The following is a 121,383-nucleotide window of genomic DNA, read 5'->3' as shown; positions in this document are numbered from 1 at the left end:
GAATTTGGTTTTCCAAGTAGGACCGCAAATTCTCTATGGATGGTGTTTTCTACACTAGGGAGGGCTGCAAGCTCGGGACTGCCTAAATTTCCGGGTTACTGTTTCAGTTGTATTTTAAAACCATTTGGCATCATTGTGCTTTGAGATTCTTGCAAACAATGCATTTGATTACTCATTACTTATGTTTACAATGCTAACAATACTTGTGTTTACAATACTAAAAGTGTTAACACTAACGTAAGATGGTGCACAGCTTGCAACACGAACAAACAGTAATAAACAAATGGAAAGAGGCCAAATCAAGACAGCCAAAAAAGCGAGTTATTCAAAATCTAGCAACCATGTCACCTTTTTTAATAATAAATAACAAAATAACTAAAACAAATTTTCACTCCAAACTCCCCAGAATTACATAATAACATTAATATCTTATGAAATACGGCAGATTTGAGCTCAGAAATTATCTAGTTTATTTCTTTTATTGAAAACAAAATTATCCATTTGAAAACATCGCCTATCAGAATAACATGTAGTAAGCAGCTGCAAACTTTTTAACCGGAACTAGAGTAGGTGCCGTGCTCGAGATTGTTATTGTTTACATTTCTATTGAAAACACCATCCAAGACATGACTTGAAAGTCACTGGAATGTTCCTCGACGATTCGACCCTTATGACATGGTGCATTATCCTGTTGGTAAACACCATCTCCCACAGGAAAAGTTGTTGCCATGAATGAGTGAACCTGGTTTGCAACTATGTTCAAGTAGCTTACAGACGTCAGGGATTGTTCTATGAGGATTATGGGTCCTAATTTGCCCCATGAAAACATTGTTCCTGGGCGAGAAACCACGAAAACCTGGGCGAGTCCAATGCTATAGATGGAGAGTGATCATAATATATATATATATATATATATATATATATATATATATATATATATATATATATATATATATATATATATATATATATATATATATATATATATATATGTATATATATATATATATACTGGTAATAATCATTAATTAAAATTAAAAACAAATTGCGTTAAAATCAATATTAATGAAGAAATGGCATTAATCAATTTCAGAGAGGCGTAAAAAATCGCGAAACTATTACGTTGGTGCCAATGATGCTAACTTAAGTTTGGTAATATATTCAACCTGAAATAATAATAATAAAAAAATAGTTATAGAGTAAGTACTACAAAGCAAAATTAATGTAAAAAAAATAGCACAAATTCGTTTTGGAGAGATATAAAAAAATCGATATATTTTTATTGACACCAATAATACTTAATTTTTGTAATAGGCACTACTGGTATTATGGTAATAAATGCATTTTTAATAGATACGACAAATATAATTATAATGCTTCAAAAGCTTTATTAGTACATTTGGTACCCATTAAAATTGCATCAATACTGGGAAGTTTTAATACAAATACTGTGAAAAGAGTTTGTACGGTCCCTTTAAAGATTAACGATAAATTTTATCTATCATGAGTCATGAGTTGGTCTCGAACAAGTAGCATCATGCTAAATGATTCTGAATATTGTTAAGCTTTATTTTGAGGGGATAAACTATTGCGTTTTGCTTAATCTAATAACGTAAAGCCGTCGAAAAAGGTAAGTTATAACGATAAATTTTAAAAAATAGGATTATTTTAGTATCTATAGTGTTGGTGTATGTATTTTAGTTTTGTGCAGGATTTTGCAGAGTTGTTCAGTGATAATATATTGACTGCTTATTTTTTCTCCGTATGAAGAACAGATATTCGGTTGGTTAAACAATGTAGTAAAGTTAATAAATGAATATTAAAAATTATTTTTTGGGTAAATTTTCTTTGGGTGAACAATTTTTATGATTGTATGCATATTTCAAAAAGTTTCAGCTTCGCTTAAGAAGAATTGGAGATATGGCGAAATACGCAAAGGGAAAAATTAACACTAAGGGGTCAAAACTTTTGATTGCTTTTCTGCCTAAACTATCGGGCCATATTTCACAGATTGCGAATGATCCCCGTATTTTAAGCGTCAAGAATCCAAATTCGTCGAAAGAAAGGCATATTTTTCAGTAAAAGTTCGTTTTGGTGCCTGATTTCGCAGCTATTTTTTCGGGGGCTCAGGGTCAAGTCGTTTGACGATGACGCATCCAATTGACAAGACCTTGTTCGTGATACAAATGCTTGCAAACGATTCGGTGGGGATGTCAATCATGTCCTCGAGGGAAATCGAGCAGGTGTTGGGAGTGGCATAATACCACTCCTCGAAAGGGCACACTGAAGAGGCAATTGCGAATCTCACTTGCCGGGTGACACACCAACGCCTCTGTCAAATTGTAGCCTTTCAGAAACCGGGTATCCATAATCTTTCACAGCCATCGCATGCCAAATGTATTCCATATCCGGTAGGCTGGGCTCCCCGACATGCAAGTCATTGGGCAGAATTCATTCTGCACAAACTTTCGAAACACACCTCTCACCTGAAACAATTTGAGATAGCCGTTGAGATGGAGCACTGGATGCGCGGCACGCCCCAATACCACAACCTCTGGTTCCTCCATCAACAACACCTGCTCGGGTGTCTCCAGCAATGAGTTTGAAAAAAAAAAAACGATGAAATATAAAAGATCAGAAAACCCCGTTTAAAAGCCCCACCCAAATCTACGAGCATTCCACTGTGTTTCTGATCCAGCGCAATGGATTTCAGAGCACCCCTCCCAACTCCATGAATGTCCATGCATCCCAACATCTCTCACAGCTCTCTCTCTCTCCTATGTTTCGAAGCCAGGTTTTTCCAAAGATGTCACACGATTCCAGAGCAACCCAATTCATTTCAACCTCCCACCATCCCAATGCATGTCAACACAACGCTTTTCCCATGGATGGGGGGGGCAGCAGTTCTCTGCAATGCTCAGTCCAGGGGTCCAGAGCACCAGGTTTTCTGAGGCCATGCGATACCATTCGTAACATCATCACCGGGAGCAGTTCCATAAACCATGGAATGTCAAAGCCTCCCGATGATCCACTGAAAACGCTTGGCTGTCATGCCTAAGCGTTGCACCACTTTGGGTAGCTCAACCATTTAAAAAACGAGACCAGGCTTTGAAATCTTTCAGACGGTCTCATAGGTCAAAGCATTCCAATGCCTAAGCGTTCTACCACTCTGATTGGGTGCATCTCAACCATTGGAAAACGAGACATCGCAGGGCATGGCATGGCTTTGAAATCTTTGAGACGGCTCAGTGGTGGGGTCGTTGCGTGGCGTGGATCACTTGAAAACTCTATGGAAATGGTGTGGCTCTGAGATCCTGGACTGGGGGAGTGAGATGAATCGGATTGGGATGTCCTGTTCCTGGGTTGGGGAGGGGGGTATGGTGAACATGGCTAAGATGAACAATTTGTAAAATGGGTCTGAAAAAATAGTGTCGAGAGCTAAAGCTAAAAAAAATTTTTTTTATGAGCGAATGTCGAGTCTTGCTGGCCTCAGTGTCTAAAGAATTTTTTCAGCTTCACAGTGTTTAATTCAACTTCTGAGAGTCTGAATCACTTTGTATATTTTCGCCAAGATGAGTCATACCGATATTTTAATAAAAATATTATCCATTGTCCATTTTGCGACAAGAGTTTGACATTGGACGAGTATAGAAAGACTCATTCCCAATCTGAACATGGTTTAATGAAAAGACTGAATGCATTTTTTTGCGGAAGATACAATTTTTCAAATTCAACGGCGGACGACATCCACACAAAAGAATGCTTTGACTCGAAGAATAAAAAAGCACCAAGAAAAATGTTTAAACCACGACGATCAACGCTGGAACCAGTGCTGCTGCCGATACTCTCGAAATCTCATCTCATGGATTACGTATATGCCTTCAGTTTGACCCCTCATCCATTTATCGTTGACTCAACCATCGAGACATTGACGAAGATTGGCAAGAGTGTGGATTTTATGACAACTATCCAGGCAACTTTTAAGAGTTGCAAGACACGGGTTTATTTCATGTGTTTAATGAAGAGAGTGGTTTGAGTCGAGAGGCTACGGCCTTGTTTCGAATGTTCTTTTCCAAGACATGGACTTTTTTTCACGCGTTTATTCGATCTTTTGCCTTTTCCAGTTTCATACAAAAAGTGTCCGCGGTTGACGGCAGTCGACTGGTGGTATCGTCCTTTTGGTGCTTCTGCGTTGGTTGCAAGACTGAAAACCGAAATGTCATGGCTAGTCATAAACTCCATCACCACATGATTGTGGCCGTGTGCTATCGAGCCGCCTATCTGGAAACATGGAACAAGATTCACGTGTCTCATGCTTCAGAGCGATATTCAGAGCTTGCAAGCCGAAAAGCGCTTCCCGGCTGTCCCTAGCAACAAGTATTTTTGATGGTTGTTGTTGCTGTTGTAGTTCATTTACGTCGCACTTGAGCTGCACAACGGGCTATTGGCGACGGTCTGGGAAACATCCCTGAGGATGATCCGAAGACATGCCATCACAATTTTGATCCTCTGCAGAGGGGATGGCACCCCTGCTTCGGTAGCCCAACGACCTGCACGCGAAGTCGAGCACTTTACGGTAGAACAGTTTAACGAGGACCCATACCGCACACCCTCGGTCCCTACGCAGACTGATCCAAGTGGTCACCCACCCGCACACTGACCGTAGCCAGTGGAAGAGCTTCACAACATGCCGCGCATCCAGTGCTTCAATTTCTCGATCTCGACTGCTATCTTAAAGTGTTCAGGTGAGAGGTGTGTTTCTAAAGTTTATGCAGTATGATGTGCCAAATGACTTGCATATCGGGGAGCCCAGCCTACCGGACATGGAATGCATTTGGTATGCGATGACAGCGAAAGATTGTGGACTGGTTTCTGATAGGCTACAATTTTACAGAGGCGTTGGTGTGTCGTGGTGAACGTGATTCGCAATTGCCATTCGAGGAGTGGTATTATGCCCCTCCCAACACCTGCTCGATTTGCCTCGAGGATATGGTTTAACGTAATTCCCTCTTACATTCAACCTCTTAAAATGTTTGTTTAAATTTCCGGAGATGACGTTAGTGATTCAAATCGAGAATTTTATTTTCCTCTCTTTTTTGAAGTGGCAACGTTGAAAGATTTCCGGCTGTATGTAAACATGAAATTTTAAATCGAGTTTAAAATTACAATTCAATTTTTGCGCAAGAATAATGCGAAATGTTCGCGAAAAAAACCAGAGAATATCCACGAATAGTTAGTATACTTGAAATACAATATTCAGTTTTTATTTACAACTTTCTTAATGTTAAATTTTCTAATTATTTCTCATGGTTTCTGAAAACTTGTTTAAAGATGAACTGGTAGAAATGTTCCCTTTTTGGTAAAAAATTTCAAGCTGGCGGTTGAATCATACTGTAGATTTCCTTCCTTTTTTTTGTTATTTTTAATATTTTCCCAATTTTTTTAGCGACTATTTGGCAATTTATGTGTAAAACGATTTTTTTTGTACTAGTGTAGAATTTGAACCCTTGGTTTAACTACAAATTTCTATTGTACAGATTTTGCTGAAATCTTAAATATTTCTGGTTACCATGATATTCTTTTCTAACCAGAGAATTGGGGAAAGAAATCTGTTATTGACTGGTGCTTGGGGAACGAAGAGCACGGGGCGAGCTCAAATGATCAGAAAGTCGGCTCCCCCAATCGTGGCAAGTTGAACAAAGCCGACTCCTCCATTCTGCTTTTAACATGTAAAGTCTATGACGAGCTTGTCATACTTTGAATCGATTTTTCTTGTTTAAGAATCGGAGTGATCAATTAAAAAAAAAAATACTAATAATTTTTTCAATCTTTCCTATCCACGAAAATGTAGGTCAATTTTTTTTTTTTTTATCTTTATTACTTTTTGTAATATAGCCTTTAAAACACAAGTCACTTTCTACCTTTGAGTAAGGGAGGAAGGCAACTTCCACCCCCAAGTTCATTCTCCAAGAGACGTTTGCGGACTAATCTTCTCCATAGGGTGTCTTGCTCCCTCCCTCCCAAATACCTTTACTCTGTTCAACTCTTTTTGAAAATCTTTGACCCCCGCAGGTTGCAATCCCCCTTTTCTGTGACAGTGGTTAGTCGATTAGTTTCGGGTTACTTAACACCCCAGGAAGTACACGTACCCCCACCAAAAATGTAGGGGAGACAGTGAGACTGGTTTTGGAGGAGCTTTACATTTCATCCATGTTCGGACCAAACTCTTTCTGAAGGTTAGAAGAGAAATGGAAAGGCCTTTTCACGTATTCTTTGGCCAAGGACTGGTGTATGCATGAAGGTTTGTGTAGCTCTCATTATTTTTGACCTCTTTGTTTGAAAGAAAAGCATTTAGATGAACCAAGGGAGTGAACTGATGGCTATGTGTGAGTAAAGATGGTCATCTTTGAAAACTGTCTCTGAGGAACAGTAGGTGTGTTTGAAAAGAGTATGAAAATGGGGGATATTTCCGAATTATGATCTGTTACGCCAACTATAATCGCTATAAATAGTTTTTAAACTTGTGAATTCTTTTGAAAAAACATTCAGATGATTGCCCAAGGGGTGGGTATTTGGGTACGAGTTATATTTTTCAATTTGGTCCTTTTCTATGATATTTTTAGTTTCTTGTGAGCTGCTGCCTGGAAGTTGCAAAGACATGACAATTATTCTGCCACGGATCACGATATGGAATTATCCCCAATATGAGATAGAAATAACTGTGGTTGATTGGATATGTGGAGATGTGTGTATTGATGTATGTGTAAAAAATTGTGAAATGATTAGAGGCTCATGTGGAAATTAATAAAAGCAAGTTAGATAAGAGAAAATATAATTATGGTAGATGAGTGTTTCGTAGTATTGAGTGGTAAATGTTTTTTTTAGATCATGTAATAAAGATTTTGTTGGAAATTATTATCCAGAAAATATAGTCAGGGAACATCTCAGATTACTGAATTACTTGTAAAATGAAGGTTTTTAGACAATCATTCCTTGAATTTTGTTGATCCTGATACTTGAGAGAGTTAATTATGGAAAACTATTATAATTTTTGTTTTTACATAAAATAAAGAGGAAACAATTAACTAAAATGAGTTGAAAAATTTCATCCTAGACATTCTATAGGCTGATTTTTAAAATGCTTAATGTGTGTGAATGAAAAATTAACAATTTTATACTTCGGTTTAATAATTATGTAATTTGTTAATAAAAGGCTTTCAATTAAAAAAAAAAGAATATTTTGTTTTACTTTTAAAAATTATGTTATTAAAATAAATGCTAATATTGCAACATGCTTTTAGCAAATTTGATTCCATAGTATGATAATAATTAATTTTAGCCTATGCACAAAATTTATTAAAATTTTCGAAAGTTAACTTATAATAGTAAAAAAATGTAAGGCTGATGTAGTAGAGGGCATGATTGATGCATAACTATTTTTTGTTTTGAACCATTCATTGATTTTACACCGAAATTAGGAATTACTTTATTAGGTCCCAAAATAGAGGTGTTTACCCTTTGGAAAACTGAAAAACTGATAGTAAAACCATTTCATTTCATATTCCTAAATATTAAAATGAGAGAAAAATCATATATTGGTAATCAAGGTTCTGTATTCATTCTCGAAACATTGAAATAGTTTTACAACCTGCTTTTTCTCTTTTCCGAGTTGCAGAAATCTTTCTTATTGTGTTTCATGAATTTAATTTTTATCTCTGTTGGGATGAAATTTAAACATAATCATTTCGCTTGATCACCATTGCAACTTTATGAAGAAAATTGTATTGATAATTCGTACTTCAAAGGTGATTTAAAACGCTTGTTAAAGATAAATAGTGTGGCAAATTAATGTTATAGAATTTTGTATTCATTATTTTAATGTCATATGTTGTGAGCAGTTTTCCCCAAAGCTTTTAATAAGAATAAATGTTATTTTCGGTTTAGTTTTAAAATCATTCATAAGTTTAAATTCTGATTTAAATAAGTTTCTCATTAAATATTGCATTATAAGGTTGTACCATGGGATTACTTTAGTTAAAAAAAAAAACAACACTGTTTTTAGTTTCAAGCATTTGATCATAAACAAAATAAAAAACTAATAAAATAGAATTCTAAGGATGATAAACAAATATAAAAAAGTAAAAGCTTTTAAATCAGGAGTAAACACAAGGGTTTGTCTAGGCCAAATTTACTACCGTTTAGCGGTATTTTCCCAAACGGTAGTTTCACAAAATATTTTTTCTTAAAATTTTATTTTTGCATCCCATAAGAAACGATAAATCCATATTTTTGTGTTGATTTTTTAATATAATTTTCAATTTTCACAAATTATGCCTAAATTTTCACAAATTATGTCTAAATTTTCACAAATTATGTCTAAATTTTCACAAAATAGGTACCTCTCAGAAAAACCTAGACTCCTGAAACAGTACCTGTATAACTTATTAAATTTTTATCGACCACTCTCAAAGTACCCTGGATTTTCATGTCTGTAAACTGAGTCATGTCATATTATTTATTTGACCAATGAGAATGCACAGAGTAGTTATCATTTTCACTTCACTTATTTACATTAAAACACCTGAAAATATAACAATTTATTCAATAAATGTTTTAAATGAGCATTTAATTATTTCTTATTGATATAATCTATTTGTTTTATTTTTAGAAAACAGTAGAAAAACTTTTAAAAATGAAGTTTCATAACAGTAGTACTAAAAGTGAGTAAAAACATTTATTATTCCAATGTTTTTCAAAACTACTTCATAAATATGTTTATTTACCACCATTGTATTAAGTAACAAAATAATGCATTTTTAAATATGTTTAAAATATTGTATAATATATAAATTACATAAAATTAAGTTTTTAATGAATTTTATTTTGATTGCAGTTGCCAATATTAACACACTTTACCATAAAATAAGTTTTATGCATTGTATTTAATGCCTGGTGTTTCTAAGCAAAGTAACTAAAAGGAAAATTATTATGTTCTTTTCCTAGGCATTGTTCTCTTAGGCATTTGAAAATGACTTAATTTATGTATTCCCTAATATATAAACCATTTTGAAGATATATTTCATAATACCTTATGCAGAAATGAATTCAAAAGATCTTTATCAATATTTAAAAAAAAAATGTTATAATCATGTTACTATAAGAAAAGTTTTGGCATTATTATAGAGTGAGGAGTAACAAAACCTCTTTTATTTGATCATATGATTGAAAAGTTTGCCAATGCTTGGATAAAATTTTTCCGGGATGAATAATTGTTCTTCATAAAAGTCAATATTAAATCTTCACGTTTTAGGACTCAATCTTAATGGTTTGTGGGGGTGACCGCAAATACGCTAATTAATTAATGCAGACAATCTTTTAAGTTACTAAATCAGACACAAAAATGTACTTTACAGTTCCTGTGAAATCGAATTTTGAAAAAGTCAGATATTTAAAATTCGATTTCTCAAGAACAACTTGTCTGATTTTGCACAGAATTTTTCAAGCATCAGACGTAGATCTTATCAGCGCTCAGCTACAGAGGTATTCTTATTGCCTACGTTGACAAGCACATAAAGGATTTGCATCAATCAGATTTGAAAACTGTTTGGCATTTGAATTTTGTTTCGTTTATTTAAATAACATTAAAAGCAGTTGTCGGGAACCGCTACAAACTACCATTTCTTTTTTGTATATCACTACACTACTTCTTTTAAAAAGCAGCGCACAACACTACAAACTAAAAAGAAATACTGACAACAGTAGTTGCGCTACTTCTGACCACTACTTCCACCATATGCCTGAAATACTTAAGGTTGTTAGCATTTCTCAAATGTCTTTGAGGAGGATAGACAAGGTTACATTCAAAACCTTTGCTCCTGGTGGTCTGTAAAAATTTCTACAAAAGTTTGAAGGTTAGGTTCATTATTATGAGAGGTCAACAGGCTGCCTGACGGTTTAAGGCCCCTTAGTTCATTTTCTTTCTTTGGCATTCAAAGCTTTTTTTTGTTTTGTTTTTGATAAGTTATTTCTACTTTACGTTCTCAATACAGTTATAAAAACTTATGACTAAAAAATAATAAAAAATTCTTTTTAGCAGTTCTTTCTTTACACTTACTTTCTTTTTTTTTTTTTAAAGAAAAAGAAAAGAAAGTGTAAAGAAAGAGCAGTAGAAATGTCAACATAGAACACCCATAACACAGTTCTCAAAACAACTAAACTTTGATGCTAATTTAAAATTGCTGTAAAATTTATAAAAACATTTAAAAATAGATGAATTGTAAAAACATGTTGAATTCTCAGTTTTGTGCTCAGTTGCAACCAGCAATGAGTGATCAGCCTATTGTTTTAATTCTGACTGCCAAGTGAAGACTGTTGACAGTCTATCTAGCACGTTCCATATCCTTCCACATACCACTCTATTAATCCAACACATCAACCAGCGCCTCTTGTGTTCCTCTGCCCAGGGTCACATCACTCTGCTTGTTAGTTTTCCTCTGCTTTATTCACCTTTTGCAGTTGGTCCGCTAGAGTATCTTTATTAACTTGATGTTTATTTTAATTTGAGAAGATATTCAAATTTTTATAGCAAACAGGGCTCCATTTTACACTTTGGTACAACTGTAAAAAAACGTCTGCGAAAGAACTAAGGGGCAATCGCTGTTAAACATCAATGTTGGGGATACCAGACAGTGCCCCTACACATTCAATTTCAGATTACTATCCTAGTTAACCATATTGCTATTAATATTGCATTGGTGATTGCTAAAACTTTGTCTTTATTTCTTCTATAGCCAGCATTGAACACCAGACTCAATTCTAAGTTATCAATTATCAATGTTTAAATCCTTAGCCTTGTAAATTTGAACCAAATCCAGAAGACAAAGGAACTGTTAGATCAAGCATTGGGTTAAACTAGCTTTTATGGAGAGCTATTTTGATAAAACAAATCAGGGTGATAAAACTAACCACAAAGGGAAAAGCCACAGTCAACCTGAGGGCAAGGGGATTCTAACCCATGATTTGCCTACCATTGAGGATATTTTACATCAGCACTGTGCTCAGTGCAAACCGGGAGCAAAATTCGTACCAACCAGCCGCCACTGAGGTTCGAACCATCAGTGTGAGGTGAATGCTTTATCCTTTGAGCTACTGCAACTCTATCTTTCTTTAACAACAAAATAAAATATTACACTAATAATTGCAGCTAGCAACTACTTTTAATTAGGTAATTTGAATGCACCATATCTATTGTGCGAAATTTCCATTTGCCAGCTCGCCATTGGCAACCGAGTAAGTAATAGAGTTAAGCTTTAGGCAACAGATATTGACTTTAGCGCAACAGAATTTGACATTAAGTTGGATATTTGCAAGTGGTATTCTAGTGTTGAAAGACAGTCATTTGTTGGTACATTTATATTCTTTTAAATTTTCAGACATTTTCTTATTTTTATGATGAGTGTATGATATCGAAACCTTATTTTATGATGATATTATTATTACTTTGCAATAAGTATGTTTCCATTTTTCAGTCTATGGTTCCATTTTTATGATTTTGGTCACCTAGAAGATTTTTTAATAATTCTGTTGATATTTTAAAATTTTTTCATGTTTTTAGAGAAAATAGTGGAATTTTACGCGTCATTATCATAATTAAACATATGAAATAACCATCTCTTATACTTAGGCATTTGATTTTGTGTACTTAGCGATCAACATTTACTTTTATGTTTACTTTTGTTATTTTGCAGTAATCTGTTACTTGTATGTACCATTTCTGTTGCAAATGTTGGTTTTTTCACAAGACAAAATTAATCTTGTTGAATAATAAAAAATCTTCTTCTGTCCCTCTTATGACTGTTATTTATGTAAATTTGGTGAACATTCTCTTCTTTTTGGTTAAAATTAGCTATTTATTACATTATAAAAGTGATATTGAATTTTTAAGTTGTTGATAGTTCATTGTAGATATATATACATGTATATATATTTTTAACAAGTTTTAAATTGAATATGATTTTTCACTCTTTTATATAGTTGAATAAATAATAAAATAATCTATATATAATAATAGCTAATAAAATTTTTTTTATACAGAACAATTTTATTTAAATCAATAATTTAAATATTTTTAGTTCAAAATGATGCAGTAAAGCTCACCACTGAAGTTTTAGGAGTTTTTATAGCGGGTATGTATAATTTGTTATCAACACATTTTTTATAATTTTCACATAAAATATTAATTTAGTTAGTTCTCAATTAGTATTTTATGTAACAATTATGAAGTACATTTAATACTTAAAAAGTACATTTAAGCTTACATTTAGTTTACTAAGCATTAAGGTAGTTCCTTAATTTTTTTAACACTAAAAAAAGATGTGTTTACATGCCTTGTTTTAAATGAAAATAAAATTTTAGTTTTATTACACTCATAGCTAATTTCACATTAAATGTTGTTCTTGATGTATGCAAATTAATTAATATTTTACCTGAAATATCTTTTTCCTAATGTTAATGCATATAACAGGGTTCCCACAATACTTGAAAAATCCTTGAATTTTGTTGAAAAATATCATGGCCTCGAAAATTCTTTGAATTCTGTGATAAGACCCTTGAAAAGTTTTTGATTTTCTCAGGGTAATTTTCAAACTAGGAATAATAATCTGCCCTTCAAAAAAGTTTGGGAAAAAAAAGAGAAACTTCTAGGGAAATGATGGATTTTTTTTATTGCATTGCATTAATTACCAGATTACGCATAGATTTTTTCATAAAAATGATTAGTAAATCACACATAGTATTTTGTATTAAAGTAATCAAAGAATCACTCAACGCGATTTGCATTGAAGTGGTTTATGTATCCCTCTGCGATTTATGACTTGCTACTTTGTGCATTTTTCAAACTGTATCATTTGCTACTCATATTGTTTCAATTTACGAAACCTACGTTGCATTCCAATTTGCAAGTCATACGTTGTGATACGTAATTTATGCGATCTTCGAGGCTTGCTACACATTTCATGTAATTTGATTTATCGTGATTTATCTACACACGATTTAAAAATTAGGCATAGTGAATCGTATCTACACAATTCAAAACATTATGTCTTGCGATTTATGATCTATTTTAAAGAAAATAAAGTTTTTTATCTGTCAAAATATTGTACTACAAAAGATTTTATTATGACCGAAATACATTACTGATATTATGAGGTAATAAAAAAATATTGTCTTTTTAAAATTGAAACAGATATGCTAAATATTAATTTTCAATTAATTCTAATATGCTTCATTAAAATGTTTAGCCAGCCATAAGTTGGCAAGTATGCTAATGTCAATTGGAAATTTTTTGCTAATCTTCAAATTGATTTGAATCACAATGTAATTATCAAACCATTTCCATTGCTAACTGTGGGCTACACATATTAAAAAAATTGCCACAACTATTAAACAATGCAAAATTGATAAACTTAATATATGTTTCAATGTAATAAAATCTGTTTGACATGTATTTTAGCATACTAACTAACTATTAGCATACTAACTATTGTAGGTCCTTGAAAGATTTGATTTTACGTCCTTCAATTTTTTTGAAATTTGAGGTATTAAAACTTTATTCATCATTAAGAAAAACCGTAAGCTATGTGTAACAAAGTATGATGCCAAATTGTCCTACAAGTGACATAAAATTGTACATTAATATTTTCTTTTAAAAAACAGTTTTGCACTCTAACTTCATATTTAATTCTGAATTTTCATGAGAATCATTAATCCATTTGACAATATGTATTCTTGCACCATTTCAAAAATCAGCTTTCACTCACTTCTGTATTTAAAAAAATCTAAACTCTAAAACAGGACAAAGAATGGTAAATAAATCTGTTATTTTCTCATATCAGTTGACCAATTTCTTTATCTTAAGGCCTACTAAGTATGATTTAATATTATGTCACGTCTAATAGTCTATTATTCATAATGTTTGACTATTCCCAACAAAACAATGCAAGAGCGTCATGATAGATTTTGAGAAAAGTGGTTTGACAAATATTTTCGCGTATCGCCAATGCAATAAATGCTAAAATAGAATTACAAAAAAAAAATTATAAAATAGTATTTTATGTTTGAATAAAAAACATTTCACTAATAAAAAAATGCCAAGTATATAAAAATCTTAATTTTGAATTCTTTGTTATATTGATTTCACAACAGAATACTTTTCTGAGATCTTTAGCCATAAAAAAAATAAATATATTTATAAATTTCACTTTTAATTGTACACAACCTTTTCTTGTTAAAGAAATAAAAGTTAAATTCCAATGCTTTAAATATTAGAATGCTTTAGTTAGCCAATTTTATAATTTATGTTAAAATGACATTGTTTTAATGGAATGTAAATAAGATACAAATTCATTATACTGTTATTTAATGCAGTAAAATTTTTAATAGAAATAAGAAAGAGTGAAATACAAATAATACAGTGAGGAATATATTTTTTTGTAATATCAAATTATCTATTAAAAATGCGCATTTAATACTTAAAAGCTTTTTTTAAAAAACCTAATTTCGTTGAGAAACGTTTTATGCACTTGATCAAAATAATTTTCATTTTGTTTTATAGGTTTACAAGTTATTTTATATATTACTTTAATATTTTTTTCATTTTTACACTTTGGCAAAGCCTCGTAATAAATTCAGTTGTATCAGTACTTGCATTATAATAAAATTGTCTTATCAATTTTTTTTTTAAAAAAAGGGTCAATAATTTTCACTGTTACTGAGGGTATATGAATACTTTAGGATAAACAACTATTATTAAGATTCTTAATTTTTCAAAAATAAAATCATTGAGTTTTTCAAAAATGTCCAGAGTCCTTAACTTTTGTTTTGTTAAAAGAGTGGGAACCCTGCAAAAATTCTGTAAGCTTTAGTTTTTAATCGTCTACCACTGTATAAAATATTTTACAAAAAGCATAGTTGTTAGCAGACTTAAGACACAATGCAACTTTCCACTCTCTTTTGCATATTTACTTCTTGTGCACTGAACATTTCATAAAAATGGTTAAGCTTGTTTTAATCAATTAAATTATCCTATAATTTAGTTTACTTCTTGTGGAAACTTATAACTAATTATGCATTGTTGCATAAATGTATGCATAGTTTATATAATGCCCACTGTTACAAATTGTCTTATAAATATTGTAAGATTGTTGAATGTAGTAACTTTCTTTTTTTACAAAAATAAGGTACACTTTTAAAACTTATTAATTTTTCACAGTAAGTTTTAATTATTTTTAGAAGCTGCTGCACGATCAGCTGTACAAGCACAGGTCAGTAAAATAATTTTCATTTTGAAAATTTAATTATATCTTAATAAAATATTGGTATACAGCAATAATAATTAATTTGATCATCATAAAGCAGAGATGATTGTGCACCGCAAAAAATCTGGATTTTTCGCTATCTGAGGTCCAGAAGTTTCAAAGAGATGATCGATCACTTTTATGTATAAAAATTCTTGCATATTTTATTTAAAAATACTAGAACTAGAATTTATACTTGGCATCTCTTTCATTTGTAAATATTTTTTCTGGTAGAATAATAAATGTGATTATACATAACAGTAATAGCAGTGTTTTCACTACAGCGCGAGAACGCGAGAATCTCGCATATTTTTTTCCTTTCTCGCATTAAAAAATTATTACCGCGAGAAATTCGCGCATTCTATAAATCAATTTCAAAATTCGCGAATTTCTCGCATTTTGGAAAAAGCTTCGAATTACGCCATTTAGAATAAAATCCATTTCACTTTTCTTTCTAGTCGTTATTTTCAACATTTGCCCTGTTATCTAGCTTCCCTATTTACCAGTATTGTTTAGAACCTTTTCGAACAACAGAACACAACCCCTTCGAACCACGGAACCCCTTTCAGAACACATTTCTCTGCAACCACGTGTTTAACGTAGGTAAGGTTTTTTCATGTAAGACGCTCAAATTTTTTATGCACTAAAGTAAGATGGTCAAATACGTAGTTAAGGCAAAATCTTCTATGACGATGCAGCAAAAATATTCAATGCTTTACAAAATAGACGTTAAAAATGTATTATAATAAAATAATTTTTTTCATGTCTATTGGTATTTTTTTAGTATTTAGAAATCTCACTTAACTTTCTGAAATCTCACCCTGTTTTTGAGAAAGGGTGAGAAATTCTCACCTATTTTTTTTCTATGATGAAAACACTGAGTAAACTTATACATCTAAATATGATTATACATAAAAGTAAACTTATACATATTTATTCATTTAAATTATGCTGCATATAATTTATTTAGAATTTCATGTTTTGAAAATTTCAATGATTTAAATTTATAAAACATAAATTTTTTGAAATGCATCATTAATGATTTTACTCAAGAAGTTTTCAGGATTGAGTTGGGCTCACAATTACCTCTGCAAAAAGATAATTACATAACAATCGAATTTATATCTATGCAATGGCTGTAGCTATTAGTTAACTGTATTGTTTAAATTAACCTAAAAAAGGGATAATCATAGGCACTGAAGCATGGTGGTATATTAATTATAGCTGCTTTTTTTCTCCTGTTTTTATTCTTTAAATAGCGATATCCACATTTTGCAAGAGGAATTATATTAACAGTATGTCCGTATTCCTCACTTTTCTTCTTTAAAAAAAAGTAAAAATGCAGCTTTTGATTTCTTTAAAAAATAGTAATTGATAAGATTATATTTATTGTTATACGAAAGTATAGTCCATATTCCCATTTTTTAATGTTTCTATATCAATTCACTAAGAAGGGTAATAAAATATTTGGTGAGGGCAGTTACGGGAGTAGTTTATACGTATTGTTTTTTGTGTTAAAACTTCTGTTTTAATATACTATGCTTTTAAAAATACCAACAAATAGTGTTTTACTTAAAAAATATCAATAAAAATCTTTCCCTTTTATAAGATTGTTACAATTTTAATGATAAATAAATTTCGCATTATTTTATTTATTGATAATTTATATTTTTATCATTGTATATTTCAAATTTCTAACACAAATCAAATTAACTTAAATTAAGATTGTAATGACATGTAAAAATAAAAGTATGGAATATAACATAGCTACTGCATTGAAAATGATCATGCAGTTTAGTTTATTTAAAGAAAACATTAAAATATCCTGTATTCTTTTTTTAAAAAATGTAATTTTCAACTTCTATCTGCATTTCTGCCATGTTTTTTAATCGAAAGTCAGGAAGTTTAAGGGTAATCAAATTTTAATTTTTAACAAAAACTCAAATGTATGTATCTTTTGACCTGAAAAGTGTTTCATCAATATTTCATATTTTAATACTTACAGAGTGAATCTTCAGATGACAAAGGCATTATACCAGTCGTCAGAAATCAGCATTTAGAAAAAGTTTTACCCCAGTTGGTGAGTACCTAATCCCTCAATACAGAGTGGTTATAATTAAAGTTATAAAAGACCTGTGTCCATTCTGTTGGATGAAACTAGGTATTTTGAGATACAGAGGGTTGCGTTGCTTCCTACAAGAATCGATAATATAAATTGCAATTTTGTTATTTTAAATCATGTTAATATGATACACAATTTTTAGATCGAGTGAATACGAATAGCAATGCTTAGTTTTTAAATCGCATATAAATATAAAAATCGATGTTTGATATTACAATCGCGTGTATACGAAGCACACTGGATTTGAAACTTGCATGAATACTAATCGCGATATTGGGTTTCTAAATTGCGTGAACAGGAATCGCGATGTACGATTTTTAAATCGCGTGATTGATTTGCAAAGCGTAAATTTTATAGCATATAAATACAAAAATCGATGCTTGATATTAAAGTCGCGATTTTAGCGCAGTTTAAAAAATCCAAAATGGCATAAATCCGTCCCATCATAATATAATTGGCGAAAGAATCACATGTATGTAAATGTTTCGTCAACGGGATTTTGGTTGAGTTTCAAAATTTGTCAGATTAGAAGTTTTGACTTATAGAAGCCTGCGAATCAATGTTCTTGAGATACGTGAAAAAATCACATGCACTGCTTCGAGTTTTTAGATCAGCCCTTAGTTGAAAGAAAATCGGAAAAGTTGGCAGCTATATAATTTAAAAAAAAAGTGCCCACTATCCTTTAACCCAGAACAAATGCATCTTGGTAATAATATAAATCACAAGGCTGTGGATGGAAAAACTAAATAGTACAATCTATTCAGTATCCTTGTTGGGAACATATTAAAAGAAAAACCCTTTTATCATTGTCGAATAATACAGGAAAAAGTATGCCTCCTGAATGCTATGACCTTATCAGAAAAAATTTCTTTTTTAATAGATAGTTAGGATTTTTCAACATAAGAGTAAAATACTGATAATGAATGAAGGCATGTCTTGCATAACCACCTGCATATTCAACAGAAGTTGAATCTAGACACATTGATTCACATGATGACACAGTGTCATCACAATTGAATGACACAAGATAACTCAATGAATCATATGAAATCTAAAAATAGAATTTTAAAATGTTCCAAAAAAAAAAATTTTTTTTTTTGAACCTTAAAATAAAAATTTGATGCCTAACAGAGTGCTATATTTATCCTTTCAAAAGTTTAATATTGTAGTTGACATGCAAAAATTGGATATTTGGTAAATTAAAATTTCATAAAAAAATTAAATAATTATGGAAGCAGTAATAAACAAAAAATTCTTTATAATGTAAGTTATAAATGTACGAAAAAAATATGACTTAAGTAGCATGTTGGTTAATGTAATTTAATACATTATAAATTAAGCTTCATGTTCCTGATAGAAGCCCCCTTTTATAGCCAATGTAAACTAATTTTTTAAAAGCAGGCTTCCTAACACACATAAATTTCAAGTTTCGACGGCACTCCAACTCAGAGACTCCGTTGGTCTTTTAATTACAAATACCACTCTGCATAATAAGTAGTTGCTTTGTTAGTAGAATAGAGAATGTTTTTTTAGTAGTAATCAAACCTTTTTTCTAGCTGCTTGACTTTTGAAAATTGGATTGTGCTACTTAAATATCATGTACTGAAGTTCTTTTGTATGTTTGTTGTACACAATGTAAATAAATAAAAGAAGTTTTTAGACCAATATTTTTTTATTTGTGAAACAGGTTCAGGCATAAAATAATCAAAATTTTTTAAAAATAATGTATCCAGGAATGCTATTGTTTCATTAGTTCAAAATAAATAAAATGTACAAGCATTTTAGCTACAAACAATTGTTTTTATGATTCACATAATTTTCTTGTAAGATTTGCTATGTTAAACTATATATAGTTATAAGAGATTTGATATATTGCATATGATTTCTAGAGATGATGCAAATGATTTGAAGAATGAAAAATTATACAGAATGAAAGCATGAACACAATTTTAAGACATTGTCAATTTTAGTGATTAAATTTTAATCTTTCATTCCAGATTAAATGTTAATTTTTATAAAAGAAATTTATTTAAAAAATGCATTGATAAAAATAATCAGACCGAAGTATTACTAGCAACATAGTAAAACATATTATACACATCATTTTTGATGTAACTCATTAGCTGCCAGCTTATCTACAATTTAACTCATAATTACAAAGGAAAAAAAAGAGAGAGATTCTTACTTTTTGAGTATTCAATCTCCATATTTGTACAAATTAAAACTAAAACATAATTTATTTTTAGCTTTTGTCACAGAAAATAGAACACAATAAACAAATGGTTTAAACTTAAAAAAAAAAAAAAAAATGTTCTTGAGACTGAATTAAGTTGTGCAAAACAAAGATAATTATAGCAGGCAGGGCTTACATTTTTTTTCAGATCACAAAACAAGCACTTTTCTTGCTTTGCAAAACATGATAAACACCGAAGAAGAAAAACAAAATGTATATTGAATACTGAGATTTGTAAAATAATCCACAAAAAGTTCATATGAAAGCGAGATTCAGTGAAAGTAAAAACAGACAAGCATGATGATGCATTTAAAATCGACAATAAAACATTAGGGAGTCGCACAACAATAAAACAGATGTGACTAGAAACAAAATACATTTGTCACAAAGCTGAATGAGAAAGGTTAATTTTAAGTTTTCAGATCTAATTTTTCTTTTTCACTAAGCTTTAAAATACTTCATGTTTGTTTCTTCTTCACGACTTTCAGTGAAAAGTCCTGAGCTCACTTCACAGACTCGAGATAATAAATAAAATCCACAATGCTAAAATGTGCGTCAGGTATTGTCCTTAATGAAAAAAGACTATTCTTTGTGCTCTCGCATTTCTTCAATACATGTGCATCAGAGCATTTTACTTTGATGTACACTCCGATTCTAGTATGGAGTAAATCTTGTCCGATAGACAGCAGCCTGGAAAAATGAAATAGAGAAATTATTTTCCAAAATCTAACTTGAAATTTAATTTATTAAAAACGGTTAAGTAATTTACCCCATATCCAGCAACTGGACCTATGCTGTGAGCTAAATAAGGATCTGCATAATCTCTTGCATAACTATAATACAATGATGGAGTGCTAAAATTGTTAAAAAAGATATTTATTTAATAGATAATATTTAGTAATAATATTGATAAACTTTACAGTAAAGCATAGAAGTATAAGTAGATAAATGTCTGATTATCCCTATCAAAATGGAAATCTTAGCCACAGGTATTATGTTCAGGATAAACACCCACTGCTTCTAAGTAACTGCCAATATTATACAGGTTACTGTGGGCAGTCTAATTTTTGAGTGATGAAATGCTTTTATTTCAATAGTGTAAATTTTCGGATATTCTCAAAAAATTATTCATTTAAAAATGCTGATGAAAACAGAATATTTTAAAAGAATAAAAATTTCAGAGGAAATTTTTGAGGGGGGAAAAATAGAAAAACTCTCCTTCCTCATATACTGCAGTTGAATGGACCAAAAATTTGAGACTAACATTTCTGTTTACATTCTTTGTTGTGAGTGAATATTAATAGATTCTTATCTTAAAACATTGGAGAAACGGTGTTTGGGTATTTTAAAAACCACACTTTTATATTTTGAGGCAACTTTATGTTTTCCAAGATGGAAAGTAGAGTAGTTGTTTTAGTGAACATTTAAAAAAAAGTTATAAAATCACAATTATTTCTTACAAGAAAACAGAGTTCTAACAGCATATGTTTTATAAATTAAGATTAAAATTTTAATTACCCTGCTACAGCAGCATATGAAGCAACAGGTTGTGCAGCAGCTGCTGCGGCAGCAGCAGCATAAGTTCTAGCTGCAGCAGCGGTGTAAGCAGCACTGGCTGCATAAGTAGCCTGAAAAAGAAAACATCATATACAAATAGCTGCCTGTAAAGTTTCAATGAAGCAAATAAATTGGAAATGCTTAGTTACAATGCAACTGTTTAGATTGCCATAACTGGAATAAGCTAATTTTCAACATGTTACAATATGCATTCTACAATAAGAGAGAAGTGATAAAATGAGAAATTTAAAGTTTGTTTTTTACGTAATGATGTTAGCTGAAAAAATATTTAATTTATCATACATTGGATGGCATATTTATGAAATTTAAATTTAAAAAAAATATGCATATCATTAAATTACTTACTGGAAGTTGGTACCTCTCTGCACCAGCATATGCCAGGAAAGGATCAGAACAGACCCTAGAAAATAGACTGAAAGTCATAATAAGTAATTAAAAGTTCTAATAAATCAAAATAAATAAATAATAATAATAAAGTGCAATAAATTATTGTTCTAGAAAGCAAGACCTGTAAGCAGAAAACAAAGAAAGAAAACCTTATACCTCATATTGATTTAACATAAAATAATTAAATAAAAAAACAAAAAATCATACCTTAATTTATTAGAAGTATTTACAGTTAACTCTTTTTAAATTTTTTTATTATCCTTTATTCCTTTAGAAACAAAGTTATGCGGTACAGCTTCCAAGCTAAATATCTTTAAATTGCGGGTAGTAATAACATTGAAATTCGCACATTGCTGTAACATCATATTAAAAATAACAGAATTAAAAAAAAAAAAAAACCCTCAGAAATATAAAAAGGATTTACGATAGAATCGTTTCAAATTTACCACATTAAAAAGTGATAACCCAATGAAATTCTTGAGTCATAATTAGCTGGGAAAAAAAAGAAGAAAATATACAGAAATGGCTACAAAAAACAAATGCAAGCATTGGGAATTGGAAACTATGGTATCGTACATATCAAAGTGATAACTCAAACTTGAAGTTTATATGTTATAATAACAAAGTATTAAAAATTTTGAAATATGAAAAACTAAACAGAAATAGCTAAAAAACCATATGGATTTTTTCGAGGAAATTGTGAAAATAAACCTTTTTAATTAATATATATATATATGTATTTTAATATACCAGGCAAAGTTTTCGTCAAAAAACAAGAATTTTTCAGACTAAGGGCAAAAATACTGGAAATTTAGTTTAATTGAAGCTTAATGTTCTAACACGGAAAATTCAAAATAACAATTCTCAAGGAAAAAGTTGAACTTTTTGAAGAAGTAGAAAAAAGTCTGCCGGTTTTTTTTTTTTTTTTTGCTTTATTAATCACATGAATGTAAAATGCATTCAATAACATTTACCTACATTGAATAATTTCAATAAAAAATTTGTTTTGATGTCATAATTTTTTTTCTTGGGACCAGGTAGAAACCTTAATACAGTTTAATAAGACAAACATACTTAAAAGAAAAAAAAAGGAATGGGAATACTTAGCAGGCCATATGTGTCTTGAGAGAGGATATTTGCCCACATTATGTAGTTTACAAAATGAAAGTAGAATAAATTCTAACAGTAAACTTTGATGTTAATAAAGTAAACTGCTTAACTTTGATAATGCACCCATCATAAATATTGAAAGGGATAATTTTTTCTATCGGATAACTACCTAAATTGAAACTTAAATATCTCAAAGCAGTAATGGAAAATTAAATAGAATTTAATTTGCTTTTCTTTTTTCAAATTTGTTTTTATTTTATTATTTGTTCAAAGGAAAAATATCATTAAAAATTAATAATAGTAGAAATTTCTTTGAATGGAAAAGACATATTAAAATGTTTTGTGGAATATAAACTTAATTTACATAAAAATATAAGAGTACATTATATTTCAATAATTACTTCTAATAAAATAAAATAATTTTTACATTACACATTTAGATAAAATACCAATAAATAACACAGCATAGACTTGAAAAGATGCTAAAAAAGTGAAAAATGAACACTTATTACAAAAAAATGAATAAAAATCTATATTGTTTTACTTAACAGTCAAATAGGGAGAGTTGGTACCTATGTCACATTATAAAGAACGCAATGCATAAAATTCAGGACTTCAACAAATTACTTACGGTGCATAACCGTGCAATGCTGTTGCTGCTGCAGCAGCAGTGAGCGGGGATGCATGACGAGCAAATGCTGTAGCTAGAGCACCTCGAGCCCGCCCTCTCTGTATAGCTACCCCACGAAGAGCAGCCACTGAAACAAATATATAATATACTTTTCAATAACAAATATTCATTATTTCTTAGGTTCAATATTATGGGATATTTAATTATCTGTGACTGAAGATTGATACGCAGGGCTGCCAACTTTCTATGCTTTTTGCAAAAATTTTACGCTAGTGCCACTCAAGTTGATGTTTTAATGTATTATTTTTATTCATATGGATTTATTTTCCACACCACTACATATAAATGATTTAAAAGTTCATATATAACATCACTTAGTTCTAGCTCTTTCCTGTTAAGGCTTTTAAAATGTTAAAAATTGCTAAAAATTATGAAAGCTTTGGGTTTTTAATGTCCACCACTCATTAAAATATTTTGCAAAAAGCGTAGTAGTTGGCAGGCCTGGATACGATCTGTTGATAGAAGTATCAATCAATTTTAATAATACGTTTTAATTCTGATAGCAGAAACCATGTAGAACAGTAACGGGTACTGCAGATAATTATTTAGCCTTTTTCTTAACATATAAATAACTGTTGAAAGGAAGTAAAGATACATGGTAATGGATCTTTACTTTCATGGTAATAGATTTCTTTTGAAGATACCTTTTTTTAATAACATAAAAGTGAACAAATAATAATTTTTTGCTGTTTCTCTTTAATTGAGCAAAACTTTTGAAAATGAAAGAATTTTCTTAAAAATAAAATTCAGGTTTTGCAACAGATGCTGAGCAGTCCAACTTTTACTAAATACAAGAAAAAAAATTCTTTTTAAATCTAATCAATCTATATTATATAAAACGCTAATATGTACGTAGGTATCAATAAAACCAATGATATTTCTTTTCTCGCGCTGGCAACAGTTTTCATTTTTAATTGTTGGATTCGGTGCGCAAGAGCATCTAGTGAGCAACCAGATAACAATAACCAGAGTGAGCATTATCAGGTTGTTCAATTCAGATTCATGCACTAAAAACATGACAATATTTAATTTAAACTCAATTAGGAATTAATTAATTAATTGAAGTGAGAATGCTTTAAAAGGCCGCTGTTGAATTGATATTTTTCTACTGGGAGCTACCTAAACGTCTAAAAAACGCTTAAGTGTTTGTATTGAATGCATTGATTTTTTTTTTATATTTCGTGTTTATTTATGCATTGAATTTTCACGCTTTAAAATGCAGAATATTAGTGAAGCAATATTTGATAATTTATTTTGCTAATATGTTTCTTATTTAGCTAATGTTTTGATTTTTTCACCATGTACAATCTAAATAGCTAATATACTTTTTTAAAAGCCAATAAGAACATTAGTAGAATTCTTCTACATAAGTACAATACTATGTTTTTGATGATAAAATACTATGTCTTTGTGCTAGAACATTGAGTTCATTGGCGAGCGAGCGCAGCGAGCCATGGTTCACGGCGTGAACCACATAGGATTGCGTAGCAATTCTCGGGGGTTGGCGAGCAGGGGGCGGAGCCTCCTAGTTGTTATATATTTTTTTAACAAAAAAACCTAGTTAATTACTTAGTTAAAAGCAAATGGATTAATTCCAATTTTTTTTTAAAACAGTAATTACATGTTATTCAAATTAAATTTTAACTGTGTTAATTTTTTCAGAATATAATTTTTACTCAACTCACGTTTACAAGTTTTAATGCATAACTAGACATGAGTCAAGGCAATATCATTACCCACAATAAAAATTTCTGTCAATTATCTGCGTTCTGTTAGGAATGCAGAAAAATTTAGATTTTTGAAGTTTAAACAGCAGTTTTACAATTAAAAAATCTTAGTTAATTTTATTTTAAAACGTCTCTAAGTAATAGTTTTTAAAACAATAAATAAAAAATTTTACTAATAAGTAGGAAATTAAGAATTAAACTGGCAGTTATTTAGCTTATATAACTGCTAAGTAGTAATTAAAAATTACACGCAGTTATATGCTAAATAAATACAGCAGACTAATGTTTAGATTTAAATGTTTATCTGAATTTCTAAATAATGTCTAATTTCCTATTCAGCTTATACTTTCTTACCGTTAGGTATAGTCGGAACTTTTTTTGTCTGTACTCGTGCTGTAGCATTGTTTACCTAAAAAATTTAATATAAATATTAATAAAATAAATATTCACTCAAATGTTAAGTTAGAGGGAAAAAAATTATCACAATATGCTAGGACACTCTCAGTAATTAAAACTGATTAAATGATCTGAACACAGTGATATTAGAATTTTTATTAATTTAAATATAGAATATTATTTAATTTAAAGATGGCACTTCCATCGAGTTTTTTTCTTTGAGTGTGGCAAAATTCTTTTTAGAAAGGAAGCAGTTCTATTCTGAGGGTGTCTCGGCATAAAAATGTTGATTGTGCTATGATTTTCTTCTGAATAAAATGTTGTTAACTACTATTACCGCACTATTATACTATTACCGCAATATATAAGATTTCTGTGTTTCATATATTTTAATTTCTTATAACTAAAAACATGGCACTCTTTGCAGGAAGTAATGAAGTAGACTTGCTGATAATGAAAACGTTTAGAATTTGAAATTAAAAATGTATAGGAGAAAACAAAATTTGTAAAAAGAAATTCAACACCAAAGTCACAAAGATGACTTAAAAATCCATAAATGGAGTTAAAGAAAGCAACAGCTGAAAAAAGTAATTAAATTTCAGAAATTATTTTAGAATAACAGAAATTGCAAATATGAAAGTTCCTATTTAAACCAAAATCGGAGCCATAATATTTTACAAAAGCTTGATTCAGAAGCAAATGCCACAGGAAGACAAACAAATCGAGCTGGAATTTAAAAAAGAAGTTTGGGTATCACATTTAATAGGACTGATGTGTGAGTTACGTTATCGCAAAAGAAAATGAAGAAACTATTCGTGATTATGATAGAGTAAAATAACTTCTGATAAAAAGATTTAAAATAACATTAGGGGAATTTTGACATTTTTTCACAAAATATCAGAAAAAGTCACTGATTATGACTTGATGATAATGGCCCTTATATCTTTGGAAATAAAACTTTCATTGATGTGTGGTCAAATTTTTAACAATATATCATGAAATTTGATGACTGCATAAGAACCAGAAAATCTAACAGATCCTCCATATAGGCAACAAAAATTATGAAGCACTGTAAAAGAAGAACAACTGGAAGAGTCTCTGTGCATACTTATTTTTACAGAAAATCTCATTTAACAAGAGACTGATTGAAAAGGTAGAAGATGTTCAGAATGAATTAAAACTGATATTCCCTTTCATCAGTTTATTGACATTCCAGTAAATAACTACTCCTTACCAAACATACAGGAAATAATCATAGTCGAACAAACAACATTCAAGTACAATAACAGGTAGCATTTTTATTCACTTAACTTCTCCAGTGAAAACAAGAAACTAAAAGAAGTGTTGAATCGTATAAGGTGACAAAATCTGTGCTCAAGTGACAGAATAACAAAAAATAAAAGAGGATTTTTGATGAAATTGTTTCAAGTAATATTTTGACGCTTATCGGAGACAAAACTGATGGAAGAAAAATTTGAAAAGCCAAATACTATTTACTGATTGAAAAACTAGTTCATGAAAATTTTAATCAGAAAAAAAAGCTCAATGAGTTAAAACAAATGAGGTTGTTTGGGTATAAGATTGTTGTTTGTGATACGATTTTCTGCAGAATAAATATTATTAAGTGTTTAATTTTAGTATTTCGCTAAATAAGCCAATGAGATTAAAACCACCTTTTCTATAAACATTTCGTCTTCAGACAATTTTGTGCTTTCAGAAAAAAGAATTCAATTCATTCATTTTAACTGAAAGGCTGTCTAATGAGATATACTGTTCATGAAAATTTTAATCAGAAAAAAAAGTGCATATTAAAATGACTAAATTCTGAATAACCTCAAATTCTACTTTATTTTAAATTTAGAAATGATAGTTGTCTCATTTTTTACTCAAAAATTATAAATTAACCAATCTAACATATTTATGTCGGTTCATATAACGCATACAGTGGCACTAAACTAAATTTTGTTAAAACTTTTCTATGTTTACAAGAACTTCTCCTAAATTAAAAAGTTTTGGGAAATCTTACGAAGAAATACTATTTTTTAGATATGCTAAGAGGTTTTAGATTATATAATTTAAATTTTCAGTAAAAATTGAGATCTAATTAGTCTCATATGTGAATTAATTTTATCCTTGTGAATCATGTCATCAACTGATTAAAAAAAAAGATTTAAAATAAATAATGGATACAAAAATATTAAAGAGCAATAAAAAGTATAAATCATAAACAATAAGTATAAAATTAATGACATATGTGTAAATAGTTAATAAATGTATATGTATCAAAAGGAAATAAATACTAGTAAAAAAAATGAAAATATTTTTTCAATTTATATTTTTCACTGTAGGTTGTATCATTTGGCTGGTTAAAAAAAATAAATAAATAAAACAAATACTTTAGAATTTATTTTTTAGAATTTGCTCTATTAAAAGAAATAAATGCATTATATATTACGTTTCTTAAATAAATGGAGTAATTAATTCACCATTTAACTTTTCTAACTTTATGTTAATGCCAACCAAAAAATTTAGAATAACAAATTCTTCAAGGTTTAAACTTAATAAATAAAAAGTTAAAATAAATTATATGTTTTAAGTTAAATCTGCTCTATTAATAGATACAATTATTAAAAATTTTAATGATATAATTACAAAGTAAATTTAATTGTTTTAATACTTCTGTTAATAAAAACTGAAAACTTTCAAACATAATTAAAACAAGTGAATTTTTCAATTGCAATCAATACAAAACAAATTTAAAAAAGTATTTCCTTCAAAAATCACAATACAAAGTATACTATAAAGATTTCGAGCTTATGAATATAATAAATTCTGACAGCTGATTAAATTTGTTAAAAAATGTTTTTGAAAAATTTTACAATTGAAAATATCAAAAATTCATAAAGTAACTACATTAAGTACCTGGCATTTTGATAATTGAAGGATATTTCATTTCATTATGCAGTAAAAACATATAGTTCATAGGCAGAATCATATGAAGAAAAATTTGTAAACAATAAAAACATATCTACCAAAAAGGAAGAGAATTTAATTTTCAAATATTAAATATGTTCTTAAAATACTTTAAATGTTATCATTTGTTTTAAAACCAAACTAGAGAATTTAAAGCTCAAAAAGTTAAAAACCATTTTACAGATTTATCATATTTTTAAACCTTCAAGTTCATATGAATAAATGCTTTTTATTTCTCCTGTAAAAAAAATTGGACAATATAAAAGTTTTGATAGCTAATTTATTTAATAACAAATTATAAGAAAAATATTTTATAGATAGCAGTTTTAAATGAACAGAGTGGCAATCTTTGCTTTTTTTTATTTATTAAATTTTTTTAAAAAAAAGTCTTTGGAAAATTAATTTTTTCTTTTGAGTTATTTCCCTAATATTATTGCCATTTTCTTACCTGACACCTAATTTTTCCAGCGACCTAGTATAGAATTCAATAATTTGAAACAGTCACTCTATATGCTATAAAAACGAAAAGATCAAAAGAAAATATTATAAAACTTTATATTCTGCCTAAAAACTGTATGAAATAAAATAAAAACTTACAATTTTATAACAGCAGCAGAAGAAATGTCTATCCAATTTTCAATGAGAGCAAGGCTCTATATAATAACCGAGGCCAAGCAGTGATTAAGTTGCACAAAAAAAAAAAAAAAAAAAAAAAAAAAAAAAAAAAATAATACAAGTCCAACTAAGACACAAATCATGACCTTATTAAAACAAACCCTTTCAACTATAAGCAGAACAGCTATTGGGTGAGGCACTTTATCAGAGCCCAACATACAAAAACTAATATAATAATCATTCATAGCCAAAGCATAAAATAGCTTGGTGCAAAATAAATACAGTTGCTGCTAGAATAAAATATAAGAAACAACTTAACAGTCGAAACATGGATTATAAAATACATTCTTAATCCAATACCAAGAATAATGCATGAAAAGAGTGAGCAGGTAGGAAAAACAAGTTTTTTGAACTATAACAGACAACAATGTGAAGAATGAATGTATTTGATTCTCATACTTCACAATATTCAAGCATTACTGTTAAATCAAACAATGGTAGATATTAAATCACAATGCTCTAAGTAACATTATTCTTAAAAAATAATTTAAAACTAAATTGATTTAGATTTATCTACAAACTAAAACTAAACTAGCAATTTTAATGCTTCATACAGTTATGTCCTTGTGTGAGAGATACAATAGGAGCTTATTTTTTTCCTTTTTTACTAAAAATTAACTTATTTAGAAAATAATTCTTTTATCACAACACAACTTTTAATACTAAATAATTATATTTAGTATGATTTTAATTTGGTATTCCATCCAATTGCAAAATCTTTTACTAAAGATAATAGGAGTGAAAGTATATATATGTTCAAGTTATATATTTCTCTTAGAAAAATAGGCTTTAAACAGAAGTTAAGATAACTATTTCGTATCAAAATTTAGCGTAGATAAAAAAAAATTCCTTCAATAAATTTTTTTTTTTTTGCATGGCAACTACGATTCAGTGCATTCCAATAGAGTAAAATATAAAAACAACCGTTGCTCTTAAATGATCTTCCTTTCTTAAATGATAAAAAACATTTTACAACTTTTAATGTAAAATATTACCCTATGTCAGCAGGAAAACTAATAAGAATAAAAAAAAATAAAGGTGTAATAATATGGAAAAATTTAAAAAAAAAAAAGCATTAAAGAAATATTTTAGATATTCCAACTCTAATCCATATATTATAATTTCTATAACTATAGTAAATAGTTTCCCATAGTAATTATGGAAAATTCATAATAGAAAATAAACATAAAACTTAAAATGACATTAAAATCATCATGATAAAAGATTATTATGTTAAGACTACAAATGCTTCATCCTTAACATTGTAAGAAAACAAAATGAGAATTTTGCATAAAATCTACAAATCATTTCTCTTTCTTTAAAACAGTTCTAATAGCAAAGTTTATTTTAAACTAAGATGTTGTTAAATTAATGTATGGATAATTTTTCCGAAAAAATATATATCTTTTTACTTAAAAAAGTACAGACTAATTTATAACAAAGTATTTATACTTGCAAAAAAATTTTGTATTTCAAGAGCTAAAATATAACCTAGAATTTAATTATTAAAAATTAGATTTGAAAAAAAAGTTTAAAAATTAATTGAGCAATTCATTTTATCATTATGTGATCATTATTTAAGAACTTTAAATAGTAAAATTTTCTCAAATTTCTATTTATATTACGTGCAATTTATAACATTTAATTGAAAGCTTAATTCTTTTTTTTTCTTTCATTTAAAATATCAGACTCTCTTAATTACTTAAAGTACCATTGTTTTGTCAAATTTTAAATTATTTGTAAAATGCATATGAGCTACAGTCCCATTTAAAAATTTGTAAAATATTTGGTAGTATGGGTGAGCGGATAAATGAAACTAATTATAAATTTGAAAAAATAACAATTTCACATTTAATATCAAAATGACTGGATAAATGCTGTATTGCTAAAGAATCATTAAAAACTATTAGCAAAGCATTCAATATTTTAGAAAAGCAAATTGCCTACTAGAGTGCAAAAAGCAAAATTTTTACTATTAAAAAAAAAAAAAAAAAAAATTCAATTGTATTTTTATTTTAAAACAACTAAACCATAAAAGAGTAAAATTTTAGACCAGTTATAAATTGGATATCTGCTGTTTGCATGTTTTAGGTAACAAGATGGGTCATGATACTTCCATAATGAATTCAATAGTTATTTTAAACACATTTTTGCTATGATATATGTTACTTTTATGTTTAAATTTTTTTTTTCAACATTAAGAAATGTTCTTTCATAAAACAATAAAATAAACCAATTTCTAAATGAGGAAAAATGTCATATGAAAACATAGACAAAAAGGTGATCTCTTAAATTTTTTTTTTTTGGATTGAGTACGTAAATTACAGAACATATTCATGCATCATATTCAGGATAACATGTCCATCAGTTTTGTCCTTTGCATTCATGTCTTCATATAGCTTCAAATTCAATTACTTTTTATTTTATTGATTCCCTTCTGTTATTAGAGCCCTATCCCCTTCAAAATTTACATAACCTCTTTGATTGAAGGCAAACATCCAAACGGTTAAACCTACTTCACCCTAGGGGCAGACTAGTTGTACTACTATGTACCCTAGCCAATATTTTCAAACATGCTCTTTAATTTTAACTTAACTTTGTTATTATTCATTGAATTAACTATCGAATTCATCACGAGATGCATACTTTCCATGCAAGCCAATTTTCTCATAAATTCAAAATTTTAAAATTTTTTTTATGACAATAATCACTTTCGGCAGTTATTGCGACATATTTACACAGTTTTTCAAATTTAATCCGGTGTCTGTTATATATATAGTCCTACAAGCAAAGCTATATTTTGGCATTTTTTAATTATAAAAAAACAGTCTAATAATTACTAAAGAAATCTGTTAGATTATCAGAATTATTTCTGTAAAAACATAAAATCCAAAAGAAATTTTTTATTCATTCATATTCAAAAATTCATCACTAATTGATTTTGTAAATTGAAAAAAAACATGAATTATGAAAAACTGTTTCTTTTAGATCTAATCAATTGCAAATTTGAAAAATTATTAATAGGAAGCGAGTCTTGTTTGGAAGATTTTATCTACAACACAGAGAAAGTCGCCCGTGTTTATGCTGTATTCCATAAACCATAAAATTGCTAATAATATATTTTATTTGCTCTGATCTACATAATACAAAAGAATGAAAAAAGTTACACTTTAGTTACACTGATTTCATCTCAAATTCACAATTTTTTCAATATGCAAAAATATAATCAATATGTTTTGGGTGTTCTGGAATCGAGAGCATGATTTTTTTGGCAATAGTTATTTAAGTGAGACAAGAGTAAAAAAAGAAATTTATTTTGCTTCATGTTGTAATGAAATGCTGATCTTATATCTAAATGATTGTAAAACATCAAAATTTTTTGATCATATAATAGGGGAAATCAGATAAAAAACGAGAATTGGGAAAAAATCATTTCACTGCTTACCTCCTGTAACAACGAAACTTATGGTGGACATACCACACTGTACATTTTGTGATTTTATAAGGTTTCAAGCAAATTTTAAACATCTGAATATTTGAATTGAGAGTAAAGTTATTTTTGCAGAGAAACATTTTTTTAACACTTGTTTTTGCTTAGCATATTCAGGGTAAGTGTTAGGGTCAAGGTTGTTTAATCTTTAAGCATTTCGATACACTGTTACAAATTTCTTTTACTTTCATTTTCCACCTTCAGTATTTTAAATTAGTGTAAGCCATCATTCTATCTATGTATATCATTCAATATTTAAATTACAATTACTTTTACAATTTTTTTTCCAACATATTCTGTATTTTTTCATCTATTTTCTTCTTCATCTAGTCACACTTTTAAAATAATGATTCAATATTCAATAGTTAATGTAACATTCAAAATTCATCTCGTCATCAACTTATTCAACATTCTTACTAATTTATTAACCATACATTAGATTTAAACTCTTTTTTCATCATTCTATCCATTTTAGCATGCATATCATTCAACATTCCTAATAATACATGAATCCACACTACTATTACTGGTGACATTCATGGATTATATGGTGATAGAATGATAATATTCAAGAATTTAAAAGTGTTGAATATCGTATATGCACACTTTTAAATCAATGTATGCAATCATTCAACATTTCTTTTTAAAAAATTATCATACGCTACTATTAATTAACTTCTTCCTCCTTTATTTAGTGATTAATCATTCTATCACGTAAAAATCTATTAATACATTATTGTTACACATTTCTTTCTTCATTCACATTCTTATTTTTAAATAAGAATATGTATCGATAAGTGTACGTATATCATCCACGATTTACAACCATTTACGACTCAGAGGTATCCCACAAACACCAATTAACTGGAAACCACAGTATGCCACAGAGAGGCAAAAAGTGATATGTAAATACTGTGCCGTAAATGAAGAGGTAAAAATATGTCTTTCAGATTGTTTATTATCATGAGTAATAATAACAAACGAAAATGGAAGAAAAACACTAAATGGTTTAAGGATCTACAAAAATTTCGCAAAATTTAATTTTTATGGTTATTTTTGTTATTGTTAACTTTTGTTATGGTTATTGTTGTTGTTTTGTTATCTTGATGTTCTTGACATTTATCCCAACAAATTTTAAGTTTACGACTAGTAATGTTCAACTTCGTAGCCTTGTAATTTTGAACCCAACGCAGAATACAACAGAACTCCTGGATCAGTACCCCTAGAGGTATTGATTTATTATGGGGACTTTATGAACTTAAAAGATTTAATGCCCACAAGCTAGCATTTAATACACAGGGTAAATCTGGCCGACTTCATTCGAACTTCCGATCTCATGAACACAAGTCCAACGTCCTACCAACCTTTCTTGATTATTTGTAAATTACTTGTATTTGCAATTGATTTTTTATGAAACAAAACTAAAATAAATATCTAAATCTATTTACTTTTCACCTTAAATATTAAACTGCATGCCTCTTAATCAATTCAACTTTTTTTTAGGAATAACTAGTTAACATTTACTAGAATTTAGTAGATTGAAATCAGCATTTAATAAAAAATCTGAAAAGTAGTTCAGAATTACTGCTATTTTTTAAAGTCCAGCAACCTTGTTCATGTAGCTTATGTTTTACTTTCAGCATACATGTACATATCTACTCAATTTTTAAGTTGCCACAGACATTGTACATAATTTTTAAAGTATCTCAACATATTTACCCTCTAAGAATTAACATTCTGGACAAGTCTCCTCTACAGCTTTTCCATAACACATAAAAAACCCTATTTGTTTTGTGAAATGGTGAGAAATTTCAGGCACTAAAAAGGATAATTAATTAATTTTATTGCGATTTATACAAATGTAAAGTACTTTCACACTCTTTTATGTATGCTTCATTAAGAACTTTCAATTAAATGATAGTAAAATCTAATATATTTTCATTCAATAATTAGGTAAATATAAATGTATGCGTAAATAAATTGCAAATTTTAATCAAACTAACTTAATTAATTGCAATTAGGAGACAAATGAAAAGCTTAGTTTAATCAGATAAATAGTAATATTAGTATAGATAATGATAGTAAAGAGGAAAATATAATTAAATAGCAATAATTGTAACATGACAGATTAGTACCAAAAACCAATTGAAATAACTTAAAATTTAAAAAAAAAAAAAGATCTGTGTATAATTAAGAATAAAATTAGGATTAAAGCATTGTATAAAGAAAATCTACCATTTGCAAAATGATGAAATAAACTAATAAAGCAATTTTATTTTCATTGTCACTTTTTTCATGCAAAGTCTAAGTGGAAAAACAGGATGGACATTTCTTTGCTGAATAAATATGACATATGATTTAAATAAGTGAGTGCTATCACAAAGGTAAATATTCATGCACCTCTATTTTTCGGCCCTCTACCACCGTGCCGTTCAATTGCTCTCTCGAGCGATCAGCATCCGCACTATTTGCGAAAGTTACAAACCCGAACCCCTGCATGCAAATAGACAAACAAGAAACATGCATTAAGATCCGTGCACCAGAACAAGTAATGCCTGCAAAGAACAAGTACAGAGAAATATCTTTTCTTTAAAAAAAAAACAAGTGAGGACAAAGGCATCAGCTCACTCAGACAGTCAGTATAAAAACCAGTGTCATAAAAATATAAAAGCCCTCATGCAAGGCAGACCCTCTGCACGGGCGTCAGTAAAAAGAACTGAAATATCACTATATATGTATATATATATATATATATTATATTTTTGCAAATAAAATAAAAAATATTTAAATAAAACGTCATCCAGTTTCAACAGAGCACATGTTCATAGTTTTCTTAAGTGAAGCTGCATTTAATCTAATAAACTAAGTCAATATAGTCAATATCAAAAGTTTAAAATAATATAAAAATCAAACTACATAGCTGAATAAGCTACTTGTCATATAAGCAAGCAACTAAAAAAAAAAATATTATTAGATTTGCAAGTTATTATAGGATGTAATTCCTTTACTGATTTCTTGTAAAATTAATATTTTTTTCCTCTACATATTTCTGAATTTAAATATTGTATATTTCTGAACCTAATCCAGTCGAAGGAATGCTTTTTCTTTTAAAATTTACCTAAAATTTTAAACTCATATATAAGCCAACAGAAAAAAAAATAACACACCCCATCTATGTTGGCAACGTTTAACTTTCCTAACTACAGATAATTAAGTTCATTTGTTTATCTGAGTTTAGAAATAAAAATTTATCAAAAGATCCATGAACCTTTATTTTCTTCACACCCTTATCTTCTTACGCCTTACAACATGCCAGTTCTGATTGAGTGTGATTCATCAGCAGTTCAACTTTGCAAAAAGCTAGAGTAAATCAGATGCCAACATCGAGAGCTATCTGAATCCTGAGGCTAGCATGATTAATTTTTTCTGCTCGCTTGATGTTTTAGGAGAAAAATAAGTCGTAAAAGTAAATTCTATTAAAAAATATTCATTTAGTTTTCTATTTTAAATTTTATAAGTTTTCATTTCAATTGTTATATTCAGGTGTTTTATTTTCAATTATTATTTTACACATTTTTATGTGTGCCATCTTAAGTTTTCTCAGTGATGACTTTAGCAATCAAAATTCTCCGAAAATACTTTGCCAATGTTTGGAAATATACGGTACACATTTCTAAATGTAACCTAATATAATATCTAATTATATATAGTATTTAAATTTTTACTCAAATAAAATTTAAATATATATAAACTGGATTGCATCTAAAAAAAATTATGGAAATACCTTTTTATTTAAATTAAGATAGAAAAGAAAATTGAAAGAGAATTTAATAATTTAAAAGCAATGGTGATGTCATTAAAAGAACAAGCTGCACAACACAAAAGGCGAAAATACAAGGGAATGCTTATTTGGATTATTGAGTGATAACAGCAGTTAATAATAGAAAAGTGTTTGGTCCTGCCACCCCTTCCCCATATGATTATATGGCTACCCACAGCTTCATGCACCATGCTTTAGAAGCTAAGTGGGGATACAATAAAACTAATATAAAGACATTTTGAAGATAAGCATGTAATAAATATTACACTGATTCAAGACCAAAAAATACTGTAATAAACATTAATGGCATTATTATATAACAATAAACAATGTACAAAATATGCATGCATCAACTATTAATTATAAACTCAATACAACTGGTACATAGAAATGCATCTTAAGTCTTGTGCTGCTACTATAGGTAAGTGATTGGCATGTTCAAATATAACATAAAAAATCACTGCAAAGATTTAGATTTTAGAATTAATTTTTCATAATTGAACAAATTCATGCATTTAATTGATGAAATTTTGAATCAAACATAAAATGGGTTTAATTAATTAGTTTTATGACAATAAACAATTCTTGAATAAAAGTTTTAAAATTTGCAAATGAAAAATATTAAGACACTGGTAAGAATTTATTATGTAACACATTTAAAAAACTTACTAGAGATAAAAGCTGTAATTTTATATCAGTACAACTATTGAAAGTTGAGAGATAAAGATTTACTAAATATGTCAAAGACTCATTTTATAAACTCTAATTTTTAGACCTAGCGTTTTTAGTATTCAGGAAACAAAATGATAGCAATAGAGATTATGCATACAAGTAAATTTTGATTATGATTCAATTTGCTTATTCTTAAAGCCTAAAAATATTTCCTATTTAGTTTTTTTAAAAGGGAATTATATTTTAAAGTTTGAATATAAAAGATTTTTAGAAATTTTGAATTATTCAGAAGTAATTTTATTGTATTAAAAGAATGAAGAAAATACACCCATATGGGATTTTAAAGTTTTCTAAAATTCAACATTTCAAGCTAGTTTCGATATTTTACCTATTACTGTTAGATTTATAAAACTGTTTTAAATCATAAGTTTCATGATAGTTTTTTAAAATTTTATTGTAATACTATTTAAACGTTACAGTCAATTTGTAAAGCTGATGTTAAAAAGTTAAATGACAGAGAATGATACATTTTCGGCAATGGATATCTGTACATTTTATAAAAAACAAATTAATGAAATCTCTAAACATGATAAAAAATAATTTTTAAATTTAGGGCAAAACTATTATTAGATTTAAGGGTGCCCCAAGTTAAGAAATTTTTTTTTTAAAATTAAGAAAGTAATAAAATAATGTATTTTATAGACTAAGAAAAGTAATTTATTCAAAAGAACATTAATTAAAATTAACTTCTGTATTATATATGCAATAGAAAATCCAACTGTTTTACTTTTGTTTGTTCAACTAAAAAGAATTGTTTCCTTAAAATATACATTTGAATTTTTTCCTTTAAGAATAGAAAAGTTCATTTAAAAGCCCAAGAGCAATAAATTATGTCTTTATCATTAACATTTAATGTTACATTTATAAAGCAAGCAATCAAAAGTCAAGAGAGAACTTTTTTAAAAAAAATGTTATCTTAGGCAACTTTGTACTAAACTACATTATTAATTCTCAATCAATATTTAAAATGCATCAAGTTCAAATGCTGCACTATGATTTAATTAAACACACATAATACAAAATCATAATTTTAAATGGAATCAAAAATATACTTACCAGAATTGAATAAAAAGAAAAAGTTAGAAAAAACATTATAGTGATACAGTAAAAAATGCCATAACCTGAAAACTTTTTAACAAGCAAAATAAACAATTTCTCTATCTCTTTTTAGCGTTTTTGATGTGGTACAAAATTTTACGTGAGAGAAAGTTATGTATAAAAGTTCATATAAGAAACTATTGTATAAGAAATAGTTTTTTCTGAATAAGTCAATTAAAGATTTATTGCCCAGAAAATACTATTTTCCAGTATTTTTGAAGTCTTAGAGATTCTAGATATGAGACTTTCTACTGTATTTCAAACAATCAAATAAAATGAACATTAACAAATAATCATGTCAAGTAATTTTAGAGTTACAAATAATTACTGTTCTTTTTAAAATGTAAAATTTATACCTACAAAAATTACCGGATATAATTGTTTCAAACAAATGAGGAATGTTTTGAAAAAGCTCCATAGAATTATTTTATTGCTATCCGGTTTTCCTGCACTCAAAATTAGGGTAATGCTTGCTTTAAAATAAATTATCAATGCCATACAGAAAAACAAATTTGTTTGAATTTTAAGAATACAATTGTAAATTTCTTTTTCTTTATGATTTAAAATATTTTGTATTTAAAAAATGGCAAATATAACAATCTTTACTTTTTTTTCGTTTATAATTTGACTTTTTTATGAGTTTGAATTTACATTAGAATGAAGCGATTGATCTTTGTTAGAATCCAATTTTGAATTGGAGTATGCTTAACAAATTGACCGCTAACTTTCTTCTGCTAAGTTTGTGAATAAAAAGAAAAGAAAAAATTCTGCTTATTAGGAGAATGCATATATCAATGCCATACGGAAAAAACAAATTGTTTGAATTTTAAGAATACAATTGTAATTTTTTCTCTTTATAATTTGAAATATTTTTTGTTTAAAAAATGGCAAATATAACAATCTTTTTTTTTTTTTATCCTTTCATAATTTGACTTTTTTCTAGATTTGAATTTACATTATAATGAACGATTGATCTTTATAATACAATTTTGAATTGAAATATGCTTAATAAATTGACCAATAACTTTCTTCTGCTAAGTTTGTGAATAATTATAAAAAGAAAAGAAAAAATCCTACTTATTAGGAGAAAAACCACCTTTGAACGTCCAAAAATTTATTTTCTTTCATTTTGCGCATTCTTTCATTAACTGTTGCTTAATGATTGTGGTTGTTTTGTAAATTAAGGTAACCGGAAAAAAATTTATATTCTATCTCTCATATATGATTCAAAATTTTCTTTAACTCTTAAGAATTATTTTAAGGTAATTTATTGTTAAGTAAAGAAGTCCTGGAATGTAAGGAAAGAATTCTTCACAGGCAAAACAATTTTTCAATAATTTAGTAGGAAAAAAGAAAATTATAATTTTTTTAGCACAAATATCTTAAGCATATGCATAATAAAACATTCAATTCAGAGCACAGCTAATAACTAATTGATTTTTCTGACTACAGAGAGAGATAAGAAAGAAAGAAAAAAAAAACATGAACATTGTCATTTTTGTAGTCAAAGGTGGTCTTTTACCTTTCCAAAGAAAAATGAAATATGTGTGTTGATGTATACAAATAAGAATTAAATTAGCAAAAACAAGTTAAGTACTTGTAGATGCCTATCCTCATTATGCTGGTTTGCTGATGCCCTTGATACAGCCTACTTATTATATAGAGATCTTACATACCTTCGATCCTCTTTCATTAAATATAATTTCTACATCTAAAATTGGACCATATTGCTGCAAACACAAAATGAAAAAAATACATTATTTTAAACAATGTTAAGCCTGAATTGTATTTTAATTTATTGCTACTAAAGACAAGAACAATTTAAAAACTGATGAAAAAAAGCTATTCATTCAAGAAGTTTCACTTATATAGTACATTTAATTACAAATAAAAAAGGACAGAACTATTCTTTTAAAATCTTATTTAGCATTTAGACACAAAACAGTTTGTTTCTAACTTAAATTATTTCGAAATTGCAGAATGTTAACAAAATTACGATAATTCAGTTCAGTTGGTGAATACTAAGAATACACTAAGTGCCTGGTATTAAGCTGGTTGAAGAAATTGTTTTTACTATTTATAAAAAGATTTAATTATATGGAATTAAGCAGATTTATGCAAAAAATTATTTAGCAACTAAATAATATTTTGCAACATATCATATTGAATAATGAAAAATAATTAATGTGAGAACTACTAATGCCACCCCCCCCCCATAATTGATAATGTTTCATATATACTACTTCAAATATTAGAATTAAAGTAAAATTTTATTAATAAACATTTTTGCTATAAGCTTAAAGGAGTCAATTGCTTATTTCAAAATGGAATTATTTATAAAAATTGATATGCAAAATATACAACGAACTGTGAGCCAAGAAGAAAAAAATAATAGAATGCTTTATTTTCACTTATCAATAAATATATATTTTAAACATTCATATTTTTAATTCCGAACAATAAAATTAGAAGAATAGTTTAGAATATATATTGGCTTTATATTCCACAAGATTTTTGTGTATTGAATTTAAATTGATCATTTTTATCAGGTTATGCATATGATAATGTATTTCAACACAATAGTTAAAACAACTTAAATTTATTAAAATATTGATTTGAAAAGAAAAAATTTTTCACATTAGAAAGTTTTCGATAGCTATGGAAAATTAATGAAATACAGAATATTAGAATTTTTCTGTTATAAGCATATAATCAGAACACATAAAAAAAATGTATACCCCAAATAATTGTCTCAAGTCAGGATCCCTAAAACGGAATGGGATATTACTGACATGAAGTCGTTTTGGTTGGCTGACTTTGGTAGAATCAGTAGTGGCTGTTGTTGTAAGTGTCGTAGAGTTGGTACTGGTTTGGCTAGCACTTCCATTAATCTCATTATCCAAATCAGTTTGCTAAATGAATAAACAAAATCAATTAAATAATTATATTTAAGAAGACGGAAAAGACCACATACTTTGTCCTTAAATGGTAAATTTCTTTTAATTGGAGAAAATATTGTTCAAAAAGATTTTATAATTGTCTGCTATACTGATTACTTTTAACCTTAAAGGATGCTTTTTGAAGTTCTCATATGAAATAATGTTTCTTAATTTCTTCATTTTTCTAACTGTTGTGAGCTTATAGTATTCCTTTCTAATTATTAGATTTTGAAATTTTGACCATTTCATGATGGTGACGATGAAAACGATGCAAAAAGCCACACATATATATTTGAATCAAGTGTAAATAACTTTTGAATATTGATGAATTATAAAGAAAATGTAACGTGTGAACAAGCTTGAAGAACGAGTTAATGGTAGATCATCTAAAAGTAAAAAAAAATAAATAAAATAATAATAAAAAAAAAAAACACTTTTTTTTTTTTTTATAGAAATTAGAAGTTCTGCAAAGAACTGATAGGAAGGAACAAAACCTTTTTTACTAAATTTCAAGATTTAATCCTTTGCTTTTAAATTGAAAATTATTTTATTCTGAAATAGACAAGTGAAGTCTCATGTTATACTATTTTTTTTTACCCAACCACAGATAAAACGAAAATTTTAATTAAAACATATTTAAAATAAATTTTTTCAATATTTTATTATTAATAATTATATTATTAATAATTATATTATTAATAATATATATTATAAAATATATTATTGCACCTTAAAATTTCGAATAAACTATACAGCAACATGAAAGCTGGGCTCGAAATTAACAGTGGTAAGTTAGTCTGAAGTCATCAAACTAAGATAACCATAAAATAATTGTCAGTAGTACTCCAGATAGCAATCAATGTAAAGGGTTGTCTAAAATGGCATATTTTATCATAATTGTAAACTTTACAAATTATCTATATTGTACTTCTCTTTTTGTTTAAATTCATTTTTAATTACGTTTCTTTAAAAAATATAATAGATCTTCAAAATTATAAATAATTCAATCTAGATTTAGCTATTATAATAGTGAAATCTAAACGGACCAGTAAAAACTAGTTTGACTAGTAATAGCTTTTGATTATTGGTCCTTAGGATCAGTGGTAAAGTTTTCTTAATTTTGTGCATGAAAGAAAGTATTAAGTAATTTGATTTAATTCTAATGTATTTAATAATATCACCCCACAATATCTTAACAAATATTTAATGGAATGATTATAATTTACATGAGACATAATATAAGTTTGTTTTTAATGATAGAAAAATAGCAATAGATTAATTACAAACTATTTTTTAGAAATCAATGAAAGAATATGTTATAGAGAAAGACTGAAATCTGGAGATCAACAATCACACAGGGAATGCCCAAAATAATTTATTCATTAATTTTAAGATTTATTAAATATTTTATTATCCATTTTGGCAAAACATCTGTGTTGGGAATACTGGGCAGTAGCGCTTAACACTGGAAAAAAAAATAATTTAGGGAATAGAATCAGTGTAGATCTTCTGTTCTTCAAGATCTAGATCACCCTTTTCAAGTTATTTATATTGATTTAAAGCCTGTTCGTAGAAAAATTGATGAAATGTTCAAGATCAAGACAAGAAAAACACTTGATTCTTTGAACCTGTGGAAACCCCACAATCTTCCTGTTTTGGTATTGTAAAATATTTTTTATGTTCCATCATGTTGTAGAGATTTGTCTTGTTTGTTTTATTCCATAAAATTCTGAATAATACAATTTATTGTTCTGTTACCTTAAATATGAATCAGTTTGTTGTAAATAGTCATAATGTTATGCAATGAAAAAATTTTGCTATACAGATTTTAAATTTTTATTGAACTGTTTTACTTCAAATGATGTTTTTATTTTTTTACTGTACATACCATTGTAACTGGATTTTATTTATAGTGCTTGTTTTGTTTTCTCTTTACAATTAAATACAAGGCAAAGCATTTTAAAATTCAATATTTTTTAAAAAAATAAGGGTAGAGAATACATGTTATTGTTCCCAAACCTATACAGTATTCCCAACATATATTACATTAAAATATTAAATAAAAATTCAAATATCAATGAATAAATTAATATCAAATCAGATCTAGCATATACTTCAGACATTTACGAGTGAAAGCTGAAAATTGTAACTTTTTGTCTCCCACAGTTACATACATAGTTAATTGGAAGCATTTAAATTATATTTTTTATTGTGACTACCCAAATATTAAAATATTCTCTGATGTTCACTAGCAACAATTTTTGTAAAATATATTCTGATTTAATTTTTTTTTATTAGTCAAAAAACCACTTTCATAAAAAAGTAAAAATGTTTTTTTTTTTTAAAATAGTAATATTAAGAATATCATGAGTATGTCAGCATTATATACAGAAAAAAGTGAAAGCCTTATTTTTAAAAACAACACATTATAACACGACCAACAAATCTAAATAAGTAAATATTAGTTAAACATACTTTACTGTTTTCTTTCATTTCAAAAACACCACAAAATTTTCTAAAACATAAATAAGTGCATAGAATTTTTTTTTTTTTTTACAGGATAATTGTGCACAGTGAAATGTTAGAACTGGGAAAAAGTCAAAGAAGGAAGTCCAGCAAAACAAAGTGTATTAGATTTCTATTACCGTTTTATGTTAGCTAAAGCAAATAGGATTACAAGCAGGTACTTACATAGGTTGGTAACTACTTAAAAAGGAAAAAATATATATGTTCAAAGCAAGAAAACAGTACTTCCACACTCTTTAGGTTAATGGAAAAAGGTATTATTTTCAGTATTAGATGACCATCCACCTTTTCCCAACTTAAACTTAAGGTATGAGAACGACTGAAAGAATTATTTACATACCCTATAAAGTTGACACCATAGTGCCTCCTGATCAAGTGGAGACTTCTCTTTGTGCTTAAGAGAAAGATAGATATTTCAAGTAAAAGTAATTTTTTTTTTCATAAAATAATAAATATTATTAGTTTCTTTGAAACAAGTATATACTGTTCTATCATATTCTCTCACATTAAACAACAGTTGATCAACCCTTTCAAATAAGATAGAAAAATTACACAATCAGAAAAATTTTCTAACATTGGTAAATATTACTTTTGAAAAATAGTAATAAAAAAAAGTGGTGAGTTAAATTCAACTAACATCATTTTCTATTACTAATTGAAAAAAATATTCACCTTAATTCCTTCTATTTTAAGAAGTACTGGTTTGCATGCTTTGTTAGCATTCATTCACTTTATAGTAGTTAAAGTAAAAAATGACTGGATTTACAAAAGCAAAAATTCAAAGTAAGCATTAAAAATTCATTCTTAATGCATCATTCCTATTAACTGTTCAGAAAAAAAAAAAAAAAAAAAATTCACACGCCAGCAAAAATTCAAAATGTAACGTCCCAAATCATTAAGATAAGAGGTGGCCAATTTGCAAAAGTTACATTAAAAATATATAGCACAGTAAAGTTTACAAAAATATTAAATTTTTTTAAAATTTATTTTCCATAACAGTTAATACAATTTTAGAAATGTGAAGAAAAAAAAATGAAGGGAACATTGATTTAAAAAAATAAAATTTTAAACATTGCCCAGAATATTTTTTCTTTTGGAAATTTTTTAATATCATACTTATTTAAAAGATTTTGAAAATTAAAAATGGGTAATACATGTAGATATATATTTCAGCTAATTACCACATTATTTTGTTTCTTTATATATTTTTTTAAAATACTTATTTTAGTTTCAAATGCAGATTATTAAATAACTACCATGGTAGATAGATCAATGCCATTAATGGAATTATGCTTCAACCACCTTATTACATTTCAGCATTTTAACTTTTAACAAACTCAGGCACTAAAGAAATAAAATTACTTGGAAAGTAATAAACTTACTGCTAGAATCTATAATTTATATAAAGTTGATGCTTAAACATGAGTAATTTCTAAGATCAGGTAATTCAAATTTCTGATTTTCTTTGATATCTGTGTTAATATTTTTCTTATTAATTTAAATTAGTTCTTTTTCTTCTACTGGTAATTTGGTTGCATAAATAGTGCAGTTTCTAATTTTTAAAGCATCATTTTCTCAGAAGTTAACAAAATAATTCATGTTTCTTTAGAATAACATTTACCAAATATTATTTGAATTATAATGTTTTTTTTTTTTTTTTTTTTTTTTTTTTTTAAATCAATGTCTATAGTTTTCTTAATTCATGGCAGATTTATTGAGTCTCATTACTCATATTTAAATACAGTTGCAATAAACTTGCAACTTTAATCCAACATCCAGGGCTGAAAATTTTTTATTTCTGTATATAAGTTGATAGAGCTTCCCTTCTATTTGAAAGAAACATTAATGTAGAGGTCAAATAATGAATATTTAAATCTGCACAGCTGCAGAATCACAACATGAAGTATACAATAAATAATGGGAGATATTGCCTATAATAAATTTCCAACCTAGATTACAATAAAAATGCATATATTCTTTATTTCAAATTTTGGATAATTTGAATTTTTATAGGGGCCTTTCTTCAAATCAAAATTAGTACACCATATGTAATTTGTAAGCTTATTGTTTGTTGTCCGTATGATTTCTTGATAGAAGCAACTTTTAAACAATAAACACTTAATGACACTCTGATTATTGATTTAGAGGTTACAAATGGTTTTAAAAGCCCTAGTTTTGTAAAAATAAAAGAAAAAATGAAAAAAAAAAAAATAAAATAAAGCATTCTTTTTATGGAGAAAAAAACTGAAGCAAGGCAGTGGCTTGATAAGTGTTATGGAGACCTTGCACCAGGGAAAACAACTATGATTGACTGGTATGCTGAATATAAACGTTGACGTAAAGACACTGATGATGTTGAATACTACGGTCATCTGAAATCAGTCAATTGTGTCAAAAAACATCAAAAAAGTTCATAAAATAGTTTTGGAAAATCATAAAGTGAAAGTGGGATAGCTGACACAGTAAAGATATCAAAAGGTAGCACGCCAAAAATTTTACATGAAAATTTGAGCACGTGCAAGTTGCTTTTGAAATGGAAGGAACTAAATACCTAATCGAAAAGAACATGTCGACGATTTAGAACACTGTTTGGAACTGTTAAAGCTATATAAAAAAGTATTTCTTGCGAAGGTATGTGACAAAGGATAGAACATGGAGTCATTACTATCTGAATGAAAAAGATCTTGAACTGAGTGGACAGCAGTCGGTGAAAGACGTCCAAAGTGACCGAGAACTTAAAAGTCAGCTGGTGAAGTTATGGCTTCTTTATGTTGGGACACACACAGTATTTTATTTATTGACATCTTGAAAAATGATAAAACTATCAATAGCGAATATTGCATGACATTATTAGATCAACTGAGTGTGGAAATCAAGAAAAAACACCGTCATATGAGAAGAAAATAAATTCTGCTTCACCAAGACAATGCCCCTTGTCACATTCATCCTTAGTTGGGTAGTTATTTTTCTAACATAATGGAGATACTTTCCCGTAGAAAATTTTTCAGAGTAGTTTTAAAATAATTGAATCAAGATCCGAATTGAAGCAATACATAAATATTAACAATCAGGATTATAGAAATATGCAAAAAATTGTTCTAAATTCAGCCTCTAAATAAATTTATAGAATTGTTACAAAATTGAAATAGTTAAAAAATTCAAAATTATGGAAAGGAAAATAACCACAAAATAAAGAGCAATTTGAAGTAAATAATAATTTAAAAATAGGTTTTACTCCAATTTCAAGTTTTTGTATAATTCAATAGCTTTTAATAGTTCTTTAAAACTGGGAAACAAAATAAATAAAAACTATTGTCTATTTTGATAATTACTTAATATATCTATGTCTATTAATCAAAACCAACAAACAAGATTTCATAAAAATGAAATAAGCACCATACCGTCTGCTGTTCAATTCCATTTGCAGTAGTTAATAGAGAAGATGAAAACAGATCCTTTGCATCCGAATTATGCGTCTGAACTGTTGCCTGATCAGCACTAGTTGTGTATTGAGAATAAGTAGGAGCAAGTTGAGGGTTAACCATATGCTAAAAAAAATAATAATATTAAATTTTTAACAAAGTAAAAAAAGAAAAAGAGATAGAATTATTTATTAATTTTTATGTAAGAAGTGGGTACCTGTGTTACGTTTTGAGAATTTTGGAAAATGGCAGGGAAGGTTGTGAATTTTTCTAGCATTAATTTTGAAACGCAGCAAAATTTAATAATAGTATTTTAAATAGTACCCTCTGGCAATAAAAATAGCATATAAGGTTAAAGAAATCTAAAAAAGTAGGTATAATAAACAGTGTTTAGTAAAGACTGCCCTTAATACGTTTTTTTAAGGATCTTTACCCTAAATAAAAACAAAATGGTATACACAGTAGAAGACACAAATTATTATTTAACTTGGTAAAAACAAAAATGCGATATGCGAGCAAAATTTCTATCAGAGTACAGTATGCGAATGATGCTGGATGCGAGCAAGACTGGTTTGATTGCCTGAGGAATCAAATGAGTTAAACAATATAAGAAAACCAAATTTCAACCTCCTATAAAAATCTGTTTTGATGTTCAGCTCTCTCTACTGTAATTTGTCAAATCACAATAGCGTTATTTGATCATCTTTCACTTAAATATTAAGTTCTGACCCTGCATAAGTATACTTTGCTTTCAGCTTTTGAAAAGGATTTTAAAAAACACATATTATGAGCGGTCTTTTTGGAACACCCCACATAATACATTCAAAGCCAAGTGCTGCCCTGCTTAAACTCTCAATAAAAAAAGGGTCGACTATTACCGATCTCCTCATGAATTTAAGTAGTTTTTTTGGTTTTATTAACATAAATATATTTTGATATGATGGTAAAGAATGCTGTTATTACGAGACTCAAATTTGGGGTTTGTGATGACTCTAGAATTTCAATGATTTTTTGAGTTTCTTTTGCGACAATTTTATTGTAAATTTTTATCACTTTTTGATTATTATTTCAGCAGTTACTTTTTTTCCCCAGTAGTTTTCACGTGGTTTTTCAAGTTGGAAATTTAATATATGAGTAGAGATTTTTTCTAGATATTCCTAATTCTCCCAATTGCACCGTCAATCCACATCGTTTTTCAGCAGTTTCTAAGTATTTTAATGAGTTTAATCATTAAAATTACGTTTAAATGTAATTTTAATGATTAAATTTTAACACGCTCTAATCTGAATGAAAAAGATCGCGACAAATTCATCATAAATCTACGTCGTTTTCCCACTGTTTTTTTTGGCACTTATTTATCCTTTTTTTAAAACCATTTCTACATGGTTCTCAAATTTCCGATAGTTTAAATGTGATATTAGGGCACTTGAATTTTGAAAAAGAATAATTCCTTTCTGACGCGTGTGATTTACGACCATTCCATCGTATATACGCAAGATCTTTTTTTTAAAAAGAGATTTCCACTTAGTTTTCAATATTCCGATATTTAAAATACGATTCCGTAAATTACACAAGCTTTCGATTTTGAGACATCACTTTTCATGCACACTGTACGCGACAATTGCGTTGTAAATTCACGTCGTTTTGCGATTGCTTTTTCGACTATTATTTATCGACCCGCCTGTTTGCCAACAATATTGTTTCTTAAAAAAAGTAGCCTTCGTTTTTAAAAAAAAATTTATTCCTCATCCTTCTGAAAAAAGTCGCTGATTTTTTATTTTTTCAGAAATAATAGCTATAGTCACCTCCTCTTGATTTTCGTAGCAAATAGTAGCATTTTAATCGTAAGTAGACCGTTAATACTTGCGATGCAAAATTGATTCAGAGTTGTTACTTCATTTATGAAGAAAAAATTTTCCTCAGTTTTTCTTCATTAGCCAGATAAATTTTTTAAAAAATATTGTTCGCAGCAATGCATCAGTTAAAAAAAGTCAGTGATGATTCAGTAACAATACAAATTTATTGCCATTTCTACATATTATATGATTGTAGGATTGTATCATACTATACCCACATATAAATAGTCCTACAAATCAAGCTCTTGGACTAAATAATTTCCAACTTTGTAAAGAAAAAAATACATTCAAACATTACAGTAAATAAGTTCGATTATTAAGTTTCATCATTGTATAAGAAAACTATCAATTTAAAATAACAATTTAACTTTAAGGGAAGGATTTTATGCAAGAAATTATGACATTAGAACATAAAAATGTAAAAGTTAAAAAAGTCCTAAAATTAAAATCTTTTCAAATTCTTACACCCCCCCCGGGGGTTTTCAAAAATTTTAATTTTTCTTAAGGATCTGAGGCTCTTCTTGAGGCGAATGAACAGTGCATTTCTTATTTATGACATTATTATTACTCTTTTAAATAAAAAGTGGTTTAAAAAAGAATTTTTGTGATAATCAAAGTTGAATTTAAAATGTTTACTAAAATAGTTAATAAAAGCTATATAACAAAAAATAAATAAATAAGTAGAACGAAGTAAGTATAAGGTAAAAATGGGCAAACATATTTAATCACAACCTGTTCAAATAATATAAAATGGCTTTAAAGGGAACTACCCCAGAACTATTCGAAATATTTTCAAATCTAGGATTAAAATCACAATTTAATGAGCACGCAGCAGTTTTGGATGAAAATTAGAAAAGAATACCTTCTTCTTTAGTAACATTTTATTGCCTCTTTTCTTCAACTTATTTATGTTAAACTACATTTACCGGGTATAAATGTTATCTGGAAGGAAAAAAAAACAAAAAAAAAAAAAAAAAACACCGAATTAGATTATTTAGTTTTTAGAAGTTTCTTATTTCCTTTTTTCATTTATTCGCAGTTACTAGCATTCTTTTGCTTTATCATTTTTTTAGATAATATAAATTTTATTTAATTTTAAATAGGTTTAGGCTCAAAATATTTTTCATTGTAGAGAGCATGATCAGAAGCAAACTGGTCCAAGTTTAAATCAAAATTATGCCAATAATCCAAATAACTATTTGTATTACTGGTATAATTTTTACCGGTCCGCGATTAAAAAAAAAAAAAAAAAAAAAAAAAAAAACTGAAAAATTTAAAGTTTTTTGTAGTAGCAAATAAGGTTGAGAAACACTGGTTTGGTGGCCCTTATTCAATATTTCCTAATTGCTCAATATTTCACAAATTGAAAATTTTTACGCTATGCATACATACATCTCAGGAGCATTTGCATTTATCATCTTTTTTCTAGTAAAGATGGTTTGCATGCTATGAAAGATCAAGAAAAAATACACGTAGGCCTAAAAACGCATAAAAGGTTAAGTAAACATTTTTCTAATCAGAACTTAAAATGATCGACATACCTTAAGTTTTCAATTTGAATATTGACTGCTGTATTTATAACAGAGAAATTAGCACCTTTACTTTATTTCAAATTAAATTTTGGGATCTACATCTAAGAACCAGCAGGATTTTAATTTAAATCCACCTTAACCAAACAAGGTCCTTTGACACACACACATTTAATAAAAAAGTATTTATTCATGCAAGAGGAAATTCACACCCGCATATCCATTCAGAGATATAAAATGATAGTATAAAATATGAATATTAAAAGAAAATAAAAAATTTATAACGTTTGAGGAATGTAATGTAATAAAGAGAGGGGAAAAAAATCATAATTTTTTCAAGATAGACGAAAATTTGGGATCCTATGAAATTATTTTTTTAGGGGCACCCTCAAAACAAAATTATTTAAAGGGCTATTATTATGGTTCTGTTCATAGCTATAGACGTTAGTCGATTTTGAGAACTATACTACTTAACTCAGAATTTAAATTTTATTATTTAAAGAAAATTAGAATTTTATAAACCCCAATGAATAAATTATGAATCCTCCTGTATCTAGAGTTTACTTGTGAACCAAAAAACACAAACATTCGATGATCGAGATTTTTTTAAAAAGAATAAATTACAGCTAATTATTAATTTAGAATACTTCGATTTCTAACCTTAATGAATGACGCATGCAAGAAAAATTCGTTTTAATCTTCTAATAGCTTCATTTGGAGTAATAAATTGTCTTATTTCTTCAGAGCAGCAGCTCCATTTACATTTAAAATTAGGAGACTGGCACTTTTTAAGATAATACATTTTAACAACAAAATATATCAACATTATTCAATGAAAAGCAATAAAAAAATAAGATCGTGTTTATCTTGAATAAAGATTGCAAAAGTTAGGGCAGTGTAAAATTAAGCTGATTAAAGACGATAGTTCATTGAATTAGATAAAAAGAATAATCACACTAATTCCATTTATTTAAGATTTTAGAAAGTTGGTAAGTTTATTACCTAACAAATTTTTAAATAAATAATATGATTAATAATAATTATTTCTCAATTCTTGTAGGTGGAAGTTTAAACTAATTTTTGTTTTAAAAATTGAACCAAAAATACACACTGAAAGAATGCTATCGTAAATAACGAGAATTTCAACTTAAACTATTAAGCTGAAAACAAGTTAATATTTTTTTCTTTAAGAAAACCGATTCCAATCCAAGCTGGATTGAATCATAAAATACTGCTGTGTTTAGAAATTGAATGCTACTACAGGGATTTAATATGAAACATTATTCTCGAGAAGGAGATGCAACTTACCCAGATTTCAAAATTCAAAATAATCCATTCGATTTCCAGCTCAGTTTGCATTTTTGAAACACTATTATTGATAATTTTTTTCATCATCATGATTAACATAAGTTAATTTTTTCTTCTTTTATAGTATGCAAAGCAAAATGCTTTGAAAGTTGATTTTTAAGGCAGATCACATGTTTTTGTTTTTAAAGGAAAAAAAAAAACATTCGTAAAAAATCGTCAGCTAAAAGATTCTTTTCTAAATCCCAATTTCGCGTTTAAGGGTTGCCAATAATTCTTCTTATACACACAATAGTGTTTCAATTAAAATGTAGGAAATCCTCAGTTGATTTAAAATCAGGTAATCTGCCTCATTTGTAATCTGCTGAGTAATTTTTTCTTTCTTTTTTTAAAAAAAGAGCCGACATTAAATATGAAAATTAAATCGAACATTTGAACCAATCATAAACATTTAGCCGGTGCAGTATGGCAGGTGATAATTGGAGGCGCCTGGTTTTCTTATATTTCTTTCTCTTTTTTATTCTTTAAACAAACCACAAAGAGTAAAGGGAGATTTACATTAATTGTTATGCTATTTATACATAACATTATCTTTTCTCTAAAATAGAGTTACCCGATTCTTGAAATTAAGTAAATTTTTTTTCTTCAAAATCTTATTTGAATTCATTAAATTATTTTATTAGAAGTATTATTTAATTTTTCGATGGTCTTTCATCCATCTTTTGCCATCTTACTATATAAGAAATTCATGAGACAACTAATGATTTATAAAGAAATACAATTATAATAACAACAATAATAATGAAGTTTAAAAATATCTAGTAATAATGAGTTAGGATAAATTTAGCTACTGTTCATAATTTTAAAATCATCATTTCGTCAAAAACATTCTTGAAATACTTCTGAAATCCAGTTTGCAAATGGTGCATTTCAATTATTATAAAAGCAAGGACGTTAAAACAAAATAAATATCCTTATTAATTTAAAACGAAGTTACCTAGTTTAATTTTATTTAAAAACGTAAAAAGATTTGGAATGTAGAAACTGTATATGTATATAATAAATTTTTCAGATAAAATATTTTTGTGATCGACAAATCCTTCCTGTTTCAATTAAAATTTAAAAGAACGTACTAATTGAAATTGTAAATGAAATGGCATAAATTATAGTTTCGACATAATCAATATTCACTATTTTCACGCCAATGCTATTATTATTATTATTGTTTAGAATTTTTGTTTAAAAAAAATGTATCGGATGATAGGCAGTTGTCCGATTTCCACATGAAAATTCATGTCAAATTACAGATTTTTTAGACAAGCAGTCAGCATACAATGAAATATCAATTGTAATAACTATAAAATGTGGTAAATAATTTTTTCCGTAAAATAAAATATGTATTTTTATGATGCATAATGTCACACATTAAACGGAGACAGGTTTGAATTGATTTTTTTTCCTTTAAAAAAAAATAATTTTTTTAAAAAAAGAAAAAACTTCAAAAAAAAAAAAAATTAATAACTCCAGGTATGTTATGATGGACTAGTCCTGTAGTAGCTCTAAAAATTACCATCAACAAGTATCAATTCACATCTGAATCATTCATTTTACAGGCCATAGCGGAAGAATCTTCGGAGAGCTTATCAGATGAAACAATAGTTTCAATGTATCACGAAGAGCCTACTTAAACGAATTTATTTTCAGGGCCACTTCCTAATTGTCACGGTTAAACATCCTTTTCTTTTTTTAATTCGCCATAAAAATATTAACAACATCATTTGACACAAGAATAAAAGGAGTTATTATTATTCGCCGGCATTCTTAAAAAAGGTATTGATAAATATTCATGTAAGGTATGAGAGGTGAATGGTTTTAATTGTCAGTGTTGTCACAAAAGAAATAGAATTCACCAGACGATGTAAAGAACAATTAACATAATATCGCCGGCAGAATGGTACGCTTACTGTAAATCAGTGTTTCCCAAACTTATGACTTTTGCGTACCCTTTCTAAATTTTTCGTAATGCTGTGTACCACTAATAAAAAAATGAAAGCATTTTTTACTTTAAAAATAATTGCACAAAAGTTAAATATCGCAACTCGCTGTTGAAACCACTAATTATTAACTTTTAACTCTGCAAAAATAGCCAATAGAAAAATACGTAATCGTAATTATCCATGGCTAGCATTGTTTTCAAATAAAATTTTCGTTAGTTGCAAGATATTTTGCATAAGAACGCGTACCCCCACTAAACTGTTCCCGTACCCCTGGGGGTACGCGTACCACATTCTGGGAAACACTGCTGTAAATGAAGGGTGGGCAACTGCTTTGGAAAGAGCGAAATTTACGGAAGGGCGTACAAGTAGCTTTTTTAAGGCACTACAAAAATAAAAGTGAAATTATTTATGTGTATTAAGTAGAAGTGGTGCGACATAATTAAGTGTTAAAATTGGGGCGTGATGTCATGCAAGATGATGATTAGGGACATTATTTTATTTACTGAAATACTTACTACTTAAGTACAGGAAACGAAATACCCCAAAAATTTTTTTTCTTCTTCTTTAAAATGCGTAGCATCAGTGTTTCTCAAACGGGGGCGCCGCGAAGAGCGGTCACAACGACCTCTTAAAAATTTCTAAATTCTGGAACTTTGTCCAACGCTCAGTAAATTTGCCGAATGCGTTGCAAACGGAACTAGAAATACTTTATGCAAAAAAAAAAAAAAAAAAAAAAAAAAAAAGACATTAGCTTAAAAGTGTAGTCTTGAAAACACGAGAAATTTTTCTAAAAAAACTTTTGCACATAAACTGTAACTTAAAAACTTTTCTTCTCATGGCCATTAAAACACGTCTAGGGGGGCGGCGGCATTATTCGTTGGAAGACTTAAAACTAATCTAAGAAATATAAAAAAAGTTCGGTAAATTAAGAGTTTCTCCACTCTCAAAAATCGAGGCACCTTGGCTCCCATAACAACAATATCTTCAAAATCACTTCAATAGTTGGTATATTAATGCAAGAACAATTAAACTGGAATGGAGAGTTTACAACTGGAAGTCCAAAATACAAAAAAATAAGAACAAAATTGCCTCTAAAATTAAGGATAATTTAAGGATGCTGATTCTCTAATGGGAGCAATTTGTAATACCAACATGGATTAGCAGACATACAATTGGTAACAGTTTAAGTAGTTCCTGCATTTAAGTGAAAAAAAAAACATAAAAAAAAAAAAAAAAAAAAAAAACCTCGGATATTTTTTTTTAACACAAAAAATAGTCTAAATTTGGAAAATCTTAAAGTAGCAGCAAAATACGAGAATTCGCTTGTGAAAAATTGTAGAGTATGATATAGTGATGAGGAAGGAGAAGTTTTAATATATTTCACCTACATCGAATTCTTTAATATCATCAAATCAAAGGTAATTGTCTTTAATACTGGAAGTAGATTAATATCGTACTTGACGCGCTAATGAAGACAATTTACTTTGTTTTATGACATATAACATAATTTTTGAATTTGAAATTTCTTCAATTCCTTTTTAGATAAATAATATTGTTTCTTCCTGTTAATTTCAACAAAAATTTGGAAAAATCACAAAAATGTCAGAACATTTAAAGACACTTTTTTTCTTTTAAAGGAAAGTTAAGGACAACTTTGAGCACTGCAACTGGAAGTTAAAAATGGTCAGACGAATTATGTTTTCAGTTTCTGAACAATAATTTAATTTTATTTTTCCGGCAGGTAACGTAAAACTATTTATTTCACAGCACACGAGTCAATATGCATTACATGGGTGCATTTTTTTAAAATGCCTACAGTAAATAAATATTAATAATAATAAAAAAAAAAGGAACGTAACATTTTGTGCAGCATGAATGATACAGGTTAAAAACAAGATTCCAATGAACAACCATTCCGAAAGGCGAAAGATAAATTCAATAAAAGGATGATATCAATCTGTTCAATTCATACAACTTACTTGAGGTAATAGAGGGAATCCAAAGAGGCCTAAATTTTGTCGATCCAAAAGCCTCGGGAACACAGCACTAGGTATAGCTGTCATAGCGAAAGAATGGGTATTTCCTCAAAGAAAAATCAAAAGTAATCTCGCGAGAGTGCCTCACAACAATGCACACGAGAAGGATGGCACAATGAAGAGTAAACAATAGAGAGGCAACTTAAACAAACAAGATGAGGTGGACAAGCAAAAGGTCCTGCTTTTTTTTTTATTGACCGACAAGGCGTGCGATCGGACTACGAGTACACTAGCATCCTCAGAGAGAGAGAGAGAAAGAGAGATTATTATTATGATCGTCTTCCTGCCTGCAACAGAAAAAAAGAACTCCAGCCACGTTTTCACAATTCGATATGAGGGCCGAGAGTGTTCTAAGTTAGAACAAAAGCGGGAAGGGATGCTGGAATCTTTACCTCAAAAATAACTCAGCGGGGTTTCTAGTTTAAAAATACACTCTACGCCGCATGCAAAGACGGGATGAGAGCAGGTCTGGTATTTCGCATCATCGGGGACATGTGCGTACTATTTTTTTTTATATTTTATTTTACTTATTTATCATTATTATTTTTTGAAGTGAAAAGGGTGAATAAATATTTGTGGTAGACAAGATAAACACCTAAATGTAAAAATGTTCATTTCGGTAATATTTTAAATCATTATTCCAAAACATTAAGTAACGGGGAAAAAAAAAGTACAGCCAACCCATTTCCCGTATTTAAAATAAACACACCTGACATTTGGCATTCATTTTACATTTCACTTATTCTTTCAGGTGTAAAATCACACATAAATTAAACTAAAAAATAACATAACTATAAAGACAACTAAATGAATGCCTTAGTTAACGCGGTTCGTGTGAACTCGGATATACGAGTATTTGACAATTATTTTACGATTTACGTATTTTTTCAGTCGAAATTATACATATATTAAACAATAACAGTTATTACTGGATAATGAACTCAGTAAAAAATTGTTATGCCAGTATTGTTTAATTAATCGTGGTCCCAGGAGCATAATTGTATCTAATATTCTGATTTCTTTGCAACAAGACCTAATAAAATTAGACGTTCTGCACGTATTCGACAAAACAACGTTCACTAGTTTATTAAATAAATTGATAAAGAATGATAAAATAATAAAGAGGCAATTTTGATTATTCAATACGCGCGTATGTGCGAATACGCCGTCGTGTTTCATCGTAACGTTTGATCGCGGCGATTGGTTCGATACAATCGTATCTTGTCATGAGTAAAAAAGATGAATGGTAACTAATAGAAATTTTTTTTTCTTCTTTCATTTAAATGAGCAATAAGTTAATTTAACATTATTCATGAAACATTATCACAACATGAGGGATGCCGATGTTAGCTGTTTCACTCGCAAAAAATCCTTCATCAAGATTTCAGTCGCCACCATTTGCTCCTAACTTTAATTTTTCTGCGAAGTTGATCATTTTTTGATTTAGGTATTGTGCTAAAAAAACTGCACCAAATATACTAATATAAGTAAATAACATAGGTTCATGATATAAGTGCAGTGGTTATACCTTTTTTAAGGTTCTGATTGATTAACGAAAGTTTCAATAATCTACAGGGTGTCCAAGGATTATTGGGACAAACTTTAAGGGGAGGTAGGGGACATCACGCCCAGGGTCGGAAAACGTCATGGGAAAGAAGTGCGCCAGGTACAAGAAATAAAGACACAGAAGATTGAAATCATCTGAAATATTTATTGAACGAAGATATTACACGCGCTGTGGTTCATGATAGCTGAAAATATCACAAAAGATGTTCTAAGTTTCTACCATTACTAACGATGCATGCGTTATACCGTAGCGCCATGGACTAGCTCAAATACACTCGATTTTGTAGGATATCCGCAGCAACACAGACGACTTTTGCAACCAGAAGCATTTCAGAATCCACAGGTGTTCTGTACACAGTACTTTTTAATGCATCCCAAAGAAATAAATTCAGGCTTCTTAAATCAGGAGAGCATGGTGGGGGTCTGTCTCTTCCAATGCTCTTGTTAACAACACCATCTAGCGGCGAACGAAGACATTTCCGATCCTTTGTTGTTATGCAAATCTAAATCTTTGTAATGTCCCCCCTACCTCCTCTCAAATTTGTCTCAATAGTCCTGGGACACAATGTATAAGATTAGTTTGAGTAGAATATTAAAACTGATATTATTTGTTATATTAGGTTCCAGTTTCTGCTCACGCTTAATTCATACTATAATCAATAACTGATTTTCTTTCAAATAAATGAGAATGGATTTCGAATACTAAGCAAATCAGCTAATTTAACGGTGTTGCCAAAATAAATTAAAAATATTTGAATATGAAAAATAATTAAAAATAGTGAAATAATAAAAAAAAGTTATAATAAAAAATAGTTAGTCCAAATAATGAAAAATAGTTATTTGCTTATTTGAGGATGAACACTGAACTATTGTGTTATAAATTTTAAATGTCGGATCAATAAATTATAAGAAAATTGATAAAATATTTTCCTTTAATTTTTTCATATTAAATTATCCATAATATATTTGAGATTACTTTTTACATTTCTTTCCAATATGGCGCAAATGTTTCACCATTAAGAAAGAGGGTGCACTAAATGAAGCAAGAACAAAATATCTTCATGCAAATAGGGTTGTTTAGAATGTTTCTTTCACCTTTCTTAGAAACACTTAGGTCAATATTGATCTGAAAGTATTTTTGGTATTTTATAGCAAAAATAGTTGTGTGGATAAGACGCTTCAACTAATAGAATAATAAAACAGGTATTGATGTTCCGGTTCGAAATGGCGTTTTAAAAATAGGAAAAGGAATAAAATAATAAAAGTAACGAACATACCTTTGTAAGAATAGTAAAATCCTAATTTTTTCCATTAACAATACTAAAGACAGTCGGGCCCGCTATAGTGAACCATCTATGGCCATAGCAATAAGTTCACCTATGGTTGATTAGATCGAAAAATTTTGAAACAATGTTTGAAATAGTGGTTGTTGCAATCGGAGGTAATTTGCCTTATAAATTGTTAACTAAAATATAAAAAACTTCCCCGCGCCGAATTTCATACAATAACGAAATTTTGTAATAGGGATATTATATAACGTTTCAATTCTAAAACGAAATTTTTCGATGTTTATATCTTTTCAATTTCCGCTATTTTTTCGATGTTTATCATTTTTATTTCCGTTTTTTTTTTTTTTTTTTTTGAAGAAAGTTGCATTTAAAAGCAATCATTTAGAAGTGCCCCAGTTCTTGTTTTTGGGCACTTCAGTGAAATGACTAATGTTCTTTTATAATGTGTATTACTTCATTTTTACTTAAAAAGTCATTTAACCAAAAATACTAAATTTTTATGTTTAAATAACGGCTAATTCGTGTAGGAACTCACCTTTTTACGGAGTATATGTCATAGTGCTGGCATGCATTAATAGGCCAAAAAACGACCAGTTTAGATTACTTGACCAGCTTTAATTCTGTAAAGAAAATATTTATTCATTTTTTTAATAAGGGGATTTGCTGCTAATTTGCATCACTTTTATCTTTGATGCATTCATCGAAAAAGCTCCCCTGATAAAAATAATTAGATTAAATGAGTGAGTACACAATTCTTCATCAGCACTTGAAAAGTACCGTGATTATTTATTTGTTAAACACACTGCTTTGATAGCAAGAAGGTAAAAAATGTATAGATTCATGTCACTATAGCAAACCAAATATTTGGGGGAGTATTGTCTCAGTTTCATGATAAGAAAATATCGAGAAAGAAAGCAATTAAGGTTTTCATTTAATCATAATCAGGAAATTGGATACTAATTTATCCCGATTTCTCCTTTTCAAGAGCTTAAAAATTTACGTAAACACCAGCTAACAATTACTTTTTATTTGGGGACAAGATAATTGTAGTCAGTGAGAAGCAGTTAAAAGCTGCCAAGAGGAAACTAAAAATAAACAAAATGGATGACATTTAAATAAATTTAAATGCGTTACTAAATCTAACTAAAACAATCTAATCTGTTTGGAACGGGTTATTATGTCACTCTATATTACGGCAATTCGAGTATATTTAAAACAGTTGTATGCATGAAATAATTGTTGCAATAGCATCCAATTTCACGCACAAACCTCTGTTAATTTTCTAAAAGGAGAGAAGATAAAGTTTCAGAATTGCTTGTTCGAAGGATCGACAAGTTTTTTTTTTTATTTTTTATTTTTAAAAATTTCTAGTTTTAAATAAATCTTTTTGTTTTTAGAATCGTTTAAAGAGTAGAGCCCCCCCCCCCATTTTAAGAAGGTTGATACGGTCAAAAACAGTAATTTTTATTACTCAACCATGATAGTAGGCACCTCTGTAAAATTATGTGAAATCCTCAGGAAAAAGTATTCTTTCAATTAAATTTTTATAATACTTTGAAATATTTTCATAAATAATTATTCTGAACTCTTTATTTTCAAGAATTTAAACATTGCAGAAAATTTCTTTAATCAAATTTGAAAAAATATATAAATAAAATTAAAATGCGTATTTATAAACTGAACGTTTGATATACCTTTGACAAGATTCAAAATAAATAATTGCTTTGAAAAAGTTTAGATCGAAACTAATAATCTTTGTAAACTTATGTTATATTTCCGTAAGCGCCTGTAAAAAAGGACGTTCGGCATTAATTGATGGAGAAGAAACTATATCCACCCAAAAATTGCAATTCACAAGCATTACGATCTTCCCATCACGTTTACATAACGACCCTTTTACCAAATTTATCATAAATTTCCATCTAAAGAAACTGGACACCACGTTAAGTGTCTTGTTTTTTCTTAAGCGCTTCCAAAAATCAAAATGGCGCAAAAGAGAAGGCATAAAGAGAAAGCAGCAGGGCGAAGAAATGTTGATTTTTATGAGTGAGGAGGTGGCATGAATAATAATAATAAAAATAGTACTACTTTTACCTCACGCGAATACATAAAATGACAGAATGGATGAACGTGCAGCCAAAGAGGAAAGAAGAATATAAACGTTTAAAGGTCGAAGAACGTGAAAGCTTAGTCAGTATTTTTATAGATCCATTTCTTCTTTTGTTTTTATCACATTTGACTAGACAAAAGATTGCATAAATTTTATTTAATAAAAAATATTTAATTAGGCATTTTAATCGTAATATGAGAAATAAAAAACTGACCAGTGAGAGATAATGTGAGCTGTATCATAGAAAATGGATTTTATTTCCTAAATGTTAACCTAGCAAGAATTGTACGCCTGGAATTTCCATATCTACTAAATAACTAAGCAATATAATCTCATTGAACATAGTTATGGGATTTTAATTTTTAATGTTCCAAGTATTTTTAAAGCATTTTTGAAGTCCACACTTAGTCAATTTAAAAAAAATTAAAACTTTAAAATTTAAAACGAGAAAGCTAAATATTTTTAAAACTTCTAAAACTATGAACTTCTTTTTAACTAAGATTAAGGTCGACAGAAAACATTTTAATAAATGAAATGAAACAGTCATTATTTAAAATATTAATTAGTTACTGAATAAAGGAATTTCGGGCAATTCGGTTAAACAAGAGGTGGAAGTGAATTCCTTTTCTATTCGATGAAAACCCTTAATACGCAGTAACATAAAATTATCGAAATATGCCATCCACATTAAACTGAAATATATAATATTGAATAAAATATAAATTCATTAAAAAAGGGAAACATTTTCAGTAATTCTACTACAGCTGTGAAGTCTGCAATTGAAATGTTCGACTCCGATTCATATTCAATAAAAATTTTCATCAAATCCTTGAAAAGTTTTAATACTAAGTGATAGTTAATTTTTTTAAAAGTACGATATAGTCAAAGGCATTTCTGTTACAAATGACACACCGAATTCATTTTTTACATGCATTCCCACCCCCCTTAAAACTTCATGTTTGACTTTTTAAGTCTTTTAAAATAAATGAATAAAAGTATCAAGTGATTTAAGCAATGGACGCTATAACATAACGAATTTATTTTGATTTATTAGTTTTTTTCTTCTTTTCAAATAAAAAATAAACACTCATAAAAGAAGTTGGTAAAACGGAATGAAATGCTATGATGTCCATTTTCGTAGACACCAATGTGCGTAGCCAAATCTCTCAACAAAAATTAAGCACCTTTTAAGTACTTTTTAAGAACTCAAAAAACAATTTTAAGCACTATATACATTAACAAAATGCAAAATAATTTTTAAAGACTTTACATGATCATGATAAAATAAGTAGTTTCTGATAAAGAACTCTTTTCTTGATTCTATTAGCCATTATAAAATGATCAAGAGATTTTTCGGTTCGATATCAGAGGGTGGAAAATGAAGCCTGAAATTGAGAGTATCGACTTCCAGTACGTAGCAGAGTTACACATGAGAGTGCAATAATCTCACCGAACCCAGCTCCTAATACGTGATGAAAATCGACATGGTAAGGGAAAAAAAAATCTCATTTTCGAAAAGGCAAAATTAAGCTCTTTTTAAAAACACACAATGAAAAAAAAAAGCACCTTTACACACTTTTTAAAAACGCTACGCAACATGGACACGCATTTCGAGCTATGTCCAGATTTAAAAACTCACCCATGATAAGTTATCGTCATTTCGTTTTGTGAGAGAGTGAGAGAGAGTGGAAGGTCGGATTTACTTGAGACATTAAACATTAAATGTATTTAATAAATAATTAATTGAAATAAATTTAATTACAAATAAATTATTAAAAAAATTCTTCTAAGCTAATTTCTTAACAAATTCAATTTTATCGACAAGTAAATCAACTCCCCTTTTTTAAAATAAAATTTAGATCAATAATATTGATTATTATCAGTAATTTAGATCAGTAATATTATTAATATTATCAGTAATATTGAAAAATCAAGAAAAGTGTCAATAAAAAGTAGCAAGGTGCGACTGAACCACCTAACTACATGGTTCCACGGCATTCGATGAAAAGAATAGCGATTACAAAAATTCTCTTTCAACCATTGTAAATAAGGCCAGAAAATAAACTACTGATACGATGGCCAGTGAACCAACCAACCCAACATGAAATTTACATGCGTATTAATGTCCTCTCAAAATGCTGGATGTGGAAGAGTGATTTTTCTTTCTAACAGACATATATGTAGTGAAACAAAATATGATATACGAGATGGCCTTCCTAACTTTTCCCTCTCATGCAATACAGAAAGGAAAAGGGAAATAAGATACATAAAAACAGCGAAAGGGAGATCGATGCCACCACAAAGTGTTACTTCACATGTATGGAGATAGATGCGGGGAGGAGGGGGCTAAAAAAGGGATGTGAGAAAAAAAAAAAGAAGGGGGAAAAATTGGAGAGTTGAGCCTGGGTGGGGTCCGCATTTCACTAACTCAAGAGTATCAAGGAAGAGGCAAGAAAGGTTGCTTAAAAGTCTGAGTTGATAAAATTGGATTTTCCTAATTATAACTATTTACCTAATTCTATTTAAGGAAAAAAAAATGAACAAGCATTATAATAGAGTATATGGCCGTGTAGGACTTTAAGAAAAGTCTGGAGTTTCAACAACCGATTTCACAGCATTGTAGACACAATATGTAAAAGTAGTCTACTGGAAAATCCAGTAGAGTTGGCAGCTATGTTCCAACTCTACTGATCTACGTTGTATTTAAATTTTCGAACATTTTAAAGATATATTTGAAAGTAAATAGGTGCCAATCTTGAATCTTGGCGGAATATACAACATCATTTAAAATAAAAATATTAAGTTATTAAATTATACCAACACAGAGGAAATACATCATTACTGGGGGAAGGGGGAGGAGGAACTGCGCATAATGTCTCAAACATGCGCAACAAAAACCTCCGCGAACAGCTGTACTAGTAAGAGGTTAAAGATTATGAAAACCATCTGTTCTTCAGTCACAACATATGCTTATATAAAGATCTAGTTCATTATTTGGCGAATTAGAATAAGTCGCTTCAATACGATAATACAAATATGTTAATACCTAAAAGATAGGGGGGAGGGGGAACTTCGAATGTTCGTTATACTTACGGCGGCTTGCATGATTTAATGGCTTCCAAAAAGATTCATTACTTGAATTCCAAGAAAATATGCCCAAATGATTTTTTTTTTAATATTGAGAGATAATAATTTATGGATAAAAGAGATTATTATTATTATTTTTTTTTTACTTAATGTTTAACTTTAAAGGCTAATAAATCTGAAAACAAAATTTGTCTCTAAAGCTACTTTTACGGTCTCAGATTAATATGAAGGTGTTGATTGGAATTTTGGAAATGTTATTTACTTTTGATACTTATTCGATTTTAAAACTCTTTTTTTTTTCTTCTTCCCCACTTTATTTATACAACTTTCTACAAATTATTATCTTAAGAAAAAAAAAAAAAAAAAAAAACTGTCTTTCAATATTTTAAGCAAATTAGTATTGCCAAGTTTAATTTTAAATTACATGAAGAATCGTTAAAATGGCATAATCGAATTTAACTATAACCACTAAATAAAATCCCATAAAAAAAACATAGATACTACCACAAACCACAATCAGAAAAGGCAAGATAGTTTTTATAATCAAACAATGTAAACGAAACCTACTCTTACATTTTAAAATTCTGTACAAAACAAAACTAAAATAAGCAGTGGGAAAAATTATTTTTTCTAGAGTTGATGAAAATTATTTTTTAATACTTAAAATTAGTTGTTTAAAATTAAGGTATTCTTATAATGCAAAGCGATTGTGGTAATACTTTATAGTTCCCTCCTAGTAAAATGGAAGTAGGTTGCTGCTTTGTATAAATTATCGGTTATTGTTATTAGCAGAGGTTGTAATTAAGAGCGTTGTTCAATCCCTGGTCAATTAGTACGTCTATAATATATATATTTTAAAAATTGTAATTGTTATTCTAAATTAAAAAATACAATGTAGAGAATGTGTAATATTCACAATTACGATGAAATACGCTATTTTTAGAAAAAATAAAACCGAAACAAAAACTTATAAATAATATTTATATAAAAAAAAACCCCGCATACCATACCTTTATATAGTTTTGTTTTCGGGGGATTATTGTTCGAGTACAATTTTAGTGGTATGACCAACAGCCCACCATTAATTTCGAGCTCTGCTTTCATATAAGCATTAATATTCTCTTTTAAGGAATCGCAAGATATTAAAAGGAATTCATTCTTCTTTCTCAAACACATCGTGTTCTTCAATAATTGAACGGGATTCATTATATAGGGACAAAGGACTGAGGAACAACAAATTAAAAAATGTCTTTCATAACACCCCTTTCTCCTTCAGTGTTATGTGACGTCATAAACGGGTGGGGGGAGTGGGTTGAACCGTTACGGTCGAATGCCATTTAATTGGGACTCCTGCCGAGACCGTTATTACTCATCTCAGAATCTTTAATTAAGCTATTTCTATGGAGGTTAAGCTTTTGTTGTGTGAGCATTCATCTAACTCAAGTGGCAAGAACAGAAAACATTTAGAAATGAATTTTTATGGGTGTTTGTCTTTCGACAAAGAAAAATGAAGAAAAAAAAAAAAAAAAAAAAGACATGGTTTAAACTCGTAGCTAAGTTATAATTTTGTCTATGCTGTTCAGTTATACAGAGTGATCTGGATTTTATAACGGAAATAAGAACCTTTAACGTTTTAAAAGTTATCAAACCTGCGAGATTATTAAATCTAGATAGGAATATTTAAAAATCATGATTAATTCCCAATGTCTGCGAATTCAGAATAACGCAAAGGGGAATTAATCATGCAATAATTTTTTTGCATATTGACAAAATCTTTTTTCGGCACTTGAAACTTAATAATTTACTTTAGGCTTATTCGAACACTCAGTTATCTATACTATAAATTATTTATGTAGGTAGCAGTTATGAAAAACTGCAACAATTCCTAACAGCTAAATAAATATCAACACAAAAAAAAAAACAAAACATCTTATTATTTGCTGCTTACAGAGTCTTTGAAAAACAGTCTTTAATATTCAACGAGCCAAAGCATATGCGCATACTTTTAAAATAGGCAATAATTTTTGATAGGTATAATAAATATTGCGTCCACGATTCATAGAATTTGTAAATTTAATGAATGCCACTATCGCAAACCTAAAAGGAAATAAACGCATGTTTTATAAAGATGCGTTGTCCAACGCATGACAATCTGCAAACTATTATTTTAATACAGAATGTTTAGATTCTGACACAATAAAGTCGAGAATTTTTTTCATTTTAACCATGCTGGAGTTGGAATTTCATCAATCTCATATTCACGGCACTCATTGTTAAAATCTCAAAGAATACCTCATTTTATTAAACAAAGGATCGTTAATGTACGAAAATAACAATACTTTTCAGTATCAAATGGAAATTATTATCTCAACTAAATTGTACTACACAGTCATGAGTGGAAAAAAAAATGCTATTGTTTATTAAAAGCGGACATATATAAATATATACACATAATTTCTACTTGAATTTTTCGTTCAAAACATCAATACACATAGCTTAAAACACGTGAAATGAATAATCCAGCAATTTTATTACCATTCGAATATACAAGTGAAAATAGCTCGAAAAGAAAATTAAGGACCTCTTTTGCCACAGATACGAACTAAATAACAATAAGGATATCATCAGAATAAATCTTTATGTTTATACAATTTAATAAAAAGTGAGATAGGAATCACAGTTGATTGCAACTTTATAGCAAAGCAATATATATGTTGCTTTTAATATATGTAATTCCAGCATTCTGTGGAACGCTTGGCGTTTTGGGAAAAATATGAAATAAAAGAACTAACACTAAATCTACTAGCGGTCAAATGAATTTTGAGACAGAAATTTATTCCCCGATTTGAGCAGGGAATAGAGTGTTGGCATTTCATTGAGGTGAACCGGCTTCGAATCCCAGCGATACCAATTCCGCACCCGGCTTGCACCAACCACAACCACGTGACGTGAAATATCCTTAGTGGGAGACGGGTCATGGGTTAGAGTTCCCTTGCCGTCAGGCTAACTGTGGGAGGTACTCGTGGTTTTCCTCTCCATGTAATGCAAAAGCGGGTGAGTTCCATCAAAAAGTCCTCCACGTAGGCAAAATTTCTTCCATTACTTGATCCAAGAGTTCCCTTGTCTTTTGGATAGGGTTCAAAATTACAAGGCTACGGAGTTGAACATTGGTAGTCGTAAACCCAAAATTGGGTCGGCTTTTCAATGACGGCCATAGGTGGTGCACCACTTTTTCTATATGCAACTACTTAAACTGTTCAATATGTATATCTATCTTTTCGTTTTTCCTGATAATCATATATACTCTACCGTTATTTATCGTGAGCGGTCTTTTGACCACTGTAACATATATGAAATTCTATATCTGAAGACGCATGAAAAGGAAACGATCAGAATATGGAAATGATTTTTTTTTTTAAAAATTTATTACAAGATAATTATTTTCAAATTCATTACCTACACTAAATTCCGTATTATTAACAATCAACCAGAGAAGAATATAACGTCCATTTGAAAAGCGGTAATTTGACCGGTGTCGATAGAAATAGGCATATATATCGCTATAATCGATATCGGTAGAAATAGGATATTAATCGTTGCCGACTTTATCGTACGATTTCGAACATTCGACCCAATAACTTCGACACAACAATTCATAGAAAGCCATATTTTATATATCGACATAATAAAAGTATAACTGACATTGATTAACAATATTCAGTTAATTATTATAATTAACTGAACTAAGTATATTCATACAAATTTTAATAAACGAAAATCACCTTGCAATTTGTAATTCCTAAACAAATGATTAATTAAGTAAGTTGTGGATAGTAAAAATATAAAACTATTTTAAAGTTAACTTAAAAAATTATATCCACATGTTTCGCATGCAAAAGTGAATGATTATTTCTAAATGAACTCGGAATTTTAGACTAGACTTCAAAGGATGCAGGCGACTATGGTGCAGGCGATAGCAGACAAAATCGATAAACATAATGGTGGGGAACCAACCATAGAGGCACGTATGACTCGTTCCATGCAATTTGATCATACAGCAGAGAATGAAACAATAATGACTGCAAAATAATAATCGTTCGCGACAATACTGTCTACTAGAGTTATTTTCCCTGGCTAACATTTAAATGCATTCGAGTTTTTGTCAGACATTTTGAAAGAATCAAAAACAAAAAATCACAACCAATACTATTTTTAAGCAGCATAAATAAGAACAGTTACATTTAAAACATTATTTAGCGATATGTAATGTTTCGGAACAAACTCAACGATTCCAGCACGAAGAATACAAATATTAACCAAACAAAAGAAAAATAATAATTATAATGAAACTTGAAGTATTTGAATCGGAATAGCAAAACAAAATGAGTTTAAATCCTTATTAATTTAAATGATATTTCCAACTAACTGCTCAAAATACTAAAAATTTTCGAACAGTAACTAAAAAAGATGATTACATGTAAAAAAAATTATTAAATGCTTTTTTTTTCTTTTCAATTTAGTGGCAGTTATTTTTCTATTTGAATTTGCAACCCCCAGTTGTTTATTTCAAAGAGAGAGAGAGAGAGAGAGAGAGAGAGAGAGAGAGAGAGAGGGGGGGGGGAATCGCCATCCCACACAATGGGCATTTTATCGACTATTCTGTCCAGAATTTAAATATATATCTACAGAGCTTGATTAAACAAAACACCAAACATTGTAAGTGCATTTTCGTTTTTGTACAACGTGTCAAAAATATACACATCAATTGAAAAATAATCTGACCAAGCGTTTTTTTTTTTTTTTATAATTATTTCATATTAAAAATAATTATTTCATATTTTCCCCACGAATTATAGTTATTTTAGGTACATATTTAAAAGGGAAAAAAATCACCATCCCACACAATGGGCATTTTATCGACTATTCTGTCCAGCATTTAAATATATATCTACTGCGCTTGGTTAAACAAAACACCAAACATCGTAAGTGCATTTTCGTTTTTGTACAACGTGTTAAAAATATACACATCAATTGAAAAATAATCTGAAAAAGCGTTTTTTTTATAATTATTTCATATTAAAAATAATTATTTCATATTAAAAATAATTATTTCATATTTACCCCACGAATCATAGTTATTTTAGGTACATATTTAAAAGAAAATATATGATTTGAATTTGGACAGAAAATTACTTGCATAAGTACCAAAATTGACAATCAAATATATTACATACACCAACCGTAAATTACCTATTACAAGGAATCTTTAATTGCAAGTGTTAAGTTAACAGATGACTCTGTCTATAAGAGCACTATTTAAGGAAACTGGTTTATTTTTAAAGCATAACGAAAAGAAATTCAAGTTTTCAACAATTTTCACGCAACCACAGGGTGGAAAAACAATTAAAAGAAACAACGCTTAACATTTTAAGTGACTAAACATAGAAAGAAAAACACGCAAATCACCCCTTCTGCATGATTAAGGATTTTAAGTAAAGTTAGTTTTTGTGAAATCTCAAAATAGGTTAATGATATGAACGGAGAAGTTGTTTTGACAGCTGCAAGAAAAGTTCCCTTTTTACTCAAACGTTTATCCAAGACGAAGCAGTAAATATCAAGACTAAAAATAAAGTCGTGGAAGTGCGAAAATGCTTTCAAGCACTCAATAACACGGCACATATGGTGAGGTGAGGGGGAGTGCAGTTGAAAGACAGAAAAATTACAGCAAAAATATAAAGATATGTCATCCTGAATATCATAAAATGTAATCATTTGAATATTATAAATGAGGCCATTTTGTATGGACACACCAATTGATTCATCATTCAAATTTAAATTCAATTATTGTATTTTCAATATTTCTACTGCGTAAATAAATAAGAAATTAAGCATTTCATTAAAGCGTCAAAAGAATTTGTCACCACGTAATCTAAGCAGGTCGGACTTATTTCTTGCGAGACCCAGACGACGATCACACTGAGGAGTAGGGAATGTTATTTAAACAGATACTAAGCATATAGTTTTATATTTTAGAAGATTGATAAATTATGGGTAAAAGTTACTTATGAAAAGTCTATTTTCTATTCTGCAATCGACTGAATGCACACTCCAGTGCAATTTTTTTTCCTGCTGCTATGAAACGCTAACAGGGGTGATTGTGAGCCCGAGTCAAAATTCCGGAAAATTTGAGTTTAAAAAAAAAAGTTTGAATTGAAAAAAAATTTAAACAAGGTTTTTTTTTCCTTTTTCTCAATATTTCTTAGTTTACTTAAAATATATTTAAAATTTTACACATACTTATACCACTTACACATACCTATGATGACCTTTAAAAGTAATTAAAATTTACAAATATGTCTTTCTTTCTTGAGTCTATGATTATAACAACTATTTACTGATAAAAAATGAATATTAATCATGAATATAAGCTTGTAAAGTATCTCTCTGGCTCTCCCTTACAAACAAATAAAATAAACTGTGTTTTTAAGTTCCACCTTTGAGAATTTGATTTCCGGGAACTTCTGTGATCAATGATTTTTTGAAACGTCTGGACCTTCGATCTCCGGAAACTTCCGGATCACCGTTAGCACAATCAGTCCTGCGCTAAATAAACGTTTTGCTTTAGGCCTCACCGAAAAAAAAAAACCTCCCACGATCAGCCCGACAGCAAGGGGACTCTAACTTATGATCTGTCTGCCACTGAGGATATTTTACGTCAGCACTGTGGACGGTGAAGAATTAGTATCGACCAGTCATCACTTCGGCTTGGAGATTTCACAATATCAAAACTAACGACATGATGGCTGGTCTGAAGCAAAAAAAAAAAAAAAAAAAAAAAAAAAAAGAAAAAATCTATATTGTTGTAACTTAGAATAGAATTTTGTTTTCACAAAATATTTTTAGTGTCCATCATATCATGACATACTTTAATAAGTGAAAGTGAAGTATTTGCTTTTAAACAAAATAATCTTTTATTTACTACACTCTTTAGAAACAGTTAAAAAATTTAGAAGCAAAGAGTTAATTAGTATTTTAAAGCAGGCATGGCAAGTTTCTTCCAACCCAAGTGGATAAATCTCTTTCGATTTATAAAAAAATCAAAAATGTATTAAATTCAATAAATTATTTGTAAATAAGCGAAAATAAAAGAACAAATATTAGAAATAAGATAAATCAAATGAATTTAAAAAAAAATTAAAACTGCGGTTTTTAATAAAGGAGTATTGCACAAATTTAATTTAATAATTATATAATAAACCTTAAAAATATCGTAATCAAATATTATATTGTTAAGTATGAATCAGGGTTGGCATCGAACCAGAAGAAACCTATTTCTACCAGAAAACTGGAAAAAACTGGACTATATGGAAGAAACTTTAAAAGAACAATACAAATTTTTATAAATACCAAGAATCGCAAACATACAGATGTAAATAATAAAAAAAAAACTAATCTTAAATTTAATATAGTACTACCAGGAATTTAAAAGCCTCGTAAATCCACTTAAAAATATTTTTTACACAAAATTTTAAAAATCTACATTTAATTTCAGAGTTGGTATGAGAAGTTATAAAAATTAGTATGCTATTCGTAAGTGAATTCAACGTGTGCTTTATAGTAGAGTGTATATGTTTAGCATCTGAATTGTTAACTTAATAGCATGAATAAAACTTTTATTAAAGCTTTTATCTCATTTAAATAAAACATTGTAAAATTAGTTGTTTTAATTTCTTAAGAAATCCATTATTTTTATTGCTGTTTTTGAGCTTTCATTCATTAAAAAATGATATATTATATAAAATTAATATTATTATCTAGACTAGATTACAATTATAAACTGTTTGATTATCTTATTTCGATAATTGATAGTTCTTTTTGAAGTTTACACCACTTGAGATGGGAGAAACTTTTTATGCCGTTTTGAATAGTGGAAGTAAGCTAAAGGTATTAATCGATACATTTAATGCAAACCTTATTTTTACATGCCTAATTATAAAACAGGAAAGTTAATTGTATACATGTATAATAATAATTATCTATTAATTATAATTTATAAAGTAAACTTGGGAGTTTTCAACTGCAAAATTTTATTTACTTATTACGGAATTTTTATTTTCAAATCATTTTAATAAAGTGGTTAACAGTTTAAAAATCTGTAATCAAGTGGTAAATAGTTTGAAAATCATGAAAAAATTCTTGAACATTATAAAATGTATTTTCAGTTAATGAGCAATCATTTTAATCTAATAATTATATTCATCTAATAATTATACTCAGCTAATCTAATAATTTTATTCTAATATCATGGGCGAGATTTTCACATTTTACTAAACAAGAAAACATACTAATTATTTCCTTTTTCGCAAATCATCACATCAAAACGAAAAAAAAAATCTACAAATCGTGCAACCCGTAGCAGTGACTACCGAAAAAAAATCGACGGCGAAATCACGCGAATTAAATATACCGCATGGATTGGTGAGAGTATTGGCGCAAATCGACCGTGTCAAATCGATCGCGTGCAGTAATAATATCGGTATATTTCAAAAATTCACGAGAATATAAATAACTGAGCAATGAAAGACATCGGGATTTCGAAAAAACAATGCAAAAATCCGTAGCAATAACTCTCTCTTTTAAAGAATGATTGAACAAGAATATCAGGGCAAAATGAGCGCGTCAAAGAATGATTTCTGGAGGGAAGAAAAAAAAAATTTCTTTCAACATTTCTCCAGAAGAGAAACTTATAACTTTCTTATTCTATATTTTTCATTCTTCTCAAATAAGAATAGAAAAATCACGAGCATTTCTTTTCCCTCCGATGTGAGAAAAAGGCACCTGTTTATTATAATTTTAGAGAAAAAAAAATTTCTGCAGAAAACCAAAATTCTTTCTGCAAGATCTCTGTAATTTTCTGCGACAATGTCGCCGTGATACTGCCATGGGGCATGTCTGTGTCTTTTTTCGTTGAAAGCAGATCTGCCAACATCAGAAATTCAAAAAGCCTTAGTCTTTTAGTGACCATCAAACAGTGCAATAAGCAAAACAATAAAAATTAATTAAAAAAGTAAATTCTCATTCTTAAAATTTAATTTGAGAAATTTTCTCACACCTAAAAATTAGTGACTGAAGCTGAGTGATTAATGAAACATTAAAAAAAAAAAAACTTTACAGAAGCTTAGTTTGATTTCCCAGTTAACAAATTCTTAAAAGTTTATTTTGACAAGGAAGAACAGAGTTGGTTTTGAATTTTTGTTTCTGGTCAATCTCGCTGTATGGCTCAATTTCGCTGTAAGGAATGGTTAATCCCATTAGCATTAACTTAGTAAATGACTGCAGACATTTCCTTACTTGGCACTAACTTTACATTATTCTGTATCAATCCCATCAAATGAACAAAGTTATTTTGAAGCGATTTTATTTTTAGCTACTTTAGCATGCATTAAGATATTACTGTTAAAAGAAAAATCACCCGTAAACACTTTATAAAAAATAGTGTTATGCGTTGTTTTGGTTAATCAAACATTTCAATTTCTTTGAATTTTGTCCAGGCGCCAGTAAAACCTTTGTTCAGCCTTGGATGTAGTTACCTTCATCTACTGTTGCACTGCAGATTTTCATGGACCCAGCAGACACACATCAAGGCAGTACCAGGTCTTACGCAGAGAGTAGAGATTATAAAAATGAAACAGAACAGAGATACTATTGGACTAAATTCTTAATGTTTCAGGTATGAATCTTTAGTAAACACATAAGCTGAACTAAAAATAATTTTTATAACTATAATGACCAATAAACAAGAATAGCTAAAAAACAAGAGAACATGAGAGAGCTGACACAGGCACTGTGAATTAATCAACAACACAAAGGTGGTAAGTACTTCTTGACTAGTAAAGTGCAATTCAAAGTTTGTTTACTGGAAAACAGAACTAATTCCCATACATTTGAGGTACCTAGTTTTACCCCACTCTCCACCACATAATTAGTAGATAATCTCATAAATAGAACTATGGAATTTTGCAAAATCTATTTGCATTATTAAAATTCTGCATTAGGTACTTTTAGAAAATGGGGTTTTTAAACACACTCAAAATTCAGGAAAACCAGGACAAAAAACTAAAGATCAGCATAAAACATTTTCTATCAGAAAAATCAAGACAACTATGAGCCCTGTATATGATGACTAAGAGAATAGTAATCGACTTATGAGCAGTAGTCGACTTATACACACGACATATCAGAAATTTACAATCTCAAAATTAAAAATAAAGGGTCCTGTTATATGCAGGGATATACAGTAGCTTCTGACTTTAATGATATGTAATAAGTTAAAAAAAAAAAAACCTCTAAAGATATTACTATCTGAACCTATTTGCACTGAATTCTGGCATAAAATTTTACTGACATTTCTTCAAAGTGCATTACTTTCAGCATTCTTTTGAAAACCCAAGAAAAACCTTTTACTAAAATGGAGCTTAAAAACTTCTAAAAAAGCAGGGATTAAAATTTAGAAATTAAAATAATAATTATCAATATATTGTAATGTTTTAATTATAGAAAATAAAAAAGTAACATGGATCAAAAGTAGACAAAATCTTGGAATAAAAACCTTTTTTTTATTTATATTTTAAAGTGCATAAAACATTAGCAATAGGTCAATTGAGTATTAATTTAATATTACTTAACATTTGAATTTAAGAGCAGTATTTATCTTTTCTGAACGGCCAAATGAAAAATTTAGACAGTGAAAATCCTTTGCAAACTAGACTGAGTTCTCGAATTAATTCTATCTGTTAATAAATTTGTAGTTTCTAATGATAAAGATTGGGAAGCTTTTTATAGTTGTAAATTAAAAATGTAGAACTCAGTTACTTTTAAATGGTATCATTGCTACTACAAATTACTAAATTTTTTTAACCACATTTTCATAGATATTTCATTGTTTGCTAGCCAGCAACATAGGGTAAAAAAAAAAACCTTTTAATTTTCGCAAACTGCTATGTACGGAAACAGCATTTTTAAGATTTACATAACTGGAATTACTGGAACATAACAGAAAACATAACTGAAATTTTTTGTGACCACGGCACAGCGCAATAGACAAAACAATAATAAATCATGAATTTTTTTAAAAAAAAAGCCATATTGAGTGATTGATTTAGCATTTTTTAAAAACGTTACATGAAAATTTTTCTGAAACTCAAGTTTGTTTATCTTCCCGGTCAACAAATTTTTCAAAGTTTGTTTTGACCAAACCTGAAATTATGTTATATGGCTGAATATTCTCTCACAGGTCTCATACCTGTGAAGAATGGTTAATACAGTTAAACTTAGCCAACACACTGTAAGTATTATTCTTCCTGCTGACTTTACAACATTTGTATCAGTCCTCCAATTAGTACACTTAAGCACACGAAATAATTTTGTGGCCTAAGGTTAGGAACAAAAGCCTGAGAGTAAGTGTGTCTGTAATCGGAAAAACACAAAATAATTTAGTTCCATATTAAAAAATCAGCACAAGATGCTCTGTGAGTAAATCACTAATTTGCTTTGGAAAATCTAAATTTCTTACAGATGATATTTAAAGGAATTGTAGGCAGCTAAAAAATGATACAGAAAAATTAAAAAGATTTTAAAATATGCCAAAACTGAAATTATACAATAATACTTAAAAAGAAAATTGAAATAGCTAAAGCTTCTAAATTCAATTCAGATTATTCTAAACATGAAAACAGATTAGAATATCAAACCAGATTATCTCAAATTCAAAAAACCTTTTCTTTTCTAAAAAAAAAAAACTGATTATTATTTATTTATTTTTTAATTTAAATATGTTTTGATCACATATAAATTTAATTTAAAAAATTTTCTTTTACTAGAGCTAACAATAAAAAAATAGCACTGAAGCAGACTGCACTTATTTTACAAATACTGTTGGGATTTTTTTTATAGACTAAAAATACTTTTGACTTTTTTGGAAAGAGGAATTTCACTCCAGAAGAATGAAAAACAATTATATTTCAAATTAACTGAGGCCACTTAAAAAAATTTTTGTTGCTGCATTTTTATTGATTTTACAGCCATATTAAAATTAAAATACTAAATGCTTCTATCTTGTTATTTATACTCAGATCCTTGTTTTGATAATCAAGTTATTATTTCTAACTGTTTCTTAGTTAATTCTCATTTTTATTCCATTTAGGATTAAAAACTTTGTTCCACACTCAGTTGAAATTGCTAATGCTATAGCAGAGTTTGTATGTAGATTCTAGATGAAAATAGAGAAAAGAAAAATCGAGGAAGTTTCCAGAATGCAGGTTACTTGTTTAAATTTTGTATTTAAAAAACAAAGCGTAAAAACACACACGTGACTGGTGTTTTATGAATATTTCCTATTTTCAATGCGTGAAATTCACTTGTAGAGCAGCTAAAAATATCTTTTAACTACCTGATGAATTCCTTTCGATATCAAACTTAAAAAAAACAAATAGGAGAGATTATTTCTTCTCATTCATCAATGAGGAAAGAAAAGAAGCATAAGATGGACTTAGTCTTACAATATAGCCTACCAATAACAATATACAATTATTTTCAGTCGGCCAGGTGGTTAGCACAATTGACTATAAAGCTAAATGCTGAGAGTTTGAATCCTACTGAAGGTACCAGGTGTTTCTGTGTGTTGTCCTCTGTTGTGTGAGGGTGGCCCGTGTTATTAACAAGTATCTGTGGCTGTATAGCATGAATAATGATACTCGTCCCCTTGCAGGGTTGCAAAACCCCCAACCCGGGTGAGTTTTTCTGGGTTTTATTCAGCTTTTCATGTTTTATTGGGTTTTTTTTTCAAAAGAAAGGGCAGGGATAGGTACCTTATTTTTTAAAAGCTTATTTTAATATTAATAATTAAGTTTAATTTTATGAATTGACTTAACATATAGGTAATTAAAGTGTAATTAATATAAATAAATTGATGCAAAAGTCTGAAAAAAGTTTCTTCTGACACCAGGATATGAAATGTAGTATCTACTCACATGCATCACACATTTGAAACTTACTTTAACACAAGATTACTTTTTATTTATATTTTAATCTTAAAAAATATTTGAGGAAATAATTTTTCTGCATAGAAAGCTAATCAAAGGCACTGACTAATCAATGGCTATACAGTCAAATCTAGTCCGCAAGGTGACTCTCCAGTCTCTATACACAGTTTTTTCACCATAGGTTCATTTTTTTAGGCTATACAGTAGAGAACCGATTATCCGGAACGATCGGGACCATCGCTATTCCGGATAACTGATTTTTCCGGTTTTCTGAATCGCTACAAAAAGCTGTTTTTTTTAATTGTTAAACCCAACTAAAAAAAATAATATTTGGAAATAATCTTAAAAAGAAGAAAAAACGAAGTAATACACTAAAGATTATTTCCAAAATGATAGTAAGGTAAACATCTTTCCAAAAAGAAAGAAAAATCCTAAGATCTTATTAGGAAAAAAAAAATTTTTTTTTTTTTTAAATGGCGGGAAAATTTATCGAATTTCGTTCCGGTTTTCTGATTTCCGGATAACGGGTTCTGTACTGTACTACATATATATTTCAATAGAATAGCTCTTCAATATAACAGAGGATAAAAAAGAAATCAATTTTAGAAAAACCCACTTTAAGATGGGTTTTACTGGGTAGGTGGGTTTTTTGAACCCTGCGCCTCTGTGACTTAGGTACACATCAAGAAACATTAAGTGAGCAAAGATTCCAGTAACTTCGGAGATGAAGAATGAGATGTTTAGTGCATGCAGTTAAAAATGAAAGAAATCATTTTTTTCTGAAACGTATGACAAAAAATAATCTACAGATAGTGCGATAATCTGCAACACTTGCTGTTGAGCGCAAGGGTTTCTGTTACCGGGTTGTGAATATTGATATATCTTATTTGGACAACAACAATATTAAATAGTGTAAAATAATATAAATCAATTAAATATTGAATTTTTTAACAAGACATCATGATATTAAATTTCATACACATTGATCGTAGGAACCAAAATCCATGTCGCAACAGTTAGAATAGCTACCAAAATATGCACCCTATAACCTAGAATTATAATTAAAATTTTTAAAGGGGTGCAATTATTCGAAAGAAATCATTGGATAGAGTCAGCATCTGTTTAGCAACGACCAATTGAGAACCCAATATACTAAATAGAGCATCTAAATGTATTTATGATGCAAAACAGTCATGATATGCATTATCTCAGAGGTGATAAGAACTAATTATCAATCAATTTTAATATTAAGAACTTTCAATATTAACAACTAGGTCTTTCTTCACATACATAATATATAAAAAAAGTATTCAGCATCTTAAATATTACATTACATAAATGAGCAAATTGGTTAAATTAATTTATCAAAACATAAAGCTTTAAACAAGATTTATAATAAAACATTTATCTTTTCTGGAGCTTAATTTCAACGACTATAAATGATAGAAGCATCCAAAGTATAAAATCTTAAGCATTTAAATGTCCTCATTAGTTTATGAATTACTGCCTTTTAGATACATCTATTTTATAGAAAATAATTTAAAAATCTAATGAATAATAACTCGAATCATAAAAAAAAATGTAAGCTCAATACATCTACGCTATTAACTAAATTCAACTAAAAAAAAGGCAAATGTGTACAACAATGAATAATAGTACAGATAAATTCAGAAAGCATATTTAATGAAATTTTACATATCACAAAAAGTCTACTCGTTTTATAATTAGATTAATAAATTTAATTTGTAAAATTAATAAAATTTTAAACATTACATTAAGTTCACTGATTTTACTTATCCTAAAAAACTTCGATCGATAAACAATACTCCTGATACCGACATCATTTAAAATAAAAATAAACATTTAACACATACCTAGTTATTTAATAACATTTAAACTAATGTATGAGTTGTCAATTACATTAAATAAATTGAAATGATCCTGAACACTGATTCCTTATGTACTAACAAACAGAGGAGGGCCTTTCCATTTAATTACTTACCGGGTCAGATTTCAAAAGATCTGAAGTATCAGTCGCAGTCCCATTCATATAAATTTGATCTTTCGTGTTTGAAGAATTGTCATTTTCGTCCGATAGTCCTTGGACTAAAATTCCGTTTACAATAGCAGATGCCATAGGGATGAGAATGAGAGAAGATGAAGATCACAAAAAAATTAATCCACCACTTCAAAATTTTATCGTTAATAAAATATAAACAAGTAAATCAGATCAATCGAGGTTTTGCTTAAATCACGTAAACGTTAAAATCGTGAGTAAATGCGACATCACATTACTTATAAAAATTTTATGAGTATAATTCAGAGAGCAATTGACAAGTATAAAAACAAAGAATGAATGGATGCTTTCCAAATGCCCGGATGCACGCTTTGCTGAATAGGGGTGGCGGGATTTTACAGTACCGAAATCGCCTCAAGACGGTAAAATGACGCATGCGCACAGAGGGCAATACACTCTGCCTCTTAAAAAAGTCGCACTAAAATCACTTGAGTTTAGAAACTGTAAAAGAATACGCAAATCTATTGGACTTTTAAAATATAGTTACCTTTTTTTTAATTAAAATTGTTGATAATTATAAATTTACAGTTTATCCGACGTAATTTGGCTTATCCAACCAAATTGTGATAAAGAAAACCATTTTAGTTTGCTCTTTAGTCAAACAAAAATAGGCAGCTGTATGCGTTATTTTCAAAGTATTAAAAAATAAACAAACATAAAAACCAATGAGAGTCAAAAAATCTGTAGTGTAGATTTAAATTCATACTTATTCAGCTATGAAATTTTTAAATCCTAAATGTAGAAATTAATAAGTTCATTTTTTAATTGAGTGATTATGGAAAAAGAAAATTGTTTTTACTTGATGGTCACTGGTCAAATTGAGACGGCCGATGTATGATGAGTAAAATATACATTTTCTTAGTTCTCAAGTATTCTATTGCTATAATGTTTTACCTTAATAACATATGTTAACAATTCAGTATAATTTCGTTTAAATTACAATCGCCAAGACGCCAAAAAGTTTTTAAACTAGCACCCTTTATGTTGGTCCTGTAATATGATGCTTTATTTTTTTTTATTTCCAAAATCTGTCTATCTTTTTGTGCAGGTACCGATACGGAAATTTTCCGGGATTGGTCATTTGCTACCTATATTTTCTATTATCTTGTTTTTCAGAATTATGTAATTTATCATATAAAAATAAAGTTATATACAAATGTTTCGATGTTGATTTTGCGAACTATTTATAACTTAACATGTTACGATCTCAAGTTGGAAAAAAAATGTCTTTTTAACTTTAAACAACTACAGCTTTTTCATGAGCCTCCATTTAAATTTATGTGCAACCTTCAAATTACTAATATAATTGATTCAAAACTAAAGCTTCTCATAGAATTTTTTTGGCAAATTTTAGAAGTGGAATTTCTACCGTTTTTAAAATTTGCAGTGAGATAAGAGTTTTTTTTTGTAATTGAATAAATAAAAAGAAAATTAAAGAAATATATATAATTAACTACATTTACTTAGATTGGAGAAATGGATAAGTATGTAAGATTAATCAACTCAAAACTATAATATCCTTTTGACAAAAGCTATAGAAATTTGTGCTATTGAAAAAAGAACAAATATAATACCATGATCTATTTCAAAAGAAATGTTTTCAAAATTAAGTTATTCTTATAACTTTTTGATATTGTGCAGTGTAACAACATCGTTAATATAGAACAATAGAAAACAAAATAACGTGAATGTTTATAATGACATGCATGAGCAGATTCATGATAATACCAAAAGTATAAATTAGTCTTTTCACAATTTTTATCATTTATTTACCTAACTATCGCTTATTTAGGCATTAAAAAAAATCTTACCATCTTAAAGTTAAAATAGTGATTAATTTAACGGGGAAAACTTTTATAATATATTTTACTATCTCAATGTATTGTTTGACACCACTTATTATGAGGCATTAAAACACTGAGATTGATTTTTTTCCTGTTGGTATTTCATCTCAAAGATATTTTGTTTTAATAATGCTGTTTAGTTTTTAAATGAAGGGCTTGATAGTTTGTTTCTATGTCTTATCACTATATTCCTATATCTTATCTCAAACTATTTATAAAATTCTTTTATTTGCTAAGTTGTAATGCATTCATATGATTGTTAAAAAAATCTTATTCATCTTTTTTATCATTATCCATTTAGTTTCCAGAAATTGATGATATTTACTGTAAGCATTGTTACGTGTATGGCTCTGATTGGATGGTTGTTTATGTAAGTAAAGTTTAGTGAAGTAACTTTAAAAATTTTAAATTTTGTAGCATTAATAACATTTTAGATAAATGTTATTTTTGTTTCTATTGTACTCGAAGTTTCATTTAACATACTGTCTTTCCAAGTTTTCTTTTTTTTATTCCATATTTGAGGATTACCACTTCCTCTTGAAATAGGAAAAAACTAGAATTCTCAGGGAATTAAAAAATACTGTTAGAATACCTGAACTTGTTAAGAATACTCTCTATCAACTCTGAAAATTCTTGAGTATTAGCAATAAAATAATAAAACTATCTCTGTCACTCTCTCCATTTTTTATGCTATATTATAAAAACTTCTATAGTAGTCAGAACTGGCAGGCTTCTGTCGCCGAAACGGTTAAAATCATAGGTCGAAATCGATTAAAACTGGCATGGCAAAGGCTCCTTTCTGCCACATTTGTGGCAAAAACTCAGAAAATGACCTGAAATTAATAACAAGATTATGATAGATAATCCATAGAAAAAACAATTTAATGTTAACCAAAGTACAATTTATTTATATCATTATCACCCTTCAAAATCAAATATTATATTGTTTGCACTCTGCAGATGTCTATACTGAAAAGACAAGTTGATATTTTTATTTTGATTAATTACATCAAAGAAATTGTTTACATTTATGAGTCCAATCAATTATGTTGCTTTTTATATACAACAAAAATTATGACTGTGTTAGTATTTATATGATTGGATTGTTATCTGTTGCCATCGGATTATTCTCAATGTTTGGAAGTGGCTTCATTTTTAATAAATAAATTATTGGTTTTTAGAGTTTAATGTAATAAAAAACTGAAATCCAGCATTTATAATTATAAATACATTACTTTATTTGATATAAATATTTGATTTATTACACTTCATATTTATGTAAACAAAATAATATATTTACAAATAATAAAATAAAAAGTTTTAAACACTTACAACAAGGTTTACACAGGGTTACAGGGCTAAAATTTCTAATACAGAGTAATATCAACAATTACGAATTTGCTTTGCTTCAAACATTTCAGTTTTGTAATTTAGCATTTTTTTCCTATTAGATTTTTAATTATTATATAGAGTTTTTACAACAATGACACGTAGTTAAATTTTTTAGTTTACATGAATGAACATTATTTAGTAATTGCTAAAACTATTCAAGACATTTTTTAATTTCTGTCAGTTTTTACCAGTTATGACCAGGCTATGCTACTGGCAGTGTAAAAACTAGTTTTTGCTATCAAAAAACCAACCCAGACAGCAGTACTATAATTTATTTTTCTTGACATCAGTGCTATTTTAATAAATAATTAAAATTATTAATTTTAGTGTTTCTATTTTCCATATTAATCAAGTATTTTTTAAAAAATTTAATTTCTTAAAACATTATGATAAGAAATATTTTTTAAATGAATTCATACTTAATTTACACTCTCTAAAATAAATTAGTTAAATACGGTCATTAATATTGCATTTTAAACAAAAATTAGAGCTTTATCTTACTTATTTTTGGATTATTTGTTTGACTGCTTAACTTGTGCATTAAGTTAAATGTCAGTGTTAAACCTATGTTTTTCACACTATATGGAAAAAATTAAAACATAATTTATAATAGGTACTTTTTTATAAGCTTGTAAAAGCTCTGTATTTTTTGAATGAAAGCAAAATCCTTCTTTGGTAAGTTGATTTTTTTAAATTTTTCAATAAATACGATAAATTATACTAATTTTAGAAGCTGGTTCCTAAAGTTCTACAATTTTTGTCAATCTCTGTGAATAATTGTCCTAGAGAACTAGTTTATCTTTGAGCTGAAATTCACTATCGTCTATACTTTTGGAAAGATTTAATTATATTTTAAGTTGACATTTCTTTTGTTATTTTCATTTAATCTTGAAGATGCTGATTATGATCTTGACGATTTTTGTTATTTATATAATATTTAGTAAATTTTTTTTTCGTAATTCATGTTGAAGGTACTTCTGCAAATATTAACACGATTTTATACAAATTAAAGCATTTCAGCTAAAATTTAGAAATGAATGCTGTTTTTAATTGTTTATAAAATGCTTTTTTCTAAATATCTTTTTTTTATGACCTTTATAGGGAATTGAAGAAGGGATAACTCAAATTTCTAAAAGAAGTGATAATGGAATGGGAGTATTTGCTTTTAATTTCCCTTTGGATATTTCTTTTAAAAGTACAAACCTTTATGGCTGTAAGTAGAAATTTTGAATGATTTTGTTTTAAGCCAGATTGGAAATATTAATTTATTTTTATCTCTTTCTTATCTTATCTTCAATATATATGTGTTTTTAATTATTGTTTTAAAGTTTTCTAATTATTCGTTTATTAAATGTTGTCACTTAATTATTATCACTTGCCCACATTTTTTTGGAGATAGTTTTGTTATGACCTAAAAAGAACCCCGTAAAATTTTAATAATTTGACTATGCTTGATCAGTAACTATGTGCAGCTTTTATGGTAGTTATGTTTTTTAAAAATATTTACTCTTTAACAACTTATGCTTCTCTTTTTGCAGTTTAATGTACATTTATTGTGAATTAACTGAGAAACTATAAAAGTGTTATATAAGATGTTTGTTATCTTAATTTTGATTTTATTCAACATGCAATTTAGAAAAATTATATATTTTCATGTTTGATTAATTTTTTAAATATTTGTATTCATGTAAATAGCAAAACTAAAGAAGTAGCTGAATATATTGGAGGGAATTATTGCATTATTTCCTGACTGTATTTTTTTGTAAGGATGATTATAGTTTAAAGGGTACAATTTTATCAAAAGAAGTGAAAGATGATTCTGTAATGACTCTGTGGAAATTACTCAAATTTTTTGTTGTAATTATTCAAATGTTTGATATTGCCTAATTCAGGTGTAGGGATTTTAAATTTGAAATTAGTTTTGCTCATAAAGCTTCAGATTTTTGTAAATGACACTTCAGTTTACTTTTTGTGAAAATGTACAAGTTTAAAAACATTCAACGGGGTATCACATTAATATTGCACCAAATTTTTAATAGAGTTAAGGCATTAAGGGATTGAAATTGCATAGGAAATGCCTAGAAATGTTGTCATATGCGGCTGGTGGCATTTCCCTATTATGAAGTGCTCCAAACCACACCAAGAAACATTTAATAGGGAGCCGTCTCTAGCGAGGTTTGAAGTCATTATCGAACATGGGGTTCTATGCAACATGAATCCTTATGATGTGCCTTAACTTCCGTAGAAGCTTGTTGCATTTACATGACAACCTCCTGTTTTCTTTAATGTTTTTCCACTCTTACATTTCCACAAAAAATACACTAAAATGTCATTAAAAAAAACTGTGGCTCCTGATTGTAGAAGATCTGTTAAAAAATCTCAAACAATAGAAAAAAAAAATTGTTCCCCAGTGTTATCTGTTGGATATTCTACCTTTAAGGTTAATTCCATATTATTGTTTATACCATTTATACCGGTTTATACCATTTTGTTTTAACGTTTATTCCATACCATTTGAAACATTAAGGATTTTAAACTGTGATTTTTAGGTTAAATAAAAAGATAGATGATCCATAACCTTTACACACTATAAAAATATTATAATTTATACCAAATAAGTATGATGTATTTTAATTTTGAAAGTAATATTGCTTGGAATGGCATTTTAAATGAGAAGGAAAATCTTTGGTGGTGTTTTTAAAATGAAATGGAAAAGGAGACTGTTATAGTGTTGCTGAATTGATTACTAAAGTTTTTACCTTTTTTATTTGTAGAAAACATTAAATATTTTGTAAAAAAATGTATATAAAATGCCTAAAATATTTTTAAAAATTTTTCGTTCTTTAAAAAATATATACATCATGTGAAGTTATTACTTTTGAGTTTTATGTTGAGTTTTAAAGACAACATAATAAAAGAAAAAACGAAAACTTAGCTTGAAATTGTACTTTAGAAGGCTATTCCCCCAAATGATTTTAATCTCCTTTTTTTAATAATTGACAAATCAATGAAGAAACATGCAAAAAAATTTTTTTTCTTATTGAAGTAAAATTTTTGTCATCTTGATTATATCAAAACTCACAAATGCAAGATTATAATGTCAAGTAAAGGGATTTTTTTTTCATTTGAAAATCTGCATTTAAGTACATTATTGTAGACAGTGGTCTGTTCTAATCATTGCATTATGTCGACAAGTTACAGTTGCATAGCATGAAAATTTAAAATTATGGTAGATAAGTTAGATATACTAGTAGAATGCTAATTAAACATATTTATCTTATTAAATGAAAAAAAATACTTGTGCAAAAGGTAAATTTTTTTGTTTAAAATAATAATTTTATTTTTTAAAGTAAGCATTAATTTAAGATCCACATTTATTAAGAAGGCAATAAAATTCTTCCATGAGAAGAAATAGAAAAATTCCATGTTTTATGTATTCCAATAGTGGTTTTTTTTAAGTGGTCTCATATGTATATATAGTAAAAATATAATGAATGCTACAACTGTAGCACAAAGTAATCATGTGAAAAATTAAACTGTTGTATAAGTTTTTACAGAGAATTATTAATGATAAGGAATTGGTTTAATTTATTTTATATAAATCACTGCTGATCAAACATTTTTTAAAAAATAAAGTTGCAATTATTGAGGCTATTCATTTACAAATATATTATATAAAATTCATGAAATTTATTCATGAGTTTCTATGATGACATGCTCCAATGTTCAGTAAATTTCAAGAATTGTCTAAGTAAATCAAACTTGATAACAAAAGAATCTTATAATAGCAAATACATTCAAACTTGGATAAATTAAAAGGCCCAAAAAATATAAAAATATCTAAAAAGTTGAATTACAATTATTATATTAAACAGACGAGATAAATAAGTAAGATTTCCACAATCAAAAATTTAATACATAAACTATTTGTGAGAATTCTATAATTTTTTTTCTTTTTAATCAAACATTGTTCACTATCCATATTTTTTTTTTCTATCTTTAAAAGCATTCAGCCAACCACTATTTGATTGCCTAATGCAAAGGCAAACTGTTAAACGTATGCTGTTATAGTAGGGCTACTTATTAGTCTTGTTGTCGAAACCCTCATGCACAGCAGTTGGTACTAAAGATTATTTTCTGTCTCATATTTATAATAAAAAAGAACTACTGAAGAAAAAAAAGCTCGCAGAAAAGACTAAGAACAAGTAAAAATTAAAAATGAAATGAAAAAAAAGAAGAATTTTCTATCTTTATTTATGTTATTATTGTTTTATGTTTATTTTTCTGGTTATTGCTCTACTTGTCTGCTTATGATAGATTAGTAATGAGTAAGTACTTATGATAGTTTAGTAATGAGTTTTATTTAAAGAAACTTTCAATAGGCTCAAATCATAACATCATAAATTGCAATTCTGTTAATTTCTTCCATTAAAATGTTGAAATGTTTTTATTATAACATTTAATTGTTTAATTGTTGAAAGTTTTAACTGCTTGTTAAAACTTTCTGATTTCTTTATTCGGCTTAGTATAAGCATCTGTTTCTAATCCTTTTGGGCAAAATAAAATATGATTGTATAAAGTTTAATTTAAACAACATAAAGTTTTTGTATATAACTCTTTTGTATTTTATCTTTCCATATTGTGATGAATAAAGGTTAGATTAAGTTTATTTTTACAATAATATTCTCTTACTTACTTACATCATTGCTCTAAAGTCCATGAAGAACCTTGACTTCCTTTACCACACAGTTTCACTCTTTCTTATCTCTGGCCATCATCTTCCAATTTATGATTTTCATCTTTTTTAAATCTCCCTCTATATCATCCAGTCATCTTTTTTTTTTTTTTTGAAACGCTTAAAATTTTTCTTTCACTCTAATCTTCCCCTATAGAATTTTTTGTTGCTCTTTCATCACGCATTCCCTCCAAATGTCCCAGCCATTGTATTCTTTTCAGTTTTATTATATTTACTATTCTTTTTCTTTATAGAGTTTACTTAAACTCTAAATTACTCCTATTTCTCAGCATGTCAACCATCTCTGACTTGCTCCATGTATTTTCCTTAGAATCTTTCAAAAGTAATAAGTATTTTTTTCCATTCTGAGTTTCAGTCCAAATTTCTGCTGCAAAAGTGACAGTGGGTCTAATTATTCTTTTAGCTTTTTTGAGACCAGAGATGGTTTAAAAGCATTTAAAGGAACATCTGTTTCCAGCTGCTCCTTTATCTCTGGGTTTAATTATTTTTTTTACAGTGATAACTGAACCAAGATATTTAAATTTTGTCACCCTTTTAAAACCAAGTTCAGTATTAGCTGAACTCACAGTTCATCCGTTTTCTCTGTCCTTTACAATTTGCTGTCAGGGTAGATTCGTCTCTCATCCTCCAAGTAATTTCACTGCCCTTCATCTTATGGGACTAAGTGACAACTTTCGTTCCTTCTAAAAATAATATTTCAAAGTGATAATTGAAAAATAAATTATAGGTAAAATTATTTTTATATTTTGCCAGAGCTGAAAAGTAATTGTATGATAAACATATAATTATGTACTCATACATTTAATGTATTTATATACGATAGTGGTTAAAATTAATCTAAATTAAATTTATACATCCAAGGATAAAATTGAAAAAAAAAAAAAAGAATTTTTCTATTATTTAAAATGTAAAAATGATATCTTCCTGAAAATGGGAAAGAATTGGCAGTCGTGCACGAATTCTGGGGAGGAATATACCCTTGAATCTAGTTTTCTCTTTGTTAACTAAAAGTTCCACAATCTTTGCCTCCTTTTGTATATCTTTATAGCAAAAAGTAACATCTTTATAGCTTTGTTCCTGTTTTACCAGAAATTTATTTTGGGCTCATATTCCCTTTTGTCGTTTTTTTATTTTAGAATACATTCTGATCTCAGATAAGGTTTAACATTTTCTGTATTCTGTTTCGCTCAATTGCTTTTTTTTTTTTGCAATGGAATATTTTTGAGGCCATCTTTCTCTTTTCTGTCTTGTCCTATCAGAAAATTTTTTTTCCTGGTCAGATTTTTTCCATTATGAGCTCCTTGCACTTATCCTCATACCAATCATTTCTTGGTGTGTTTTCTACATTCCCCAGGACTTCCATTGCTATTTTCAGTATGAGGTTTTGACATTTTTCCCATTTCAATCTGGACAAATCCTCCTGATCATTTCCCCAATATTCTTTGTCAATTGTGTCGGTTAGTTTTTTCTAAACTTCACTTTTTTTCTCTTAGTCATCCAAATCTTTTGTATTAATTTTTTCAAGTTCTTCACCTTTTTAAATTTAAATCTGGTAGTTTTTTGTCGATATTTTGTCACAACAAGATGATGGTCTATGTCACCTCCGGCCCCTCAAACTCTAACATATAGGATATCTAGTGCATGTGTTTTTTATATTAATAATATCTCCTCAATTAAAAACTTGGCTTAAAAAATATGAAGATAGTAATAAAAGTCGAAATGTTTCAAGCATTCAAAAATCGTAATTCATTCAGACTTATTAGACATCAATGAGGAAATCAAGAGTGATTTAATACATGTTATGTTTTTAAAAAGAATAACTCAAAGTATAAAATTTGTTACAGACAAATTTTATATTTTGGTATACTTTAAATTGCACAACAGCCATTTCATTGAAATCCCATCTCATAATCATTCTTTCCCATTATCCACAAAATTCAGTAGCTTGGCAACCACCGAAAAAGAAAATTTGATTTTTTTCTATTATTAGAACATATCTTTTTTCTCAAGTATTGATATATTATTTTTTAAGAATATATTATTGATTATGTATAGATAAAAAAAATTATTCACAGAAATATGTAAGGAAAAAAATTACATGCCGAGTCGAAATTTCATAAACATAAAAGCGTAAATCTATGAGAACACATTATTGCGCAGACAAAATTTGGTATGAAGATTAGATCCATGAGAATAGGAATTAATTAGTATTTACTGAAGTATTCTGTACACAGCAAGATTTTGTTCTCGATATGCTTATGTAAGAATTTTGCCAAGAAATTTTATCCTAAAAGTTAACTGAACTTTGAAGTCATTAATTTGCCTTTGGATAATCCATAATCTATTGTATTACAAAATTATTTACATCATTTTTATGAATAGTTTGAAATTATAGTTGTTGTCGTAGAGAAGAAAGTAGTTGTTGTAGTTGATAATAATAGTAGTTGTAGAGAATAAAGGATTCAGGATTTGTATAGGTATTGTTTTAACTCTAAAATCTTTTTGTAAAGTTAATAAATGGTAAACATCATTTTTAAGTAATAAATCAATTTTAATACTTAAATTAAAACTAAAATCCAGTTATATATATTTTTTTCAAATTGTAGGGCCTCAACTGGTTGTTAGTGTCTATGGTTTGGATTTTTTTGGTAATGATGTTGTTCGAGGATATGGTTCTGTACATGTGCCTGTGGCACCAGGAAAGTATGTTATTAAAATTTCTTAAGTAAATTTTGTTTAAATTTCATTAATATTCTAATTTTTATGGCTCAGAGTCTTTGTAATATTAATCTATAAATTTTATTTTATGTTATATAAATCAAAGACTCTGAAGAAAAGAGTAATTTTTGATTTTAAGTTTGCTTTAATTTGTTTTTTCTTGTGTGCTTGTAATTCATAATGGTTGAAAGTGAATTCCTCTTTTTCTTCATTGTGTTTGAAATACTAAATTTTGTATCCATTTAATTTTAAAATAATAAAGATACTTTAGGCTTAAAAATTTACATACTTGAAGCATGTACAAATTTTGATTGTGCTTGTATTTTTTACTCATACATGCATGTAAATATTTAATCAATAATATCATAAAATACCAATTAAGCACTTCTTAAATTTTTAAGAAAACAGCTAAGTTGCTGGATAAAACGGAAAAAAAATGCCACGAAAGGAAAATAACTAAAAAAGAAATTTTTTATACTAAGTTTGCAAAGCTAACCTAATACAAGAGTTTATAATACCGTTTTAAAGTAGCATGTTGAAGAACATGTACTAGTTGGTTATACTTAATAATTATATGTACATCATCTATGTTATATCATATATATTTCAAATTTAAAAAGATTTTCACGGACGTAAAAGTTTAGACATGTGTTTCATGCGCTAACATTCCTCATAGGGGCATACAGAAATTTCGAGTTTATTTTAATCCTGAAAGATTTTTTGAAAATTATATGAAATTCATAAAATGTCTAAATTATTGGTTCTCTTAATTTACTTTTTTTTTAAAGTTAAAACTCTTCAATGGCTATTCAGGAATAATTATTTGTTAAGACAAAAAAATATTTGCTTTTTAGAAATAAAAATATTTTACAATTTAAACTAATAAAAAATAAATGGTGGAAAATCAAGGAACAAGGATCATATATATATACATATATTTTATTGCCAGCTTTTTTTCTACTTAGGAATTTTCATTTTTGATGATGAGTTAAGAACCTTTGTAAACTGGCATTAAAAAATTCAATAGCCAATCTATATTTACATTCAAATTTTTGATGACGCAATATTGTTGTGAAATCAACTTGAAAATTTTTGAAAGAAAAAAAAATTTTTGCTTGTCAGACCGTATTGAATTTAAATAATTGAATATTGTCAATTTAAATTTATACTTCAGAAAATTTCATTTTAAAGCAGAAAACTTACACTTTTTATATCACTTTTCATTTGCTGCAAAAGCTAATAAGAAGCTGAGGAAAGGTTAATTTGTAGAGCAAGAGTCCTATAATTAACTGTTTTTATGAGTTAGTTCCATGTGAAGTTATTGTGATAATTTAATCCTAATTGTTTATTTAATTTTTTTCTTTATTCCTATTTTGAGTTATTTTTTAATGAAGACATCCCATGAAATCCATTCTTGAAAGCTAATTTTAGACTTTTCTCTGCTAATCTGTTATTTGGATGACAATTAGCATTCTAAAATAGTAAAGCATATTTTATCTTAATGTGAATGACGTTTTTGTAATTATCTTCCTAATCTAGTTCCATTTTCAAACGTAACTACTAAAGAGCTTTATTTTTCGCTAAAATTGATTGTTAAAATTTACTGAGCAACTAAAAAAAATCAAACAAAGGTCACTAGCACATGTTTGAAAAACCTGAAATGGTCACCAATACATCAGTTACAGCAGCACTTTATAGGTATCAACTGCATATACTGAATACAAAATTACTTCCTGTGATGGTAGAAATATTTACACTTGTTCGCGACTCTCTCCTTTACAAAATTTTATAAAGTTGGTATTCAGTTTTTACCGTGTCCTAACCAGGAAGAAACCTATTTCTTCCAGAACACTGGTAAAAACTGAAAAAAAAAGTGGGGGGACTAGAGGAAATTGAAGAAATTGAACAAAATGATAGAAATTAAAAAAGACTAACACAAATATTTAGAAATATTATGAGAATAGCTTAAATTTATACAAGTTAAGGAGATAACTACTTCCAAGGCTGAACTAAGGTTTTACCGGCTCCTTCCTCCAAGAATAAAATATTCATTTTCATATTTTGTAGACCCTTTGTACAAAACTGTAGCTTTTATATTGATATGAAGAAGTTATCTACTGTTTTTTCTGATGAAAAAACTTTATTAAACGCTACATTTTTTGTATGGAACTGAAGTCAGACTTTCCGAATCCCAGGACAATTATCCCTCTCTTTCCTCCCTAATTGAGTACCCCCTTAACCACATCACATATAGATTATATGCATCTTAATTACTTAAATTTTCTAATTGTTAAATAAAATGGACTACATTTTCAATGTAATTCTAGTACAGTGTACTCTTGATATCTCAAAATTGAGGAGACACTATAAAATTTTGAGATGGGAAGTTTTCGAGATAACAAGCTCAAAACCAAAAATGTTCTAAAAAGAAACGGGAAAAAAATCTTAAATAGTTTTCTAAAACATAGAGTCATGGAACATCAGAATAAGTACTAATAAAGATATTTGTATAATAGTTGTGACAATAAGTCAAAATTCAGCAATTATAATTTCTTTTTTAAAAGCAACTTAAATATAATTATGCATTAAATATAAAAGAAATCGAGTAAACTGGAAAGATTTTATAAAAAAAAACTCTACCATCATGGCCTGTTGACATTGTTTTCGAAATTCATCACAATTTTTCGATTCGAAAAATATCTCCCAACTCATGCTTTCCATGTTCTCGGAGCATTTCATGAAATGTTTTAATATGTGGGCAGCATTTTTTCTTGAGACACAGTAATGCTGAGTGGTAGTACGTGGGGATTTTTCCGAAAAAATTAATGTTTTACTTCGAAAAGTATTCGACATAACAAGGTTTTGACAAGAAGTCCTTCGACATCAGGATTCAAATTAATGTTAGTTGGATATGTAATGATAAGGGGAAAACTATTTTTTTGACTGGTTTTCAAAATATTGAAAGTATACTGTATTTATAAATTTCAAATGAAGTTAACTTGTTCATCCTGTTTTACTCCACCAGTGGAGTTAACTTGGTGGTTTGACTTTTCCAGAAAAACGATCATTTATTAAAAAAGTAGTCCATCTATGACTCTTCCAGAGTGGTATATAGTAAAGAACCAAACAATGAACATCTTGGTTAAATTAAGCAGCTTCCATGTCAATCATTTTAACTCAAGCAGGTCTTTGAATCATAGCTACCCAGAATTACCCCCTCCCCTTCCTTTAGATGTTTAGTGTGGGATTTGTTTAGTAGTAATAAAGAATTTTGATTAAGTTATTTTACATTTGCTTATGCAATTATAAAATTAGGTTTTACTATACTCATTTACTTTAAATATTATAAAATTACTGCTTAAACCAAAACAAAATTATAGTTTTATTAAATTTATTCTTTTCCAATTATTGCTTTTCATTTTTTCCTTTTTTAAAAATGATATATTAATAGCTTGAAAAAAATATATTATTAAAGCTAGATTGTAATTACTGACTGTTTAAAAAACAATTTTAATGAGTGATATTTCTTTTTGAAAAAGGGCATCTTCTATTTTTTTCAATTGGGTTTGAAGAAACCGATTTCTTTCAGGATGATTTTTCCATGATTTTTACTACTGTGAAATAAACTTGCCATCTCTGTGTTAAACTATGTTACTATGCTGAAATAAAAAATTAGAAATAAATTGAATGAATAGTTCTGAAAAACAATATCTTAAAAAAGCTTAAAGTAAAATTTTTATCTTTAAGCTTTTATTTTTTGGGAAATTTATAGGTACTATAAAAGTACTTTGGTATTCAAAACTTTAAAAATTGTTTGTTTCTTATAATTTAAAATTTTGACATCAGTTTTTAATCAAATAATAAAATATGAAGAACAATTGTTAAAATAAGTTTTGATTAAAATTATCTCAAGTAAAATGGTTTTATTATAGTATGCTAAAAATTTGTCCACCAGTTATACCATGAGGTATGGCAAGGTTGAGATTAACTTCTATACTTTAAGGGTTTGAAAGATTGTTTTTTTATCATTATAGGTTAATTAGAATTAAAAAGGATAATTCTAGGTATTATTCATATCTTATGAAAAGTTATGCTCATAGAATTGTATGCATTAAATGCTCCCATCAGACATGAAACTTGCAACTTAGTGCATAAAAATATGACTGCTAGATTTTAAAGTTTGATTTAACAACCAATCTAATTATAATGAAAGTTATTAAATGGATATCAAGACTAAGAACCAGAAACAAAATAAGCAAGCAAAGACCAACAGGGGGTTGTAGTGCCATAAAAGAAGATTAATTAAAAGTAGAAAATAACAAAGACAGTTTATTGCAAGGAACAGATTTTTCAAGTATACCTATTGGAGCAGTGGTAGCTCAGGGGATAGAGCATTTACCTTCCAATGACATAAACCAGCTTTCAATCCAAGCGATGAATGGTCGAGATAAATTCCGCAGCTGACATGCATCGACCACAGTGCTGACGTAAAATATCCTCAGCGGTAGACATATCATAGGGCAACTGGCGGGTTAGTTCAAGCAAAAAGTTCAGTTAATGTTACAGCCAAATGACTCCATATCGTTATAAATTTCGGTAATTTAAATGTCCTTTATATTTCTCTTTTATACATTGGAATTTTTTTTAAGAATTAAAGATCTTTTCAAATTAAGTTTTTCTATTGTATCTTTATCTTTATTCTTATCAAGCTTTTAATTTATCTTTTTCTTGTATCTTTTTTTTAATGTATTATGCTTTATTGAAAATCCTAACTCTTCTCACCCATTTCTGATTCTAAGCTTGTCTTCATTAAAAATTTGATAAATGAAAGGAAATCTTTTATTTCGTGAAGAAAAATATCTGTATATTACAAACAAGAATATAAGTTAAACATTAAAAAAATAATGTTTTTTTTTTTTTTTTTTTTGTTCAAGTTATTTTAGTTGCATTTTCTCATCAATATTTTCTGTATGCGGTGAGTAAATTTTGTTATTTTTTTGGGACGCATATTTGTTTTTGTTTCGAAACATGGTGATTAATTTAAATGCTTTGTTTGTTTTTGGATATGACAAGTCATTCTCATATTATAATAAGTCTTTATTTTCTTTGTATATCCACCTTATTCCAAATTTGGTGATACCAATATCATCAATGTTTACCTCACGTTGTGTGACCTTTAAATCTATCGGTTTTTTGAGAATCCATGATAGTTTTTTGCTACCACTTTTTGTAAACGACAACGTTCCACTTAATGTAATAATTTTTGATCCTATTCCCGACCTTAATTTTGTTTGTTTATTTTACATTCAGTGATAATATCTAATATCCAAATACAATTTGGTTCTATTTCAATCAATTCATTATATTATTATCGTGATGTGCCATCTAATACAATTCTGAAACCATTATTTTTATCAATTAATACAATTCATCCCATCCATTATCTTATGTAAATAAAATGTTTAACTAAACATTTTCATTAACCATTAAAACATTAAACATTATGCAACAATATCATTATATTATAATTACTATTTTAATTTTTTATTTGTAACAAAACAAAATTACATCTACAATATTATTAATTTTTTTATTTGTAACAGTAAGTTTCTATAATATTGTGTGTAAACTGATTACTTAGGAAAATGATTTCATATCTCTTGCGCATCAAGTGAAATTTAAACAATGAAATATGTCTTTATTTTTTAGACACAGGCGAAGAATACCAATGTTTGTTCCCCAATCTTCCTCTGTACTTCAAAGATTTACCAGCTGGCTTATTGGAAAGAGACCTGAATTTATTGATCCTCGAGTTGTCGCACAAGGAGAAGGTCGAGAGGGTAAAGAATATATTATTTTTGAGCTCGTAATTAAAAGTTTAAATAGCCTGTCTTTCTCTTAACTTTGATCTTGAGTCCAACTCTATACCCTTCCCCTCAGGACAATTTATGGAAAATTATATGCATACAAATTTCCTATCTATTAAGTTACTAATTAATATTTTAGACTAATTTTTATTTTATTTTATTCATTAAAATTTGTTAAACATGTTTAAAATTTTTCCATAGCTACTATAGGAGATTTGGTAAATTTTGATGAAAATATACTTAGAACTTCAAATTTAACATAGTAACTTTAAATAAGTTTGAGGAAGTACAAAATTGTTTAAAAACCCATAAATTAAAAGTAAAATCCTTTTTTAAAACTACCATGGTAACTTTTGTAATTTTTGAAGAAGTTGATAATTGCTTAATTTGGTCACTGAATTCCATTTTAATGAAAGTAATGAAACAAAAAGAATTCCAAAATATTAATTTGAGTGTTGGTAGTTAAAACATTGGTATCCATATCGATGAACTCTATCGATTAACATGACAGGGTGAGGATGTAGAATTTGACTCTAGAACATCCCTAAAGAAAGCCATGTTAGCGTGATTTTATCACCATTCATTATTGTTAAGGTGGTTTGACTTCATATCTTAGCAGTGAAAAAAAAATGACAATCATTTTATTACATATTAGTCATAAGGTAAACTTAAAAAGTATTTATTAAGTTACATACAAATTAGATTACATTTAATTACATAAATAATTTAGTTTACAAAATTGCATATAAATTGGCAACAAAAAATGTGTTTTCTTGAATTTGCGTTTTATATACAGAACATTTCTTAGTACATGCTTTTGGTAAAGAACATACCTTAATTTATCGTTTTTAAAAAATTATCATTATTTCATTTTTTTAATAAAGTTTAATTTTTCTATAATGAAAAGTTTGTCTGCCAGTCTTTTTTTTTTATAACTGCAGATCCATTTATGCTGTCATCCTAAAGTTTGGACAGCTGGAAAAAAGCAATTTTAGCCTTCAATTCGAAAATTTATTTGAATTGCAGCATAACCTCTCGAGAGCGACCACTCTCTGTTCCACCGTAAAATTATCCTTAATTTAGGTTGGTCTTTCTTAGGAGGTACCTCCATTGTCTTTAAAATATTTTTGAAGGTACATGATTTTTCGCAAATGATTTTAATTTTAGTTAGTGTCATTTTCGTGGTCTGGAAATGTTAATACAGTGAAACCTCCGTTAAACGGACATTCATGGGACCAAAAAATTTGTCCGTTTATGAGAGTTGTCCGTTTACGGGAAGGGTACCCTAATAACGAAATTTTACACCGTTGTTTTTAGAATATTCTCAAAGATGTAGAAATAATTAAATAATATCTACAAGGATACTGTAAATATCTACAAGAATATTTATTTAAACAATAAGAAAGATAAAAAAGAATATATAAAGAGGTTTGATATAAATACATAATTCTGGATGTAGCTACAGATAAATAAATGTAATTTTCCTATTAGCATAGATACTAAAGTTAGACATATGATACTAAAGTTAGACATATGATGCTAGACGTATGAGCGTACTGTCCTCAGTCCGTTTCAATTATTAGGTTCACATCCCCTTACACCTACTTATCATTTGATAGGGAACATGGTTAATACCTTCTTGGAAAATAAACCTCCCATGATTCGCAGAAAAAAAAATGCATACCTGTAAGTCATGAGGACCTATGGAGATGATTATTCACAATTGATCAGCTATCAAGTGTCTGAATAAATGTTTCATTAATATAAACACCTCAAAGATTATACTTCTGCTCTCCTTTTTTTACCCCAGTTGTGTTAAATACAGTCTTCAAATTGATAAGAAAATTAAAGAAATTTTCAATGGGGTAGATGCATTGAGAGAAGTCATTTCAACTTGAGGGGCCTCATAACCTGTGTGGTCCAGATGAAAAGTTCAAAAGATGAAGATGTCAGAATTATTTCAGGAGTGCAGTACCATTTTCTCTCCTTTCTTTACAAAGATAAGGCAAGGTGACAGGAGAAAGATTGATTTTTCGGTGGTGAAATAGCTTAACAATATTTTTAGTTATGGATAAGGCAAAAAGTTTTATTTACATGCTTTAAAAATGGTGAAAAGTTGCATTTTTTAGCTTGCAATTTATTTAGAAAAAGTAGTGTCCGGTTTGTAGAGATAAAAAACAACGCTTCAGGATCAAAATGACTGTCCGCGTCCGGTTACGGGAGTGTCCGCTTTGCGGAGAATGTATGTAATGGGTTATTCATAGAAGATTCCCGGGGAATTAAAAATATGTCCGTATTGAGAGGCGTCCGTTTTGCAGGAGTGTCCATAACAGGAGGTTTCACTGTATAATTAAAAGGTTAATGCTTAAAGATTTTCTTTTATGACGCCTACTATTTACGTTTTGTCCTGCAGTGGACTGATCGTAAGCACACAGTTCCTAGTAGAACAAAAAGACAAGCATCTGTGGCCGTGGTAAGGGAGCTGATGGGTGACTACTTTGATCATCCTGCGAAGAGGAATGAGGGTGCAAAATATTGGTCCTAAATAACTGTTCTCAACTATCATAAACTGCTCAACTTTGCATGTAGATTGTTATGCTACCAAAGCGGGGAAGCCATCTCCTTTGTAGAAGATCTGGAGTATGTCTTCTGATCATCCTCAGGGATCTTTCCTTGACTGTTGTCAATAGCTATTGTGCAGCTCCAGGGCTTAAAATAATCTTGTGGGGGAGACATGAGGGAGGAGAAACAGTGGCTATCTATATTATAGGAGTGGCTATTTTAACAAGCTGAAACATCTTTCATCTTCTAGCAAGATGCACTTGCGACGAATTCCTTTGCACGATAGCATAGCTGGCAACGAGACTGCTGACACCCTCACCAAATGGTGCTCCTCCCCTTTGACCTGTTCAGTGCTGCATTTTACTTACAATAACCATGCACTCTCTACTGTTCCTCCTATTCACCACTAGTATGAGGATAAAAAATACACACTAGTGACTCTCTCTCCTATCGGTGCAACAGAACATGGAGTTTAGCAACAGCAGCATATCCCAGATGCACTTGTCCATATGATTAACTTACCATGATGTGTATTTTGCATATGATGCCAGTGATGAAAACTTACCACTAAAATTCTTGTTTCTGGGCAACATGTTAAAAAGATACTTTCCCTTTCTTTTAGGATCAATGATGACATGAATGGGAGTAGTTTCACAAGCCAAATAATAGCTATATTTATGTTGCATTGAACTACCATATTTTGCACATACAGTAGTGTAGTATTATTAATACACTCTATAACAAAAAAATCAACGCACCAAGAAGCAATCATCCGATTGCTTTGAAATTTCGTATGCATGAATGTTTTGAACAGATATGTCTGGAATGATGCCGACTGGGGACGTATAGTCTTTAGTGACGAATCCCGCTTCTAACTGTGTCCTGACGATCATCGAAGACGTGTTTGGAGACGCACAGGGCAGAGGGGGATCCTGCCTTCACTATTGCACGCCACACCGGCCCTCAACAAGGCATTATGGTCTGGGGTGCCATTTCCTTTGACAGCCGGACCTCTTTGGTTGTCATTAGAGGTACACTTACTGCACAGCGGTACGTGGACGACATCCTAAGACCTGTTTTGCTACCGTTCCTTTTGCAGCGCCCTGGGCTGGTTTTTTAGCAGGATAATGCCAGACCACATACGGCACATGTTGCTATGATTTTTCTGCAAGCTTGTCAAACTCTTCCTTGGCCTGCCAGATCACCAGATCTCTCTCCCATTGAGCATGTCTGGGATATGATGGGAAGGCGATTGCATCTGGCACGGAATGTTGATGACCTCGTTCGACAATTGGATCAAATTTGGCAGGAAATACCGCAAGTGACCATCCGGGAGCTTTATCGGTCTATGCCACGCCGTGTGGCAGCTTGTATCCAGGCTAGAGGCAGGTCAACACCTTATTGAACTTGTTACTGTAACTCTGCAATAAATTATTCAATTGTTCTGAAATTTTAATCATTTGCTATTCTGTACATTCCTCTCCACCAATTTTCGTTTCAATCGGACAACTCCTTCTTGGTTCATCGATTTTTTTGTTATAGAGTGTATATACTTCTGTTTTTTCTCTAAAATATGCATAAATATTTCTTTGGATTAAATGGAACTTTGATTATTTTAACTTAATTAAAGTAAGTTGTTTCATTCATTTCAAATACTAATACTTCTCTCTTCACATTTCAGTCACAAAAGTCAGAACTCAAGGCTCTGTAAGTGTGAGCTTCAACATTACGACAAAGAACTTACAAGAACTTGGTTATAATGTGGGTTAATAATGTAAATTTGTCTAGTCTTTTTTCTATGTACTATGCAGTCATTTTTTATGGTGTAACAATATAGTATTTTTTATAAATGATTTTTAACGCACACATGATGAGCTATGAAATCTTTATCATAAAAATTACATGTACTTAGCTCATACTAACATAATTTTATCTAAGCCTAAATTATAGGCTGTGTAACTTTTATATGTTTGTTTTAAATTGTATTTTATTGGATTAACCATAACTATCTAGCCATATTTTTACTACCTAATTATACCTTTAAAATCTAAGTCATTTATTGTGTTGTAGTATTTCATATTTTTAAATCAGTCCTTATATTTATTTACTTAATTTTTATGTTGCTAATTTAATGAGTTTTTTATTTTGTTTTTTATTGTATTTATTATAGAAGAATATTTCAGGCATTTACTTTTTGTATGACGTGGAACATATTTGAATTTCTTTATGGCATATATTTTAGCTTCTTATTTAAAGGCTAAGCATATTTCTTTTGCGTGTTATACTTAAAACACTTTTTTTAAAAAATTAATAACAAAAAAGAATAATAAAAGACTAGTCATTATAAACCTTAACTACCTTATAGGAATTTCTACCTTTTTCATTTAAGATTAAATATTTATTAATTGTCACTTCAAGTAAATATTTTTCGTTCAGATTAATCCATCATTTTTCATAACAATGAAGTCATATTTTCTTATAATGTTTATTCTTTTGGATGTATGTTATTTGCATAACTGGTGTATTTTGTGTTTTTGTTTTGTGTTTTTAATTTTTGTGTACTTAAATTTTGTGCAATTGATTTAAGGAGTATTTCTTTTCTCTTTAACTGACTAGTTAAATGGATGAAGGTTCTATTGATTAACTTAGTTTTAAATTTGTATGTTTCTCTTTTTTTCTTGCTTCATTTAATATCTATGTTGTATTTATTTGTGAAGAAATTACTCATTACCTTACAATTTTAAAGTATAACGATTTAGCTTTGACTCTTTTGATGAAAGATGATTTATAATGACTTTTGTTAATGGTGTCTGCTTCCATTAACATAACAATAAACTAAAATTGACGAGTATTTATATGTTAAGTGAGATGAGGAGAGAGAGAGACAGTAACTAGTTGTTAGATGAAGAGAAATGTTAAGTGACAAATTTCAGTATCTACAGTTAGCAAACAGCTTGAGCGATTGTTAACATAATGATCCCAGTTTCATGATTTAAATATTTTATATGATATGAGGCACCAATTTACCATATCTCCACTTAGTATTATTTATATGAAGTTAGATGTCATTGGTCAATTAAATTTTTATTTGTAAAGATAAACACGTGTTTTCTGATTTAAAAAAAAATAAATCAGAATTTGATTGGAGAATGTGCTGTGCCTTTATTTCTTTTTCACAAGTTTCTAGCTGGTCAGATCTATTATCCATAACACATATTTAAAACTGTTTGCATCTAAGCATTTACACTCTTAGTGTCCTAAATAGATGGCAAAAGCCATCTACTGAAGGTTAAGGTAGTGAAACTTTTTAAGATTGTTGACTCGACTCATAGTTGCCAAATGCATTAGGAACTTTCTTCCACTAAATTTCTTTCTTTCTTTCTTAATCCATTGTGATAAGATAACTTAAAGATTTGGTAAAATAAGTTGTTATTTGTTTAATTAAGACTAAAGTTAAATCATCTCTAAAAAAACAATCTATTTCAAAATGTTACTTAGAACCTTCTTCCACTAAGCTCACAAATAATTAAACTCATTGAATGTTGTGGTCTAGTTGATAGAGCGTTTCATCACTTTTAATAAGGAAGGATATTTTAAGCTTATTCTACCAGTCAATATCAATTTTGATGAGAACAAAGTTTTTTTTTTTTTAAACCATTTTAGTATACATAAAATATTTCCTAATTTTTTTTATGCTCATCTCCCTTCTAAATTAGCTTAAATCACTACTTTTCAGTAGATTTACTTCATTACTTTATTATACAATGCAGTATTAATGTCAGCATTATCCTTAATTTATGCTTGCATATCCTGAATAAAGAAACAATGTTTATAATATATAAGACATTACATTATGTTAAGATGTTGCTTTTTTAATAATATTAATATAGATCTCTCTTAAATGTTATATATTGTTTATGTATTTTATAATTGTATGCACATGTTAACAATATATTTAAAATTTTTGTTTTAGGGTATTGATTCATGTAAGTTAAATAATTGATTTTTAAAAAAATCTAATTATTCAATATAAAGTTTTCGATCTAATGTTCTTTAATCATTATGCTGTTTAATTGACATTTTTTTCATCTGATGAATTTTTAATAAATTTTTACAGTCTTTTGTTGTTTCGAAAATCATTGTAACAAATATGTTTCATTACATCATGAATCATTACCATCTTCATTATTTATTTATATTTAAAAGTGAATAAAATTTTAATGAAAAAAAACCCATCTAAATTTTGTTTGAAACCTAATGTTTTTTTTTTCATAATTACATTTGATAGATATTTTATAACAAAATTTTTTTTCCCTTTTACTGCCTTACAGTTTCTTTCAATAAAGTTATTTTATTTCAAGTTAGCTCTTGGATATATTTATCATATTTTCTGTGTTATACAAAATACTAATTAAAGCTCGGCAGTTTTCCAAATTCATAAGCTCTGAATTTAAATGAAGATTGCTGATACTTTCACCTTAAAATATAAGCAATCTAAAATAGTTTTAAAATTTTTTGTACGTTATATTAGTTAAGTAGTAAAGCAAAAATAATTGTCATCTCTATTTGTTTATTAATTGATATACATCAGTCAAAGTATGCTACTTTTATTGTATTTTGGAAACTGTAAATATAACATTTAAATGAGTTACATTTATACAGATTATTATGTTTCTGATAATGTGGTGATATTTCCGAGTAATCCGTCCAGTTTTTTAAAAAAAATGTGTAGTTTGTCTACAGTAAGAACTCCTCCTACCACAAAGTTTGAGGCTGTCTGCTGCTATGGGAACAAGAATCGTGCATTTCAGGGAGGGTAGCTTCTTTTCACTTTAGGGCTAACACAGTTGACCAAGTAAAAAGATTATCTTTCTCTCGCCGACCCGAGCCAAAACCTGTCACCACCACAGGTCCAGATGAATGGCTAGGGGAGTTCTTACTTTAGACAAACTGTAGTTAAAACTTCTCATGTCTATTTTTGAATTTTAATTTAAAATATAATAGATGAATAACTTTTTCTATTTACTGTTGCACTTTTATGAAATATAAAAATTTTTCATTTGATAATTACTTAATTTTTCTGTCGTGTGTGGTAGTTTTGTCTGAAAACTTATTTGATATTGAATAATCAAATCAGTTCACAGAATGAAATTTTACTATTGTTTTTTCCATAATAGTTTTATGGTGAAGCTGAAAATAATATTGTGATATTTATCTAAATTCCTTTTCTTCTCTATTACATGTCTCAAGTTAGATATACTTTTTTTATCCGACTTTAATAGTAATGTTATATTTTATGTATAAACTTTTTTCTCTAAAAAGATGCTAGAATAGAGTAAATCAATCCGTCCATTTAAAAATCATGTTTGCCATTTTGTAAAATCAAATTTTATAGGGCATGCGTTTAAAATAATTGATAACTCTGCTTTATTTTGCCTGTTTTGAAAGCATGTAAATAAAAATGACCTCATTTAATAAATTAAACAATTTATAGATAACACTTCTTAGGAAAATTAAAGGGTGGGAGTTAAAAAAAATTATGAAACAGAAAAGGTTAAGAAATCTAAATCAAAACTGTTTATAAATTAAGAAATGTTATAGATTTCCTATCATCATTTAAACTCAATGCTCATTACTTATTCAATAAGATAAATCTATTTTTAATAGATGTCATAAAAGCGCTACATATTTTAAAGTGAACTTTACATCAATGAAATGAAAATATTGAAAGTTACAGAAGCTTTTATGAAATTTTCTTTCAAACAGCAATGTGCAATATTATTAAACCCTTCTGTAATTTAAAAAAAAAAATCTAGCTAATCTATTGCTTAAGTAAAATGTTAAATGTAGATTCAGCAAAAATAAAAATGTAGCAATTAATTTAACTTGCATTTGTAAAGCTTATCTTTGAAAATTATAAGACTATACCTATTCAGTTTGTAAAATCAGCCACTTTATAAAATTTATTTTCTGCAACAAAAACCTGTTTTATTCCTTTTTATTTTTCGAGAAAGTTGTCTTGATTTTGTACAGTTTTGCTAAGCATTAATATACTAAAGGGATAAAGTTTCTTTATTGTGCACTTATTGTTTATTATGCACTATGCTCTTCATAATATTGGTAAAGATGTCTTAATCTAATTATTTTTCACCTCACATTTCTAATGTTAATTTAAAGAAAAATTATATGAATGCCTATTCTCTACTTATCAAATAATACTCACCACCATTTTTTGTTTCATTTTATTCGATAAATATATATTTTAGGCTTTTTCAAAACTTTTTCAACATTACTATTGTAATTTCGAAAGTTTCTTTTCTTTTAGTTTTTTTTTACTAAGAAGTAGTTTAATCGTAGTTTTAGCTTTGAAAACTTTTTTAAAAGTTGTTAGAGTAATTTAAAAACTAAAATATATTTTAATGTAAGAAATTGAAAAACAAATTTCATTTAAGCATTATTAACATGAGGGATATGGGAACATGTGTAGGCTTATATGGAAGATGAGAAGAAGTAGAATGTGACTTCAAGATACTTTTGACATTTACCGGAAAACTGTTAAAATCAAGACATTTTGTCTCGTTTTTTTTAGGGTATTAACTCAATTTTTTGATAACATTTTAATTTTTTTACAAAAAGTAATAATCCTCCTCAATTTACTTCTCCAATGACTGTTCAACATTTCTTAGTTTTTGTCTCATGATTTGCATTGTATAAATTAGTACTAATCGTTTTTAACCTGATGTGTTTTATCCTATCACTAATTATTTGAAAAGAAAATGATATGTTTAAAATAAGTTTCAAAAACTAAATTCTAAATATTCTTTTCAATAATTCATTATCTAAATTTTATTATAAATTGTTCAATGGTACTATTAGATTGTATGTTAATTTCAACTACTAATGATAATTGTTTGTAATTAAATAACATTGTTTGAGAAAAAATGCTCAGTAGCATATATATTTTTAAATTGAAAATTATGTTATGATTGTTACTATTGTCATTAAATTGAACTTTGCTTTCGAATTTGATGGAAATAAAAATATTGCTAAGAAATAAAATTGATTAATTAAAAATGAATAAATAAAGTAAAAAAAATTCTAGTTCTTTCAGATTTTTATCATTTTGCCTGAGTTTTTAAGATTTCCTACTTAGATAAGTATTTAAAAAAATAATAAATTAAGAATTGGGTAGGTAATTTGCAATCACTGATGTTGGCGCATTTTGCCGACATACTAATGATGGTGATTTACTTATTTTACTCTATATTCTAGTTATTAACTATGTTTTTTTTAATGTGACCTAGTATAATTATATAAATCTAATTAGTCGTCACGTATTGTACCTTTTTCATTGTTTATTATATTATTCATATCATGAGCCAATTTTAAATAAGCAAAGAGTTTCTGTCTGTTGCTATTAAAATACTTGATTTAAAAAAACTAATGCCTAAAATAAGCGATTTTAACTTGTTTAATACTTAGCTTACAATGAACTTTAGGGTACAAAGATTGTTTTTATTTTTAATATCTAGAGGCATGAGCCAACAATTATTGAATACAAACACGCACTAAATATATAATGTTTACGTACTTCTATGAATATTTTTTGCAATAAATTTAATAAAACAAAGTTAGTTTTAAAACCAGAATATTATAAGATCATCTAAGAAGTTCATTATTGATTATAAAGACAAATTTCTATGAATCTTCTGCTTTTGTTATTCATATTTATAATCATGTATGTGTATAATTTACAAGTATTTTAATTAAAAATACCAATAATTTTATGATATTCAAAATTACTTGAAGATATATATAAAGAATACACATTTATTGAGAAGATAATTTTTGATAGTCAGAATTCTTGTTATTCAACAATAACATATAATTGGGAAAATAATGCAGTCAAACCTCGTTAACGTCAACTCGAAGAGGGACAAAAAATATGTTCACGTTATCAGTGCAGAAATTTTTTGCTGAAAATCATACACTACGCAGACATTTTCTATTATCTATACCTGTTATCTCATAGTGGTTTTTATCTTAAATTTATATAATGAATATGTAAATTAATATCCATTTCATTTTACTTTGATGTTTTACTTTGTTTTAACTTTGCACTTTATATTAAATTAAATATTAACTTCTATGCATTTTGGAATAAATGCAACCAATTACTTTAAAAAAGAAAGTAAAGTTACAAAAGTAAGAAAAAATAATCGGTAGTAGCTTGCTGTTTTGGTTTCTTATTTGCAGAAGTCTTCTAACTCATTAACTGTATCCAAAAAATGATTCGAATTTTCATTTTGCATTACAAAAGAACGAATAGTTTTTATCGCCTCGTAAGCATCCATCAGAGGAAATTAACTAAAGTTTTACCCAGTGAAATCTAAGTAAAATTTTAGCCCCACACGTCTTCACCTGTAGAAATGCAATTCAGCAATATCAATTTTTTAGAATAAGTGTGGGAGAAATTACTACCGATATTTTATAAAGGATCAATATGAGTGGTCATTTCTCAGTAAAACGTGCTTCTTTACATTCACATCCACGCAGCACTCCCCTAAGGTGGGGAAGAAAAAAAAAGAACTCTGTTTATATTAGAGTACAAAAGGACTTTTGTTGTATCCTGTTATGCTTACTCTCCCTCTACAAATTCAATTTAAACAACTCTTTCATTCTAACGTCACTATAACAAAGCCTTAATAAAATCTACTAAAATGGATATAGGCTACTTTGGGATTATTCCGCGGACCATTTGAGTACTGTGGGATTATCCCGTCATTATACCTTTTCATACTTCGGCATAATCTCTTCGACTAATTTCGTAATTTGGAATTATCCCGTCGGCCATTTTCGCCAAAACCGATATTATCGCCAAAAGGTAGCTTCTACGCCAATAACCGCAATTTTTATCATATTTACTGTGTATACCTTGACTACGCGAGTTACTTTTCTTTAGTGTATTTAAACGAATTTATGTTGCGGCGACTACAAAGGATAATGACTTGTTTGCGCTTTAAAAGATTTGTTTTAATCTTTTTTATTACGTATTTTTACACTTAATTTTTTTTGTTATTATTATTTTATAATTATTTCGATAACTTTAATATGTTTGAAATGTTTATTTTGGAAATTGGTTGGAAATGTTTATTTTGGAAACTGGCCAAAGGATTTGCGCATTTTCACGAACGTTGCCTAGTCGACGAGATAATCATATAGAAGTAAGAATGATCAGTTTTCTTACCCATAGTTAATAGAGGGGAAATAAATTTTTTAATCACATTAAAAGTAAATTTTTTTTAGAGATTAATGTAATTCGAGTTCACCTTAAAATATATTTCACGAGTTTTCGTCTACAATTACATATAATTTTTCTGGATTTCTAAGGATCAAGAAAGGAGCGTAGTGTGGGAGAACTTCACAGCCGCTGCTCACTCACTTCTATGTTCAAAACGTGCTATTTAGAAACGTTAGATCGTTGTATTTAGAAACTGTTAATTTTAACTATAAACAATATAAATTAGATTTATAAATAAGAAAATAATTTAATAAAAATTAACGTATTAATTAAACATTTTAATTATAAAATCGTAATTTCCTTATTTTAGGAGCAGACAAAACAAAAAGTGTTTATATAAATATTCTCTAAAATCAGCAAATTGTTGTTGATAAACATTGAATTATATAGATGAGGCCATGGGTGCAAGTCTTCCGTCCCCAGGACAGATTTCTGTCTTTCGAAAATGTCCGCGGACGTAAGAAAGACGGAAACAAGACTGACTCGTAGACGGAAATCGGAAATTTTTTTTTCTGTCCTTAAAAATATTTTTTAGGTCTATGTTATTGGTCTACTTTCTTATGTCCTGTTGTTATTTTATCAAAAGACAGATGGATAAATATTTTTTGTACAGTACTTAAACTTGATGTATTATGGTAAAGCTTTCTTAGATATTTTGCATGTGTCGAGGGTGTATTGTGTATGTTAGGTATTTTAGTCAAAGAATTTTCAGTCTTGGCCTTTTTACCAACTTGCACCCATGGATGAGGCCTGAGTTTTTTGTTTTGTTTCAGCTTTAATATAAGTTATTTAAATATTTATTGTATTCTGTGTTGTAACAGATTGAAATATCTAGTTATAAGCAAAATAAATAGTTTCTTGCTAATAAAAATTATGGCTAAGTTAATAATATGCATTGTAATAGAAATATATTTATTTTCTGAAATAATTTCATAGTTTTATTTTAATTAGACTTGTAAACTTTGAAGAAAAATCACTATCAAAATTCAGAATTCATTATCTAAATAATTAAAAAAAATAAGCATATTTTATAAAGATAAATCTGAGAAATTTCTTGCACTAAGATGTGCAAAACAATTAATTTCTCAATGAGAAAATGGTGGCAGAGAGAGACAGAGATTCGAGTTAAAATATAAATGCATTTTACCCGAATTACACGTACTGCAAAGTTAAAATTATTTTTTAAGTTATGAATTGTCTAAAACTGAATTGTCTTAAGTTATGAATTGACTGTAAGGGAAACGCAGCCGTTTTTCTAGTGAAAGTAAAATCAAAATACAGAGATGAGAATAATACCTTAATTTTTGTTTTGAAAACAATACTATAATAATAATAAAATTACGAAATGCAGAATAAAATTTTCTATACGGATATATTTTTTATATTGGAGTGTAATTTGTTGTAGGATAGATCTTAGTATTTCTTGTCAAAATAGAGTTTTAAGTTCGCATAAAATTGTTTTTAACTCGAATTTCCATGCTGTCAAATCGTAAAAAATAAAATGTCTGGCATGCAGTTTGTTTACATTCATTATGATTACTATTTAAAAAGGATTATATTTCTAGAGTTCCAGTAATAGTTACCTAAGTGAAATCAATTTTATTTGAACAAACAGGAGGAATTCTATTCCCATAACTATTACAATGGATTGTTATCTGGTTCATATCCTTTTGTTTATTTATAAATTATTACAAGAAGACGAATTGTTTTTTGAATTTTCGTAATCATTTTATTGTCTGATTTGGTTTTTGTTAGACTTGTATAGATAAAAAATAAATGAAATACCAGAGAAAAATTCAATTTAAGGCAGTTGCAGTGATGCATTAAAATTTCGTTTCATTTACAGACGTTGCTTTTCTTCTTCTTCAAATGTTAGAAAGAATCTCGCGCTTTTATACTTTTTTTTTTTAATCTTAGTTTTTTCCTTTTGTGATCGTAACGATTGTAAGGATGCAAAAAAGGAAGAAATAAAATTCCAATTTCTTTTAAGTTTACCAAATTGCTATAGTAAGTATATATTGAATGAGAAAATCTATGTTTTAGTAAAGTGTTTCAAATTCCGCTTTCGGGATTAAAGCTTGTACAATAAATAGTGTGTTTCATTTCCTTGAACAAATGAATGTAGCACCACGTTTAAAAAAGCCAAATATTTGATTAAAATAGCTACAAATGTTTCTAAAGGCACTTAATATTTCATATTGTTTTAAATAGCAATCATATAACAAATCCAAAGATTAATTTTTTTTACCCCTAATTTTTTTAAACTGCATTTTGCCCCAGGTATGGGGCAGAACGCAGTGTAAATTTGTTCAAAAAACCTTATAAGTAGTACAAATTCAGAAAAAAATATGCTAATTTATATTTATGTAGTTTTAAATATTAAAGCATCTATTATAATGGGTCTAACATCCTTAAGACCGAGCTTGCTGGGCAGAATGGGAAAAAACCTCACCAATTGGTAAAAAGTGGTGGTACATTTATTTTAAAATATGTTTCAATTAATTGAACATTTTCTTCTCTTATCAATCACAATAAGTTAAAGAAGAAATCGCAGCTCCTTCATTTCTAACATAAATCTATATTGAATGGAGTACTTTCTCATTCTGCGTTGGAGACATGATTCAAATTTAAAAGGTGAGGTTAATCGAGAAATATACGTAAACGAACATTCAATAACAGTAAACCAAACGCAGTAAACTTAAATGTATTTTAAGCATGTGCTAGCTTAGCTAAAATCGTAATGTCCAACAAGTCTGTACACCTTATCTCGGTTACATCAGAACTTACTAAAGTAATAAATTAACCAACGAAAACTCCTCTAGAAATACTGTTTAGCATCCGTGGTTGAGCAGTAATAAGTTAGTCTAGTTGTACTCATGTCTGCTTGAAGGTAGCACTTCCGCCCCGCTGTACTCCGTTGTGCTTCGAGATTTGATACCAAATATAAATACTCTCAATGTATTTTTTGAAATTAGGTTTTGCAAATGTGGTTATTTATGGATTGATAAATTTTTCTAATCAACAAAATTTATCTTCATATTGACTCCAATTAGAATTTCAAACACTTTTAAACTGGTTACGGGGCTCAAAGTACATTTGTTTATTTGTGCTTGTTGATAATATAAGTTTCAATCGTTTCCTGACATTTACAAGCAGAATTTGTTTTTTTATTATACCAAATTTATAGCCTAATAGAGGTTTTATTATAGCCAAACATAAATAATCGTTTATAGAAATTTCGACTGGAAGTAATTAAAATACCAACTGGAGTTCAAAGTTTGACGACACAATAAGTTTTAATTCCTCATTATCTAAAAAATTAAAAAATAAAGTATCACCATATTATTGCCTAATGGAATTTATCACCATTAAAAACTCCCAATAGCAATTGCGTTTATATTTCGCGTAATATACACCGAAGAGCCATTACATTATGACCACCCTGCCAGGGGCGTACGCAAGGGGGGGGGGGCTTAGGGGTTTAACCCCCCCCCCTTGAGCTCAGACAAAGTGAATTTACAAAATAATACAGACAAAAATAAAAAATTTAGTAGAAATTATGCGGGTTATTATTTTTTAAGACTATATATTTTTATTTGCCTTATGCCTACATTTTTTTCTCACGGTATTTCTCAGAATACTGATAAAACATTTACTATAATAGGGCTGTATTTTTGAAACCAAATTCACGTGATACTGTTACGGGCGAGCCTCGATCACTGGTTCCTTTCTGACCTGCCACTCGCGATAGTTTTCGAGACTGGCTGGCATTCGCGAGGTCTGGAATCCTAGACGTTCTGTCGTCTTTGAGACAATTCGAGAATTTTGTAGACGCGGTTAAAAAAAATTATATGAAAGGGGGTAACATTTATTTTCGATTTTAGTCAGACTAAGAGTTATCTCTGCCGCTTGTCCTTCGGAGCTTGTTCCTAAATCTGTTTTGTTTTGGAGACTCTGTGCTCGTTGAAGTTATTCATTCCAGCTCGAAACTTTGAGATCGTAGCTTAGTGGATATTTCTGTGCCAATATATATGTATATATTTTTGCTGTTCTTGGATCTTTAGGATGTCTAAACGCAAGAATTTAACAACTTTTAATTACTTTGAGAAAAAATCACGACCTGAAATTAGTGAGGTGACAGCATCTAGTACCAATGTAAGTTTTTCTGTTGAACAGAAATGTGATATTTCCGTTGAAGAAAACGTTTCTAGCGTAACAGAATCTGATGAATGTGAAAGCGGCCCTCAAAGTGTTACTTCCCATCCATATGACATTGGACTTTTTTCAGAAGATAATACATGCGAGGATAAAAAACTGGATATACTTAAAAATGTTTGGGAACCTAATCCAGCATTTGTTTTTCCTGAAAAAGGAAAAAGAAAATTGAAATTTCAGTACAAATGGCTTTATCGCTGGAAATGGCTTGCATATTCAGAGGTTAAGGGTGGTGCTTTTTGCAAATTTTGTGTACTTTTCGCCCCAAGTGGTGCCGGTTCTGGAAAGCAACCTTTAGGCCAACTGTGCAATGTAAAATTTGACAACTGGAAAAATGCTGTAGAGCGATTTTCTGAACACGAGAAATGTCTTTATCATAAAAAATCGATCGAAACTGCTGGGACATTAAACGATATTTTATTTGGAAAGATGAAACCTGTGGATGAACAAGTTGACAGTGCAGCAAGCAGAAGAAAATTAGAAAATAGAAAAAACATTACTCCAATCATTGAAACCATCCTATTTTGTGGAAATCAAAGTCTCACTCTAAGAGGACATAAGGATTCGGGAATAATTGCTGAACAACCAGGTGAACAGAACGACGGAAATTTTCGGGCATTGCTTCGTTTCCGGAGTAAGAACGATTCTACTCTTAAGAACATTTTAGAGTCAAGCAGAAAAAATGCTCAGTATACCAGCCCTCGATTTCAGAACGAAGTTATTGAGGTTTGCAATATTTTAATCCTGCAAAAACTAGTCAGCAAGATTAATGATGCAACTTGCTTTTCCATTCTTGCAGATGAAACAACTGATATTGCAGGTATAGAGCAATTATTGTTTATGCGTTCGATATGTCGATAAAGAAAATTTTAACATCACCGAACAGTTTTTGCAATTCATTCCGGTGCATGACTTAACCGGAAAAGTAATAGCAACAACAATATTAGACCAATTACAGTCTATGAAAGTTGATATAAAAAAGTTACGTGGACAGGGGTACGATGGTGCTGCATCAATGAGTGGAAAAATTAATGGTGTACAAGCCCACGTAAGAAGTATTGTCCCATCAGCACTCTATGTACATTGCTCTGCTCATAGCCTCAATTTGGCTGTATCAAATGCATGCGAAATAACTGGCATTAGAAATTGCTTAGGGACAATTAAAACATTATACGACTTTTTAAATACGCCAAAAAGACAGTATGTCCTATCTCCAGCAATGGAGGAGATGGAAACCAGCTCTAAGAGGGAGAAAATTAAACAGCTATGTGCAACCCGTTGGATGGAAAGATACGACTCAGTAACCGCTGTGGTGGAACTTTTCGAGCCTATCGCCGAAACACTACAAAAAATATCAGAATGGAAGGATAAGGAATCAGCTACCCAGGCTAATTCTTTACTGTGCACAGTATCTAATTGCCAGTTCGTAATATCTCTTTTGTGCATTTACAAAGTTTTCACCATAACAATCCATCTCTGTAGATACCTACAAAAAACAAGCATAGATTTGATAGAGGCAGTGAGTCTTGCAGAAGATGTCATTAAAGATCTAAAATTAATGCGTGAAAATGCCACTGAAACATTCTCTGAAATATTCAGCTCTTCTTCTCTTATGCTAACAAGCATTGGATCTTCCACTTCCATGCAAATCCCTAGAATAACAGGAAGACCGAAAAATCGCGATAATTTTCCCTCATCGACACCGGAAACATATTTCAGAGTTAGTGTTTTTATTCCATTTATAGAAAATTTTATAACACAATTAAACTTGAGATTTGTATCGCATCGTGATGTTTTGAAAGGATTTCAGTGTCTTCTACCTGCCGATCCTTTCATTTGCCAACCTTCAAACATAAAGGTTTTTGAAGCATTAGTGGAATTTTACGCTGGAGATTTGGATACCTGTAAAGAAAGCCTTAAGTCTGAACTAAAACTCTGGTATAAAAGATTAAAAAGGATTAGTGAAGACGGAGGTAGTGTTCCAAAAACTGCGGCGGATGCTCTTGGAATGTGCAATAAAGATATAACACCAAACATTTTCAAACTCCTAGAAATATTGGTCGTTCTACCTGTTTCAACGAGTGCAAACGAAAGATCCTTTTCGACTTTGCGCCGTTTGAAGACTTATTTACGCAACTCAACGGGAAATAATAGAATGAATGGATTGGCGCTTGTAGCGTATTTACCACTACAAAATTACAACTACAATTCACTAGTATATAAGACATGTTAACTCGACTCTATGTCGGGGTACCTTTTCATAGATGACGGTTGACATGGTCTAATATTCCTCTCCCCACATTGGTGACCCGGACGTGATGTGAACACGCCTACCTTGGCAAAAACGCCCACTTTGATCTGGATACGCCTACATCGGCAGTAACGTCTACTTCGCTGGATGGTCCACATCGAATAGTTGACTTGCTACTTGTGACTGCAACATTATCCACCTCCTCGCACTGTTGCTACTCAGTCTCGTCTCGATCACGCACAACGTCGGCTTGCATACTTGTGATTACTCGACTGCTAACGGCAACAGAGGAGCGACTACGACCGTGAAGTTAATACACCTCTCACATTCAGCACTAAAAAAATACGGTGATCTTAATACAGCTCTCCCGGCTTCGCACAAAAACAGCAATGAATCAACTAGTGGCATCCATTCATCGAATTCTATCATAGCTATAATTCTGGTGGGGGAGTACTGTAGCGTATCTACCACTACAAAATTACAACTACAATTCACTAGTATATAAGACATGTTAACTCGACTCTATGTCGGGGTACCTTTTCATAGATGACGGTTGACATGGTCTAATATTCCTCTCCCCACAGCGCTCTTAAGCATTCATAGAAAATTTACCCCAGCTGTCGAAGACATTTTAAACGAACTTGCAAAAAAACCCCGTCGTTTGGATATTACAGTATAAATCAATAAATTTTTAGCGTGCTTGTATACTGGTTTAATTCCCTATTTGTTGGTAAGTCATTTTTTAGTTAAATTCATTGGTTTTCTATGGAATATTCACATTTATATGGTTATTATTTAGGTAGCTGTTACAGTATGAGTAGTTTTTTCTGGCTTGATTTATTCCTACTTTTTAATAAAAATAAAATATTTTACCTCTTATTATAAAAAAAAAATTATATTCTTAAACTTAAAAAATAAAAACAAAATTTAACTAAACAATGTTGTCGAAATAAAAAGTTAAAATTGTCTAGCTGTCTAAATTAGGGAAGTAATAGTGCTTTATTACATACTCGAATTTGTTTTAGTAATTTCTGAAAATTATGACCCCCCCCCCCTTGAAAAAATTCTGCGTACGCCACTGCACCCTGCTAATAACATGTAGGACCACCTTTAGCCCTCAAAACTGCTAGCACCCGCCGTGGCATTGATTCCCCAAGGTGCTGATAGGTAGTCTGAGGTATCTGGTACCAAGCGCTCACATTGCGAGGGGGTAGCGTGGCATCACGAATTTGGTTTTTCTAGTAGGATCACAAATGCTCTATTGGATTAAGGTCAGGTGAATTTGGGGCCAAGACATGACTTGAAAGTCACTGGAATGTTCCTCGAACCAATCCATGACGATTCGTCACTTATGACATGGTGCATTATAGTAAGCACCATCCCCCGCAGGAAAAACTGTTGCCGTATGAGTGAACTTGGTCTGCTGTTGTTGTATGTCTGTTGTTGTATGAGTGAACTTGGTCTGCAACTATGTTCAAGTAGCTTACAGACGTCAGAGTTTGTTATATGAGGATTATGGGTCCTAATGTAAACATTGTTCCTGGGCGAGAAACCATGAAAACCTGGGCGAGCACATTGTTATGGATGGAGGGTGGCCATAATGTAATGACTATTCGGTGTAGTATATTCTGTAATTACTTAACTATAAAAATACAATGAAGTTTCAATCGTTTCCAGACCACTGCCTACAGAATTTATCGCTATATAAGCAAATAAGATTAATCGTCAATCAAAATTTCGACAACTTTCCGACTAGTAGTTGTTCAATTTTTAGTTGAATTTTTGTACTTGATGCCGATGCAGTTACCATTTTTTTCCTAAATGGTACAAACACATTTTTTTACTATTTTATTGCCAGTCAATTTGGTGATTTTCTTAGCAAATAAACAGAGGACTCAAGATGAGATAGTAATTCTTTTTGTCATGCAAGAAATAAAGAAAAGTAGTGCTTCTGCATTACTCTTCAGTCACCATGTCTTTTTAAAGTGATATTTCCTACGTTTTTCGGTTTTGTTCTGTCAAAAACAGAATTATTTATCTTTTTTTGCCCACTTAAAAAAAATGCAGATTTTAAAATTTTCATTTAATTTTGTTACTTAATCTATTTTTTCCTGCTTGAAGGATAATATCAGTTATATTTAAAATGATATGGTTTCTAACTATATTTGACATTTAACTGCTTAACTAACAGGTTTTTCTTCCGCACCTGTTTCTGTAAGTCAACATAGTATATTTTCTTTAAAAGTACATGCATGGAGATTTGAAAAATAGCTTTTTTTTTACCTTCCCTCTTTAATTTTTTCTTTTAGTATATACTTAATTACTGGGCCTTAAATTTCGCAGACAAAAGAGGAAAGACAAACTATGTCAGAAATTGAATCTTAAATTTACTTTCTTAATTTTATGTGAAATCTTGACACCTCATTATAAAATTAAAGAAAAAGAAAAAAAATACCGAAATGATTACAAAAAGCTGCATTCCTGAAATGCATGGAAGCCTTAGATGAATTAATTAATTTCTTTTGTGTGGGAATGCAAAGTGTATTTAATTAAAACCTTTTTCATCACTTACTGCAGTTTTAGAATAACACGAAAACGCTGAGATAAAGGTAAGAAAGGTCTCATAAATATTATCTTCATCATCTTAAAAAGTATTAAGAAAGATTTTTTTAATAAATTTATTAATTATTTATGACACCTTCATTATAGTTAAAAAAAATAAGCATAATCGTTCATCGGAAAGAGAAATAAAAATTAATTTTAATAAAGACAGTCCATTTAACTGTTCATTCTTATTAACGTGAATGGGTTTGATTCACTTATTCATGCTTAAAAATATTTTCTATTTTATCTAATAAACTATGCTCATTTCCATGGAGCGTAGCGTTTTTAAAAAGTGCTTAAAGGTGCATATTTTCGATTTTCGTTTTTTAAAAGCCCTTAAAGGTGCTTTTTTCATTGGATGTTTTTAAAAAGTGCTTAATTTTCCCTTTTCGAAAATGAAATTATTTTCTTTACCATGTCGATTTTCACCTCGTATTATGCAAAAGCGTGCTTTTTACATTGTTCTATACAACGTTTTCACAATTCATTCAACCACAATCCATATCGGGGTAGCGTAGGTCCATAGCGTATGAAAGCGACAATCACTTTACATGTTTGATGAAATACTTGAGAGTACGTCTACTGAGCTGGGTTCGGTGAGATTATTGCTCTCTCGTGTGCAACTCTGCTGCATTTTGCAAGATATTCTCCATTTCAGTCTTCATTTTACATCTTCTGATATCAAATCGAAAAAACTCTTGATCATTTTATAATGGGTAATATAGTTAAGAAAAGAGTTCTTTGCCAGAAACTAGTTATTTTATCATGATCTTGTAAAGTCTTTGAAAATTACTTTGCATTTTGTTAATGTATATACAGCTTAAAAATATTTTTAAGTGCTTAAAAAGTACTTAAAAGGTGCTTATTTTTTGTTGAGAAATTTGGCTACGCACTCTGATTTCACATCCCGTAGGTAATTATCCAATATTTATATTGTAATGTATTAAAAATCTAACAACATTTTGCATATTTCCATCGGGAGGTGAAATAAGGATATTCCATTTACATATTATTTATTTTTTGGTAGTAGGAATAGGTGAATAGCATTGATACACTTATTCATAATTAAGAATTTGTTCAATTTTATTTAACCGACTCTTCTTAAAATCTTAATTCAAGCTTCATCTATTGTGGCGTATACCACCTACTGGTACCATGCTGGAGATCAAATGCGACCAGATTGCTTTGGCCAGATTTGCAAGTGGCCATCTTATAAGCACCTTACTTTTGAGGGAGGCAGAAAGATCTTCCCTTCTTGCAAAAAATGCTGTGTTCAAGCAGCTTCGCCGAAACATATTTTGGTTTGCATTGGACTTTCTAAGATGAATCTTACATCAGACCCCCTTTCTGTTGCGAATTTTCTTGCCGCCAGCGGTGTCCTGGAGCTTATCTGACATATTTCAGATTAGGAGGATAAGCAACAACAGCAGACTCTTCTTATTAAAAATTATCCCTATTTAACTATTAGTCGGTAACTATCCTTAACATTTTAAATCAGGGTATGAATATTCATTTCAAATTAGTCAGACTAAAATTTTTGTTCGCCATTATTTTCATGAAAAATTTTTACAATTTTCAGAAATGGTAACAAATGTTGTATAAAGACATTTTTGGTGACCAAAACCAGTGTTTTGTCTCGCAGGAAGATGCGATCACAGGTAAAATATTTTTTTTTATTTTTATTTCCAATGGCCAAGACTACAAAAGACCACTCACCACAAAGGGAGGAACAGCAAAATAAATAAACACAAACAAAAACAAACGTGGCAAGAAAGGTCTATGAACCCAAAAAGGTCTCTTGCGCGCCAATAACGGTCACACGAAGAGGTGTCCTTTAGTGCCGGGCAAAGACGAAGGTGGTCTGCAGCTGGTAAAATTTTATAATCTGGAGCACATTCGGGAATCTCGCTGAAATCTTACGTATGAAAGCTAACGCAAATGTGCGAAATCTCCCTAATAACTTGAGCATTGAATTTTCCCACTTTGCCAACTCAACATCCACTTGTCCATTCTAGAGATTTGTGTTTAAATGCAGTTTCTTTATCCTATACCTTTATCTGTTTATTATCTGTATCTCAAATTCAAGGTTATTTTTTTCTTTGGACAACTCAAATCGTCTAAAACATGCAGAGGTATGTTAACACATCTATTGACATAGGTTGCTGTCTTTTTGGGATGCACAACTTAGCCTATTAAATTAATCTCTCCCTTTAAGTCTGAAACTATTGCTCTCCATTTTGTTTGTCAACTGAAAACTCTCAACTTTAGGAAAAAATTGGTAGTTATTGAGACGCAATATATTTTCATAGACAAAACTTACTCGTTAACCATAAATATTCGGTGGCCAATGGCGAGTGGAAATTTCCCACCCTGTTTTAAAGTATGAAAAATCTTATAAAATTTTAGATAATTATTTGCTGGAGGGGAATTTTTTTGGGTTTTTAATAAGGATCGAACTATTTATTCATTTTTAACAGCATGTATGGATGAATGAGATTCCTTACTTAGACTAACTGTTTTGCCTAATTTATTTAAATAATACGCTAATGAATAAAATTGCACTAATATTTATACTAATTGATAGAAGTATACGTGCCTATATGATGCTTTTAAATTACGTTAACTTAGCACTCGTTTTGAATTGTGTAAGCAGTTTTTGTTTGACTAATATTATAATATTTGAGGACATTAATTTATAAATTCCAAAACCCATATTTACAAGTATACCAAAAAATAGGAGTTATTGTATTTTAGCCACGGGAAAAGTATTAAATCAGCTTATTGGGTACTTGCAACTCGAGAAGAAGACGATCACTAATACGCAGACATATGACCTAAGATTTCAGCTCCAGCTGATCGCTTATAGGCAAGATGGCGTGTTTAAGTCAAACTAAGTTTCTCCACATAAGTTAGAATGTTAGTTAATGTGAAGTTTATTAAATACAACGCCGTGTGGCACATCAAATTTGTTAAAATATAATTCTTACTCGTGTATATCTCTTATTTTACTTAGATTTATTGTTTATGTATTTTATTGTCACCCTGATGCATTTGTGCTTTGTGTATCCTGTCAACTTCGATTCATAATAAGTTTGTTTATGTTTTACATGTTTTCGTGTTTATCTTAGTGTTAAGTAAGAAATATATAGGGAAATAATTGAAATCTTTGTGAAATAATATAGAATATGTCACTTGAATTGATACTTGACGGGTTGAGCTTACTCGAAATAGAACGCAAAGAACAGTTGCTAACTTAAACAAATGCCACGTTTCAATAATCAAGCAGGATCGATATACCCACATTACGTCACTTGCAAGTATCTCATTTCGACTACAAATGTTATGACAACAGCAATGAAAATTAACTTATATGGGGATTTAATTGTGCTTCAAACATTCATTACGAAAAGTTGTTAAGTGATTGAATTGTTTGTAAAGAGTCTAATTCAGTAAAGCTTAGATCACGGTCTTTTAATTTTTTTATAAAATTAATATTAAATATAACTTTAAACATCTTTTTTTAATGATTCTGCAAGAAAAAGTAATGGATAAAACATTGCATGTAACCTATGAAAATTAAAAATTGAGTTAACATAATTTTCCAAGTATTATGTTAATTTCATATGAAGTTTATCTTGGAATGTGCTGCAAGAATTTATTTTATTTTTTAACCGTCGTTGAACAGCCGACCCAATTTTGGATTTACGTCTACCAATGTTCAACGTCGTAGCCTTGTAACTTTGAACCCAATTCAGAAGACAACTCCTGGATCAAGTACTGGAAAAGTTTTCCTTCGTGGAGAACTTTTTGATGGAACTAGCCCGCGTTTGCGTTACATGGAGAGGAAGACCACGAAAACCTCCTACGATTAGCCTGATGGCAAGGGGACTTTAACTCATGATCCGTATACTACTGAGGATATTTTACGTCAACGCTGTGGTCGGTGCAAGCCGGATCCGGTATTCGTATCGACCAGCAGTTGCTGTGGGATTCGAACTTGGTTCACCTTTGGTGTTGTTGTTTTCAGTTAAAAACCATTGGCTTTTCATCTGCTTTCTTTAAAGGTAGGGGACACGGATAGACAAATTACTGTGTAAACACAAATGAAAAGTTGAAAAACTGTTTTGTACATTATATTTTCATTTAAAAAAAGATACCTTGTAAGAATCGGAAATATGGAATGTACTTAAAACAAGCAAACATATTCTTAAACTTTCGAAATTTTTATCATAAAATTGCAATTGAAAAAGCTTGCAACGATACACGAAACAAATATACGAGATCCATCTTCTGAAATCTATTATGAATCTTTAATTCACAGACAGTATCTGGACAAAAATAAAGGTACTACATGAAGAGTATTTATCGAATTCAGAATTAATTTTGGCATTTGTAAAGAATTTTGTTATTTATCAACTCATGAAACAAAATCGAAATTAGAAAAACTGCTTCTGAAATCCCGTTGGGATAAAATGAAAAAAAAAGATAAAAATATTTTTGTGCATTAAGTTGAAGAGTGACGAGATCAAAGCAATAGATAATTAACCACTATCAATATTTTATTCGCAGTGTGCAATAACCAGTTAGCTATCTTTGACAGACTGTTATATAACTAAATCTATTATGCATTTTAAAAAAAGAGCGCAATTATAAAAGACACTTGTATAAATACTTTAATTGAGATTACCTCAGTTTCCTGGAAAATCCCA

The 121,383-nt window shown here is 28.9% G+C and overlaps 3 protein-coding genes across 14 annotated transcripts; 2 read left to right on the top strand and 1 right to left on the bottom strand.

Moving 5' to 3' along the window:
* Positions 1-4,996: 4,996 nt before the first annotated feature.
* Positions 4,997-19,140, top strand: LOC107437192 (centromere protein X). The gene is made up of 6 exons (XM_043048963.3): positions 4,997-5,232; positions 8,669-8,720; positions 12,132-12,185; positions 15,289-15,320; positions 17,359-17,433; positions 19,032-19,140. Exons 1-6 carry the CDS (start codon positions 5,197-5,199, stop codon positions 19,044-19,046), a joined length of 264 nt encoding a protein of 87 aa, XP_042904897.2. The 5' UTR covers positions 4,997-5,196; the 3' UTR covers positions 19,047-19,140.
* Positions 19,129-79,544, bottom strand: LOC107437190 (RNA binding protein fox-1 homolog 1-like). Of its 12 annotated transcripts, none has more exons than XM_016049099.4 (12): positions 79,090-79,520; positions 47,252-47,398; positions 44,191-44,244; positions 41,124-41,297; positions 40,062-40,115; positions 35,136-35,228; positions 25,556-25,610; positions 23,415-23,541; positions 21,632-21,698; positions 21,227-21,336; positions 20,478-20,562; positions 19,129-20,398 (listed from the first exon to the last, which is right to left on the bottom strand). In XM_016049099.4, the coding sequence occupies exons 1-12, from the start codon at positions 79,222-79,224 to the stop codon at positions 20,363-20,365; spliced, it is 1,137 nt and encodes a 378-aa protein (XP_015904585.1). In that variant the 5' UTR covers positions 79,225-79,520; the 3' UTR covers positions 19,129-20,362. The 12 variants fall into 12 exon arrangements, with proteins under 12 accessions (XP_015904585.1, XP_015904586.1, XP_015904588.1 ...); XM_016049100.4 differs by having other exon boundaries at positions 21,632-21,686; XM_016049102.4 differs by lacking the exon at positions 79,090-79,520 and adding an exon at positions 55,939-56,347.
* Positions 79,545-79,776: 232 nt separating this feature from the next.
* On the top strand, positions 79,777-102,425 carry B9d1 (B9 domain-containing protein 1). The gene is made up of 6 exons (XM_016049107.4): positions 79,777-79,996; positions 81,310-81,378; positions 83,502-83,613; positions 89,763-89,859; positions 95,584-95,714; positions 99,985-102,425. Exons 1-6 carry the CDS (start codon positions 79,940-79,942, stop codon positions 100,071-100,073), a joined length of 555 nt encoding a protein of 184 aa, XP_015904593.1. The 5' UTR covers positions 79,777-79,939; the 3' UTR covers positions 100,074-102,425.
* Positions 102,426-121,383: the final 18,958 nt, after the last annotated feature.

This window comes from Parasteatoda tepidariorum, chromosome 1 (assembly GCF_982258835.1).
Source record: "Parasteatoda tepidariorum strain Cologne lab strain chromosome 1, Ptep-v5.0, whole genome shotgun sequence".
Lineage (NCBI taxonomy): Eukaryota > Metazoa > Arthropoda > Arachnida > Araneae > Theridiidae > Parasteatoda > Parasteatoda tepidariorum.
This window is presented reverse-complemented; position numbering and strand designations above follow the sequence as displayed.

What these genes read in the sequence shown, in the direction of transcription:
- LOC107437192 (XM_043048963.3), top strand. Translation starts at nt 5,197, where the DNA reads ATGTTCGCGAAAAAAACCAGAGAATATCCACGAATA. An exon ending in TCATAACAGTAGTACTAAAA is followed by an intron (nt 8,721 to 12,131) that starts GTGAGTAAAAAC and finishes AAATATTTTTAG; the next exon opens with TTCAAAATGATGCAGTAAAG. An exon ending in TTTAGGAGTTTTTATAGCGG is followed by an intron (nt 12,186 to 15,288) that starts GTATGTATAATT and finishes AATTATTTTTAG; the next exon opens with AAGCTGCTGCACGATCAGCT.
- B9d1 (XM_016049107.4), top strand. Translation starts at nt 79,940, where the DNA reads ATGGAAAAAGAAAATTGTTTTTACTTGATGGTCACTGGTCAAATTGAG. An exon ending in GTCAAATTGAGACGGCCGAT is followed by an intron (nt 79,997 to 81,309) that starts GTATGATGAGTA and finishes TTATCCATTTAG; the next exon opens with TTTCCAGAAATTGATGATAT. An exon ending in CTGATTGGATGGTTGTTTAT is followed by an intron (nt 81,379 to 83,501) that starts GTAAGTAAAGTT and finishes TGACCTTTATAG; the next exon opens with GGAATTGAAGAAGGGATAAC.
- LOC107437190 (XM_016049099.4), bottom strand. Translation starts at nt 79,224, where the DNA reads ATGGCATCTGCTATTGTAAACGGAATTTTAGTCCAAGGACTATCGGAC. An exon ending in ATGGAATTGAACAGCAGACG is followed by an intron (nt 44,245 to 47,251) that starts GTATGGTGCTTA and finishes CTTTCTCTTAAG; the next exon opens with CACAAAGAGAAGTCTCCACT. An exon ending in CAGAGAGGTACCAACTTCCA is followed by an intron (nt 21,337 to 21,631) that starts GTAAGTAATTTA and finishes TTTCTTTTTCAG; the next exon opens with GCTACTTATGCAGCCAGTGC.